General features: G+C 42.2%; 4 protein-coding genes and 2 long non-coding RNA genes across 10 annotated transcripts in view; 1 reads left to right on the top strand and 5 right to left on the bottom strand.

Annotated features, from left to right (window-relative positions):
• Positions 1 to 9,589: 9,589 nt before the first annotated feature.
• dedd1 (death effector domain-containing 1) lies at positions 9,590 to 31,735 on the bottom strand. Of its 3 annotated transcripts, none has more exons than XM_017706074.2 (6): positions 31,636 to 31,735; positions 29,503 to 30,008; positions 28,967 to 29,080; positions 27,255 to 27,383; positions 13,443 to 13,834; positions 9,590 to 10,612 (listed from the first exon to the last, which is right to left on the bottom strand). In XM_017706074.2, exons 2-5 carry the CDS (start codon positions 29,960 to 29,962, stop codon positions 13,449 to 13,451), a joined length of 1,089 nt encoding a protein of 362 aa, XP_017561563.1. In that variant the 5' UTR covers positions 29,963 to 30,008; positions 31,636 to 31,735; the 3' UTR covers positions 9,590 to 10,612; positions 13,443 to 13,448. The 3 variants fall into 3 exon arrangements, with proteins under 3 accessions (XP_017561563.1, XP_017561564.1, XP_037393106.1); XM_017706075.2 differs by lacking the exon at positions 31,636 to 31,735 and adding an exon at positions 31,535 to 31,604; XM_037537209.1 differs by lacking the exon at positions 31,636 to 31,735 and adding an exon at positions 31,344 to 31,460.
• LOC108432323 lies at positions 15,791 to 27,248 on the bottom strand. Of its 2 annotated transcripts, XR_005130112.1 has the most exons (4): positions 26,786 to 27,248; positions 23,569 to 23,669; positions 19,512 to 22,088; positions 15,791 to 17,175 (listed from the first exon to the last, which is right to left on the bottom strand). It is a non-coding gene; the product is annotated as an uncharacterized LOC108432323 (long non-coding RNA). The 2 variants fall into 2 exon arrangements; XR_005130111.1 differs by lacking the exons at positions 23,569 to 23,669; positions 26,786 to 27,248 and having other exon boundaries at positions 19,512 to 23,025.
• Positions 31,736 to 33,557: 1,822 nt separating the features above from the next.
• rabac1 (Rab acceptor 1 (prenylated)) lies at positions 33,558 to 38,895 on the top strand. Its single transcript, XM_017706073.2, has 6 exons — positions 33,558 to 33,643; positions 35,125 to 35,205; positions 35,610 to 35,819; positions 37,323 to 37,420; positions 37,543 to 37,644; positions 38,178 to 38,895. Exons 2-6 carry the CDS (start codon positions 35,135 to 35,137, stop codon positions 38,264 to 38,266), a joined length of 570 nt encoding a protein of 189 aa, XP_017561562.1. The 5' UTR covers positions 33,558 to 33,643; positions 35,125 to 35,134; the 3' UTR covers positions 38,267 to 38,895.
• Positions 38,896 to 44,113: 5,218 nt separating this feature from the next.
• atp1a3b (ATPase Na+/K+ transporting subunit alpha 3b) lies at positions 44,114 to 90,811 on the bottom strand. The gene is made up of 21 exons (XM_017706072.2): positions 90,400 to 90,811; positions 69,182 to 69,301; positions 67,534 to 67,593; positions 66,507 to 66,710; positions 64,953 to 65,066; positions 64,717 to 64,851; positions 64,274 to 64,391; positions 63,389 to 63,657; positions 61,122 to 61,320; positions 60,240 to 60,484; positions 59,143 to 59,335; positions 52,301 to 52,613; positions 51,949 to 52,099; positions 51,649 to 51,817; positions 51,373 to 51,527; positions 49,083 to 49,206; positions 48,828 to 48,973; positions 48,354 to 48,484; positions 47,084 to 47,185; positions 46,678 to 46,769; positions 44,114 to 45,648 (listed from the first exon to the last, which is right to left on the bottom strand). Exons 1-21 carry the CDS (start codon positions 90,403 to 90,405, stop codon positions 45,620 to 45,622), a joined length of 3,075 nt encoding a protein of 1,024 aa, XP_017561561.1. The 5' UTR covers positions 90,406 to 90,811; the 3' UTR covers positions 44,114 to 45,619.
• LOC108432320 lies at positions 52,625 to 58,756 on the bottom strand. 2 transcript variants are annotated; one of them, XR_005130132.1, is made up of 5 exons: positions 57,332 to 57,440; positions 56,980 to 57,050; positions 56,469 to 56,666; positions 56,128 to 56,271; positions 52,625 to 53,758 (listed from the first exon to the last, which is right to left on the bottom strand). XR_005130132.1 is itself a non-coding variant. In XM_037537356.1 (5 exons), exons 1-5 carry the CDS (start codon positions 58,179 to 58,181, stop codon positions 53,636 to 53,638), a joined length of 1,206 nt encoding a protein of 401 aa, XP_037393253.1. In that variant the 5' UTR covers positions 58,182 to 58,756; the 3' UTR covers positions 52,629 to 53,635. The 2 variants fall into 2 exon arrangements, 1 of the variants encoding a protein (XP_037393253.1); XM_037537356.1 differs by adding an exon at positions 57,845 to 58,756 and having other exon boundaries at positions 52,629 to 53,758; positions 56,469 to 57,050; positions 57,332 to 57,351.
• A 9,902-nt stretch (positions 90,812 to 100,713) lies between the features above and the next one.
• LOC108432294 overlaps positions 100,714 to 124,276 on the bottom strand; it is a 24,581-nt gene continuing 1,018 nt past the window's right edge. The window contains exons 2-3 of the long non-coding RNA XR_001858216.1: positions 121,660 to 121,719; positions 100,714 to 100,782 (exon numbers count right to left, since the gene is read on the bottom strand). This is a non-coding gene — a long non-coding RNA (uncharacterized LOC108432294). The remainder of the gene's footprint in view (positions 100,783 to 121,659; positions 121,720 to 124,276) is intronic.

The raw sequence follows: 124,276 nt of genomic DNA, 5'->3' as shown, positions 1-124,276 counted from the left end.
ATTCACACTCACACAAAGGTGGCTTTGGTTTAACCCATTAATGAAAAATGACAGTCGATAATGCAGCTGATAGGAATCGTTCAAATTAATCCGACCGAACAGAAAAATCTGTGCTCTTTAAATTCATATACAGCAGAATATTAGGCCTGTATCTAAACCACAGCAATATTATTGCTTAGCTGTATTATTATTATTATTATTTGTTGATGGACTAATTAAACCTACACTGACAAAGGACAACATTTGTATATTGATATATTAAAAATCTAAAAATATATTGATACCATTTCCATTTTCATTCCTTTTTTCCCCAATTTAATTTGGAAGCAAACTGTGCATACAAGAGACGCAAACACCACAATAGAAGAGGTCGTTAAATTGCATCTTTAACAGAAACAGCTACAATACACAAGCTGCATTATTGGTTGAAAATCATGCAAATGTCATTATTTAGTAGATTATTTGTTAGAACTGTTTAAAAATTGTCAATAATAATAATAATAAATGGTCAATAATAAACAGAAGGGCTAACAGGTCCGTGCAAATCTTCATTGTAATTATCCATCTTTTTAGTCCAGCTGTGTCCATTTTTTAAATATAAAAGACTTTTATTTTGGGAAATTTGGGAAATGTGGAATGTCCGGCATCATAACTGTACAGAATTGTGGGAAATGAAAAGTGCTTCATCAGTCTTCCCATTGAGGGGTTTATTTCTGTTATAAACACACACTTGGAGGGAATTTCCACCCATTTTTAATTTTTATTTTTTTTTTTTCTATATAATAAAATGGTTAAGATTACTCAGGGCGGTTTGTGTGAATCGTTCACAGTGGTGGTGATAGGAACCAGACGTCTGAAAAGTTTAATGCCTCTGAAAGACGTTTATTTGGAGAAGGTTCTGGGTTTTTTTTTTTTTAAGCCATTCACCAAAGAACCTTGAAAGCATGTTCCATATAGAATTTATAGTTCTAGATATTGAACTGAATTGAGCAAATTTGGGGAAAAGTTAACATAAAATGTGGCCTGTGCAAAAGTTTTGGGACACTTCATATGGCATGTTTTGTTTCGTATTAGTGATTATAACAAACAAGTAAACAAACATTTTAAGCTCAGTTTTTTTTTTTCTCATTTGAATGAGCTTGAATGTACTGATGAAGGTCACTCTACAGCAGGGGGGTCAAACTCGACCGCTAAAAGGGCCGTACTAAAAAATCGCAACACATCCGCAGGCCAGCTGCGGTTTAACTCTTTTTTAATTGCGACGACCTCAACTGACCAACTGGTTTATTCAGAATAGGCCAGCAAAATAGCCACTGAATATTTGAATGATTGAAAAAATGATTTGAAATAAAATTTATATAAAACAATGGGCTGCAGTCGTTGCCTATAGCAGTTTAAACCTCTTCAAAACCTGCTTCGTTGATTGTGTTGCAGTGCATGCTGGGGATTGTAGTGCAGCTCAGGGTGAAATGGGCTGATAATAACGGATAATTCACATCATTTTGAACAGGACTGTGTCACAGGCCTGGCTTGGCCCACGGGCCTTGAGTTTGACTGGGCTCTACAGCACTTCTTTAAAAAACAGGCGTGAATGTGAACTTTACGTACGGACATACTTACTATTTTCCGTAAACATCTGAACGCAGTCATGGAATTTAAGGCGGAACGGAAAAGCTTTATAAATCAGTTTCTCCTCGGCAGACTGAAGCATTCTGAACACAATACGGAAGCCGTCTGCTTGTCTATACAGCACTATAGGAAATTAGATTATCATATTATTACATCATTTTATTAAGGCATAAAGCAGGAAAAAGCATGTTTCATATGTATAATACACTCTCACTGTCACTGCGACAGGACCCCTCTTGTCACTGGGGTGGTTCCTTCAAGGGTCCATCTCAGTACCTTCAGTCAGGGAACATAACTGAACCATAATCCACTGAAATGATCTGTTCTAAGCTGGACTGACTCCACACACCCCGCCTCGCCTCCAGGCTTTTACTCTACTGTTCTGTTTTAAATCATTTGGTTATGAAAAGGTACAAATAGCAACATTTCACCTGGGAAAACTGATTTAAGCTTCACAATCAGACCTTAAAACCAATAGAGAACCTTTGAGGGAACATTTACACTGTTTGTACCTTGATGAACAAAACTATACCTGCACAAAACCTTTATTTCTAACAGCGTATGAGCACCTACAGTACTGCACAAGAGTCAGTCCACCCTTAATTTCCATATATATATATATATATATATGCATAATTTGAAAATGCCTGTTGCTCTTTACATTCAACCAAAGGAAATGGCCAAAAATGAATAGGTAAAAATTTTGGTTCCATTGACTTACATTAAAAGTAAAGGTTATTTTCCCTATATATATATGTATATACACACACACACACACAAACACACACACATATATATATATATATATATATATATATATATATATATATATATCCTATCTGAGGAGATTAGATCAAATATTCCACTTGCATAAAGAAGAAGGAGTTAAAAAATGAGCCCTAAGCAGCTCAGAAACTGATTAAAAGCTACAGAGAAATTGAGGCTCCTAGCAACCACCTGGAAAACCTGGCAGACAATAAAAAACTGCCCCTATCAGATCTGTAGTTTGTTATAGATCATATTATTAGGTAACTGTAGAAACCGATTGTTACATCATCATAAACGGAGCACATTGTTTTATATTTTGTTGCAGCTCTTCTGGGCTGAAGATGTTTATAGTAAACCTGTCGTGCGTCCGGCAGATGGATGTGCTTACAGCTCTGACAGATTCAGGTGATGAGGTCTCTGCATATGACCGTGTTCGGGCAACACACACAGCTCATGCTTGTCTCCGGCCCCTGCGCGCGCTCTCTGAAGCCCCCCCTCAAAACACACACACACACACATCTCTCTCTCTTTAATTGATTTTTTCCCCATAATTAACTCTGCCTGATCGATTTCTGCGCCGATGTCATTCTCAGCCTCGTTACGGAGCTTTTACACCCCAAACAAACACAGACCTTATTGATTAAAACACCTGCACGACTAAACACTCAACACACGCGTGTGTGTCCGCACGCGGAGAGGATGCAGCACGCTGAGGCCTTTCACTGTTTAGCAAATAAACAGACAAACACACAGACACATACACACCGACACACACACACACACACACACACACACACACACATACATCTGTCCATCCTTCCACTGTGAGAAGACCAGTCAGTGCAGTGGGTCTGAAAGGATGTGTAGCTGATCAAGAAGAACCTCACTGAGAAAAGGAGACGGACACAGCAAAGAAGCTGGGCAATAGACTGACCGCCCCAGAGTCCAGACCTCAGCACCACTGAATGGGTTTGATTACTTCAGAAAATGATTAAAACAGCTGGAGCGTGTTTGTGTCTCGCCGGGTGTGTGTTTGTGTCTCGCCGGGTGTGTGTTTGTGTCTCGCCGGGTGTGTGTTTGTGTCTCACCGGGTGTGTGTGTTGTGTATCACCGGGTGTGTGTGTTGTGTCTCACCGGGTGTGTGTTTGTGTCTCGCCGGGTGTGTGTGTTGTGTATCACCGGGTGTGTGTGTTGTGTCTCGCCGGGTGTGTGTGTTGTGTATCGCCGGGTGTGTGTGTTGTGTCTTGCCGGGTGTGTGTGTTGTGTCTCGCCGGGTGTGTGTGTTGTGTATCACCGGGTGTGTGTTTGTGTATCACCGGGTGTGTGTGTTGTGTATCACCGGGTGTGTGTTTGTGTCTCGCCGGGTGTGTGTTTGTGTCTCGCCGGGTGTGTGTGTTGTGTCTCGCCGGGTGTGTGTTGTGTCTCGCCTGGTGTGTGTTTGTGTCTCGCCGGGTGTGTGTGTTGTGTCTCGCCGGGTGTGTGTTTGTGTCTCGCCGGGTGTGTGTGTTGTGTCTCGTCGGGTGTGTGTGTTGTGTCTCGCCGGGTGTGTGTGTTTGTGTCTCGCCGGGTGTGTGTTGTGTCTCGCCGGGTGTGTGTGTTGTGTCTCGCCGGGTGTGTGTTGTGTCTCGCCGGGTGTGTGTGTTGTGTCTCGCCGGGTGTGTGTTTGTGTCTCGCCGGGTGTGTGTGTTGTGTCTCGCCGGGTGTGTGTTGTGTCTCGCCGGGTGTGTGTGTTGTGTCTCGCCGGGTGTGTGTTGTGTCTCGCCGGGTGTGTGTTGTGTCTCGCCGGGTGTGTGTGTTGTGTCTCGCCGGGTGTGTGTTGTGTCTCGCCGGGTGTGTGTGTTGTGTCTCGCCGGGTGTGTGTTGTGTCTCGCCGGGTGTGTGTGTTGTGTCTCGCCGGGTGTGTGTTGTGTCTCGCCGGGTGTGTGTGTTGTGTCTCGCCGGGTGTGTGTTGTGTCTCGCCGGGTGTGTGTGTTGTGTCTCGCCGGGTGTGTGTTGTGTTACTGATGTCATTCTTCCGGGCCTTCTCTGCATGGAGCCCCATCAACGGCTCAGCGACGAACACCAGCAGCCACGGGCGCTGCACGAGCGTCAGAACCAGCACAACAAAGGCAGCGCGCGACAACAAAAGAGCGTGTACACGGAGCCGGACACGCGCGCGCACCGCGTTTTCATCCCAGCTCGAATATTCCCGCGCGGATTACGAGATGCAGAAAAGAGCGGGGCGCGTGCGCATATATACATACACAAAGCTCTCGCGCATGCAAAGCAGCACGGCGTGGAACGGGACGGGAGAGAGGGGGGGGGGGGGGGGTGGGGGGGTGCACTGGGGTCTTAGTTTCAGGCTAATCAATAAATGATCAATAAAGAGCGAGAGAGAGAGAGAAGGGAACTCCTGCACGCGCGAAGACTTATTAGGGGTAATAAGTGCCTCGCGAGCCCACCCCTCTCTCGTACTCTCATTCTCGCGCTGCGGCACGTGCGGTTTAAGTTCCGACTATTAAGCCCCTTTTAGCTCAGAAGAGGAGAAGAAGAGCAGCAGGCAGAAAGGATGCAGATAGAGGGATGTAAGGGGGTGAGAAGGATAGAGGAAAAGAGGGAGAAGGAGGGACGAAGGAAAGAGAAAGTGCAAAGTTTGGAACAAACAAACAAATAAACAAATAAAGCGCCCACGTTACCAGCATGGTTTCCATCGGAGGAGGCTGCAGTGTCCGGTAGAAGCTCAGTAAGGAGACAAGCTGGAGATGGAGGGAGTAAAAAAAAGAGGGGAAAGAAGGGGGGCGGACTGGAGGGGATAAGGGGGGGGTGCAGGGGAAGAGAGGAGAAATAGAGAGAGAGAGAGAAATAGAGAGAGAGAGTGAAATAGAGAGAGAGAGAGAGAGAGAGAGAGAGAGAGAGAGAGAGAGAGGCAGAATTTGAATTGGAGGTGAAAGGTGATGGGGTCAGAGGAATAGAGGTGGGAGGGGGCACGTGCAAGGGGGACTCATATCACAAACACACACTCTGGCCCTGGCCGTGACTCTCGGTGGTTTCCATGACGACCTAATGATTGCTCCAGAGTAGTGGACGGGATATGTGAGTGAGTGAGTGAGAGAGAGAGGGGGAGGGGGGGGGGGGGTAGAGAGAGAGGGAGAGAGGGAGAGAGGGAGAGAGAGAGAGAGAGAGAGAGAGAGAGATGAATGGTCTTATAAATAACTTATTTCCTATATATTTCTGATTTTTGGCCCCATTTTCCACACATTTGTAACCTAAAACTAGTTTAATACGTTATGCAGCATCCTGTAGCGCAGCATCTCCTTCAGCCTCCTTGCTTTGACAGAATTGTATCATTATAATGTTTTCATTCATCACTGTTCACTCACTACAATACCCAGCATGCATTACGCAAATAGAATATTTGTATGCTATATCATTAACGTCATCCTTCACTGGAACTAAAGGGCCCAAACCCTGAAAAACAGTCCCAGCTCATTATCCCCCCGCCACCAAACTTTACTGCTGTGTTATGGTAGGTAGTGTTCTCCGCAGAACTTCTCATCAGACTGCCAGGTTCTTCACTCCAAAGAACGTTGACACTGCTCCATTCAACACTTAGCATAGTGCAGAAGTTGTGCTAGCTTGATCACATCTATAGGCTAATAAACACAACGCTCAGTTGTTGACCCAAAAAAAAAACATATTGTATTTTTATTCAGCACAAAACGGACACAAGACAAAATAGTTGTCCTTTAAGCGCAAGAAAACAAGTCAAACACTATATTGTCAATAGTTTTCACTCACCCACTCCGAATCATTGAATTCAGGTGTTCCAATCACTTCCATGGCCACAGGTGTATAAAGCCGAGCCCCTAGGCCTGCAGACTGCTTCTACAGACATTAGTGAAAGAATGGGTCGCTCTCAGGAGCTCAGTGAATGGACGGTCAAAAATTCCGGTATACACACTCCTAACCCTTGTGGAAAGCCTTCCCAGAAGAGTTGAAGCTGTTATAGCTGCAAAGGGTGGGCCGACATCATATTAAACCCTATGGATTTAATATGTGATGTCACTCAAGTTCATATGCGTGTGAAGCCAGACGAGCGAATACTTTTGGAAATATAGTGTATTGAGATAACCAGTTAGCTGCCTTGCTAACTTTGACTTCTAGCTTGTCCTCTACCTGGCGAGGTATTTCCGTTGTTGAAGTAATCCATTCTTCATTGGAATCCAGATCTGTAGACAGGCGGTTATACAGACACAAAAAGACAGTGAGCTTCTTATGAGGAACTTTGGCTAAACGGCCAACTTAGGCATTTGCAAAAAAAGGAAAGAAATTCCCCTCAAAGCAGTTGTACATCCATGTTACTTCCTGAGGAGGCTGAGGTCTTTTGGTGTGAGCACTAAGCTCCTCTGGACTCTTCCAGTCTGTTGGAGCGAGTGCTCTATTCTATGCTGTTGCGTTCTGGGGCAGCAGCATTAACAAAAGTGCTCTGAACAAAATTAACACACTTATCAGGAAGGCTGGCTCTGTTGTAGAAATCAAGCTGGACTCTTTGGAGGTTGTACCAGAACAGGGGACGCTCAACAAGCTGCTAGCCATCTTGGACAACACCTCACACCCTCTGCATGCTACCCTGGATGAACGGAGAAGCTCATTCAGTGGCGTCTGTTCTAGCTGTGCTGTGTTAAAGAGCCGTGTGAGATCTTTCTTACCTACTGCTATAAGGCTCTACAACGAGTCTCCTCACTGCAGAGACGGTACTGATCTCCTGCTGTCTGAAATGTGCTGAACCACATCACTGTATCTCCTCTCTGATCAATACACACTGTGCAATAATATCACAACTATTACTGTACTGACACTTTCACTATGCACTTTAATTTACACTACAATATTGATGCAACTCAGTTAGTCATGTCTATAATATGTGCTGTTAAACTACCTCATACCACTCAGTGCCTGCTGTCTTGTAAATAAAGCGACTCTGTCTCATAGGCCGTGTATGTAAATAGATACTTTTATACTTCATTTTATTTCTTTTGTACTTTAACGTCTGTCTAGATTTATCTCTACTTTGTATTTTACTGCATAGTTTATGTAAGTTTATGTGTGACTATATGTGTTGCTACCGAAACACCGCAAATTCCCTCTGGGATCAATAAAATTCTATCTATCTATGTACCAAGATATTTCACTGCAGTTCCACAGATAACTCAATACCATGGCTCGTGTTGGTAGTCGTTACCCATCAATATGAGGTAATACGTTTACTTGAAGATGTCGGAGTCTAACCACCTCAGAATGGTGGCATATGTACTGTCCTTTCAGCACCACAGGCAGCACTGACCACTGCCTTCAGCACCATGGACAGGGAACTGGAAAACTGACTGCAGCACTCATCCCGTAGCCTCCATCACTCTTTCCAGAGGAGATACTTATGCACGAGCTCCCAGGCACTAACGCACTGGGGAAAAAAAATTCTCTTCCAGAGAGAAAAGATGCTCAAATCTGAAGACTCACTGGAGTCAGACTAGTGCCTCCACATTTAACAGACTGAAGATTCTCCAGAAGGGGGTGTCAAATAGTTTGTGATGCTTCATAAGAGCAGTTTATTCATTCACCTTTATACAAATCATGATACATTTTTGAGAGTTTTCATGATTACATACCTGCAGGGTGTCCAATCTTACCCACAAAGGACCACAGTGGCTTCAGGTTTCCTTTCCAAATAGAAGTACATCTGATTCTACACTTGTTCAGGAAGTTGGTCGGAGTCTTCCACCAGTGTTTTTATAGCATGCGCTCCTGCTTTGTTGGGAAGGGAACCTGCAGCCAATAAGATTGGACACTCCTGATATACACGGAAAACACCAATGACACAGTGTTCCCAGATTTATTTAGAATCCCTGTGATGTCAAGCAATCCTGACTGCAAGCCTGGTCACCTCCACAGGCTAAGAAACATGCATAGAAAAGGCCAGTGACAAAGCTGTGCCACAATTATATCTGACTCAGAAATTGTTATAAAATTGCTTGGGGAAGTGGGGGCAGCATTAGCGGAATCTTCCATCTTCGCCTTTCTGTATCTTGTCCTGTTTGCCCAATCCTGGTGGACTGAGCCGTCTGCAGGAAGCTGGAGAGTTACAGCGTTCTGGCTGAGCAACGATAGTGGTCAGTACACCTCAGACACCAACATGGATGTGGACCTCATCAAGCGCCACTCCAGGGACATCACCAGAACGGAAAGAGGATGAGCTAACAGGGGATGGCATTCCCAGGGGCTCACTGATGGACTGGGACTTGGGCCAGAGAACATCGTGCTGCATCCCGTGCTCAATCGTGCAAGAAGCTGGCTCAAAGAGAGTCAGAGGACAGGCAAGGATACCCGACCACCTCAGGCTCCTGGGTGACAGGAGTGAAGGGGCATTGTCCAAATAGTTGAACAAAACTTTCTTTTCTCCTCTGCTTTTCTTGATTTTGCCTTACCTGGAAAATATGTGGAGCCACTATTTGCAGCGAGGCCATGTGATAGAGCTTAGGCAATACCATGGCACTTCACTCAACTATTTGCACACTGCCAGACAGTGTTTGAAGCCACAAACCCTCTGAGGACACCTTCACTTCACGGTGGGTGGTACTGGACCTCAAAGTGCTTATTTTGGTACTGAGTACTTTGGTACTTTGCATTTGGTTCCTGGATACCTGGAGGGATATTTGCCTGACAGTTTCCTGGTTCTAGACCTGTGCAGGAATGTTGGATTGAAGAGACTGAGGTCTCATCCCAACCCCCCCCCCCCCCCCCACAGAATTCCCTTAGCTGGTGGCTGGAGTTTCTTTTAACTGTTGCAATCATTAGGTTTGCTCTGAGTGAGATCCCCCTGTGCACCACCAGATCAAGCAGCGTGAGGAAATGGGTTTGAGAGCTATCTAACCAAGCAGCAGGCTTTTCCAATAGTAGTAAAGGTAGCCTTAGAACAGGCACCACTTGAGCAGATTCACATTCTTCCGAAAGAGTCCTTGAGGGTCTCGGCATCCGCAGTCCTCCAGACGAAGATCTCTGTATTGTAGCATTGTGCCCCTCAGGGCTATTCAGGTAGATCTAAGGAACCTCACTGCCTAGAGCTTCTCCATTTCAAGCGATCTTTAGGCAGTCATGTGGACACTGGTGCATCACTAGGCAGGTGAAAGGGGCTGATCGTCATCAAGAAAAACACAAGCATGTTCAATATTATTTTATTGTGAATCAAGTTTGGACGCAAACTGAAATGTCCACACATGCGTTAATTAAATTAGCACATTAAACAAAAACGTAGAGGAAAAAAAAAAAAAAAAAAAAAAAGAGTAGGAGACAATCGTCAGACACGCGTCCTTCCTGAAGACAGAATGGCTATCTACCATTTTTCTGGACATCTGTTTAAACAATACAAAGGTAGCAAATATGTATTCACCCATATATTTCTAAAAAAAAGAAATCCTATAAAGGCCCAGTGTGGTAGTGACATAAGGTCAAGAAGACGACAAGCTCTTCTGTTTCGTCGGTTCGAGTGACCGTGCTTGTCATTTGCTTTTTAACAGTTTTCTCCCATAGACGGTTCTATTCGTCTCCGAATCCTTTTGGTCTTGGGCCTTGGAACGCTGGTGATCAGCAGGCAAAATTTAAGCCCTGTATGGTCCTTAATTATATAACAGAAAAGAAACGCCACTGTTACACTTCTCCCGCTGTCTCCCGCTACAGAGACCACACTGCACACAGTTTGCAGAAGACACCTCACCTGATTAGGGTGGAAATGTTGATCAGTGATCATGTGGGGATGAGTGTGGATTCTCTAGGTTAAGATCCTTAAGCTCACCTCCGCTTCCTCTTATCTACACACTTATGCGACAGAATTAAAGCAACCTCAAGGTCCATCTACTCAAACTGTTTAACATAAACTTCAAACCACGGGACTCTTTTTACATTACTCAGTGGCGTCATCAAACAGACAAATATCACACTGTAATCCATAAACTACTGGCAGCGTAGGAAGCTGCAGACGGCTTATGTATATGGAGGTAATGTGTGGTGTGGAAATTTTAACTGACCACAAGAACAGAGAAAACTCTCTTGTATTTGTATTTACTGCAGAATGATTCACTGTTCAGTAAGGAGCCGGTGTCCTGTTCTGCCAGGTGTGAATCCAAACCTCTGTCTATTGACCTTCAGTCTCAGTATGGCCTGTTCCTTTTCAATTACCCAGGGCCTGGAGAGGAAATATGAACAGAATGAAATCAGTACACAGCAGAGCTGACAGCTTGTGAATATACTTGAGGGCAAGTTTACTGAAGTGGACACCATGAATAATCATCACTGCAAGAGCTGCTTTTTTTACACACAGACTGAGGGTCTTGTACATTACACCGCCAAGGAGAATCCACCACGGAAACTCTTTTAGTGTAGGATTGGGTTTGCGTATGGAAAACTTGCCCGGAGTGACCAGGCGTCCAACACAGATGGGATTAGCTGATGATCTCTGCTGCCCCCTTGTGTCAGCTATTCATTTTCACTGCCTTTAAAGAAGTCACAACTAACATCCTTAGTATTTTACCATCCAGTCCACAGATCGGTAGGAAAGTATGAAATTAAGGACCCTTACAAACCAAACCACCCTACTCCACACGACTCAAACTGCTATGTATTATCACTGATAAAGAGACAGCTGCACGTTTTATGCAGCAAAACCAAGGTTCAAACTGTGGCAAAGACCTAGAGTCTAACTACAAAGTCACCTGTGGTTTTTTCACAAGTACTACTAAGTCATTTAACTTCATATACCCAATTTCTATGAATATAAATGATTGTTATCCAACACTTAAAAAAGACGGTCTTTCAAAGCTAATTTTAAAAATTAGTACATAGAACCACGAACAGTGCTTCAGAGGCAGAATGTGTTGTATAGAGTTCTATATAGAACCTTTTTGAAAAGGGTTCTATGTAGCACCAAAAAAAAAGGGTTCTTCTATCGTTACTTGACACTGAAACAACAGAAAAACAACAGAAAATCAACCTGAAGAGCCATTTCATGAGTTCTTTGAGTACGGAACCATTTCCTTTGCTAAAGAACCATCATTTTTAAGAGTGATGAAGCTTTGTTGTTTTTCTTATTCAGCCTTTGTTTATTTAATAAATAATTTACAAATAAAATAAAAATATTCGTCAAGCCCTTTAAAAACTGCCCATAAGAGAACGCAGGACCTAGAGTTCAATTTTGTCTTTTACTCCTACGGAAAGTCCGTCACTCCCCACGTGACATAAGTGGTGGTCACCACATGCTTTCTGAGTATATTTTAGGCACTGTCAGTGCTTACAGAACCAAAAAATGAATCCATCATAAAAGACATGTAGATTAATCAAAGAGCATGTTAAACAACCAGTGTGTATAAGGAGCATAAAGTTAATAAGCCCACTATGTGCCTAGTCATATCTGTGTTATGGATATTCAGTACGTCTATTATGATTTCATCATATTTTATTAATCTGTTTTACTATCGTTTCATTTTCCTCCAGTGCCTCCTTTAACTGTTTATCTTAGCATTTTTCATGTTTTCATAAATATTTTTAAAACGTGGCACTACCACGGAGCGCATTTTGTCCCTTTTGTCCAAATTGCTTGCAAACCTCAGAGAAATTACAACCCACCCCCCTCCCTTTCCAACAGAGTTAGGATGCTGTGCAAAATCTACATAAAAATATAATTCAAAGATGTGCAAATCATTTAAACCCTTTATTTAATCAAAACAACTCTCAGAACTGTTATTGTTTATAGGAAAATATATTCCCTTTTTGAATTTGATTCCAGTCCAGCAGGTTTAAAAAACTGTGCCTGGGCATGTTTACCCCCCTGTGCTGCATCACCTTCTCTATTAACAACGCTCTGTACGTATTTGGGAACTGAAAAGGAGACCAATTACTGTACTTTTGAAAGTTAAATGTTTTCTCATTCTTTTTAATACAGCATTTCAGCTGCCCCACAACTTTGCCATTTTTTTTTCTTCACAATGTGCCAAATATTTTGAATGGACGACAGGTCTGGACAACAGGCAGGCCAGTTTAGCACCTGGAGTCTTTCACTATGAAGCCATGCACTTGTAATACATGCAGAACATGGTTATGACTGAGGACATGACGTCCATGAGAAGCACAAATGTAACTTTATCGGACCACAGGACACTTTTCCACTTCGCCTCAGTCCATTTTAAATAAGCTCTGGCCCAGAGAAGGCGGCAGTGTTTCTGGGTCCTGTTTATATATGGTTTCTTCTTTGCATGGTAAAATTTTAACTTGCATTTGTGGATGTAGTGATGAGCTGTGTTCACAGGCAGTGGCTTTTAGAAGTGTTCCTGAGCCCAAGCAGTAATTTCCACTACAGACCTGTGTGCTTTAATACGGTTCCACCACAGGGTCCAAAGATCACGACTATCCAAAATTTATTTTCGGCCTAGTCCTTGAATAGAGATTTCTCTGGATTCTCTGAATCTTTTAATGAAATTACGTGCTGTAGATGACGAAATCCCGTTATTTTATATTGACAAACATTCTTGAATTGTTGCACTATTTGTCCACCTTGATTTCCCCATCTTTAGTTCTGAAAAACCTCTCTGCAATGCTCTTTTTATGCCCAAGCATGTTACTAATCTGTTGCCAGTTAACCTAATTACTTATGAGATGTTCCACCAGGTGTTTATTTATTTATTTTTTAGCATTACACAACTTCACCAGTCTCTTGTTGCGCCATCCCAATATTTTTGAAACTACTGCTGGCATCAAATTCAAAAGGACATTTTTTCTAAAAAACAATAAGATTTCTTAGTTTCAACATTTGATGTGTTGTCTTTCCAATTAAACACAGTTTGAAATGCTTTGCACATTTGCATTGTTTTTATATAGAATTGATAAATGCTATATTTTTTTAGACGACATTAACAACCGTATCAGTTCTAATTTCAATTACAGGCACTTTCAGGAGAGTTGACTGAAAAAGAAATCAACCACAAGGGGGCAGACAGACCTTGACCACCACTGCATCTACTTACCCAACTCTATTCTATGCTGTACTCTTTGCTCTGTGCCTGGTTGCTAAGCAGCAGCTTCCTGCCCTCCTCATAGTCATCTTGGTCCACACTGACCAACAGCCTGACCCCTTCCTGGCCTGCTGCTCTCTTCAGCGAGTCCGTGATGAAGACCCCCTTCAGCGCCTCTAGGAGCGCCCCACTCAGGTAGTCGGCCCAGAAGGCGTCCAGGTTTGCCAGCTCTGAGAACTTTATGTCACAGACGATGGAGCCGAGGTCCCGGGCACGGAGAAGCATGCTGGCACGGCTAAACAGCTCGAATTGCCGCTCCAGAGGATGCTGCTTGTCCGATGAAACTCTCCCCCGCAAGGCCGACTCATGCTCAGAATACTCCGCCCGAACCCGTAGCCGGATGTCTGCGATGAAGATGGAGGAGGAGGGAAGAAAAGGAGGGAGGGAGGGAAAGAATGATGGATAAGGATAGACGGAGGGTGATGCAAAGCAGTGGGTGATGAGCAGAGATGAATAAAGGAAAGCACATAGGGAAAGACAGTTTGGGTAAGAGGGTAATGCAATAGATGAAGCAGTGAGATTAATTGAAAACAGTGGTGTTGAACGGAGAGGTATGAGAACCAAGGAGTGATTAAAGCAAGGTGAAGTTGAAAAAAAAAAAGGGGGTAAAAGGTGGAGAAATAAGAAAGAAACCTTCGTCATTTAGCGCACAAACTTCGCATGCCAACAAACAATTCTATGATTTGGTTCTTTTTCTTAAAAGACGTCTAAGATGTTTCATTCGGAATGACAAGTTTCACAAAGCTCAAAAGAAAGAGAACACAAATGGCCTTGTTGGGTTCACGTTTGTTTGTCAGGGTAGTTCTGGCTATAAGTGACAAGGGCATCAAGCATTCCAAGCTCCACAGCAACAGACTTCACAGTGAGGGCCCAGAATGAAACTAAAGCTCTTAGAGGAACATTCAACTGGTCCAAATGAGGGTTCAATTGAATGTTCGTCAACACTGTTTCAGAGAAGTCTAAGCAGTAGAACATGGCTTTCAGTTCTATGAGCGCAGTTGAAAGAAGGTAAAAGCTTTTGACCAAATTTGGGGGATTTTAACAATGGATCTTGCAGAAGACCCACTGTAATCACACTCGTCATAATTTGTTTTAGGACATGGACGGGTGTCCTCAATAAGGCAACATGGTGGATTTGAAGCACCTTTCATTTCCATTTCCCGTCCTTTCAATGAATACAGGTCACTTGAATCATAGTAGGCCATCTTAATGACGTCCTATCTTAAAGCCTGCTCAACTGAAGTCTATTGGAGGTTCACTTTGGCTATTTCAGCTTTGAGGAAGCAATGAAATGTGAATCAACGTAGGGCATGAAAGTCGGACACTGGTGAGCGGTACTTTATTTCCATGATGGCCTAAGACCCACTTTCCAAAATGTATAATTCAGCTATTCCAAGTTGGGCCAGCAATTGGTTTGACTTTGAATGGACTGTTTCATGTTTCAGTGACCAGTAGTCAAAAATAAGGCGCAGTTTTAAAAGGTTGGCTCTACCACATGGTGGTTTCGAGAACAGGAGGAGGAACTGATGTCATGCAACAGCACAGGGCACAGAGACGGCAAGATACGAGTGGAGGATACATACTGAACCAGAGCTTCGCTGTGATGTCTTTTCCTTTCATGTCATTTCATGAGGTCAGAAGATGAAGTGGACCCATCGATCTTCCGAACATTGCTGCAACACAAATCCAACTGTCCCACACCAAATCCCTACCCCAACCCAAAGCCGCTTTGCTTGGCTGACAGAGGAACATTATTTTTTTGGGGAACAAAGGCATTTTATGGGGACCAGAGTGATCTTTCCATTGGCATGTGGGTACAAATTCGTCCACTGCCAAGAACAGTTGAGAAACTATACAGGGCTACAACTTCAGTTTAGTTTTTTTCCCCAGTCTTTAAACTCAAAAGAATGTTAACTCAACTTAAATGCATAACAAAATGAAAAAATCTTCAAAAGGCTACTTTTATGAAAAATCAGATAACCACTTATGCAACTAAAAGCAAAAGTGACACAGTGTACATGATGACATTATTAGCACAATGCCATTACTACAGGCTGTAAGTGATTAATAAACGTCAAACTGTAGCTGCCTATATGTTCTATATACACAACACATTCTCCTTTGACATCAAATAAGGCTGCATGCAGAACTGAGATAAAAGCAGAATGAACACCAGTTTGGAATTCCAACATTTTCAAAGCAAACAAGCGTACAGCTTTCTTGTTAACAGAGCAACAGATAAATATGAGTTACTCTACTTACCTAGAGCCTGGCAGATCACGACACTCATTTCCACAAAGTTATGATTTTTTTTTTTTATTTCATTTAAACAATCACACAAAATTCAGAAATGAATTTTTAAAATTTGCCTCGGAGGGTTACAAACCAGTTTATAATGAGCGCAAGTGCTTAAAGGACGACTGCAGAAATTTCATAACACTACACAGGGGTCTTATAATACAGCAACCAACTAGTACTGGAAGAATTTATCACTTTTCAAAAAAGGATGAGAATTATGTATATTTATTATTATTAGGCTTAGGGTCAGCAATGCCTCAGGAAATGGGTTTTACAATAATTTTAGCATAAAAAAGTAACCTTCGGTTAATTAACCTGGAGTGGGAAGTTTAAAACAGTTCATTTAAAACAAAAATGTTCTGTTCATTGTCCAAATTTCAGCTTTTGTATCATATATCAGCTTTGAACATTGAGTTTATAGCCTGCTGGGGCAAACTTTAAAAATTCTTACCTAAAAGTTGCGTTTAACAATGAGACATTTTTTAAGTTGTTTTTTTTTTTTAATGGAAATCCCTGACCTGCCTGGTTCTAGATGGATCTGTGCAAAGTAACCCTTGTGCTTATTCAGCTATAGACATTCTTTTTGATATTTCATTTATTATCAAGCTTTCCAGAGCATTTTAATTTGAACCAAATCATTTAAATGATATAAAGATATATTTCCAAGACATACGACAATCCAATGCAGGTTTGCACACACACAAAAAAAAATAAATAAAACAAACTAAAAACACAAAAATAGTATATTTCTTTTCGTTTTCTTTTGGGTTCTCCCAAAGAGATGACTTAAAAGGGTACATTAACAAAGCTCTTTCCATCGTGTTCCATTTTTAAAGCACCTCAGTTATAATCATGCAGGCAGGACATGGTGTTTTTCTCCATTGATAATCATTGGGTTTCTATTTCTGGACCCGGAGTGGACTCGGTACAAAATACAAGAACAAACAGAGGCTTCGGTCTTATCATGGGTTTACGTATCCACTCTTTAAAAACAACGAAAAGTACAGAGCATTACAGCAAAATCACAGCAACCCACGGCGGAGAAGTTATTTGGATGTTTTCCATATTGTTGTTCTTCACAAAAATGGCAAATAAAATGAAAATAAAAACAACTTTTCTTTTTCCAATAAAGCAGAACCTTTAAGCATCGTTTTACGCGGAGGCGCTCCTTGCGAAGAGCTTCGACACTATTTCCATCCCTCTTTTCTGATGAGTAACAAACCAAGATGGACGGAGAGAGAACGAAAGCAGAAGGCTGACCAACCGCTCTCAAAACGGCCCATACCGGCCTTAATCTCGTTCGTTAAAGTTCACTCTCTCCCTCTCTTAGTATGTGAGGATGGCCAACTTGTTTTGTCCCTGACACTTGAGTCAGTCTGTTTTTCAACTGTGGACAAAGAGGAGAGAAAGAGAGAGAGAGAAAGAGACAAAGCAAGTTTGGGATGAACGTTTTCCAAAGGCTCTTCCTTTGTTGGCGTCAAGCACACAGCAGGCAATTTCATCAACATTAACTGTATGTGGTGTTGGTGATTTGCAATAAAAGCTCTTTCTATAGTGTTTCTACATAGAACAGTACTGTGCAAAAGTCAGAGGCCGCTTTTCATTGATCTCGTTTGCAGTCAATACCGCCATTAGGTACAATTTATTCGGTTTTCAGCATTAGGGGGGAAAAGAACCAAGACATATTCAACAGAAAATCACACAGACATTTCAACATTTTCAGTATTTAGTGTGCCCACACTTTGCCTTTATTAGTTTCTATTTTCTTTTTGGGGAAACTGCTTTCAGGTTTTCAAAGAAATCCGTGGGAATATTGTCATTTTTCAAAGTTCAGTCTTAGAGGTTGGTGGTATTTTCTGCTTGTCATGGTTCAAACAATCCCAAACACATACAATGATGGTGAAATCTGGACTCCCAACGCAGCACCGAGTTGTCTTTTCACAGTGGAAGGATGGACAGAAACACCTGTGGATTGTTTCAGAATCAAGAGTGGAGCTTAATTTGTTCTCTCAGAGATGAAAGCTTTAGATGCCGTTTACCTGATGGGGTCAGTTTTGGTGGTTTACCAGGTCTTTCACGGTGGTTAGAAGACCCGTTTCCTCTAAATCAGGGGTCAACATGCGGCTCTTTTACTGCCCTGTATTGGCTCCACAGCAGAATCAAATCAGTAGGTAATAATAAAATAATCCTCCTTTACAATAAAAGTTTTACACAGTTTAACAGTAAAAGGTCTTAAACGCTGGAGTTAATGCAGAACTGCTGATTCACCCTTTAACCCTGAAGGTTGGTGTGCAGACTGCTGGTCACCATAGCAACGCAGATAACAATCTCGCCCAGCTAGTATCTAATGAAACGGCCAAGAGAGAGATTTAAGATGAACCTCAAAAATTTGGAGACGAATGGACTTTTTTGTGTTTATAATCTCTCCAGATGGTTTCCTGATACGTTTATTCTGCAACGAAAAAATGTCCAACACTAAAAAGTTGCAAAGGTTAAGCCAGATTCTTGTTTGAATTCTCCCGTTCCACCTTAAATGGGGCAGAAGTTACGTTCTGTCGCCTCAAGTCACCATTTAAGGTGGAACGGGAAAATTAGAACAAGAAGCTGGCGAATGAGAAGCGACTTCAGCCTCGTATATTATTCTACTTTTGCAGAAAAGTTTCCTGCCAGAGATGCGAGAAAAGCAGCTATAGCTGAGCTAAAGCTTAACGCAACGCAAAGCAAGTCTGCGTTTTCCTTTATATTTTTATCCTATATTAACACACAGGGACATATTTAGAACAAGGACGGTAAAATGGACATAAACACTGTGGCTCCCAAAGCGGTTTGATTTTTGTAGAAAGGACAAAATGGCTCTTCTTAACATTTAGAAACGTAAGGATCATCTTATTTACGAGAAGATTAGATGCATCTCCTGAAAACGAGTAACTTGTACTGAATGGCTGCTTTTATCGGGACACCAAACGAAAGGTGGTCTCTGACATTTGCACAGTCAGGCAGATTAGAAACCATCTAAAATGCTTCAAATGTGCCACTCTACTACCTAAAAAGCATGGGGGCTACATGGGCTGTCACAGCATCTCTTAAATCAATTTCATCATCAACATCATGGTATTTGTAGGCAAAAAAAAACACAGTTCTTGGTATCACTGTTGGGTCATTTTCCTCAGAACTGCTCACAGAAAAAAAACTGGACACTGCCAGAGGCCACTTTAAGTATGGGAAAGGTTGGGATGCCTCTTCAGGCAGATTTAGCAATGTTTTGGTCGACATGGTTTAAAAAGTTTACGGGTTTTCAAGCTCAAATGGACAAAAATACGTAGGAACGCATTCAGGAGGTCTTTGAGAGCTTCTCTCTGAATAAGATGAGTTCTTTTAGAGCACTTTCCCCTCCCCATCAGGTCAGCATTACGGCGGACACACAAGGTACATAACCAAACAAACTTATATGAGGAGTTTTCCATGTTTTTCGTTTTTTGTTTTGTTTTTTTTGAGTCAGTTCTGTGAAACTCTGAGGCCAACAACTTCTCCAGAATCCTGTATCATGAAGTGGTTTCTCCAAGGCTACTAACAATACAAAATCACAGCAAACGTCTTGTTTTTTTTTTTTTTTTCAGGGTGGAAGGTTTGAGTAACTGGACGGTTTAAAACTGAACACTGGAACGTTAACAACAAGCACTTTCACCCCTCCTCCTAGCTGACTGAGGAAGGTAAACTCTTTACCTTAGGCATGGACCAGGCATCATGAAGGAGAGAGCGAGTGAGAAAGCACACACTTGGCTCGACAGTGTGTTTGATCGCACAGAGAGGACAGCGCACGCTCTTAGTGTTGCGTGCGCTCTCTCTTTTCTCTCTCTCTATCCATTCTCCTGCTTTTTCTACCCATTCCTGAGTCAACCTGCTGGAATCAAATGCGGAGTCAACACAGCAAACAGCATTTTCAGCACGTTCAGGAGCAAAAACGTCAAAGCTCAAAGGGCATTCACGACTGCAGTGTAAAATGAAGAGACTGTTTTGAGTATATTAGTTTGTAACCAAGCTCCTGGGTTATCAGTCACTGTGTAAAGCACAAAGCAATACTGAATTTCCATTTCTGAATAAGCAGCGTTCATTTATTACTATTATTATTATTATTATTATTATTATTCCTTGTACTGCTTTCTCTGAAAGTTCTGGAACAGCACAGCCACATCGTCATTTCTGTGAGTTTGGGTTACATATGCAATGCCGAATATGAAGCAACAGCATAGAAAGTCACCGTTTTATCACAGGGTATTTTCGCTACCTGTACGTTTTATTGTTTTGGAATAACAGAATTTCCACCCCGTCCTGTTTTAGTGAAGGACGGAGAAAAGGGACAGACTTTGATAGCACAACTTCAAAGTGGACACTGAAAACAAAGCATTCATGCATCAAAGGCATAAAGGTTTAATATATGCTAAAGGCAGTAGTGGGCGATACGGCAAAACTACAATGTGGATTATCAAATTTATAAACGATCAGACGTTTAACGGCCAAAAAAAAAAGAAGCCACATTTGAAATAATACTTATAAAAACGCGCAATTTATTTTTACTTAACAATCTCACAAACTGTGCTGCACTAAATGCAATTAAACAGGACTAACGATGCTCTCTTTGTAATAAGGCTTCAGGGTGCAAGTGCTTAGAATAGCCACAATGACGCGTGACATACTGTCATGTACTTTATCACAATAACAATAGACACCGTCATATTGCCCGGCCTGAGTATGTGGTAAAAATTAGGGATGCGTTCAGGCATTCAAGCAATGAGTCATTTGAGGGGCAAGTAATCCAGCACTGCAACCACTCTCTGGGTTTCATCACAGGAAAAAAAAATGAGTTCAACCAAAAACATGACTTAATGTGAAAACAAGTACATTTACAAGTTTTACTCAATCTAAATAAATACTTTGAACGAGTTAATAAAACTAGTTTGACTGCTTGTTGCCACATTAAGTCATGTCCGTAAGCTGGCAGGTCAGCAATTAGGTGAAAAGGCCATTTTAATTCCTAACAGAACTTTAAAATGCTTGAATTGCATGTAAGTACAAGTATTTGCTACAATAAATAATGAAAGCCTTATTATCAGAGTTTTGTCAGTAACATGTTTTTAAGGACCTGATCGAGTAATCAGAGGTGGCTACGGCCAGAAAACATGAAAATATATTTTCCTGACCAAGTAAAATGTTGGCACGTCGTCCACTGAAGATGAAAGGCTCCAACGCTGTACTGGCTACCTGTAGTGTAACTAGTTAGTTCATCTGAATGGCACCGTTTCCTTGTAGGGTTGGCAGTGCGGTCACCTAAAAAGGCAAGCTTACAGCTGTACATTCATTTCGGCCGAAGTCGGTCTTTTATTTATTGGTCTTTTTTTCCCCCTTTTCAGAAATTAAACGAATATCTGTTTATTAGTCACATAAAGATTAAGAAGCCCTTATTAGTCCCACAACGGGGAAATTTCACCTCCGCATTTAACCCATCCGTGCAGTGAAACACCACATACACACTAGTGAGCGCACACACACACTCTAGGGGGCAGTGAGCACACTTGCCCAGAGTGGTGGGCAGCCCAATCCTCAGCGCCCAGGGAGCAGTTGGGGGTTAGGGGTCTTGCTCAAGGACACCTCAGTCATGTGCTGTCGGCTCTGGGGATCGAACCGGCGACCTTCTGTTATCCCTACTAAAGAAACCAGTGCATTGATCTAAACCGCCGATTCAACTGCACCCATTTTATAATGTTAGGATCTTAAACATTAAACTATTTTTTTTGTATTTAGTCCATATTTAAAAATAACTCTGCATCATACCAGGACAATCAAATTGTGGACGCTCCAAATCATGGATGTTCCTAAAGAACTGTAACTGAACTGAAGGACTGTGAGGAGTTTCCACCGCTTGAATACGCCACCCATCCAAAACAATCAGCATTTACAAAAATACCCGGCGTAAAACGGTACGGAGTAAGTGCTTCATATGCATGGTTTCTTTCATAACCCACAATGTGGCAAACAACTGTTTCAATACTTACAGAAAAGGATTTCTACCTTTATAAGGAGCTGAAAAATCCATATTAAGCACTGCTCCCATTTGGCGGACCCTTGAAGTTTCGAGGGAATGGACTGATCAGTACTGGTGGCTGTGAGGATATGACGGGGGACAGGACGAGACGGGGCATCTCATCTGTATTACTGCAGAAGACAAACACTGACGGCAGGCCAGTGGGCTTCAGTAGGTTTAGTTACAGAGGAGTGGAGCTGGGCTCTACAATGGAAATGGACCTATGAGGTAGAAGCATGAAGGCTGGTGCAACTCAGTCTCAATGGCCATCATCATCATCATCACTTTCATTTTCAACCAATGCATTTCATTCAGTATCTTATGCTATTTATATTATGCATTATAAAGAGAGAGAGAGGGGGGGAGAGAGAGGAAGAGAGAATGAAGCAGCAGAAAAGATGATGTGACTGTGCAAAATGAAGGTGTTACCTTTCGGAAATTATACAAGTGATGGGCACTTTGAGTCATTTTGTGGAGTTAAAGGTAAATCGGACAGTCCGATGCAGACCTATCCGACTCTTTTAGCAACGCTGCCATGCCAAGTTTCATCTATAACTCGGGCGAGATTCAGGTGTGACTGTATTAGGAGTTTTTCCTCGTTTCATCTCAAACAACATTAAATTAATTTTGCGAATTTCAAGAAACGTTTTGCTCGTCAAACAGGGAGTTCCGCAACAACGACTCAGTCGATTGCTCGTGCCCATCCCTATACTAGACTAGACAAATGGAAAGGAGGCGGGTATCGACAACGAGAAACACAAACACACACAGAGGAGTGCAGAGTTGAAAGGGAAAAAAAAACACAAAACACACTGATTACACCAAAGTAATCTACATACGTTTTAAATCTTCAGGCTGTAAACCAGTTAAAGGTCCACTAAGTAATACGTTTTAACTTCATATATAGACTTCATAGAGGTTCACAATTAATCAGTGAGTGCGTTCACATGCACTTAATCACCTGATCGCTGCAGAAAACCAGATTTGGTCTGCAATCCGATCAATGCGCTTATATGCGCTTGAGTAATCAAATAATGGGGAAACTCCTTCTGCTTTCCAACCAGCCAATAAACTCACAGAAGAAGACGTGATGTAAACCTAAGGCAGAGGTGGACGAAGAACACAAACCATGTACTTGAGTTAAAGTCGAGACCCCCAAGGTACAATATCACTCCAGTAAAAGTAGAAGTTCCTCCCTTTAGACCTCCACTTGAGTAAAAGTACTAAAGTATTTGCCTACAAATGTACTTAAGTATCAAAGTAAAAGTACTAAAAGAGTAATTAACTTAATTCAACTTGAGTTGAATAAAAACTGGCTTTAAACTCAGGGTCACAGATGAGCTCCTTTACTATGTTGATCTGTAGGCGTCTGTTCATAAACATAAACCAGCCCAAACTCATTTACTATAAAATGAAATGGTGTGATTGTGTTTTCATGTACATGGGAGTTTAGTCGCATTTGACTTGAATAACACATCTAATGCATTTACACTCTAACTGCTTTTTAGGAAACGCACCAAATCACCAGAGCCATTCATTTCTTGTTACAATGGTAATTTCTATACTTAGTTATTTCCAGACAGCAGCCAATTTTAACCCATATCCATACGTTCATTCAACTTAGTGGACCTTTATCATCACACAACTCATGTTACCTTTCAGCTCCCACAGTTGCTCTAATAAATGACGTAGTTTGTTTACCTGGTGCGGCACAGCAGCCTCTATAAACTTAGCAGCACTCTGTAATGCTGGCGAGGCATCCTCTCTTACTCATTCCGTTACCCATTAATCACCTTTTCAGGCTGTTTGAACAGAAAATATGAACCATGAGCAGGTCTGACATGTTCAAAGTTAAACGTGAGCATGCAAAAGCACGGACAGCTTGTCATGTCTTTAATATACTGCCAGGTGAAGTTACCCAACACTGAGAGTTGCTCTCTGAAGCAAACCAGTCACTAAGCGCACCTTTATGTTTGACTGGCATGTTCAACCTCTTTTATTCTCCAGGGTATATTTTGGCCTTTCCATCTGACTTTTCGTGACCAAATCATACAGCAAATTTTTCAGTAACTGCATGAAATAAATGTACATTTTTGTTTATTTATTTATTTATTTTTGGTTAAAAGCCCCCCGCAAACTAACAGAACGTGTTTTATGGTCTCCACACATCACTATACGCTTACGATTTACTGCTGAAAGCCAAAAATCTCCGACGCTCTTTATGTTGTTTTCTAAAAGTGATGTTTCCAGAGCAGATCGCTGAAGAGACGCCGTCTGTTTATAGTTTAGAGCCCAGATTTGGGGAAAAACGGGTCGACTTTCAGTAGAAAAACAAAGTTCAGCTTCTTTTATTATAAGGGTTTAAAATGACATCACCGCCTATTAGACTGGAGAGAAGAGCTACAGCCTCACACGACGCCCAGCTTCTGAATGGAGCTCATGGAATATGAACGTTATGAAGAACATGAGTGCGTTTTGGAGCCACCGGTGGTCCCGAGGAGTTGAACAGGTTAAAGTGGCAGCCCACTCAAAATCACTGCGTTAGAAGTTCTATTACTTAAATCTGGACCAGTAACAATTAAGCCTGAGGAGTTAGTGATACTCACTGAAACTGAACGGCTAAAAACTAACCTAGAAATCAGTTGAAGCTAACAGTCTCACTCCCGTGTACGCATTCATTCGCCAAATGCTCTCATCAAACTAACAAGGGCAGCTATACTACTGTATATCACTGTAACTGCCATTGGCTGACAACACTGTCGCAGTTATGTTCTGCATAAATCTCATTTTTTACTAACATTCATGGCCACACAAAGTATATACATAGTACCCTGAGGTTTTAATCTTATTTTATCATAATAATGTTTCATTTTGTGCTGCTCGAGCTGCAAGCAAGTTCCAAAATCACTCAGAATAAGAGTCATACAGCAGATTAACAACACAAAATGAGCTCCACCATCTGACTCTGACCCTCCTCTTGGAAACGCAGGACTTCTAAACGTAAGATGGTCACGTCACATCGAGCTTAGATGAAAACCTAATTAGAATAATCAAGATAATCCTCAGCGCAGAGTCTGATTAATGCGTTTGGGTCTACAGACTTAGCAGCTGAAGTGCAAACCTTGTGCCAAAAAAATATCGCAGAGCTCCAACGAAAGCCTGACAGACAGGATATCGATCGCTCTTTGTAAAAGGGGGCGGGGAGATTTCAGGAGACTTCAGCAGGTTTTCTGCTGACGACTGACCGCTCTCATTCACCCAGGTGAAGGAGTCTGTTTGTAGCGACAGCTTGCACCCAGGGAAGGTTCAAAGTGAGCAGGAGTTACAGGCAGTGCATTAATATGGACACTAGTGTATTGTTTGGTCAATCGTTTGGCGACTTGACTCAGGATATTCGTTTAATGGCTTCAGAAACATGAGTGACCAAGCACTAAGAAGCCCACCCACTCCCTTATTAGACGCGTCATTGGAACAGTCAATTTCTTGATTAAAATGAATAAAACTAATAATAATAAATCTACCTTCTCAACAAATCTCCAATGGTTAGTTGGCAGGCTAATTAGTGGACACACCCAGTGTTATGTGTTAATATAGAGTATATATAAAAAACACTATATGGCAAAATGTCCTTTAATTAAGTCTTCTGACGGCTTTTTTTTTCTCCAGTACTGTATTGAGTCTTTCAAAAGCTATGAAATATAGATCTGCAGTCTGGGGGGATCCACCACGCTATCTTGCAGTGCAGGGCTATTTTTAAGCAGCATGCACAGGAGCAGACAGTTAAGCAGCTCAGTGCGGGAGGAAGAGGGACACCACATACATGTAGAGAGATCCCGCAAACGAATGCACAATTTAATCACAAATTTACGGCACATATGAATCATTTCTAACCCCAAAATGACAAAAAAAAAAGAATAAACTGAATAGCTGTGAAAGAACCAACGACATAAGCAAAATGCCAACTGCATTTATCTAAGCGACAGAGATGGTCAGACGGCCACAGCTGTGGTAGCACTCTCTCATAAAACGTCACAGCAAGAACACCCAACTAAACTAAAAGCGAGTCCGACATGAGACGGTCATTTTCAGTCCCGAGTGACGCAGATGGAAACCAGCTATACGGGACTGCGGGCGGGAGCGGACCAAAACCATTACCCTGTGTTCACACCGGCAGTGACTTTTCGCCACTTGTCACCCAAATCGCTGATGGCTGATCGCTTGTGAGCGTTTCTGAACTCCAACTGAACGCGGTTCGCCATGGTTTCGTTCATACCAAGCACAAATCAGATGCATTCCTGCTAAAATAAAAAATCCTGGAGTGAAATCGCCCGTGTGCTTATTTTTATTTAATCTCTGTGTCTGAGGAAAACAGCATTTGGCCTTTGTGAATACCGTCTATCTGCAGCAAACGCACCGCTGCCATTATTCCATCTTTGATAGACACAATTATCTAGTTAAAAAAAAAAACCAAAGCACACTCCGTCACAGCGGCGGAGATAAAGCACGTATTATGCTGCTGAACGCTATATTCTTATTTGCAATCGCCACGACGCTTCGCTCCTTATTTGCAGTTATACTCCGCTTAACTTTTGTCGCATCGCCAGTGTTCGCACTGCCTCCTGTGGCCAGAATTTACCAGCACTCATTGAAAATAAATGACCTCCGGCTGCTTTGTTGCGCTGCATCTCTGCCAGTGTGACCGTGGGGTCAGGCTGCAGGCGGGAGTGGGACACACTGTGCTGATTGTGGGAGAGGCGTGAACTGCTGAAGGAGTGGGTGGATCCCCTGTGCAGACCTCTACTATAGCTGGTTTATGTCCAGTCCGTTTTTATTGACTAGTCTCTTTTAAAAACAGATTCTTTGATTAATCATTGTCATAATTAGTAAATCATAGCATGACTGAGTCTGCCAGTCTTACATGTGATCAGAATTCCACATGATGAAGCCTCTGAGAAACATCTGCACCGTGTTGCTTTGATGACTGCATGATCTGCACATGCTCTTCAACCAAAAGCACGCCTTTCCATTGGCCCTTGATGGAAGATCCACTTTCATTTTGCTACTAGGTAAAGTGGTGAGAGCGCAAAGGCTCAAAAACAGTAACATCAGAGTGCGCTCTACAGGGTGAGATGGGAACGGCATGAGCGTGACATTCTCATCTAGGGAGGGACTGCATTTAGCATTTGTCTACACATCTGGTGAGACATCAGTAGACCAGAGATGGGTCGGATGGGTCAGATGAACGGCTGACTGAATCTAAACTGTGGTGAAACAGAGCAGAGGTGAGTAGCGAGGAAGAGAGGAAGCACGGGCGAGGGCAGAGACAGACAACAGAAAAGGTGTAGAGAGAGAAATAAATGGAGAAATTAAGGTAAAGGTGGTCTTACCACAGGTCACTTTGTTTGGTGGAGACTGAGGGACGACTTGGGGCGTGGTCCTGGACCGTCTGGCTCGGCCACGCCCTCTGCCCCGCTTCCTTCTGCAGGGAGCGTTTGCAGCAACAGCTGAGCCAACACCTGATCATCAGAAACACAGAAACACCTCACGCTGTGAGCACTTCCCGTTCTTCAGGAGTCTTTAGGGAACGATTCAGTGCATCGAATCTGAAATGTCACCACAATTGAGGATTGCAGAGCCCGCCTCCCTTATCTGCAGTTATAAATCTCTGAAGTCGTGACGCCCTTTCTACAGTTCATAGTAGTCTGTCGTGTCCTGCAATGAGCAAAAATGTTCCAAAGGCGATGAGCTTTGCTGTATGGACGTTTTATCCTGAAGAATGAGGTCATTAAGGAGCTGAAATATGTCTTTTGCCACATGCCTCACACAAACCAGCAAGCTTGGTCAGATGCGCTCTCATTTCACTCCTCGCCCCTTCCGCTTACCCTTAGCCCTCCGGTTTGCGCATTCACGCCTAGGGGTGGGGTGTCCTGTCTGTTGTTAAGACAGAGGGGTGGGGTGAAGTGTTAGTTCTACATGGCCCTCCAAACCGAGGTTTTTCAGAGTCACACTCCAAACCGAGTGTTATGAGAAAACAATTTTAAAAAAGGGGGCAAGATGGAGCACAAAAGACCAAAGAAACCCACAAATGTGAGAATTTTCTCTGTTAAAAAAAAAAAGAAAATATCCACTGTATTATCTTAGTATCTTAATTTAATGTTGTTTCACAGTATTATTGTCATTTTCCTCATAACAAGCATAAAAAATGGCGAATAAGGTGCTGATGTCCAGCCAAATTTCCCGCTCCACCTTAAATAGTAGCAGCACCGACGCCTGAAGCGCAAGCTGAACTTTCCCCTCCTCTGCTGTCACTGCAGAAGGGCAGGGTCGCCTACAGAGCAGCGCTGGTAGCTCTTAATGAAGTGATGCTCTTTTTATTTTAGAGTCTCATTTCACAGAGGAAGATTTCAACGACTACCCCTGTAACTCGGTTGCAAGTGGCAAGGTGGCACTCGAAAACAATATTAGAATGAGAGTTAGAAAATACAGTCACCCAAATAGCATTTACCTCTCTCAGAGCTTCCATAGAGTTTAACCCAAAAGCTTTTCAGCTTCAGGTATGAAGAACTAAGCTCCACCCACCAGATGATCGGGATGGCGTGTGTCTTAACAACGTGTGAAAAGGTGCGACTTGCAAACACCTCTTAGCCTATTAATTCTGACTAAATTACTGCCATCACCTTTCTCTCCGCAGGTCTGTTCTGAGGAGTTATAGGAGAGTTTTTCCTTCGTTTGATGCAGGAGGCATCACTTATAAACGGCTGAGATTGACAAGGCACTCGGTCATCATTATTTTGCCACCAGACAAGTGAATTTGGTGCTTTTGGTATGACTCAGATTCATAAACATAAAACACAACGAATAAATGGAGGGACTCTTTAAAGATACATCAGAATAAAGGCAAAAAACGGAACAAATCACAGTTATTTGGGGTTTTTTGGCCACAAAAATGAGTATATATTTTATAACTGTTACTATAATTAACTCGAACACTCCAAAACCTGTGGCCGAATCGCCACCTTCTTCAGTGCTTTTGCACACTTTAAGTCCATTTCTGAACAAAAACACCTTTAAACTGAGCTTAACCTCTATCTCAACTCACCTGTCCTCCACTGAGATGCCTGTGTGTTTTCCAGAGACACCAGATCTGTGTGTGAACTTGTATGTGTGGGTCCTGCACTTCTTGCATAGTTCTCCGGTTCTCGATCGGGTGACACTAAGAGGAAGATCAAAACATCTGTGATCAGAATAGGCCACAAATAGCAGCACCCGACACAAACTGTGCACTGTAATATTAACTAGACAATAAACGGTTTGCTGCAATATGCAAATAAGGCCTCTAACCAACCACAGTGTTTTTACTGTGAGGATCCTGACCAGTCACGGCTCCGGATGAGCGCTGCTGTGGGTGTTCTGATGAATAAAGGCATTCGTGCACTCCACAAAAAGAGTGAATTATTTAGGTCAGACTGATTTTTAAACATGCTACATTAATCGTGTCGGCAATGCATTCGCCATAACAAGCAGCCATATGATCAGCGATATGATTTTGATGTAAGGGGAGGAAACTATGAGGCCAACATCTCGTATAATGTTTCATACACCATTAATGTCTGTAAGGAAGATCCTAGTCCTCACCTGTTCTTCTTTTCTTGCTGGAGACAAAAGGCAAGAGGTCGTGCCGCGTAAGAATTCGAAGAAGCTGCAGCAGAGGTTCCATGTTTCCTTCGTGCAAAAAGCCACGTCTCTCCAGCTCCAGCAGCAGCTCCACGCCGCTTTCAGGCCTGTGGCGATTGGAGGAGAGAAACGGCTCTCCTCGAGGGCGTATCCTGCGCCAGGCCTCCAGGAGACGTGGGCAAGGAGAGTTCACGGGCAAATCAGAGTCCGGAGGGACGTCCTCAGTCCATCCCTCTGGATCAAGAGGGTGTCTGGTGGGATAGGCCTCATCAAGAAGGAAAGACAGCACTTTGACATCTGCCTCCGTCAACTGGGAACCCACGATTTCGAAGACCTCGTGAAGAGACAGCATGTCATAGTAGCTCAGGCAGTCAGTCTCTTCCCAATGCAGGGAATCCCTTGGGCAGTGCACCGTTGCCATGATCAGCTGGCTACCAAAACAACCTTCTTCAGAAGGACAAACGTTTCTGCAACAGAGACAAAGCCATTTTGATTGGTTAGACATTACACATGAAAAGATGAGCTGTTGGATGTGGAGGAGCTGTAGGTTACTAACTACCTTAAAGGGGAATTCCACCGATTTTTCGAAACATTCAACATAATTTAACTGCTGAGATGTAAACAAAGCCATTCAGAGTTGGCCGACACTAAATGCTTTGCCCTAGAGAAACTTGCCGAGTCAGAGATTTAATATAAAAACTAAAAAGGCACGTGTAGGTTTACTGGTGGTTTTGGACGGTAAATAAAATGGTTATATCTGTGCTGCTGACATGGTGAGCCCTGGTTCCCATCACCACCACTGTAAAGAGAGCCGAGTCTCTACAAACGAACCATTTCATGTCAAACCACTCTGAACGACTGCTTAAATCTCAAGGACAGAATTGAAAATTGCAGAAATTTTGAAAAATCGGTGGCATTCCCCTTTAAAGAATCATCTTGCTAGAAAACCATGCTTGTTAGATTTCTATCTGAGTACACAGTGCGGCTAACATTGCTGAGTACACAGACACGGGTGGCAAACAAAGGTCAAAACAAGCCAGCAAAACATCGTAAGACTTGTCCCAACACGCCCTGCCGATGCGAAATGTAGGTTACGTCACTGCTCCGAAACACGTGTACACGTTACGTAATGTCACGTTTGGGGGGGGGGCTCATCTCATCATAACAGCACTGGGTACATCCTCATAACATTAATTACACATAAGTCCGTTATTATGGACGAACAAATAAGGTTAGTTATAAACATGCTGACCAAAAAATGCAGAAAGCAAAACCACTGGAAGAACTTTCAACCGCTAACCTTAACCCAACGCAGCTCCGTAGGGTATCCAAAATATTCACACAACCACTACAACCAGAAGCTGAAGCCAGCTTCGTACTCGCCATCTTCTGGTTCGAATTCCCCCGTTCCACCTTAAACAGCGCAGCCGTCTCATTCTAGCGCCCCGCGGCCGCTAGAGCTACAGCGCGAGTGCTGCACTGTTTAAGGTGGAACGGAAAGTTGGAATCCGCAGCTGCAATTTCAGCCAGTTTTCTTCGCGAATTTACCACTACCCACGAGAGTAATCCGCTCTTATGTGATACGAAGACGTTTTCAATTCGTATCTTCATGTTTTTAGCAAGGAATTGTCGACATTTCGCGATATTTTTAGCTGGAGATGCGTCGCCGCTTTCAGAAATCTCAGGAATTCGGAGTAAAAAAGAGCAGAGAGACGAAACGTCGACGAGTTTTGTCGGTTAGTCGGCGATACCGTTTAAATAAGTGTCGATAAATGATCGTTATCTCATTGTTTGTAACTTACCGGATATTTATTAATGGAAATAAAACGATGGCAGATGTTTGTTAGTTAGTTAGGAGACCGAGGTTACACGAAGAAGGCCGTTAACTCGGCTAACCGAGCTTGACACCTCGGTCCCGTCAGGCGACTGTACTGCTGGAGTAGCTTAGCAACCAAAACACGAATCTTAACAAGCGAGAGAGGCGTGTAAATACCTCAAAATGCAGCTTTATTTCAGTTCCGCGCAGTCATATCAAACCTATAAACTCTAACAACCGAGGTAAAAGTGGTTCAGACGTCAATTTAACAGACTTACTTGGCTCAAAGAAAACGGACGCCCACAGTCAGCTTTCTCGAAGCCTCTCTACTCCACAGCTGAGCGTACAGAAGAATAACACAGAGCGGCCAATCACCGTGCGCCCTCCACCCATACCGTGACGTGTAGCACAAACCGACCAACCACGTTGCGCCTTGAGCCTGTTTCGTGACGTTTGGCGCAGACCGACCAATCACGTGTCGTCCTGCGTCGCCAGGCAAGATAAACGCTCCTACACAACACAACAGCATAACTTTTCTACTGTAAGAGATATAATATCAAATCTATAATATTGAAGTTAAAATATCAAATTGGGTTAATTAAACTGTGTTTTATTTAATGTGACACCCCTGAAGCATTTTTGTCGTTTTTATTTAATACCATATAATGGAAAAAAGTCACTGAAAAAGATTGAATTTGTTTTATTAAAGAGGAATTTAACTTTTTTTTTGCACAATTCAATCACTGAGATGTAAAGTCATTCAGATTTGTTTGATGTGAAATGGTTTAATACTGAGAAACTCATTTCCTGACAAGATTAAAGTGGTTAATCTGGCAAAAGATTTCTTTTGGTCCTACTTTGCCTTAGAACACTGTGCATGTGCACTATGTGGCCAGAAGTATGTGGACAATGAACACCACACCTACATGGCCCTCTTGGACATCCCATTCAAAAATCACTGGCATTGTTATGGAGGTCTTTGCATATATAACAGCCGCTCTCAACAGAGAGCTTTCCGCAAGATTTTGGAGTGTGCCTTTGGGAATTTGTGTCTATTGAGTCAAAAGAGCTTTTGTGAGGTCAGGAAAAAATACATAGCCATTTAGTAAGTCATAATAATAATGACTTACTTTCTCCTCATTATGACTTAGCATCTCATAATAATCCCATATTTGTGACTTAATATCTCATAATAATGGCTGTGTCATTGTTAAGGCTCAGTATCTGATAACAATGAGATGCGATCTCATAATCATGACTTAAATTCTCATAATTATGACTTGGTATCTCACAATAAAGAGTTTTGATTCTATAATTATAACTTACTGTCTCATAATTATGACTTACCATGTCATAATTATTACTTTGTATCTTATAATCACGAGATTTGATCTCATATTTGTGATGTAGTGTCTCATAACATCCTCCGTGTCATAGTTAAGACTCAGTATCTGATAAAAATGAGACGTGATCTCATAATTACGACATAATTGTGACTTAGTATCTCACAATAATGAGATCTGACCCTATATTTATGACTTACCATCTGTTAACTATGACTTATTATGTCATAATTCTAAGATAAGATAATGCTTTATTAGTCCCACAATGGGGAAATGATCTCTTATAACTTGTGTCGTATTATTATTACTTACTATGTCATAATTATTACTTTGCATCTTATAATCACGAGATTTGATCTAATATTTGTGACATAGTGTCTGACTTAGTGACTTAGTAGCTCACAATAACGAGATCTTTATGACTTACTATGCCATAATTATCATATAAGATAAGATAATCTTTTATTAGTTATAACTCGGTGTCATATTATGATGACTTACTATGTCATAATTATTACTTTGCATCTTATGACTTACTTTCTCATAATGACATTTTTAATGGGACATTTTTCTCATTATTATGAGGCCATTATTACGACATACTACGTGGTCTTTTTTGTGTTTCATGTGGAATAATGTGGAATATTATATAATAAAATGACCACATGACCTCTGGTGCCTATCACCTCCACTGTTAAGAAACCCAAGCAGCTCGTTTTCAATGCAAAAATCCAGTTTACATCCAACCAGTCTCTGAACTGCTTTGTTTGCAGTTAAACTTTGGAAAATGGGTGGGGGTCCCCCTCTGAGACGCCGTGCTATAGGGGGCAGCAGCAAGTCTGGCTGTATTCGTTCCTGCCATAAAAGCTACTGAAGAACGAGAAGCAGCTCAGACGCTCCACATCATCCGCCCAGCAACAACAACAACCTCCCTGAGATCACAGTAAGACAGTTTGCTCTCTTTGTGTGTCGGAATTTAGCAATATTATTGTGTCTTGGTGTCATAAAACAGCAGTTAAGTCTTGAGTGTTCACCCAGCCGGCTTTTATTTAGTCCATGACGGTGTTAGAAGGAAAACGAGCGAGTTAGCGACTTGGCTAGACGAGGCTGAAGTTGGAATTTTCCGTTCCACCTTAAATGTCGCAGCTGTCCCATTCAGCCTCAGGCTGCGTCAGGCGCCTGAATGGGACTGCTGCGACATTTAAGGTGGAACGGAAAATTCGAAAAAGGAAGCCAGCTTCAGCCTCGTCTAGAGTCGTGTTTCTTTAGCTTTTCTTTATAAAACGACCATATCAGCTGGTTTTAGTTCCATATCTACGTATTTACGCTCTGTTTCATCACCTCTGGGTCATTTTTAGGGAATTTGATGATGTGCCAAAAACCGGCCAAGCAGGAAGGACTGATTGAGATTTTCCATCTGCATTCCTCCACCCTTTACGAGCTTATATAACACAGGCAGAGACTAACCGTGGGCCTGAGAAATGATTCGTCTGTTAAGTTATGTGTAGGCTCTTTATTCCCTTCTTTTATGCACTTTTTGTTTGGCTTGAGCCTTGAGCTAAAGGGGAACTCCGCCGAAATTGTAAAATTTCTACACAATCCAGTGGCTGAGATGTAACCGAGAGTCATTGAGGGTGGTTTGATGTGAAATGGTTCATTTGGAGAGAAACTAACAGACTCCGACTTCTTTACAGAGGTGGTGAGCCGTTGTATCTTATGTGCAAAACCACCAGTTGACATTCATATCTTCTGAGTTTTTATATGTTATGTTGTTGATGGTTAAATTGGGGTAATTCAGAATTTTTGGGGGACTGTGTTGCCTTCAGACATCCTTCGTGTGCCCCTCCACTGTGATTGGATGAAAATAAATGGATTAAAGTGCGTTTTAGGCCAAACTTTATTATAAAGCTACTGTAAAACGATGCCCCAGACAACAGGCAGTGAGTTCATAACCATTTCATTGTGAGGTCATTCTGAGTCTGTAACTTCTATTGTGAATTAAGTTATAAAACGGGTCATGAAAACCACTTATGAACACTGTTACCACTGCTAAATGGTCATTTGGTGTGTCCAAAAATTTTGTCGTGGGGGCCAAAGTTTTTGGGGGCAGTTGTGGGCTGGAGGTTAGGGAACCAGCCCTGTGAACGGAAGGTTGCGGCTCGACTCCCTGAGCCGACAGTAAAAGACTGAAGTGGCCTTGAGCAAAACACCTAACCCCCAACTGCTCCCTGAGCACTGCGGATAGGGCTGCCCACCGCTCAGGGCAAGTGTGCTCGCTGCCCCCTAGTGTGTGTGTGTGTGTGTGTGTGTGTGTGTGTGTGTGTGTGTATGGCGTTTCACTACACCAAATGAGCTGCTAGACGACATTAATATCCATCAGTGTGATGCTAATGACACTTGAATATTTATGGACATGTGCTTAAGCTTTTTTTAGATGGAGTCGAAGATGAGTGACCCCTTCAGCAGTGATTCCGAGGCGCTGCCCGCTGCGGGAATCATGGCAAGGTGAGGAAAATCAAACACAAACACGAAACTGTACACAGAATATATCAGTGTTTGAATGTTTTAGCAGACCTTCGCTTCTGAGTTTAGTTCCAGTGCAGTAATAATAAAAATCCTTAGTAATAGTTATTAGTGTTATGTTTATTTTTATAACACGTAATTAACTATTTTGATTTTGTTTTTTGTTTTTTTTTCTCCTTAATTTTTTTTCCTGACAGAAGTGCAGTGGTAGATTATAGATATTGGTATTGATATTTATGCATATGATGATAAGAAGAGGAAGGGTAATAATAATAATGAATATCATGTCTGTTTATTGTCTGTTTTGGAGAATATATAAAAAATAAAAATTCATATTCATGTCGTCCACCGCTAACAGAAGTGCTCCCTGTCCCTCACTCTCTCAGGCTGCTGCCTAAAGGTTTGTCCGGTACTGTGCTGAAGGACTGGATGGACCGCCGGCGAAAGTCCATCCGCCCCTGGGCCGGCTTCGTGGACCAGCGCAAGTTCTCTAAGCCGAAGAACTTCGGAGACCTGTGTCAGCGCGTGGTCAGAAACCTGGACACGTACCACAGCAACTACACCTTCATCTTCCTGGGACTCATCCTGTACTGCATGTAAGAAGCACGGTTAGAGGAGCGGACAGCAGATCTCTGAAGTGAGAATAAGGTTGCGTCAGTGCACACGATGCTGTGTTTAAGCCCTCTGTGTGTCTTTTGCACATGCCTGTCTTTACTGTCTGTGTCTGATCTTCACTGATCAAAGCTTGTGCAGGTGACGCTGAAGTCATGAAGCAGTTGGTGGTAATAAGAAGGACTGTTAAGAGACAGGATGTTCCTGTGCAGCTGTTGACTCTGGGTGTGTGTTCACGCACTGTTAAATACATACGCTGTGCAACAGCCTCTCGTCGTGTAACGATGATAAATAAAACTTTAAGAGGAAATTTATACATCAGGATATAGAACAAGCCGTTTTTCTGTGCTGCCGCACTGCTGATGTCTTTCCGGGGGTTTAGTGGCTCTAACAGACTTGATTATGTGGTTTCTGACGCTGTAGGAAACATTTATTTATAAACGCGGACAAAAGGACAGCCTTCATGATGGTTGCTGCTACTGTGTTTATCGATGTGATGTAATTTGGTCCGTGTTTATAGCTGACCGTGTCAGAAACTCCATACATGCGTTTTGTGTTTTGTTTATTTATCTTTTCCTCCTGTTCTTCTTTTTATTCACCGGAGGTTTGTAGCTCCACTTCGCTGGTGTGCAGTTGGAGAGCGAAGCCCAGAGGCCATCAAATCTGGACCAAAAGTCCAGAAAGTCCAGTTTCCGGTCCTCATACAGCCAGAGCACATTACTGTTTATCCTTAAATCCAGTCCGCAAATTATTTTTACCATTTTCTTTGGCTACACATTTAACATTTATTACTATTATTATTATTATTATTATTATTATAAGCAAAATTCGAGCCCTGCCAGAGAAGCCATTCAGATGAAAACAGTGAGCGGACATGACTGTAATTTAGTTATAACTAACGAATCTGCTGAGAATGAACTGCTTACTTTGTCAACACTTCATTCGCACTAATCTCACATTCAGCAGAAACGGTAATGGTCTCAGTCGTAGTCCCACGTAGTTCTACAGTTAAATGTTTGGTAATTAAACACTAAAATATTTATTAACACTTGATGTAGTAGCAGCAGCATAGATACTAATACTTGATTTATTATTATAACTATCATTATTGCTGCTACTACTACTAATAATAGTGTAGTTGTTATTGTAATTGTTTTCTTAATGTTATTACTAGTGATAGTGTTTTTCAACAACCTCCCTCATCCCACTGGGAGAAGCCCACCAGACTAATGTCCCCCTGTAATTTGAGCTTGATACCCATGAGTTAAATAAGCAGTTCAGTTAAATAGTGATTTACAAAATCCAGAAACGGAGCAGCATCCGAGGTCCAGACCTTCTGTAATCCGTTTGTTGAACAGTTTCAGTTTTTGACCGCAGAGCTGATCTTTATAAAAAGGCCAAGAATGTATATTCACAGCTTCTGAGCACCGTGAACAGTATTCGAGAAGAGTTTAGACAGAGATGCTGTTTTTCTGTCCGTCTCACAGCATCAGCTCCCCCATGCTGCTCATCGCCTTGGCTGTTTTCGCTGGTGCCTTTTACATCATCCACCTGAAGTCTCTGGAGTCCAAGCTGGTCGTTTTCGGTGAGTGACGACGGTCAAAGTGCTTGTCTGGCTTTGCGTCTCTTGGCTTTCAACAGCAAAGTAAATACAGTAAACGAATCCTTGCTGTGAGCCCAGTGCGTGATTGTTTTCTCCTTGCTCAGGGCGCGAGTTGACTCAGGGGCATCAGTTGGGCCTGGCCGGTGCCGTCTCTCTGCCGGTGTTCTGGCTGGCCGGTGCTGGAGCAGCTGTCTTCTGGGTGCTGGGTATGTGTCTTCTATCTTCTATCTGTCCTCTCTCTGACATTTGTGGACTGGTACAACTTGCAGTATATAGCGTATACTGGCATGATGTGCGGCATGACCACCACAGAGCAGCACTGCTGTGTCTGATGCACTCGTACCAGCGCAACACACCACCATCACAGTGTCACTGCAGTGCTAAGACCGTGACCAGTATGAAGCATAGTGTAGAGGGTAACACCACTGCTCTCTCAATATTGTAAGAGGCTCTAGATAAGACTGCCTGCCAATCACTGTTAATGTGCTGTGTGTGTGTGTGTATATATGTGTATATATACACACACACACACACACACACACACACACACACACACACACACACACACACACACACATATATATATATATATATATATATATATATATATATATATATATATATATATATATATATATATATATATATATATATATATATATATATATAACCAATCTAATGTATTCCACTCCCTCTGGCCCAGTTTCTGTTCTCTGATTGGTTGTCTTGTCTTACCCAGGAGCGACGCTGGCTGTGATTGGCACCCACGCTGCCTTCCGTGAGCTGGAGTCGTCAGACATGGAGGAGCTGCTGATGGAGCCTGTCTAACCTCTCAACCTCATCTCGGCTTTTAACCTTTTTATTTATCCAAAAAAAGCGCCTGTCTTGCCTGAACATTGTTACTGTCCTCTGATTGGTTGCGCTTCACTTGAATTGACTAAACATCGACTCGCTCTCGGACTGACCGGCCGGTACGGATACGGACTGTTATTGTGGCGTATATGCACCGATACCTATACGCTGGCCATCTGCTTCATTTGAAATTGGCTTTAATTGGCAAACAAATTATGTTGCTCGTCATGGATGTAACACTAGCCGCTTCAATTGCAGACAGACAGACAGACAGAGATGCTCTGACTGACCAACTAAGCACAGTAGACCACATATGCCTTCGTTGTTTTCCGCCTGAAATTCACCCATGTCTGTTACTGAGAGGCTGCATGTGATCCATTTGTAGTAAGCCAGCAAAGTTAGATTGGCACAAATTATGGTGAATATGTGAAGAATGCATATCTTCACATCCAGTCATGTCTTCACGTAGTATTGGCTCCAGCCCTCTGCTTACATCACCCAGTTCACTTCTAAAGCCTGTTGAAATACGATGTTTGAGGACTTTCTGACCTCAAAACAGGTTTGATTACAGTTCTTTAGGGACGTATTTGATTCAGAATCATTTTCAAAAAATACTATGAATATACAAGTGTGACTTGAACTATACACACAGTAGTGAAGTGCAGACCATTTAAAAAAAAATACATAAAACTGAAGAAGTGAGTGTTTTTGAATAGTTTTTATCAATTAGAAGTGAACATTGTAGAAGCAATGCATCTTGTTGCCACATTGTTTTGTTTTTTGTTTGTTTTTTTTACTTTAGACCCCTAGAATTTATGCGAATAAATAAAGAAAACTGGAGCAAAACCTCGTATCTCCATTTTTGCCGTTTTTCAGTTTTTGACCTAATTTAAAAATACCTGTCACTTTTTACATTGTGTATAAATTTCACGATGAATGGACCAAAAGAAACGACCCAAAATGACTTGGAAAGACGTCTGGTACCATTGACTTCCATTAAAAGTAAATCAGGTTTTTTCCTTCTCCTGTAAAGTTACCAACTTGGAGATACGAGGTTTTGTTTCGACAGCAGCGATGAGCAAGTTGGTGCGGGTGCTTGGTTGTAAATGGGTATCCAGGGTGCCTATCCGCCGTTATTGTTTTCATTTTGTGTTTTGTTTTTTTTTGTGATGTCATGTTAAAATGTCTCTAATCCAACATTCAGATGCCAAGAACCTGCTTGATTTTATAAATGTGTGTCTATTGCCATCCTGTGTACTCTTAATTTAGCCGACTTTAGCTTTTTATTTCTTTTCCTTTCTTTTATTTCTTTTTGTTTAATGTCAGCCAAAAGGAAAGTGCAATAAAGTCTTATGCCTGTAAAATAGGGCACGATGTGTGTTTGTCACGTCCGCTTTAAGGTGGCTAGAATATAACATCACACTCATTTCGACTCAATTCGTAACACAATAATTGAACTTTTCTGGCATTTATGAGGACATTAGAACAGGTAAAATAGGCCAGTACAAGAGTAATGGAGCACTTTGTGCAATAATTATGAAATGCACATGAAAAGATTATTAACAGGCATAATTAATAGACACTTTTTGCTTTTTGTTGCCATATGGCAACAGTGTGTGACAACAGTCTGCGATGTTTACACAAGCAGTAAACACTGCCATAAGATACAGCCATATTCACTATCCAGGCATAACAGCTAAATATGCATACATGCTTTAAAGATCCACAAAGAATTTGGAAAATATGTGAACTTGGAACGTAAAACTGCAGTTTGCATGCTGTTGCCATATGGCAACAAATATACATTTCAGCACTGTATAAAACCCATAAAATCCAAACCGGCTTCATTTGTACCCTCCCACAGATTGTTCACGTTTCTCTTTGAAGTTGTTGTATATGAATATTGATAATACCCCTTTAAGAGCGCTTGGAGGCCTTAGCGCCTGACGTGTGCGTGAAATAAAGTACAGGCCGCAACAGGAAAGAAGTGTGTGTGCAGGAACAGGATGCTCCTCGGAAAGCCTTCAGTTTATTAAAGGAAAGACCTTTATATTGTAGTCGAGCAAAATATAAAAAGGGAAAAATGCCATTGTTGCCGTATGGCAACATAATGCTATAACGTGTTTAAAAAAGCTGTTAAACTTGAGGTTATGCAATGGTTTAATCATAAACCTAAATTTTTAATGATGCGCTCAGTGCCAAGTGAAATAAACTTAATTCTAGTCAACGGATCTAATATTTCTTATTTTGAGATTGTTGTAAGCTTAATATAAGAGGACTTAGCTTATTTCTTAACTTATGAACTTGTTTCAGTTCATTTTTTTTCTATTTAACTTATTTCTAGGATATTTTACTTGTTTCAAGTCAAACTTTCTCACTACATTGGCAGATAATTTGACTAGTTTAAAAGCTTAATTTTTTACCTTAAAAATAAGGTAAAATGTCATAGTTGCCATAACATAATGCTGTAAAGGGTTTAAAAAGGCTAGTCTATATTTTTAAAAATCTAATCTAGAAATATATATTTCTCAATTTGAGATTGACGTAAGCTTAATATAAGCTTATTTAGCTTATTTCTTAACTTATGAACTTGTTTCAGTTCATTTTTTTCATTATATTGGCGGATAATATGGCTACTTTGTTTAAAGCTTATCTCTTACAACAAGCACAATGGTACTTGCAGCATAGTGAGATCGTTTGTCTTCGTTTGTCTAAAATCACTTAAAACTAATAGAACCTTTTTAGAAATGAGTGAAATGCTCCTAGACTTCACACACCAAGCTCACATTTTCCATCATGATACTCAGAAAAGCTCCCTGTGATGTCATTTATTACAATAATGCTAACCTACCATCATATTGTCCACCCCTATATGGGATGCCCTCTGAACTGCCTGCACCCCCCCCCCCCCCCCCCCTTTGACCTCTCTGACCTTTCCAGCATGACAGAAGTGCCCATCCAATTTCTTTCAGGTTGCCATAGGGATGACCTTGGAGAATGACCTCCGCTCATGCTTTAAACCGTATTGCGGCAAAAAAAGCCAGCCGATCGATATCCCATTACGGTGGTGCAGTGAGCAGTGGGAGGGAGGGGGACGGACTGCAGTGCTCACCCCAGCCTCCCCTGGGACTGCGCGAGAGCGTGTTTTGGCCCAAGCTGCCCAGTTTTGCAAGTCAGGACTCGGTGCTGATGCAGAAGGTTCTAGAGAAGAAACTGCAGCTCTCAGCAGATTGACAGCAGATACAATAGCAATTTATATGCTGCAAAAACAGCCACTACTATATATATATATATATACACTCACCGGCCACTTTATTAGGTACTCTTCAGTTGCTTGTTAACACAAATAGCTAATCAGCCAATCACACGACTGCAACTCAACGCATTTAGGCATGTAGAGGTGGTCAAGACGACTTGCTGAAGTGCAGACCGAGCATCAGAACGGGGGAAGAAAGGGGATTTAAGGGACTTTGAACGTGGCGTGGTTGTTGGTGCCAGACGGGCTGGTCTGAGTATTTCAGAAACTGCTGATCTACTGGGATTTTCACGCACAACCATCTCTAGGGTTTACAGAGAACGGTCCGAAAAGAGGAAACATCCAGTGAGCGGTCAGTTGTGTGGATGAAAATGCCTTGTTGATGTGAGAGGTCAGAGGAGAACGGGCAGACTGGTTCCAGATGATAGAAAGGCAGCAGGAACTCAAATAACCAACCAGAATCTCTGAGGAACGTTTCCAACATCTTGTTGAAAGTGTGGCATGAAGAATTAAGGCAGTTCTGAAGGTAAAAGGGGGTCCAACCTTTTACTAGCAGGGGTACCTAATAAAGTGGCCGGTGAGTGTGTATATATATATATATATATATATTTATGACAATGTGGCTTGTGCATTGGCAGATCAGCAGAATGCTAATCGGCTACCTAACTACATTTTTACACTGATTTACTTTTTTACCTGAGTGATTGATCAGCATTACGTGCAGTTATTAGAGATGAATAATGATAGCTTTATTGATACAGCGCTGTAGAAAACCCATTGATAATCACACTGTCTCAAATCTGAAATATTCCCATAACTGTGTGTACGAGTATAGGCCACAACAGGAGTAGCAGTGTGTGCCGGGATAGGAAGCTACTCAGCAAGGCTTCGGTTTCCTAAAGCAAAAGAAAAAATCGATTGTATATCAAGCATTAAATAAAAAAAGACAGAAATGTCACTGTTGCCATATGGCAACGTTAAGCTGTAAAGCGTTTAAAAATGCGAAAAGCTGCTAAAATTTCAGTTCATGCAGTTGTTTACTCATAATCTAAGTACTTTAATGACTGATCAGCTTTATGTTCAGTTATTATAGATTTCTACTGATGGCTTTAACGATACAGCCCTGTAGAAAAGCCAACAATATACATACTCTTTCCACTTTGAGGGATTCCGATACCCGAGTGCGGTTAGCGTCTTTTTAAAAAGTGAACTCCACCACTGAATGAAGACCAATGAAGTGCTGGCATTTAAAAAATACTCATGAAAATTTGAAATGAAAGAAAAATTTTGAACAAATAAATGATACGTTTTCTTTTGGTGACCCTTACAAATAAGGAGTTTCTTCACATGTGCCATTACTCTACTTCTCTTAAACTAAAAACGAAGTGGGTGTGCTTTCAGTATACTTTTATTTACTTATCAGAGATAAACTAACAAAATTATACTTAAGTATACTTGGCTTGACCCTGGGGGAGAAGCGGCTTAGAAAATGGATGGATGGATGGATGGATGGATGGATGGATACTTGGCTTATACTGACAAGTATACATAACATTTGAAGCATTTCCAGCCCATGCTTGTACTTAATCTTTTGACTGAGATGTACTTAAGTATAAATAAGGATAAAGTAACTGTATGAAGTAATCAGGGCAGGTCAGTGGATATACAGTATATAAGTTTACATGTGCTATACTTAAAAATATACTTTTATAAACTTAAAAGTGGCCAATTTAGTCCCAAAAGGTACTGAAATAGTACAAGTACACTACTAGAACATTATTAGTTCACTCACTATATAAAGTATACTTGGAAATATACTGAACACTTTACACAAGTTTACCTAATAAATAAACTTATACTTTTTTGTAAGGAGATGTGGCCTTTTGTAACAAGTACTATTTTTTTCTTCAAGCTTGGCACCGTAACAATAGAAGAACCCTTTTTGGTACTAAAACACAACCCTTTTCAAAAAAGGCTCTAAAAAGTTCTATATAGAACCATCTAAAGCCCTTTCATAATGCGACGAACCCTTTAATCATGCAAGCGGTTCTTTGAGTGTTTATGGTTCTGTATAGAACCATTTTCTTTACTAAAGAACCTCTGAAGAACCAGCTTTTTTAAGAGTCTGCTTAAATAAGACCACTGTAGATGTTTCTAAATGCTAGCTAAATAACCATGTACATGCTAGCCAGTGTAGTTTGGTGATCTATTGATCATTTCTGAGATATTCTAGCTTAAGATTTCATGTCGCTGTTGTCAGAACAAAACCTTGTATGTATGAAATGCTAACTTTACAGGAGAAGGAAAAAACATGCATTACTTTTAATGTAAGTCAATGGAACCAGACGTCTTACCAAGTCATTCTGAGCCATGACTTTTGGTCCACTCATCATGTAATTTACAAACAATATAAAGGACAGGCATTTTCAAAGTATGTAAAAACTAAAAAAACGATCAAAACGGAGATACGAGGTTTTGTTCCGACAGCAGCGATATTTCACAGTATATTGAGCAAACACACCGTATAACAGAGCGCTGAGAAGGGAATGAAGACGCGCAGACTTTGCTCGGTTGTATTAAATGTTCTAGATGTTTTATTGGTGTTGGTTTCATTGCTTTCAAACACTTCTACAATTTATTATCATATTAGTATTTTCTTTTCTTTCTTTAGTCTCACCCCCCACACCTCTCTGAGATGGACGCAGCCTGAGGCGGACTGCTACAGCGCGCTGTCCCCCACCATACACACACACACACACACACACACACAACCATACACACACTCACACACACGTGCAGCACAAGACCTGGGGCGGCTCCCCACACCAGAACACACACTCGTTTCCTGATAAAACCCACAGTAGAGGCCCCCACACACCAGGTTCCTTGCTTTGATTTAGCCTTGCTCATTGGTTGCAGTAATAGTCGGCGCGGGTTTGCTGAAAGACCTTCTATTCTTCTTAAAAAGAAGGAAAAGTGTCGTGATGGGCAACTGATGTGTCAGATAATGTTAAATCAGTCGGCTGATATGTAACGACGTGACAGACACACATAAAAAGCGGAACCTGGTGTGCATGGATGCATAATGGCAGTAGAACCAGAAACACAGTCAAGTACGCGCTGATTCTCTACTCAATACCTGATAGTCAACGAGTCCCTGCACCTTTTTTTTTTTGCCTTACGCTTCACTCATAACAGCCCATCACATAAGAACCGTTCTGCTTCCTTAGTGCTTTTGTTTTCCATGATTTTACATTTGATTAAAATGATATTTAATACATGTTTTATTCTAAAACTGACAGTATGAGGTTGTACCTGAAAGACGGGGGGGGGGGGGGGGGGGTTACTATAGCAGAAAACACAAAGATAGACGGAAGGTGGTGCGGAGGGGAGAAGGGTATGTTTTGACGTGGAAAGAGTCAACATGCTTCCCTCTGTTTTCAATATATACTTTTAAAAAAAATCAGTCAAAGTAGAACGCAAAAAGATGAGGAAAGGAAAAGGAACGTGCGAAAATGTCTTCTCTCAGGGTCTTAACCAGAGTCTGCCGCAAGTCATGTGATCCGTGTACCCGTGTGCGACTGGAGGACAGGCGGAGTGATGGAGTGAGTAGAAGGGAAGGAGTAGAAAGGCATGGAGGAGGAAGAGGAGGAAGAGGGGGGTGGTGTGAGGAAGAAGCGGAGGGCTGGCCCTCGGTTAGCCGAGCATACACACACTCAAACACACACGCACTCGCATGTACGTTCGCTCCAATACAGCGTCAAAAGCTCCTCTCGGATCTACATAACGATTATGCAGCTGCCATTGGTAAATATATAATAGACTTTATATACACACCCGAGTGAAAAGACATGCAAAGAGTATTATAGGGCGGTTTGGGGGGGTTGGTTTAGAGTCTGAAAGGTGTTTTTTCTTTTCTCTTTGGGGCAGACATGGTGTTGGCTCTAAGCTGCTGTCTCTCTGAATGGGGAGGTATACAGCGTGTGGTTGTGCGTCTTCAACAGGGACGGAGGGGTGAGGAGTAGAAGAAAAATGGAAGATGTAGGGGCGTGAGTAAAGAAGGAATTCATCAATCAATAGTATGTCTCCTTTTCCACCCAACCTGTAGGAGAGAGAAGAGAGAGAGAGAGAGAAATACGGTCACTAAACAGTATAATATCAAAAGTCATTTACTGAAAACGTGACATTAGGCAGTGAAATCATCTTAAATCAAGTCGATATATCTAGTATTTGTCATGTTAAGACTATTGTAAGAATATTATGATTTTTTTCCAGGGGAATTATCCGAATTGGATGATAAACTCTGAGCTCTTCTGGCAGAAAAGTTCTTTAAAAATGAGTTCTTAAAAACAAGCACAATGATCTGCCAACTGAATGAGACAATTTCTTTAGATAAAGTTGAATAGTCTTATAATATTCTTAGAAGAATCTCATAATGAGAAATGACATATTTACTAAATTTAAGGGGTTTTCACCTTCCTTGGTTGATGCTTGTCATCTAAATGCTTGAAATTGCTCTACATGGCTAAATATCATCTGTGTGTACGTTATGTATGGCATCAAATCTAATGTAGAATTCGCAAGCGAGCAAAAACGCTCTCGTGCAAGGAAACCTAGTCTTGTATGCGCGATGATTACCGAATATTCACAGAAACAGAAGTCAGTAATTACAGGCAGCGTTTCGGCAAACGCCATCACACTGGCGGCCTCTGAAGGTCGTCTTCTAGAGTGAAAGTCCTGTTCCCGGTGTTTTACAGGCAGCTAATGACCACTGACTGCCAGCCAGTCACAACACAGTTCTAGAAATCAGTAACCAATCATGTGACCTGCCCACAGCTGTAAAAAATGAACTCTTGCGCGAGAGCAGATACAACAGTCACGTGTCAGGCTAATTTTCCTCGCGCGCGATTGCTTCAGCATCAACAAGAGGGTGACTTTCCTTTCACTAGTAGTTGTCTTCATGCACGCACATGAATGTGACTTTTCTTTGCGTGCACGAGGGATTTTCTTTGTGCGCAAGAGTACTTTTCCTCGTGCGAGAGCACTTTTTTCCCCTCACTTGCGAGTTTTGATATGGATTTGACACCATACATTACATGTGTGTGCATTAAAGAGGTGGCCGAACACATACCTCCAGGGTTTCGGCGCAGGAGAAGCTTTCGGATCTCATCATACACAAAAATTAAGAAGCTGTATGGGAACGCACAGAACCACCAGGAAGGTCTGGACAGAAAACAGAGAAAAGAAACTTCATTTCCTCTCCAGAGATCAAAGGTCTTCGATACCAGAGTCCCAATTCCAGTCCTGGATTTCATAGATCACTGCTAGGTGTGACACTAAATGGAAAATCATTTACTTCAACAGTTCAGTTATCTAGCACTGATTACAAAATCCAGGACTGGAAAACTGAACTGAAAATCTGGACTTTAAGACGTCCATCACAGATAGCCCAAGCATACTGTATGCAGAAGCAGTCTTAAATGTGGCAACTCTTTAGGTCTCCATTTCTGTGTGGGTGTATGTGTGTGAAAACTTACTTTAGTGGGTACATCCTGAGGGCTACATCCATGCCTGGGCAGTAGGACAATAAAGCAGCCAGAGCCGTCTCCTCAAACAGGCCGAAGATCAGAATCTTATTCCTGTGGAAAAAAAGATGCAGTTACACTTTGTATACTTGTACCCCAAATTGCAGACACATTCACATCTACGGCTACGTTTACGCAGCAGGTAAGAGTGGCCCAAATCCGATCTTTATTTTCACATGTGGCACAGATGTGTATCTGTGTGTCAGTGTAAACAGCAAAAAACACACTGAATCTGACATTCTCAACTCCGATTTAAGATGCTGTGCAACTGAAATCCGATCCAAATCCGATATGCAGGAGCGCGAATCTGAACAGCCAGATCGGAATTCAAAGCGACATTTACGTCAATCCAACTCAACATTCGTCATAATTTTGCGCTGCCAAGACCTCATAAACATTTAGGCTGATGTTTCTGTACAAAAAATTAGAAGAGACTCATCCAAAGCCTTCCATGTTCAAAGAGATTTCGGAAGAAATGGCTGAACGCGGCCGTAGGAGAGCGAGGCTGCAATGTCAAACAAGTAAAAGTCTGAAAGCAAAGTTTAAAGAATCTGAGGACACAAACCGAAGAAGTCAATGTGCCCTTCTTACGGCGAACTGGAACACATTCTGGGTGATGAGCCCAGCTGTCAGTCAGTGAAGCTTCATAATGGCTCCCGTGATGCTGGTGACGAAGCTGAACCTCCGTGAGTGACTGGTGTTCATTGGCAGTCGGAATTTTTTACCTCTGGATGAGCAACGTGACGCGTTGTACTTTTGCGCATGTGGGTCAGTTTAGATCTGCTCAGACTGATGCTGCATACAGATCACATTCGAAAGATATTGTGAACAGCCAAACAAAAAAAATCGGATTTGGTGAGAAAATCAGATTTCGGCCACTTTTACCTGCTGTGTGAACGTAGCCTAAAATAGAGCTGCAATGGTCAGTCTACAAAGACACTGCCAATGTCATCAATGGCTAAAAGATTGTTTTCACTTAGAAACAAAACCTAAAACTACACAAAGTGTAGGGAGTGTTTTTCTCTATTGCTTCCATTATTTCATTCTACCATAACAGAATCGCTTGTCACACAGACAAATTTGAGTGATGTGGCTGTGATGAAGCAAAGTGAGAGTGAACAGGCTTGATTCATTAAATAATAGTCAATAGATTAACTGTTTATATAAATAAACATTAGCTGCAGCCCTAATCCAAACTAATGCACACAGTGTTTGAACTCACTTCATGCCCTGCTGGAACACAGAGTTGCGTCTGGTCTTGCAAATGATGAGATCGGCCCACTGCACAACCACAATACTGACAAAGAAAGCTGTGTGGCATGTGAACTCGACAATCTTCCTCTGCTCATATGTCTGAAAATGAAAAGCATGATGACATTCTAAATGTATCAATCCAAATAAATCACAAACAGACGAGAATAGAGCTTTGCATGTTTTGCACTCTTCAGTAACTACATGGAAAATAATACAAAATGACTAAGCTACTTTTAAGTTACAGGAGTGGGGAATGTAAATGTGGCCCCGCCAAGTTCTGTGAAGAGTAAGGGGCAGAGATGATAAAGGTCAAGAGAAGAGGCCAAAATCGGGCTATGAAAAACCTGAAAGTGAAAGAAGAACCTGATCCAAAACCCAGAAATATCTGAGAAATATCCAAGGCCATGTCAGCTTCCAACAACGCAACAAGCACAGTGCTTACCCACTGCTGTCCATAGCTGTCTTCGAGGTCATTGATGCTACGGTCATCCCAGCTGAGTCTGATGCCCACCAGAATAGAGGGAAGGAAGCCGTTCTCAGCCAAAATCACAAAGTAACTGAAGAAGCCACCCAAAGCCTGGATCATACCTACACACACAAACAGAGACACACTCTGCAAATGTCTATACATGACTGCACATAAGAGACAGGAATAAAATAGTGTGCTTATATATGCATGTGTGTGTATTTGACATACCAATCTGTCCATAAGCAATGCTGATGAGACGCTCGTTGACCAGTTTGTCCCTCATTGGGTTTCTGGGCTGCCTCTTCATGATGTCACTCTCAGCTGCCTCGTAAGCCAGAGAGATAGCTGGAACCTAGAGATGGAAAAAAAGCGAATTCTCATATATACAGTACGATGCAAAAGTCAGAGAGCACAAGATATTCATTTTTCAGAATCAGGGAAACACAGTTTTCTCCCCAGTTTTAGACATCTCCAATTCTACTCACTAGTTAAGACTCCCCCAATCACACAATACTACCAACGCTATGAGGGTGAAGGTTAATACAGGCTTCCTCTGAGACCTGTGAAGCGCCACTGCATCTTTTCGAACTGCCGCTAACGCCACATCACTGGACAGCCGAACGAGTTCGGAAGAAAGCGCCACCTGACAGGTCTGTTACGCCAGCTAACAGGCGCCTGCGCTGACTGGCATCGCGTTGGGTCAAGGTGAGAGCAGGGTGGGCCCAGAGAGCGAGGCCAATTGTGCTCTCTTGGACTCCCGGCAACAGATGGCTGTAGCAACACCAGGGATCAAACTCATGATCTCCTCATGATAGGGCCAATGCTTAGACGGTTGCATCACTTGGATGCCCCACAGGAAACACATATTTAACAGAAAATTTACAAAACCCTCTAAACAAATCTAAAGAAAACAAGTTACAGCCGGTGTAAAAGCTATTCCCAAAGGAGTGACTAACATTATGTTCCTCTTCAAAGAGACTAATATTCATAACAAACAACTCCCTAAACTCACCTTAGCTGCCTCACAAAGTTCCTCCTCATGCCTCTAAAACAACTAAGGCTGGCTGTTCACTACACAAGTTCTAAACTCTTTGTCGTGAGGGTGCTCACACTAGACGGCAAGGCAAAGAGAGAGTAACACATAATGAGTTGGGCTATGAATAAGAACTATAACTCCCAGATCTCCTCAGAGATCAGACGACACAAACAAAGCTAAGCTTACTGGGCCAGACCTGTTTGTGTTTTTATGCGTAGCGAAAGTGTAAACTGGGGACTAATGGAGCTAAGAAACACTGATACAGTGAGAGCTGGAGAAATATTACACTACAAACCGGGAGCTGGCTTGAAATTGTGAAGAGAGTGACCTGAAGCCTGGATCCATACATTAAAAACATGATTACAGCTCTTATTTGCCTGCGTTTCACATGCAGCTCTGTCTCAGTGCTTCGCTGTTCAGGCAGTGTGCATGTATTTCTCCTTATTCTCTTCTAGCTCTCTGATTGGCTAAGTTAAGTGATACTTTTTTTATCCCACAAATGGGGAAATTCCACCTCTGCATTTAGCCCATCCGTGAAGTGAAACACCACATACACACTAGTGAATACACACACACACACACACTAGGGGCCAGTGAGCACACTTGCCCAGAGTGATGGGCAGCCCTATCCACGGTGCCCGGGGAGCAATTGGGGGTTAGGTGTCTTGCTCAAGGGCACCTCAGTCATGTGCTGTCGGCGCTGGGGATCGAAACAGCAACCTTCCTGTCACAGGGCCAGTTCCCTAACCTCCAGCTCATGACTGCTATTGTTCAAATCACTCACTGAGTAAATATCTGACCTTGTTGCACTGCAGGACTCATGAACGTTTTGAGTTGTAAATATTAGATGTTTGATAATATCGGAGGAAACTCTCACACTACCCTTTGCTTTGGATTGTGAAAATTTGTCGCAAGAGGCAAATCAGGGTGAAAAAATCTTGCAGTGTGGGCCCAGCTTAAAGGAAGCATTTCTGAAGAGATTAAATATAATGCAATCCACTTATTTAAGTAAGGGGAAAGTCATAGAAAAAGTGCTTCCAAAACTGGAGTTGAAGAGTATATTAAAAAATACTTAATTAATTTTAACAACTGCACAAGACCTGACAGACCAACAAAACTGTCCCCATAGTACTTAGAGCTTGCCTGAGCATCACTAACACTGGTTAGACTGGCACTATTAGCTAAAATGTAAATAGCTTTGTAGAAACAAAGACACCTTGCGTAAAGCTACATTTTCTATTGACATTATATATCAAAACGAGATCAAAACTGCCCCTAACCAATATTAGCAGCTGACTCCTCTAATTTATGCTGATATGATGGCACGTGACTAATAAATCTAACACTACCCCAAAACCTTTGGTGAAAAGACGCTACTTTTGTGTGCTCTCATAAACTAAAGTACACACGTGACTGTATCAGATATCAGACAAGTATCAGATCGTGTTTTTTTACTTTTTTTGTATTATCTGTGTGACTCACCATGTCTGTGCCCAGGTCAATGCAAAGGATGGTGATGGTGCCCAGAGGTAGTGGAATGTTGACGATGATAAACAGCAGGAAGGGAGTGATCTCTGGGATGTTGCTGGTCAGAGTATAGGCAATGGATTTCTTCAAGTTATCAAAGATCAGGCGACCTGGAGGGAGAGTGAAATTTATTATTTATTGATGTATTTATTACAATTATAATTACTGTAGCATTTAATAAAAGTACAGGTCACCATCCTGTCATGCAATGGTCTCCTCTTGTCCACTCACCTTCTTCTACTCCAGTAACAATGGAGGCAAAGTTGTCGTCCAGCAGGATCATGTCTGCAGCCTGCTTGGACACGTCGGACCCAGCGATCCCCATGGCAACACCGATATCGGCCTTCTTCAGAGCGGGGGAGTCATTCACACCATCACCGGTTACAGCAACAATAGCCCCCTGAGAGATACAGCGAGACAGAGAATGAGAGAGAGAGAGAGTAAGCAAAAGTTTTAGGCTATCAAGTCTGTGTGTTACACTCTATGATGACCAAATGTCAGAATGACAGAAATGCATGTATTTATACGTACCTGTCGCTGGCAGCCCTCTACAATAATGAGTTTTTGCTGGGGAGAAGTCCTGGCAAAGACAATTTCTGTGTGGTTTCGCAAAATCTCATCGATTTGGTCCTGAGACATGTCCTTCAGTTCTGTTCCATGGATTACACAAGCTTTGGCATCTCTAAAACACACATGCCACAACCATGATCAAGATATTTGGATTTAAAAATACCAAAATCGACACAATTTGTTGCTACACGTGTCAGTGCATGCGTGAGCACAAATAAGTTATCAACTGCTTAACTGTAATTCTAATGGAGTTAAACTGTCTCCGATATCAGCAAATAATACATCAGCCACCGCTACATCATGCAGCTCTTACCTTGGGTTGACCTGGCTGACTGGGATATTTAGGCGGGCAGCGATGTCCTCCACTGTCTCGTTGCCTTCAGAGATGATGCCTACACCCTTAGCAATGGCCTTGGCGGTGATGGGATGGTCTCCAGTCACCATGATGACTTTAATACCGGCTGAGCGGCATTTCCCCACTGCATCGGGCACGGCGGCACGGGGTGGGTCAATCATGGACATCAGGCCCACGAAGCACATGCTATCTGTCTGGAAATTGACGTCATCTGTGTCGAAGGCAAAACCTTTGGGGTACTGATCTTCGGGCATAAGGAGGTGGCAGAATCCTGACATGGAGAAAAGCAATGAAAATAGTTCAGTACACCATCAGATGCAGGGTTCCTGCACCATTTTAAAAGTAAAATTTAAGGCTTTTAAAAGACATTTTAAGACCTCAATACACATAATTTAAGACCCAAAAATGTCATAAAAGATTATTTGGTAGAAAATATTCAATTTATTGTCTCCCACATTGGAAATCAAAACTTAACTTAATTGTTATCAACAATCTTTTCAATTTTGTTCCATTGTGATGCAGAACAGAGCCAGCATAAGATACATAAGCTGCATTACATTAAACAACACACTGACTTGCATGTAGAAACCATACAGAATTATAAAATAACACAAAGCATACTGCATTGTAAATAAGCTAAAAAAAAAGTCCTCAAAACAGCTTGTTTGCAAAACAACACAAAATGTTATCACATGAATCTTAGAGAGAAACCAATGAACAGGTCAAATTCAAGAGGTCAAAATTCTCTTCAAGACATGTAGCGTAGCTCTGCCACTCTCTTCTCAATTTCATGGTCTAGGTCCATCAACTCCCCTCTCTTGTCCTTGCATCTTTTTCTCATGGAGTTGGATTTAGTGATGAGCTCTGCCATCTTGGTCCCAGCTGTATTCTCAGCCTTCTCTGCAAGGCTATCTGCCTCCTTCTCTAGAGTGTCACACACAGTTAAGACAGTTCTTCTTTTCTTGCGTAGCTGTTCAAGCTCATTTTCAGCCCCTTTTCTCTTGTTCATCTGTTTTGCCTTTTCCTTTTTCTTCCTCTCATCTTCCAAGAAGATCCTATACCGGTTGTGTGAAGTTGCACATTCATTTAGCAGCTCTTTAGTTAGTGGCACTTTGACCACTCCACCACACATCCTCACATAGTCGCAGATCAGTCTCTGTGAGACTATATTGTCCTCGTTCATACTGCACATCTCCACCTCCTTGTTTATGGAGAATCCACGCTCCACAGTGGCTTGTCCATGGGACAGAAGCAGTAGCTTTTCCACAAAGCTCCAAAGTTCTGCATATCCATTCATGGCCTTATGCAGGACGCTGTCAACTCGCAATGTCCCATCCAATGCACTGAAGACCATGAATTCCTCTCCTCTGGCCTCATTAAACAGGAACTTCTGAAACTGTTGTGCAATCTTATCACCTGCATTTACATAAAGACAAACACATTTGTATATTTTCCAGTTAAAATTATATTTTGTGAAATCACAAGAGATTTATATTCAATATACTCTGGAAAATGAATCTCAGATTTCCAACTATATTTGAACTAAGTCCAAGAACATTTATTAGGCCTACAGACATGTGTTACAACTCCTACTAGGCTATATTTCCAATAAAATAAAATACAACTAAAAAGATGCAAGTAATAGGCTAGTATAACTTGACATCTAAAATATGGCTATTTACTGAAATAAGATATTGTCTTAGTCAACGACATTGAAGGGAGAGATGCAATAACATTTAGAGCAGTGGTTCTCAAGCTTTCTCATGTCAAGGACCCCGAAACTGGCACAAATTAGACCACAAATCCCCATCTTTTAAGATTCAGGGGTGATAGTGGGAAAAATTCCTGAGCCTGAACTTTTTTTCTCTGCTCGGGAGGTGAGCAGGGTGGGGGTTCTATGTATGCGACACACTTAACACATAACTTGTTGGCCCCTGGGCGCAGATATACGTCTATGTATAACCCTGATCTTCATTACGGTCAAAGAATTTTTGCTTTTGAATGAGTCCCTTCAATGATAGATTGTGTTGAATTTTGTTGAAATACATGAACAACATTCAGACATGAGATAAACAAACCCAATATAAGCCTATATTTCAGAAGCTTGTGCAGATTATCAGAACTCTTGGGACTAGCAGGCCTGTTCAGGAATCCATACCTGTTTTTAACTAGTCGCATACCTTATTGCTTCTATAGCATCGGAGACTACAGATACTACAGCCATACCAAGAACGGTCAGCAGGTGGCGATAACAATACTCCAATACTCCAAAGTAAACTAGGAATTGATTAGTAGCCTAACCAAGTGACATGAACAAGGACACATTCATTTCTTTTAAAAATATAATAGCAAACTATGCAGCATTTATTTTAAATATATGGTGCATTAATTAAACAGTTACAGTGCAACAAACTCATAAATAATACTACAGCCCTAAAATTACTATTCAGTTCCATTTTCCCCTTAATATAGGCTTAATATAGTTGTGTTCTATGGCTGAGTTTATACGTCTCGCGTTGACACTTGAAAAACGCGGGATTTCCTACTGAATCTATCAATTTGTTTGGTCAAAGCAAGTCCCGCCCCGCCCTGTTTCTGACTGGCTTAATGGCTAGTAGGCTCGGCCTTGGTGTTGGTTACAGTGAAACCTGCGCATGTCAGATCAAGAGAAGCGTCAGATCCTATGGTCAGATCACGAGGCCAGGGGTCGGCAACCCGCAGCTCTTTGATCCCTCCGATGCGGCTCAGCTTTTGAAAGTAATTAATTTAATTAACGTCTATTATTTTTGAGACTTAAAAAAATGTTCGGGCGGAATATCACAAACGGCCGGTATTTAGTTTCGGTTCGCTTGACTGACATGTCGGCGTCGTCACCCCCACCCCCACCCCCCGTTCGCTAGAGTGAGATGTCGTCGTTTTAATATATTATGTGGCTCTCACTGAAATAAATGTCCAATTATTTTGCTTTTATGGCTCTCTGAGTCAAAAAGCTTGCCGACCCTGCACTAGGAGAACCTTTTTTTTTTCCCCGCAGACACGTCGGTACGCCGGAATTCCGGCGTGGCGCCTGAAAGCTATCAGGCCTGAAGATTTTTGCTTTTAGAGGTCTTATTACAAAAAGTGTATGAATCCTATGACCAAAATTGTCATACATTCTGTCACTGTGTGATTTATTGATGGAATTATAGTGAGAATAAATGATTCCCCTGGAGTTCACTTTTAAAACCACTGGTTTAAAGAAGGTGCCTAAAGACTCCCTTTGCTAAACCATAGGTAACTGTTCTTATTTCTAATATGTCTACAGATGTTACCCGATGTGACTCCTCCTGACAACTTCTTGTCGTGCACACATTTCATGACGAGGGCCTTCATTTTTTTCAAGCACATGTCTGGTTCAGTGTGCATCTTTTGGGGGTCCAGGCACAGCATATTTCGGACAGTGGGGTACTTCAGTGGGCACTTCAATAGAATGTTCTGACAAATTTTTGAGAGGGCACTCTGGCTGTCTCGCATGAACTGTAACACATCACGCTCACTTCCACCCTGACTGCCTGACATGTCCTGACAAATGCACAAAAGTCATGTGTCACCTGAAACATCAAATAAACTCTCCCTATGTGTAACTTACACTACACAACATTTTACAAATCCTGTGAATAAATCAACTGCTTGATGTCTAATCTTAATCTAATCTATTGGTTGTTTTAGAATAAATACTTAAGTAGTCAAATTACTTGCAGCTGATGTAGCACATTGTTGAAGTCATCCAAGATAATAAATGGTACCTTGAGGGCATCTGTGGCTCCCAAGCCAATGTCCACTTGCTTTGGACTGACCCAAAATTTTTGGTCTGTCACATCAAGCTTGACCAGATTTACTGGGGAAACATCAACCTGAACATCTCGCTTTATAAACCGCCTGAGAAGGCTCTGAAAACAGAATAGCACAGGCATAGTAATTATTATTATAATCAAAATCTGACTAAGTATTACTGTATTTACAATATATTCTACAAACATCAACATGCTGAAAATGCATTACTTTGTTTTATATTTCATATCCTCTGTAAGTAACGATGCTTAAATGACTAACCCTTTAATAAATTTTCAGCTGTCATTAGGCCTACCCTGATTAGATCCTCCAAATCTCTGCCTAAGAAGGGAATCATCGGGGCATCTGTCTGGTACTTGGTGAGAAATGGCTGAAAAGTTCTTAAGATACTCATGAAGAAGTGCAACTTTGCCAGGATAATGGGATCCATCCGTGCTTCTGCGATGGTGTCATACGATGATGACCTTGGATTGGGGAGCTTCTTGGCTTTGACCTGATCCACACAGGAGACAACATATGGCCAAATTTCAATGGCTCTCTCAACTGCTGGAAGGTTTTCCAGCCAGCGATGTCCACAAAATGGCAGAGGAAATCTATCACACTTGGTCAATAACACAAAGTCTTCCCTCCTTGCAGGTGCATAATGAAACAGGTAGTGCAGGGCTTTCAGAACTTTTTCAACTTGCCAAACCGTGAAGCCATTCTTGAATGAGTTGTGCATTGTGTGAAGGCCACAACTTCCAATTATTTGTAGTTGGGCTCCACCACACTGCTCTCTGTGTTCCTCTTGTAAGAGTTCAACAAACCTCCAATTAACACTGGGCCCATCCATCAAGAGTGAGAGCATGTTGTTCAGATTCAGCTCTTTTGTACCTTCCTGCACATATAAGGGGTGGAAGGGGTTATAAATTCAACGTGCCAGGTAATCCACATTAGATTAAAAAATGGTTCCATTAGTGTAAGGATGATACTACTACTACTACTACTACTACTACTACTACTACTACTACTACTACTACTACTACTACTACTACTACTACTACTACTACTACTACTACTACTACTACTAATGTGTGTGTATTATTATTTCTACAGGTTCACTAACTGGTAAAATCATATATTCTGTGCTAAAATACATCAATTCTAATCTGTACTTACAACATGGCTTGATCCTGCATCTTAAAGAGTTAATTTGCAAAACAGATAAAATCCATTTGTTATTGATGAAAAAGCTTGCTTTTTATTGTGCTTTGCAGATTCGCAAAAAAACAAGGTTTTTCAAATTCAATTTAATTCATAAGTCATGTGTTATTGTGCATTGAACGCACTATCAATAAAAAAATACATATTTAATAATAAAAATGGAGATAGGTTTTTGCAAATGAACTCTTTATAGCTCTTAGGCGTATGTTTACAGTTGCTATAGCAACAAGTGACAGCCGACGTTACCAGCTGTTAGCTAGATTTGCCCAACAGTCTGAACAACCCCCCCCCCCCCCCCCCCAAAAAAAAAAAAAAAAAAAAAAAAAAAAAAAAAAAAAAAAAAAAATCACAAAACGCCATATTTCAACAAAATCAACTACCAACAGTTACACCCCTTAAACTCTGAGCTAACGTGCTGCGAATAGAACAATGGTATACAATTTCAAACACAGTCATAAAGTTACTTACACTGAAATGTCCCAACATGTCCTCGGCTCTCGAGTGACCCACAGTAGCGGGAGATGACATGGTGTGTGCCCGGCTCATCATCAGTAGTCCAGAACCGCAAATGAAGGTCCATTTGTTTATTCTTTGTCGTTTTATTCATGCTTTCGTCAAACATGATAACATACGGCTTCTCACTAACGCTGCGCGATAGCTCCTTGATGAACGAAGCGATGCCATATTCGGCGATATATGCACTTTTATTTTCACCACAGCTGAATGACTTTGCAAGCTGGGAATCGGGGAACATGGCAGCAAAGACTTCACTTATCTCATTAGATTTAAATGAATTGTGCCTCATTACGGTGTGGAGAACCCAAATTACCTCTGCCTTTTGGGTCTCTGGCGGTGAAACTAAGTTTTTAATAGTCGACTGAGAGGTGGAGCTGCAAACAATGCAGGGATCAGCCCGGGCTTGCTCTATTTAGCTGCGGCCATGTGCCGCAGGTGCTTTCCTCCCTTCATGTGCGACTCGACGGCTTTGACCCCCACGGTCCCTAAAGAAAAAGGTTTTTTGCAGAATTTGCACATTGCCTCGTTTTTGTTTTTGGCTGGTGCCAGCCACATCCTACATGCATCCTCTTCCATCCATTTGTCGTTAAATTTGCACTTTCCCATCCCGCATGCATCACCGCTCACCGACAACCGCGAAATGTCACGCCGCCCGACGTCAGGCGTCTGTCGCAAACGTACCGTAAAGCGATTATGCGCGGGGGGCTCTCATTTTCTACACCTTCTTTGTACAAAGTTAATCAATCGAATACACACTATTAGACGCATCGGCATTAAACTCACCATCCGAATATTTAATACCTACAGCAAATGTACGGTAAATTTAAGACAATATAAGACCTTAATTAATGGTATTTAAATTTAAGACATTTTAAGGACCCGCGGGAACCCTGCATCACACAAGTAGTATCAGGTCATGTTCGATGTTTTAAGAAAATTCTGGTTCCACTGACTTACATTAAAAGTAAAGTCTGTTTATTCTTTCCCCTGTAAAGTTGCCATTTTGGGGATATGAGGTTTTGTCCCAACAACAGTGATATTTTATTTATTTTATATATTCATCTACAACTCCGTTGGCTTATTATAGAATTAGAATCAGTATTATAGAAAATACTGATTACCACTTTTGTTGTAGTGTATAACAGAAGCATTTTTCTGTTTCTCTCACTTTAATTCAGCTCAATTTGATTATTTGATTATTTTTTAATCGGCCTGAGTCTTATCATTTCATTATCTCCCTTCCTCCTCACCCAGCACTCTCTCTCCCAATCCTCCCAGCTCCAGGTAGGCATTCTGGAAGGCCTCCTTCATCTCCTCGTCCATGGGTTGCTCTTTGCCCTGTATCATGATGGTGGAGCAGCGGTCCAGGATGCGCTCTGGCGCACCCTTCATCACGAGCAGATAGCGGTTATCATTGGGGTCCTCCGTCTCATGGATAGACAGCTACGAAAGAGAGAGAAGGAAGTGTATAACAGTATTATGAATCACAGCTGTGGGTTTTCGATAAGACTAAAAAGAAAAGAAGAGGTATGTTTTTGATGGAGGGCTGTGGTGGCATTGTACGCCAAGATATTTTATCTTGTTGTTTAAGACAATGTGCAAAATATCCTGTTTTTTTTTTGGGGTCCCACATTGGCTGACTACTTTAAATGTAACCGCACCATAGAGGCGAAACTTCACTTTGAATTCAGTGCCTCGGGTGCAATGAGCACCAAGTTCAGAGGCGTACATCCACAAGTCGCAACATCAGTGCGCGCACCCTGAAACTGTATTTGAGTGTCACATCAAAATAAGTATATTTTCAGGGAGCCCCCAGAATTTAGACTCTGAGACATTCAGCAGGTCCAAGAGGTTAAGTAGGACCCCCTGTATTTCACACCTTGGTTTAAGAACTGCTAAATTCCATCATGTCTTGGAATAAATGAGTGAATTTGCTAAATGGAGCTAGTTTGTTCTAATCATTTTAACTCTAAGGACTCATTGACAGTTAAAATGTAAAAATCTTAAAAAAACTCTTAACTACAAACCTCTTACAGAAGTTCCAGAGTAATTCATGTATAATACAGCTTATCGCTGCTGTCAGATCTCCACTTTTGTTCTTTTTAATTTTTTTTCATCATGATTTAAAAGTACCTGCTCCTCTTTACATTGTGTGTGAATTTTATGATGAATGGATGAAAAGAAACAACCCAAAATGACTCAGGAAAAATTGTGGTTCCACTGACTTACATTAAAAGTTTTTTCTTCTCCTGTAAAGTTACAGTTTTGGAGATACGAGGTATTGTTCCGACAGCATTATGATTAATAACTGATTGATATGACTATGTTTAAAGGATTAAACACATACCTGGTATTTGTTGGTGGAGTTGAATGGGATCTCGGCTACTTTCTTGTTCTTCTCCCTCATGTGTTTCACTGAGCCGCAGGACAGCTCAATACACTTCAGCAGAGCGGACTCTGAGGCATCACCGGCCACGTCCCTCTTCAAGATAGGCAGAGAATCTTGGCCTGCCTTAAACACTGCCCTGTTACACAGGGACGCCACACGAGCCAGAGACACCCACGTCACTGATGTCTTATCGAACGATGCACCTACAAAAAAGGAAGTTAATGTTCAGATGGGGTGATAAGTGTATGCTGTGTATGTTGACCTGCAAGATCTCTTGTATGCAACTGTGCCCCTTTTTTGCTTTCAAAACTTGCCACTTTAAATCTCTTGCAACTTTAAAATCATGTCAGAGAATAAGACGCAGATTCTTGTTCTGTTAGCTCCTATTACAAGTTCAGCTAACTCGCAATTTTAAGGCAGCCCAGCAACCTTTTTATGATCAAACCCTACATTTTCTGCAGTGTAATTAGGCTTTGATTGACATTATCGGTATTTATTATGAAAAAAAAAAAAAGAATGCAAAAGCATCACAAAATATATGGGATGTTGACGCCTCATTGCTGCTGCCTTTATTTTACATTTTTGACCTCATTATAAAAAAATCTCAAGGTTCTCAGCTTAGCTCATACAGCTGCAAAATAAACAGATTATATGATTCTTACGGCATGGATAATAGAGTCATTTATTATGGGTTATTCAAATTTCCAGACAACAATCAGGTGCCACAGGAAACTGCAGAAGGCATAATGGTTCAATTAGTAGCTTAATTAATAGATTACTTGATCTGAGAATGATTGAGTTGCAGCCCCAGCTCACAGTGATGTGTTGAAGGCCACTAACCGGACTGATCCTCGGTGGTGTCAGCCTCATGAATCTGGTTGTCAAACCACATGTGGGCCACGGTCATACGGTTCTGCGTGAGAGTTCCGGTCTTGTCCGAGCAGATGGTAGAAGTAGAGCCCAGGGTCTCTACAGCCTCCAGGTTCTTTACCAGACAGTTCTTCCGAGCCATGCGCTTCGCTGTGAGAGTCAAACACACCTGGCAGACAAAAAGAAAGATTAAAAGGACTGACTGTGTTTCATACCTGTACTGTATGTTTCTGTTAAAAACCTGTGACTCACTGACTGTAATATGACGCTGTCCTCTACGACCTTTAGAACTTATAGAAAATGAGCATTTATCTAGAGCTGTGGATCAGGGGTGTCCAAACTTTTTTCAAAGAGGGCCAGTACTGTGTCAAAAATACCTAAGGGCCGACCTGTCATTCACAAATGATTCAAAATGTTTTCAAAATATCAGCACATAAGAGTTTTATGTGAGCTGCTGTGTTTCCTATCACTGCATAAAAGATGCACAAGGCTTCTTTTATTCCTGGATTGTTCATTCAGAACAGTTTGGATCGATAAGCACTTTAAACTGTAAAAATACAGCTTGAATAAATGCTGCATAGCCACACGGTTGTTTGACCTTAAAGGCTAAATGTTTACTAAATGACTGAATTTAATCTCATGAAAAGTTTTCCATCCCGCCAAAATGACCAGTTGTCGCTGTTTAGTTTGAGCTTTATGTCTGTAGTCTTGACTAAATGTTGTTCAGTAAAAGAAGCTGCAGGTCAGGTCAGCTGCCACCATCAGGTGAAAGGAAGAACGGCAAGGTCCTGGCTTGTGGGCCACATTTCACATTTGGTGCTAGGGCCAGACTTTGGACACCCCTGTTGCAGATCATTCTAAAACGTCTGAGAAAACTGCATTACATCACAAATAGACTGAACATCAAGATCCTGAACATTTTGAAACTGGTGACCAATCTCAAGACAGATGACCAAAAATGACTATAAATTACTAATTACTATATGATGTTTATCATTTAATGAATTTTTGTTAGAAAATAAACTGGCCAAAACATCTAAAATACCTTTAATTGTAATAATATTATTTATTATAATATTGTAACTATAATAAGGATGGTACGAAGTGCGCAGTGGGTAGTGCTGCCACCTCACAGTAAGAAGGGCCTGGGTTTGATTCCCCGGCCGGGTGACCAGTGTCCTCTCTGTGTGGAGTCTGCATGTTCTGCCTGTGTCTGCGTGGGTTTCTTTCGGGTACTCCAGTCCAAAGACATGCAGTCAGGGGAACTTGAGATGCTAAAATGCCCCTCGGTGTGATGTATGTGTGTGTGTGACTGCCCTGTTGTTACATGTAGGTCTGGCACTGTTAGGGTGCTGGGTATGTTCTGTGTGTGTGTGTGTGTGTGTGTGTGTGTGTGTGTGTGTGTGTGTGTGTGTGTGTGTGTGTGCGCCTTTGTTCTTGCAGGTTGATAGTCCACCTGACCTTCATGGGAGGAGCAAAGGGCTATATAATCTGCAGTCACTACCAAGACGGCAGCCAGAGCTCACACAGGAAGTGGTGCCTATGCTGTGCGTGCCTCTGGTTCCCTGCTGCTACCACCACTGCCATGTGTTTGCTGTGTGCCATCATGTCTTTCTCATTCCTTGTGGAACGTTTCTGATCTGCCGTCTCTAACAGCACACATCACATAGCTTATTGTTACACGATATCCAACCCTACGCCAACCTGAGGAGTCCAACAAGTAAGGTTGAGGTCATCACGTAGCCGTCTGTGTGTATGGATACACCAGGTTAGCAGGCGGGTGCCCCATTTGTACTTTTGTTTGTTAGTTCAAGTATTTGGGATTTGTTTAGAATAACTATAGCTTAGATTAATGTTTTGTTTTCTTTCCTTTGGCACTGTCACCGGTAGGCCTCAACATATCTAGGCCCTGTGTGTGCCTGTTATGGTTGGATGTTTTGTGAGTTTTAATAAACACACCTCTTGATTTAAAACACTAATTCTGTTCTGGACTCTTCACTTCTCTTGTGTTCCCTTTATGTGTTGCAACCATTTTAAAGCGAGCCATCCTAGGTTGTAACACCTGTGATGGTCCAGGGTGTTTCCTGCCTTCTGCCCAATGAGCGCTGGACCCCCCGTGACCCAGAAGATAACCGGCTTAGATTGTGTATGTGCGTGTATTAACCATACAACAGCTTAAACATAATGTGGGAGTGTATGTGTGTGAATAATCGTGCGTAATTTTAAAGAATGCTCACAGTGACAGTAGCTAGCAGTCCCTCAGGCACATTAGCCACGATAATGCCGATGAGGAAGATGACGGCCTCAAGCCAGGAATAGCCCAGGATGATGGACAGAATGAAGAAGGAGACTCCCAGAAAGACGGCCACGCCGGTAATGATATGGATGAAGTGCTCAATCTCCTTGGCGATGGGTGTCTTCCCCGTCTCCAGGCCGGAGGTCAGAGTGGCAATGCGGCCCATCACTGTACGGTCACCAGTGCATACAACAATACCACGTGCAGTTCCTGAGAACGAGAGACAGTCCGGCACATTCAGTCAGCTGAATGTAGTAAATGATCACACACTCTAAGAGGGGCAGTTCCACCAGAAATATTGTAATTTGGTCAACAATTAATGGATGGTTTGTTCATTTCTGGCCAAATAATACATCAAGCTAATCAGCCAAGAAATATTTGGTGTCTTGAGTTAGTTTTGTTAGCTTTGTGCTAAAGCTACGAGGCTAATGTAGCTATCAAGCAATGAAAGCTTATGACCCACCATTTAGCACTGCGCAAACATGTTTCATCACACAGTTGCCATGTTGAGTTATGTAATCTGAAATTATGTGTGTGATTTGCATGTGAGGTTAGAGGACATTGACGCAAATTAAATTTCTGGTTGAACTGTAAGATGCGCTATGTTTGCTGTTATATATGAAGGACGTCAAAGATAAATAAGTTCTGGAGTTTATTCATCCTTGACGAACAAGCTGAGATGTAATTCTTGCTTTTAGTGACGCAAGAAAAAGAATAAAGCAAAAAATACAGATGAATTCATCTCAGCTGAACAGAATTCAGTTGAAAGAGTAAGTAAGTTGGTGAGAGTGTATGAACGAATGAATGTATGAAAAAGAGCCAGTACCCTCTACACAGTTGGTGGAGAAGAAGGCAATATTGCGGGTTTCCAACGGGTTGTCGTGGGTGCAGTCGGGCGATCGTGTCTGTGGCTCTGATTCGCCAGTCAGAGAAGAGTTATCCACCTGCAAACACACTCAGCTCAGAATCTCTCAGTTTAACTGCCTTATTTCGTCCAACAAGGTCCTGACATTGTAGGACACCAGATATTGAAAGCAAAGGTCCACATACTTTTGCCACTCCCAGCTACGTGGTATTGGATCATTTTCCTCAATAAATAAATGAGTCTTATATTTTTGTCTTGTTGGTTTTGGTTCTATTTATCTACTATTAGGATTCAAATTAATGCAGAAATATAGAAAATTCTAAAGGATGTACACAAACATTCACGCACCACTGTATGTGTACTTTTGTGTGTGTGTGTATATATATATATATATATGTGTGTACCTTGCAGCCATGCGAGGAGATGATCCGAAGGTCAGCAGGAATCCTGTCTCCTCCTTTCACCTCCACAAGATCTCCTGCCACCACTTCCTCCGCATTAATCTGCATCTTCTCTCCTTCACGGATCACCAAAGCTTGCTGCAGGTAGAGAGAGCATTACACACACACACACACACACTCAACACAGCGTGTGCTCTCAAACCACGGCATCTGGTGAACAAACAGTGAGCGGACAGTACCTGAGGCACCATGTTCTTGAAGGACTCCATGATCTTTGAGCTCTTGGCCTCCTGAAAGTACGAGAAGCAGCCGGTGATGATGACCACGGCCGACAGCACGATACCCAGGTACAGCTGAGGGAGACAGAGGAACACTTGATTTATTGATACTTCATCTAGTGATAGAAAGCATGTCGCTGATGTCAGAAGAAAACCTTGTATCTCCAAAATGGTAACTTCAAAGGAGAAGGGAAAAACGTACTTTACTTTTAATGTAAGTCAATGGAACCAGAAATTTTTTTTTGGTCTATTCTTCATGAAATGTACACACAACATAAAGAACAACAGATGTTTTCAACTTATGTCAAAAACTGAAAAAACAAAAGTACACAAATCCTGTACTGGAGTTAAAGTAGATATCCAAGGTAAAATATTACTCCAGTAGAAGTAGAAGTTCCTCCCTTTAGACCTCCACTTGAGTAAAAGTACTAAAGTATTTGCCTTCAAATGTACTTAAGCATCAAAAGTAAAAGTACTAAAAAATTAATTAACATAATGCAACTTACAAGTTTAGTAAAAACTGGCTTTAAACTCAGGATCACAGATGAGCTCCTTTACTATGTTGATCTGTAGGCGTCTGTTCATAAACATAAACCAGCCCAAACTCATTTACTATAAAATGAAATGGTGTTTGTAGAAATTCAGAAAAAAGCCGCGTCAGTCTCGACTGCATATGTGGACATATTTCTATATTGTGCTCTATTTACACAAAGTTAGGTTAGTTCATCATTTATGTTGAACAGACTCTCCCAAAGTTTTACGCTGCTGCGCTGACGTTGAACTGCGTGCTGCACTGGGTCGGTATGACCAACAGGTCAAAACCAGCTCTAAACAAAGTGACCGCTGGGCCCTGATTGGTGCTCTGGCTTTGCGCTTCTTTCGTTTTGACATGTGACGTTTTTATACACACAGAAACCAAGAGGAACGACAGATTTCTCAGAATGTAGGAGGAAAAAGTCGGATATTAGACTCTGAAATGTAGTGGAGTGAAAGGAGAAAGTCGCCCAGACTGGAGAAACTTCAGTACAGATACACCAAAAATACTAAAGTACAGAAACTAATTACATTTACTGAGTTACTGTCCACCACTGAATATGACTGATGCAAAGTATGCATTTGTGAGGTATTCGTGTCTATCTAGGTTCATTAGTTCATATTCTGTTTACATGTATACGTAAAGGCTACGGTTAGTCAACGATAACATGAAATGTCAACATATGGCTAATACTGCTTTGATGAGCCACAAAAGAAGAAACTGCCGTCACACAACCAGAATTTACATTGATATTGAAGGTAAATGGAGAGAAACCAAGCAAGGCTACATCCGGTGTGCCCCAAGTGTGAGTTCGGCACGGTACACTGAAGCATAATGCAAAGCTATGTCATTTTAATTGTACAATACAGTTGCAGGGACCTTTAAAAGAAAAGCACCCACACTGCAGGACTTCTGCTAGTCAGTTAACTGAAGACAGTAACAGAAATAGCGAATAGCTGCAGCCCTAATGTGACTCTTACATTGTCCCCAGCCGGTTCGTCCTCAGTGGCGGCCTGGATGGCGTAGGCCAAGAAGCAGAGGATGGCACCGATCCACAGCAGGATGGAGAAGCCCCCGAAGAGCTGTCTGCAGAACTTCACCCACTCTGGAGTAGTAGGGGGAGGGGTCAGAGCGTTCGGGCCATCTCGTTGCAGAAACTCTGCTGCCTTTGCATTAGTCAGACCCTAAATGAGACAGAAAGAGAGTAAATATTACAGCTAAAATGATTTTATTCATCTAGATTTATGTCCATATATAATATAACTGCATTGGATGAAATATTGTTATTCCTACTTTAGACACTCTTATTACACAGCAGGACACTGACAGCGCCACAGTCGTCTATAAAGTATCTGCTGCTGTTTGTGTTTATAGAAGCTGTTTCACAAACTGTATGTGACAATTTATTTATACACTGATCAGGCGTAACATTCTGACCACCTCCTCGTTTCTACGCTCTTTGTCCAGTTTATCAGCTCCACTTACTGTATAGTTGCACTTTGTAGTTCTACAGTTACAGACTGTAGTCCATCTGTTTCTCTGATACTCTGTTACCGTGTTCTTCAGTGATCAGGACCCCCATGGACCCTCAAAGAGCAGGTACTATTTGGGTGGTGGATCATTAAGAGCACTGCAATAACACTAACGTGGTGGTGGTGTGTTAGTGTGTTGCGCTGGTCTGAGTGGATCAGACACAGCAGTGCTAAAAGGGGGCACAGCAGGTAAGAGGGGGCTAACTAAGTATCAGAGAAACAGATGGACTACAGTCTGTAACTGTAGAACTACAAAGTGCAGCTATACAGTAAGTGGAGCTGATAAAATGGACAATGAGGTTTTATTGATATGCCCGATCGGTGTGTATGAAGTGCATGTACCAGCTCATCTCCCTGTGGAAGGGCTGCATTACAGTGCCACCTAGTGGACATATTAAGACATCACCCCAGAATGAACATATACTGGATGTATTCTTCTTGAGCGCAAGTGCATGTGAATGAGAGATACACTCACCTGAACTATATCCGTCTGGAATTTCCGGCATACTTCTTCTACGGACATCTTGTGTTCTGTCTGAACAGGGGAGAACACAGAAATGACTGAGGAAAGCTTTTTGTGTGTGTTTTGGCCAACTGGGCATTTACTGAGACTGTAAAAGTCCTGGACGGCAGTAAAACTTTCCCTTGTTTTACAAGGGAAGTCTCTGACTCTTGGACTTATACAGGCAATTTTGACCTTTATGAGTGCATCTTTTTTCAACCTTACGAACGCAAGCAAGAGTCGTTATGACGTTTGCAGTATTCAGGTGCTGGGAATGCTCACTGGATTGCTCAGTAGGTCTGAAGCTGCAAGAGATTCAGAAATTAATCTAGATTTTTTTCGTCAAAAAGCACGTATTTAACGTACATCGTCCGCCTTAGTGTCACTGAGTGAACCGGTGCCTTTTTTGAAGAATTCTGCTTGGACTAATCTGTGACATATCTGATCAGACAGCTTAAAATAAAACATCCCTAATGCATATTTTTTTAATTTCGTGCATTTTTGCCCTCGTCCTAATATTTCAGGGGCTTTTTTTAAACTTTCATGTAGGCTTGTCACAATTATAACATACTAGCATATAGACAGATTATTTAGGACAGAATTATTTTCCAAAGTTGTCAGTATGTAGTGATGGGTTGAGGAAAATAAAATAAAAAAAAACATTAAAAATGTTCATTTCTGACTGATGCTGTAGCACTTTTAGTCAGTCATTCTCATCATTAGCACTAAAATGGGTACTGAAATGAGATTTGAGGCGATTTAGCCTCATCTTCCTTCACTAAAGCAGCTGTCAGCAGATGTGAGAGTCATAATCAGGATAATTGATCCCCTCCACTGCTTTTTTTAAACCTTGGCCGTCCCTTTCCTCCAGTCCCTTCTCGCACTGGTCAGGCTTTAGGGACGAGTGATGGCACTGATTTTCTATTTCCCATTATCCAGTACAGTCTAATACGAATGCTAGTAATCCAAGACGGACACTTTAAAGACTTCTTGCGCCCATAAAGCCGTCAGCTTTAAAAAAGGTCTGCTTACATCACAAGAGAATGTAAACTTTATCAGTTGAGTTGAGGCAAATAAATATGAAAACAAAAGCATGAAAGAGGTTTTCTTCCCTTGGAGTCTTGTCCTGGGTTTTATCAAAGCAACATAAATTCTGATTTTTGATTGGTGGTTAACCCTTTTATAGGGCAGCAGTGAATAACGTGCCTGCCGTCAGTTGGGAGCTAGTATGTATCGAGAGCTGGGAAGCAAGATCAGCCAGTTTGGCCACTTCAGGTGTGCATGTTAACAGTTCAGTCGTGCGCTGGGGGTTAGGAAACCGGCCTTGTGACCCGAAGGTCGTTCGATTCCTTGAGCCGACAGCACGTGACTGAAATGCCCTTGAGCAAGACACCCAACCACCAACTGCTCCACAGGTGCCATGGATAGGTCTGCCCACTGCTCCGGGCAAGTGGGCACACTGCCCCCTAGTGTGTATGTGGTGTTTCACTGCACAGATGGGTTAAACGCGGAGGTGAAATTCCCCCGTTGTGGGTCTCTCGATCTTAATTTGCATGAAATGAAAGAGACACATTTTTATTTGCCAAGCCCCTGATAATCTGTGTGGAAATCGGTGTCTTACCAAAGGAACTTCCTTCTTCAGATCATCCAGATCCTTTGTCCCTTTCTTCTTCTTGTTGGGGGAGCTCTTATCATCTTTGTCCTGCGTGGTAGCCACGCGGTAGCTGTCTGACCGCCCATACTGAAACACACACAGGGCATCCCGTCACTCAGGGCAGAGGAAAACAGCTGTGCACCCACGAAAAATAACTTACATATCCTCTCTCTCAAACATGTCGCTGCTGTCAGACCTTGAACAAAACCTTGCATCTCCAGAACGTAACTTTACAGGAGAGGGAAAATAACCTACTTTACTTTCAATGTAAGTCAATGGAACCAGAATTTTTTCCGAGCCGTTTCTTTTGGTCCGTTCATCATGAAATTTGCACACAATGTAAAGGGCAACAGGCATTTCTCGAATTATGTCAAAAACTGAAAAACGACAAAAAAAACGGAGATTTTCTCCCGTCAACAGCGATACACTAAAAGACTTTTCTGCTCTTTATCGTCATTTCTCAGATCTCAGGTTACGTTTTTAGGTGCTTTAAGTGATTTCAGGACACACACATGGACAAAGACCTAAGATGACTCATTGTCTTCATCAAAGAGCCTCTGATTAGATTCGCCGGTTTGTCTCAGTCCCTGATCTAAACTAGATGAAACGGTGTGAAGGGTGGCGCAGACCCCATAAGCTCTCGCTCACACGCACACGCACACGCACACGCACACACACACACAGGTTAACCAAGTTGTACTGAAACGCTTTCATGCTTCAAAAGCTCATTAATTGATGCATGGTCTCTCTTTGTCCTTTATCAGCACGAGAGATGAAAGATCAAACACGATCTCTGCTGTACGTGCGCTCGGGTTCTCTCAGCCTAAATGAGCCTCAGCAATAATAAATCTCATCATTAGCGCTAAAATGGGCACTGAAATGAGATTTGAGGCGATTTAGCCTCATCTTCCTTCACTAAAGCAGCTGTCAGCAGATGTGAGAGTCATAATCAGGATAATTGTTCCCTTCCACTGCTTTTTTAAACCTCGGCCGTCCCTTTCCTCCAGTCCCTTCTCGCACTGGTCAGGCTTTAGGGACGAGTGATGGCACTGATTTTCTATTTCCTATTATCCAGTACAGTCTAATACGAATGCCAGTATTCCAAGACGGACACTTTAAAGACTTCTTGCGCCCATAAAAGGAGAAAGCTGCGATTTCTTCTGATGCAAACTTAATAAAAACATATTTCAAAGGCTTTGCATTCGCCTCATCTGCCCAATCTATGTCTGAATGTGTGTATTTATGAATCTATTACTGCCCAATTGCATTCTCCAAGAAATGATATGTTTCAGGAAGGTAAGCAATTAAATTAGCCTTACATTAGATCCTATCACTACAGTCGAAAAGGAAACGTATTACACGTTCTGTTGATTTTCCAAGTGAAAATTTTAAAATGGAAAAATGGGGGAAAAAAACTATTTTTCTGATAATTTTACAGCATAATTTCTATTTATTTGCCGCATTTAATATAATGGGGGTGGGAAATAAGCATAACATATAAAATGTTTTCCCCCATTATGTTAAATTCAGCAAATAAACTTCAGTTGTGCATTAAAATATGTCATTTTTTAAAAGTCAGCCAGAAATTTGTTCAGGAGTGCCCAAACTTTTACACACGATTGTACCTGTGTGTGTGTGTGTATGTGTGTGTGTGTGTGTGTGTGTGTCTGTTATGTTCAGGGGCTACACATTAACTCACACATTAGCTGCAGTATTTCTGCTCAAAGCATTTTAAGTACCAGGGAAACAAATTTCCTGAAAATCCACTTTATGTAAGGGTCGGGAGCATCAACTCTGTCCAACGCCCACCCTGCGCGTAATTCTAGGCACCAGGCAGGGAGTCAGTCTGGATTTGCTGCTTCCTCCTGGAGAAGGATCAGAGCCAGCATGACTCCCGTGTGAATCAGCGGGCCTATTTTAGGTGAAGTGGCCTCATTAAAAGCAGGAGGCTGACTTTAGCCTGACCATACTGATCAATACTGAGCTTCCAGGAGAGCCAGCACGGCTTCCTCAGAGGCGGAAAGGCGCTATTTTAGTCTAGCGATGCATGACTCCCGCTTTCCTAGAGTCGACTCCCACTCTCCGTTCCTCCCGCTGGAGTTGAAGGAGTCGACTCCTCGGCTCTACTTAACTTGGTGCCAGAGCCAGGCGTTCTAGTTAACTAACAATCTGTTTTTGTTAGAACAGTTTGCTGCGTCCCAGACCGCATACAGTCAAACTAAATAGCCAAAACCAGCACGCCACCGTTAGAAGTCCATCCATCCCTTTAGTACAGTGTGTACGGTATAAATCAGTAGAACATGCAGTTTGGGACGCAAGAGCCGACTCCGAGTTCATTTCGAAGAATCGATTCTTTTGAAATTGAATCCCCATCGCTGTTTCAGTCTGTTACGAGGCACTTCCAGTAAAACATCCCGGCCCTGTTCATGAGCCTGAAGGAAGGAAAACCTTCTCAAACGAGTTAGCTTAGCTAAACGTGCCCTTTTCTCCTCAAACCTTGTAAAGCTCGCGTTTTCGTTCAAGAAAGAGTGCTGTTTTTTTTTTTAGGGGTAAGCCGAGGTTAAATAATTTCCAAATATGTAACCTGTCTTAGACGGAAAGGGCTTACAAGATAAACAGTACTATTAAAACCTGAAACCTTTGTTTTAGACCGTGTGCAGGTGATGCCGAGCCTGGCAGCGTTCCCTCAGAAGACCCTCGGCTTTAGCCACCGTTAGCTTCACTTCACTAGCTACATCCAAAATTGCCTTTTTTGCCGCTGACTTTTGGAGTTAATGTTAGCTAGGATACCCAGCAGCTCCCCTTCCTTCACATACAGTCCTGTTTACTACCTTTTTGTGAATGTCTGGCTGCTTTTCACCCTTCATGTATGTTTTCTTGGGGCGCTGAGTGAATTAAAGTTAAACTGAAGCTGCCCGACGACCAAAAACCGTTACAATTCAAAATGCGCGCTGTGCTGTCAGTGACTTGGCTGAGCTACTTAAAGGGAAATTCCACCAAATTTTTAATAAAAATTCTTTAGTCATTTGTTGAAACGCGTGATTCAGGTGTTGAGATGGAAACAAATAATTCATAGTGGTTTGATGTAAATTGTAGAGAAACTTGCTGGCTCAGATTTCTTTACAGTGGTGGTGAATGGAACCAGGGGTCGCCAATACATACAATGCAAATATATTTACACGTATGATTTCCGTGCCACAATATTTGGACTCTTTATTTTTATGCCTTGATTTCAGCGTGTGTGTGAAGTTCTTAGGTCAAATCAGAATGAATTATACACCTCAAGTTGACCCTTATGAAAAATCCACCGTACTACTACAAGAAACTATACAGTGTCTATGGCGCTGGATATTTTTATAATATATTTTAATGTCCGTACAGTCATTCAGCTAGAATACTTGTACAGTATCCTGTAGAAAACTGTAATCATTTGCCATCAAACTCTTACTGGAATGCTTGTGTCACCACTATAGATCTTTTTCATAAATAAACATATATAAATTTATCATATATCAATAAAATAAAGTAAAGTAAAATCGACATAAAGAGAAACATGAAATACAAATTTATCATATATGGGTTGTGGAGATGATATGCAACGGTGCAGGTGTATGTTCTCCATGTACTCTCTAAAGTTTCTATATGTGCGCCCTGATGGCTGTCCTAGACGTCAGGTTATTTTACACAGCGCAGCATGAAAACCCAGTCCAGTCAACTTGGCCTGTTTAACTGTACAAGGACACACCTGTTAACACCCACCTACACAAGGGCACACGTTCACAATCGCATGTGCACCGTCACACGCAGAGCGAGCCGCCAGGTGACACGGCTATTAAAAAAGAATGAGCAGGTGAGAAAGGGAGACGGATGGAGGGAGGGAGAGAAAGAAGGCATGAGAGGACAGATGGAAAGAGAGAGGAGTGTGGGGGTGGAAGGATTGACAGAACGAGAGAGATATCCACGGAGATATAGATTACAATAGAGGCAGAAACTAGGAAGAGGACGGAATATACGGACACATTTTACTATATATATATATATATATATATATATATATATATATATATATATATATATATATATGTGTGTGTGTATATATATATATATATATATATATATATATATATATATATATATATATATATATATATATATATATATATATATATATATATATATACACATATATATATATATATATATATATATATATATACACACACATACACACATACATACCTACATACATACATACATACATACATACATACATACATACATACATACACACACACACACACACACACACACACACACACACACACACACACACATACATACACACACAAAACCAATATATATGTCACTGTTGTTGGAACAAAACCTTGTAGCATCAAAATTTTAACTTTACAGGAGAAGGAAAAAATATACTTTACTTGTAATGCAAGTCAATGGAACCAGAGGTTTTTCCAAGTCATTTTGGGCTAATTCCTCAAGTCCATTCATCATAAAATTTACAAACAATTTAAAGAGCAACAGGCATTTTCAAATTATGTCAAAAACTGAAAAACGACAAAAATGGAGATACAAGGTTTTTTTTCTGATAGCAGTGATTATATATATATATATATATATATATATATATATATATATATATATATATATATATATATATATATATATATATATATATATATATATATATGTGTGTGTGTGTGTGTGTGTGTGTTTGTGTGTGTGTGTAGAATTGCTGTATATGGTTCTTTATGAAATTGGTTCTATATTGCACCAAATAAGGCTCTTCTGTTGTTACAAGTTTGGCACTGCACCAATCCACAACCCTTTTTGGTGCTATATAGAACCATATACACAACACACTGCACCATACAGAGAACCATTTCAGCATGAAATGGCTCTATACAGAACTCATGGTTCCAAATGAAACATTTGTCCTTACTAAAGAGCCCTTGAACCATCTTTTTTTAGTGTTTATTGGCCCATTTCACTTCTTTTAACCAAGACATAAGCTAGCTAGCTAGCTAACAAAGCAGCTAGCTAGCAAACACTAAGCCATTAAGTCGACCTCTACTTCACTCACTTTGACACATCCGAGTCATTCTAACCTCAGATCTTGGATATATCCCTCATTATTAGAGGGCATTTACAATTTTAGCATTAACTTCACAAAAACATCTACATTTACAAGCTAGCTAATACTCTAGCTAGCTCCCAAGCTAAGTAACTTAGCCTACTGCAGTACTGCACTTTTTAAGATCAGAAAAAGTAAAAGGTTATGGAGAAAAGTTGTGTTTACTCTACGATACAACATGGAAAGCATTCATTCAAGTGTGTGAATGTCTTAATTTGAAAATAGATTATGTCCCAGCGTTGCTAATATGCTAGAAATGCTACTGTGTAGGCAGCTAGCAAGTGTAGCCTCTCTCTCCTTGGCTACCCGAGTCACAAACACATAATTTATTACGTTTCTTAAAAGCTATTTAAAACAAAGTCTGCAGAATTCAACCATTGAGATGTAAATGAAGTAATTCACAGTGGTTTGACATGAAATTGTTCATTCTAGAGGATTGACAGGAATCATTTCATCTACTATCTAAATTCTCAAGCGATGCTATACTTGTCTTCAACTTTTAAAAGGTGAAAAAAGGTTTTCTTTGGGGACTATTTTGCCGTACAAAGCAGTATATACATCTCGCATAAAGAACAGAATGAATAAAAATAGGTTTTAGGTCAAAATCATCTTAAATTATATGCTTTGGCTATTTTCCTATTTTATGTGGCCGTGTAATATCATTAACTTCTCCTTACAACAGCCACTGTGGAGGTGGACCAAAAGGGCAGAGGGGAAAATCCGTGAGAAAGCGTCTTAAAGGAATTTATTGAGACGATGGAGCGTGAATTTGGAGATTGTGCACGTCATGCAACTCTTTCTGTTTCCCTTTCAGTTTAAATACCCACCTGGGCTGAGCACCATACCGGTCACCCCTCTGCAAAGGTGTGACAAGCAGCTGAACTTTGCCACAGCCTTAAGTAGAGGAGTCCACAGGTGCGCCAGGTTGGGCCTGATCAGCCCGAGGGCTTCTGGGAATTGGAGTTCCCTGAACTTAAGGTACCTTGCCACCGTTGCCCTCTGCTGGCGACAGGTGGCGCAGGCTGGGCCCTTACACGCAACAGACAATGTAAGTAATGTTTTAGGCTATACTAATGTTTATTAATGTTTAAGGCTTTGCTTTGCTTCACAAAGTCATCTTCATGTACAAGCTGAGCTAATACTCCAGCTAGCTCTCAGGCTATGTAACTTGACCAACTGTGATACTGCACTTTTTAAGATCAGAATAAAGTAAGAGGTTATCTATGTTTACTGTACAACACAATATGGGAAGCATTCATTCAGAGTATGTCATATTTGATATATAATATAATATAATATAATGTGTAACAAATAACAAATGACAAATGTACAATTAACTACAAACTAATTTTTTTTCTGAAAAAAAAAAAAAAAATCTGCTATTCCCCTTTAACATTTACGCTTTATGTTCATTTGGCACAATATAGATGTATGCAATAAAGTACATGAATGTCAATACGCTGTTTCAGTACACAGATAAATGTTATTCCAACCTGCAATAAAAGTACCGTGTAGCTTATTTATGAGTTACTTATTGATTTACTAACGTATTTATTCATGCATTCTGACTAAGGACGGTGTAAGGGGGGAGAAGGTGGGGGATGAGGAGGAGGATTTGGTCATTTTTCTTCCTGTGTGGTAATTAGATATTGACCTGCTGCTCTGTCAGTGTGTGTGCTTGTTGCCGACGGCGATGGCATTTAACGCCTGATGGCTCTCACCACCACACCACCTGCCCGTTTTAAACTGGACACACACACTGCCCCATCTGTCCATCCCCCACAGGACACTGCACTTACGTAAAAGCGCCTGTTGCTGGTGCGCATGTGAGCTGGGTGCATGCTGAAACAATAATGGGGCCTTCACCAATAGTTTCTGAGGAGCCTAGCAGCATCCTAGCAACCACCTGGGATACTACGGCAACCATGTAGCAACACCCTAGCAACCACCTAGAACGCCACAGATGCCATAGCAAGTGTCTGGCAACACCTTAGCAACTATGTGGAATGGCAACTGCCATAGTAGAAGAGATCAATCATTTTTATAATTATATGTATTACAAATACATATATGACAATAAAATAAAAAATAAAATACAATAAAATGGTGTCTGGAGACTTTTGTCTCACCCTGTATGTAAAATTCTATACATTTTTAGATTTTTTCATTTTAAATTAAAAAACTCATTTGTGATCATGAGTTAAAAGCCAGTTTTTATTAAACTTAAACTTGTAACCAAGTTTAATTAAGTTATTTAATCTTTTAGTACTTTTACTTTCGATACTTAAGTACAGTTGAAGGCAAATACTTCAGTACTTTTACTCAAGTGGAGGTCTAAAGGGAGGAAATTCTACTTTAATATTTTACCTTGGGTATCTCTACTTTAACTCAAGTACATGATTTGTGTACTTGGTCCACCACTGCATAGGTGTGCAACATTCTATACACTAATACATTATATTATGTTATATTATAATAGTAATAGGAACTTTACTTTGTTACTATATTTTTATCATAAGTTTTGTTTTGGAAGACCCCGCAATCCAGGATAGGATAAGACAGAATAAGAAAGCGGCTTGTTGTTCCAGCAGCAGTGAAAATGTTGCTAAACATTTATTTCTACAGGGCTAAATCGGCCTCCTATTCACCTTAAAATGGTAAAATATCGCAGTACGGAGCTGTACTGGCTGTCAGTTAGCTCTACCAAATAAAGTTTTTTTTTTTTTTTTAAGTATTAAACTATTTACGGTTTAAATGCGAAGCACCTCATGTACTCAGGCTGTAACTCACTCACTCATGTTTAGCAATCTGAAGGTTTTTCACAAGAGGGCGCTATTAGCATTGGTGCTTTGAATCAGTGGCGCTGGCTCCATACTTCCACAGTGACCATACTTTCACTCATGTATAATTTCTTTGTACACCTCTCGTTGCCAGATTATGGCCATTTAACAACAAAAGGTTACTAATTACCAACTAATATGAAATTAATGTCATCATAATCTGTACACACCCTGGGTTGTGACTTTTGCTTTTGTGTATTTGACAATAAAAACGTGGGGAAACTCAGATTTTCTAAGGTTTGCGTACTTTAAAACGTCTGTGTTGAGTGAAATGAAGAAGTCTAAGAGTGATGCTCTCTTGACGAGTCACTCTCAGAACACCAGCCTACAGCCAATTAAAGTACAGCATACACAAACTAATCATGCAGGACCTCACCTCCAGCTGAGCACACAAAGAGGAGGAGGAGTGATGAGAATGAGGGTGGATGAAGAGAAGAGAGACGAAAGGGTGTGTGTGTGTGTGTGTGTGTGTGTGTGTGTGTGTGTGTGTGTGTGTGTGTGTACACCTGCCGCAGATACATCTGCAATGTTACCTGCACTGCGGTGTGGAGGACAGAGGGGACGAGGCGGAGACTCTCTCTTTCTGTCTAGCTCTCTTCGTATGTCTCTATGTCACTCTGTCTCTCTCTCTCTCTCTCTCTCTCTCTCGCTCTATCTCTGTCTCTCTGTATGTCTCTCTTTCTATCTCTCGATGTGTCTGTTTCTCTCTGTATGTCTCTCTCTCTCTCTCTCTCTCTGTCTCTCTTTTTATGTCTTTCTATCTCTGTATGCCTCTCCCTATATGTCTCTATCTCTCTATAAGTTTCTCTCTCTGCATGTCTCTGTCTCTCTCTCTCTATCTTTGTACCTCTCTCTGTCTCTCCCTTGGTATGTCTGCGTCTCTCACTCTATCTCTCTCTGTATATCTCTCCGTCTATCTCTTTTATATATATATATATATATATATATATATATATATATATATATATATATATATATATATATATATATATATATATATATATATATATATATATATCTCTGTCGCTCAGTATGTCTCTGTCTCTCTCTTTGTCTCTCAGTATGTCTCTCTGTCTGTCTCTCTCTCTTTATGTCTCTCTATCTGTCGCTCTCTCTGCATGTCTCTCAGTATGTCTCTCTCTCTCTCACTATGTCTCTCTGTCTCTCTCTCTCCCTCTCTGTATGTCTCCCTTTCTCTGTATATCTATCTTCATTCCACTCTCTGTATGTTTCTCTCTATTTCTTTCTATGTATCTCTTCAATCTCTTTTAATATCTCTTTATCTTTCTTTCTTTGTCTCTTTCTGCTGTTTCTCTCTCTGTCGGTCTCTGTCCTCTCTCTCTCTCTCTCTCTCTCCAACTGATGTAGTTAGGTGGAATCAGATTACAGCAGTCCGACAGTGAGATCAGCTCAGATGAATAGACTATCAGTCTATAAACGACAGGCTATCAGTTAATTACAGTCAAACTCAGGACAGAGAAAAGCAATAATAATAAATATACATGGGGTGGCAAATAAGGGTTATAGTGCAAAACACAGCATCACAATACTTTGATAAGATACTGAAAATGCGACTTTTAAAAGTGTGTACTACAGATAGTACCGATTAGAGGTGGAGTTCTTCTGTAAGTCTGCACATCCATCAGTCTCTGTATTGTTTCTATGGAATATGATGTTCTGATTAGCTTTCGTACATCGTAAGTGACGGAACTGGCCTTTAGAGAGAACCAAAGAACACAGGCTGGAATTACATCCAAGCACACAGACACTGACTGACCTGACTGACACACACACACACACACAGCGGGCTGTTTACTGAGCACTGATCACTAATTATTGATGATACTGTAACTGGAAGCCTCAGTTAGTCCAGTGTGTTTGTGAGTGACGGAGAAGGACAGAGATAAAGAGGTAATATAAGTCACTAAATTAATGAACGAGGGCAATATGATGTGAAGTGTGTGTGCGTGCTGAGGGGCAAAACCCAGGGAATTCTAAGCCCTGCGTCATCTTTAGACCAAGTGAGTCATGATGGAGTTGGCTAAAACGCACTGCGGCAGAGAGAGAGAGAGAGAGAGAGAGAGAGAGAGAGAGAGAGAGAGAGAGAGAGAGAGAGAGAGAGAGAGAGAGAGAGAGAGAGAGAGAGAGAGAGAGAGAGAGAGAGAGAGAGAGAGAGAGAGAGAGAGAGAGAGAGAAAGAAAATGGTTATTACCTGAACTAACACATGAAAGAATAGCGGATAAAAGGGGAAAACCTCCAACATTCTAGGTAAACTGTAAAATAAAAACAAACATTTTTTTGTTGTTTTAGCTTGAAAAAGTTACTTAACTGCCTTAAAATGAGTAAATGGAGCGTCAAATTGTGGACATAACTATTTATGGTGCACCAACCACACAGCCTGTGTGTGCATCACAAAACACAATTTCTTGCTGAGCCAACCAACTATAAACTTAGTTCGACAGTTTTCTGTCTCATTTCTTCTTTTTACCCCTACCCCTTGTTGTCTAGTGTCTCCTTGCACCTTGGAACGGAGTTACAACGGGTAGTCGTTGAAATGAGACCCTCAAATAAAGAGCATCACTTCATTAAGAGCTACTAGTGCTGCTCTGCAGTGACCGCAGAGGAGGGTGAAGTTCAGCTCCTCACTGCTGAGCTTTAATTTACATTTAGGGATCATACGCCTTCAAAGAGGGGGGCAATTATTTATCATCACCCCTAATTCTTCAGTGATATGAAGCTGAAGTCAGATATTCACCAGCTTCCTGTTTGAATTCTCCTGGTCCACCTTAAATGAGATTAAGAGATTGGCTTTGGACAGAGAACCAGAGAGCACTGGCTAGAATTACATCCAAGCACACTGACACAGACTGACTGGACAATGTTAGCTACTAGCAGCAGTAGCAACCACCTGGAACACTGAATTTTAATAGTCCACTTTTATGGATACACTGTAAAAAATTAGAGGTCAACTCAACTCAAAATGATATAGTAACTGATTACGTGGCTTTTCTTGAGTTGATTCAACTTGGACACACAACTCAAATTTCTTTGTTGAGTCAAAAGTTCTCTTAGTGCTTTTAGTTCTGCGTCTCAGTTATGTAAATAAAATAAACTTGTTTTTTTTATACTCAGCTTCCTCACCAGACAAGACTATCTCCATCACACCATCCTGCGAGACATTGAGTGCACACTCATGGATGGCTGTGGCATCCCTGGGGCTCAAACTCACAACCTTCTGTTGGGTAGACAGCTCAGTCCACTGCACCACTCAGGAACACATGAAGCAACTCAGATTTTGTGTTTAATGTTTTAATGCTTAAAATGCTGGAGAAAATATTTGTTGTTTTGACTTTGAAGCGTGGCATCATCTCATGTGGTGGAGCTGTGTAATAATTCATCCCAACATCAGGAGGTTGCGAGTTTGAATCCCAGCAATACCACATTATCCGGTCCATTATCTGGAAACCCAGGAGGAGAATATGCCAGACGGGACTGTGGGATAGAAGGAGCGCCAGCTAGTGGGGGAACTGAGTAAAAAAAAAAAAAAAAAAAAAACCACATTGTTTATTTTATCTAACCGAGATGCAGATCTAGAAACAGTAGCTTGGAGAATTGACTCAACTAAGGCCTTTGAGCTGCATGAACTCTGGTGTCCTCAAGTTGATTCAACTCAAGAAAAGCCATGTAATCAGTTACTAAACCATTTTAAGTTGAACTGACTTCTCATTTTTTAGAGTGTATGGATGTCACACAGAGTCAGAAACCACATAAGCAGGTCTATTTCAGTTTACTTACCCACTCAACACAGCTTGAGGTTAGCAGTAGCGTGCTAGGATAATCGGTTGCACATAAGATTTCATTACGTTCGCTGCATTAGACTCGTAGCTCCAGTACAAAACTGAGCAAACTTCAGACAGCGCACCCAAGAAAAGGGTAAAAAAGGTCAAAACTTAGATTTTTCACTTTGGCCAACAAAGTTAAAGTGACCGCTCGTTTGACTGCAGCGCTGCAGGGTGTTTGTGTACCCAGGCCTGAACACTCAGGGCCTGTTCTGTCCTCACAAACACAGAAAGCCTCCAAGCGGATGAGTGTGTAATCGCTGTGGAGTGTGTGTAAGCGTGGCGTGTGTCCCTCCCGTCGGGAAAAGCAGTGCATTGTGCTGTGTGTAAACATGCATCGGGGGATAGTCGTGCTCAGGGACTCTTCAGGGACCATCTGACTTTGTGGTCAGACGGAGTTTTAGTGGGAGTTACATAAAGTCAAAAAAATGACCCTTTAGAATTTGCGGAAACAAAAGCATGGAGTGATTTTATAGGAATCAATGTCCTTTGAGAATAAGCTTTCAGTACATACCACAGTAGCTGGGATATTTTATTTATGACACACGCGCATCTTCTAAGCCGCTTCTCATTCTGGGTCGCGAGGGGGGTGCTGGAGCCTATCCCAGCGGTCATTGGGTGGAAGGCTGGATACACCCTGGACGGGCCGCCCGTCCATCGCAGGGCACATTTTATTTATTAATGAACATGAATTTGATTAAAAATGAATGCAGAGAGTTTTCGTCATTACTTGACATTGAAAAAAACTGGACAAGGTTTGTTGCTACATAATGTTAAGTCAATGCAAACTGAACTGACTGTAAATATGTTATTACAAAATTAGATGTGAATAGCAAAATGTAAGTTATAACGTCTAGTTTTAACTCAACGTAGCATTCATGTTTATTCCTACTTAAAAGCCAATTGAAAATATGAATATAAATTCATGGGAACTTATATGGATGGATAGCGTAAGCGCTATGAGCAAGGACGACTTTATTCAAACAAAACTCAACGATGCTGACTTCACTAGATTCTTCCTACAACATCTTCATGAGATCAAGCCATTCCTGTGCCCTGAGGCCATGTGTGTGTGCTTGTGTATGACCTGTGAAGGTCCTGAGCGAACCGCGCCTGATTAGCACTAACAGAGCACGATGAAGTGGCATGGAAGCTGGCAGCAAGACCACAAGGCACTCTTCTCGTCTGCTCTCAGCTGTTCTCTGTAAAAACCCAACCTGTGGTTCACCTGTACGCTGAAGTTTTAGAAGTTCTGGTACGTCACTGTCAGCACTGCCGTTGGAAGGAGGCCATGGGAGGCCCTCAAACAATGCCTCAAAGTTCATTTCTGTAGTAAATCTGAAAGTCTGGTTCAGATTTACTTCATTTGAATTATCATTTTATAGCTTCTAGTACAACTTCGTCATACTTTCTTCTTGTTACAGCTTTAGCATAGCTAAACATTCTGTACTAATCTAAAATGAGTGTGTGAAGTTCTCTGACAATGTATAAAGAGAGTTTTCTGAGTAAATCTGGAAAGTCGGCACACTTTCTTTGATTAAAATTTCTTCTGATCCAACTTTACGAGTATAGCTTAATCTTACATGCTAATCTAAAACGAATGTGGGAAGTTCTCTAGCGACGCGTAAAGCTGCTCTCGGAAGAAAACCTTGTATCTCCTTTTTTGTCGTTTTCCAGTTTTTGAGATCATATGAAAATGTCTGCTGCCCTTTATGCTGTGTGTAAATTTCATGATGAATCGATGAAAAGAAACGGCCCAAAAATGACTTGGAAAGACGTCTGGTTCCATTGACTTGCATTAAAGGTAAAGCCGTTTTTCTCCTTCTCCTGTAAAGTGACCACTTGGCAGATACGAGGTTTTCTTCCAACAGCAGCGATGCGATCTGGAAAGTTGGCGCTCTCTTTGATTGAAGTTTCTTCTGATCCAACTTCAATGTCACTTTCTTCGACACTGTCGTTGCACTGTTAGCATAGCTTAGCCTTATATGCTAATCTAACAAGAGTGTGGGCCCAGATAGCGAGCATATTTTGGTCCCTTCGCTTGATAAGGTTGGCATCCTGCTGACCGTATGCCAATGCTGGTCTACTCTCAGACCACCCAGATTATAGTCCTGCACTCGTCCTAACTAGTTATTGACCTCTTTCAACAGATTTGCAGCCGTTTGTTTTGGAAAATAGACAAAGACAAATATTACAAACAACGGAGAGAAAAAAAAATTTAGGCTAAATGTAAATAAATTTTGCTGAAAATGTTGCTGACACAAAATTAGTCACCAAACCAATTTACAAAGGACAACAAAAGAAAGAAACGAAGGTAAAATTAGGAAAGTTGACGCTGAAAAGTGGCATTTTGTCTAACATTCTGCTTTACCACCAGCGAGCTGCCCGGAAAACGCCGAGCAAAAAGCCAGCGGGCCACCAGGTTTGCTATCAGGGGGCCTACAATCCTCTCGCTATCTGGGGGAAGTTCCCCAACAACGTGTCAGACCGTTTTCTTAGTAAATCTGAAAATTTGGTGCAGTTTTATAACTTTTAGCACAGCTTAACCGTCTTTCATTATACTGTTGCTGCTGTGTTGGCGTGGCTCGATCTTGTGCTGATCCAACAAAAGTGTGAGATGCTAAGCTACGCTAACACAGCAGCTACTGTTTCATAGCTTAGCACAGCTTAACCTCACACACTTCTGTTTGATAAGCACGAGGCCACGCTGCACTAATACAGCGGAACAAAAGTGTGGGGGGGGTTTACAAACAATCGAGTCAATCTGAACTCTATATACACAGTTTAATATCTTCTGATATAACTTCACTGTCACTTTCCTTGAAGTGTTAGCATAGCCTAACCTCACGTGCTAATCTAACAAGGACGCGGGAGGTTCTCTAACTCGTGTGTCATCCAATAACTTCGTTTTATCTTTTCATTTCAAATTGAATAACTTCCAGCTCAGTTTCACCGCCCTTTTCCTCGCAGTGTTAGCACAGCTTAACCATACATGCTAATCTGAGAACTGTGTAGGCACTTCTCTAAGAGGACGTTCGTTAGGTAGGAAGGTAAATACTGGTCAGCACATGGCAAATGACTGTACATTGCTTTCTACACAAACTATTAGACTTTTTAACTCTAATATTTTTTGGCATGACTTTAACCCTCTATTGCAGTGTTGCCTCAAGGCAACAAACTCACGTTCCTCACTTTGCAATGACATTGTATTTATTCAAAGACAATGACAGGGTTAACAGTAAAGGGAAGAGCTTGAGTAAGTCAATAAAAAGGCATGTGCTTCGTCACACTATCTCTGAGTGGGCACGTTAACCTCCTTTTTTAACATTCAGTATCAATTTTTTTTTGTTAGGGGAATTTGCAGAAATGTGCTTTGTTGCCTAGAAGCAACACACAGTGCGACAGTGGAACGGAGGCAGTCACAAGCCCAGGTCTCAGCGCTACAGGGAACACGGCTCTACATCATTTCTCCTCGTTACTGCAGAATTGGAACACGATTGTGTGTGGAAATCGACCGCACAATGACGCATCATGCTTTTGCTTTAAATTGCAGCAGATGTCAGCACTGCCTCAGAGACTGCGTGAGGCGTAAGTGGGAGTGAGGGTAGATCTGCCTTACACGACTGCATATGTGTTCGTCCTCAGGGCCAATAAGGTTCATGTGGAAATATGACTAAGGTCATCATTCTGTGTGTGTGTGTGTGTGTGTGTGTGTGTGTGTGTGTGTGTGTGTGTGTGTGTGTGTGTGTGTGTGTGTGTGTGTGTGAGAGAATGTCCTTGGCGCCTGCTGAGCCATCTGGACCCCACTGTAGGCTAGGATAGGTCTGGGTGAGTACGGATTAAATAATCTGATTACGAAAGATGAGGATTAGCTCTCTATTCACTGTCTAATTCACACGCTCTCGCTCCACATCTCACTCGGACTGTAAGGCCGTGCGATATGTCTTTACCTGTTAGCAACCGTGATACTGATGCTGCAGGTTGAACTCTGTGCTGTGAGCTTCGTGACCAATCACAGGCTCGGGTGAGTTGCTGTGGCTGTTCTGAAGAATCAGGGTTTTTAGGTAATCCAACAGAAGTAAGTTCTTTTGGTCAAACCCAATGCAGTTCGTAAACACGTCACATTATTGGTTCGCCAGTGTCTTGTTGACATGTTGTATGCGAAGGTGATGCTAGGCCACACACCCTGTGAGGATGTCTTTACTCAAATGGTAGCAAATCACACACACACACACACACACACACACACGACAAGTAGGTGTGTTCTCTGAAATTAAATACAAAACCCCTAAATCCCTCTTAACACATTACTCCTCTGTCCCCTCCTCCCCTCCCTTCTCGTCCATTAATCTGTCCATCCCTCTATCCTCCAGTTCTCTACTGTGGCTTGCAGTTTTGCAAGAACTTAGAGCCACTGTACATAAGACTTTTGCACAGTGGCTTTAAATTATGTACATTTATAGTTATCAGAACAAAACCTCGTATCTCCATTTTTGACGTTTTTCATTTTTTGACATAATATGAAATAACGTGTGAATTTCATGACGGTCTAAAACAAGCAGCTTAAAATTGCTTAGAAAAAAAATTCTGGTTCCATTGACTTACATTAAATTTAAGTAGGTTTTTTCCTTCCCCTGTAAAATGACCATTTGCGATATATTGTTAAATATCTCCATACTGTAAACCTTTTTTTAGCTTTCTATTTATAATTGTTTATGTTGTAACTCCTCACCGTCCCATGTGTGATATAAACCAGTACCTCATGTGCAAAACTCCACGTGAATTTCAGGCAAAATATCCTTACAATGTAAATACACACACACACACACACACACACACACACACACACACACACACACACACACACACACACACACACACACACACACACAAATATATATATATATATATATATATATATATATATATATATATATATATATATATATATATATATATACATATACATATACATATATGTATTTATGTGCGCATAATATATATATATATATATATAAATACACACACACACACACACACACACACACATACATACACACACAATTTCTCAATGCAAAATACCCTTGAAGAACCATAAGTTATATTATATATATATATATATATATATATATATATATATATATATATATATATATATATATATATATATATATGTATATATGTGTGTGTGTGTGTGTGTGTGTGTGTGTGTGTGTGTGTGTGTGTGTGTGTGTGTATATAGCACCAAAAAGAGTTCTTCCATTGTTACAGGCTTGACACCATAACAGTAGACAAACTCTTTTTGTTGCTATATAGAACCTTTCTACGTTCTAAATCAAAGAGCCCTTTAATCACACAAAGGCTTCTTTCATGGTTCTACATAGAATCATTTTCTCTACCAAAGAACCCTTGAAGAACCACCCTTTTTAAGAGTGTATGCTCCTGTATGGTATGTGCTCTGGTGGAAAGGAAACTGCCCGATATCTTTTCCTCAGTCTGTGTGTCCGTCACACCCACATGCTCACGCACACGTACGCGCACACATGGAAACACGTATCACTTTCTCCCTCCGTTTCCCAGCTATTCGGTTCCCTTCTCTTCTAGAACCGGACACCTCGCACTTCAGAACAAAAGCGAATCAAACTTCACGCTCTGTTTTGCTCCGCGTCCGTCCCGCTCTGCTTTGCCTTGCCCTCTGACCTGCCTTTCGGTCAGAGATCTCAAGAACAAACAGAGATGAGGATCTGGTTCCTTCGTGAAGAAAATCAGCTGCTTTGTGTTTTCGATCGTAGTTCATGCCTCAGGAGAAGAGCGCAGCATGAATAAGTCATGCTAACGCTGCGCTAACCTTGGGGCCACTGATGATGGAGGGGGGGAAACGGTAGGAGGGGGTAATCCTACCTTGGGAACCCAAGGACACACCGTCACTCAGGCGTTCGTGCACACCGGGCACGACCCATGATAACCACGTCTGAAAGAACCAATCAGGCCTTCCTCACAGCCTCCACACCCATTTAATTCACTACACTGATCTAGGAACAGGCCTCGCGAAGCAGGAGTGCAGTTCTAGGACATAAGGGTCAGTTCCTGGACATCTGGTCTTCCAGTCAATTTATGTACTAAATAGTAATGCTAATGATGCTCCCCACTGAACGTCCAGTAACACTTTACGTGAACTCTCGCACATCATGCTGACATAACCATGCCATAAACATGACTGAAATGAAGCTATGAATTATGTAGCGTTATTAACTCTAATAAAATATTGATAGTTTTATTGTTACATGGAAATAATAATAATAACTAGAAGAATGAACTAACATTAAGTTGCCTTCACAAGGTTGTTGCTATAAAATCCCAGATGGTTGCTAAGGTGTTGCTGTGTTATTTTAGGTGGTTGCTAAGGGGTTTCTAGGCCATTGATATCCCAGATGGTTGCCAAAGTGTTGCTAGGCTGTTGCTATGGTATCCCAAGTAATTGTTAAGGTATTGCTACAGCATTGTCATGGTATCCCAGGGGGTTGCTAAGGTGTTGCTAGGCTGTTGCTATGGTATCCCAAGTAATCGTTAAGGTATTGCTACAGCATTTTCATGGTATCCCAGGGGGTTGCTAAGGTGTTGCTAGGCTGTTGCTATGGTGTCCCAAGTAGTTGTTAAGTTGTTGCTACGGCATTCTTATGGTATCCCAGGTGGTTGCTAAGATTTTGTAGGCCATTGATATCCCAAATGGTTGCTAAGGTGTTGCTAGGCTGTTGCTATGGTATCCCAGGTGGTTGCTAAGCTGTCGCTAGGCAATTGCTATGTTAAGCCAGGTGATTACTAAGGTGTTGCTTTGCTAAACTGTCACTCGTGAAATTGATACAAAAACAAGTGTAGATTAATAAAACGAACAGTAAGCTGGCTTAATAATCAGCATAATTATTAATTTATTCATTACCCAATACAGCTTGAGTATCCCAAACCCATACTCTAGTAAGAGATTCTGATCTGCAGTCCAGACGCAAGGGGCTGATGCCTGACCAAAGTTCCTAAAAATTTTGACTCTGGAACCGTAAGAAGTTGGTCCACAGACCACAGCAGTAATAAATCACAATAATTATCATGTCATTCTATTATACTTTATTACAGTAACACAATATTATTATTATTATTATTATTATTATTATTAATCATTACCCACTCAACACAGATTTATCATCTTATCCCCATATACTGCTTACAGCACTTGTACTAAAAAGTCTAATTCAAACACCCATATATATCCTCTGTATAACCTCTATAGCACATCATATAGAGTGATCTTGCCAGAGTGACCAGTGCGGTACTGCCCTTATAGACATCCTGCCCCTCGCTCTTCATCAGCACCCCCCGCAGTCAGGCTGTAACCCAGCCGGCTGAGTGCATACCAACTTTGGTAATGTGAGCTTAGTGCAGGTGCAATACTGGAACATGATCTGTCCCTTTCTCTCTCTCCCTCTCTCTCGCCTCATCCCTTTCTCCTCTCACCCCCCTCCCTCACATCATGCCCCTCCCTTTCATCCCCCCACACATACACGGCTCTCACCTGCAAATCTACCCCCCTCCCCCACCACACACACACGCACACACACACATGCACACACACACACACACACTGTCCCAGTGCGTCCTCACATGTCTCAAGGTGAGCCGTAACAGTACGTACAGTAAAATCGCCCATGGCTTCGCTCGCCCTTCCCCTCTCTCTCTCTCTCTCTCTCTCTCTCTCTCTCTCTCTCTCTCTCTCTCTCTCTCTCTCTCTCTCTTCTATTTACTTTTCTCCTCTTCTCTGTAGGTAACATTATCTCAGGATAAGGGATTTGTGACACAACTATCCATATCACTATTTCTTGCACAATTTGCCCATCACAGTCCACTGCAGGTATATCCTCCCCACCCCACCCGTATTCCGGCAAGCCCCGCCTCTCTGCGCCAGCATTGGCTACTGATGTTCCCTTTCCTACGCCTGGATTGGCTAGCAGTGTCACCTCCTCGAGCGTTAGGATTGGCTAGTAACACCCACCCCTCCTCCCTCATGCGCTTGGCTACCTGTTTCCACCTGTATTGCTGAAAACCACGCCCTCTTTCGCTCGGATTGGTCGTTCTTCCCCCAAAGCCCCGCCCCCTGCTCTTACCAAGCCTCCTGTGCCAAGGGCGGGAAGCGCGTGAGTATGAACGACTAGCCTATCCTAGCGCAGCAGGGCGGGGTTTTGCCGGAAAACGGGTGGGACAAAAAATAATGCTGACTAGCATCACTGCGTCACTGCGATATGCCGGCACATGCCTGGAGGAAGACCACCACGTCTGACCACGCACAAAACATGACTCGGCACTTTTGAAGTCGTCATTTCTCCCGTGCTGGGAATCATTCATTCGCCCTTAAAACTACAATACCCACATCTGAGCATCCGGGACATCAGGTCAGCGGACGATATGAATGACCATCGGTTTTCCATTCGCGGATTCAGAGGGGCGAGTTTATTAAAGTGTCCCTTATGATCTGATGTGGTAAAATAGCGGAATAAATACTCAAATAAAACAAGAAATCATAGAAAGCCGAGGAATCCCTCTCGTTGCCGGTTTGCTCTGACGCAGTCCTGCTTTACCGGCATATGCGTGTGCGCGCGCACGCGCGTACCGGAGGGGTAACGGCTTTAATCCGCCGTGTTATGTCACGAACGAACGGACTGTCCGCGCGCGCGCGCACGCGCGGGCGCGTGTATCAGAGCCGGTAACCGCATTATGACGCACGCGGGCTTCACCGGCTTCTAGAACGACAATAACAATAAACAAAACAAACAAAGTAAAAGCTGGGAAAGGGAACCGCAGAGAAACGACGGGAAATGGGAAAGTGTGTGTGTGTGTGTGTGTGTGTGTGTGTGTGCGTGCGTGCGTGCGTGCGTGTGTTCCCATACACGCTCACACGTGCGCCATACGTGATAAGTTATAGTGCTTAGTGCTGAATTAGCGCGATGTAAGTTCGACGGCGTGCATCACAATAGGAACCGGCGTACGTCACAATCGGAGCGCTGTGTGTCACAATGCAGCGGCGCTAATGGAACGGTAATTAAACACCGTGCCAACTTATCACTGCGTTAAGTCGAGTCAAGCGCGCGCGCGCTGATGTGCCCGAAGTGCGTCTGTCGCAGTGAGCTGCGGGCAAAAATAAATAAATAAAACAATCCCGCAACACATTCAATGTCATCCTGTCAGAGCCGCATATATGACTCTGCAGATTCACACAGGCACGCGCGCACGGGCGCGCGCGCGCACTTTATATACCTTCAGATGTAACTCATAATAAAATGATAGGCTGTAATAAAAAAGTTCAACTCTTACCCCCATGACTGCGCACTCTCCTCAGGAGCTGAAGCCAAGCTTTCGGGACGAAAGAAAAGGAAAACAGAGAAAAGAAGGTCTAAAGGGAAAAAAGAATTAAAACGCGTGAGATTAAAAAGAAAAAGAAAGAAAAGCCCGTTTGGGATTTTCACCGCCCTGGGCTGAAAGCCGAGGACAAGGCAGCGGAATAGTCAAAAAAGTTGCCACGGCTCTGTGGAACAAGTTGCTCCTCGGGCCATAAAAAGGTGACGAGGCTGGAAATGAAAAGAGAGAGAGAGGGACTAAATAAAGGAATATGAAATGAAAGCAGAGAGCAGGGCAGTGCAGCTGCTCTCCGTTTAGTTGCGGCAGAGCCGGCAAAACTAAAGAAGCCGCACTGTCCCGGTTTTTTTGGAGCGACCTTTTTTTTCCCTCCTCCTCTCTCTCTCTATTTCTCCCTCTCTACCTGTCTCTCTCTCTCTCTCCTTGCGCTCTCTCTCTCTCTCTCTCTCTCTCTCTCTCTCTCTCTCTCTCTCGATGATGATGCTCGTATCGCTCCGCCTGTCCGCAGCACCGCCCCCTTCACGCTGCGTGTATCCCTCCGCCTCGCGAAAAGCCGCGTTTGGAAGCGAATGAAAGCCTCGGCTTCGCTCGTACAGCTAAAAAAAGTCCCCACAGCGTCACACTTTGAGAAAACAGCGAATAAAAGTCTTCAAAAGGGGCAGGTGGAAAGTGGCCGCTTGAGCTCTATCGACGTCTTTCACGTCCAGTCAGCGTGCAGGCCGGCGAATCGAAACGGGCCAATCAGCGAGCAACGGCGCCTTCGCCCCGCCTCCGTTACTGCAGAAGTCTGGAGACTGCACATGCTGCTCTTTTCTGCTGAGAAATGCTTTTAATGACTCTGTAAGCGGTGTGCTGCATGGCATGTTTTAGGGAAGGCTCAGGCCTGGCTAGGGCTTTAAACTGGTGAAGGGATGAGATGGTGGCGTGCGGATGCAGGTGTGGGGGCTCCACTGCAGTAGCTGGAGGCCTCGGAGGCTCTCGCACACTGCCCGAATAGCCTGTCGTATTATCATGCACTCATTTTCTCCTTGTGTCGTAGCAGTTGCGGCCTGTATTGATGATCACATCTGTACTGGATGTACAGTATCCTCTCTAGCAGTGTTTTCCAGTCCATGTCCTGGATGACCCCTGCACCTCCCCTGCTCTAACACACTCATTTTAACCTCATGAAGGGCTCGTTAAAGCAGTTTTACACAGCTTTCCCCTGATCAGCCAGGACATGTTCGGTTTCTGAAGACTCTGACTCTGCATTTTGCGCTGGAGCTTATACTGCACAGATACACCTCACCAGGTATTAGCACTGCGAAGTCTGCGGGCCTGAATCATCGCACTCGCCTCGGACCATGATGAGTTGTTAAAGGAGAACTCCAGCGCTTTTTCAAAGTTTCTACATGATTAAATGTATAACACTAAATGGTCAAAGAAATCGTTCAGAGTGGTTTGGTGTGAAATGCTCCGTTTTACAGAAACCTACAGCCAGATTCGTTCACAGTGGTGGGGATAGGAACCAGGCGGCCACCTGTGAAAGGTCCCTCTCGGAAAGTTACTACATGACATGGTTATGAGTTCACTGCCTGATGTCTGAGACATTGTGTTAATCATTGTGTTAATCAACTTATTTTAATCCATCCATGGTAGAGGGATACATGAATGGTGTTCTAAGGCAAAATAGTCCCTCCAGAATATTATGTTTTTGCAGATTTATGACTATTTTGCCATCATCAACGTGAGATATAACCACTCAGAAGACACATCTAGGTTCACTGATGGTTTTGGATAGTAAACAAAATGGCTATTTCGTGCTGTAGACACCATGACCCCCGGTTCCCATCACCACCACTGTAAAGAAATCCGAGTCTGCAAGTTTCTCTGCAAATGAACCACTTCGCACCAAACCACTCTAGATGACTGTTCATAGCTCAACCACTGAATTACACAGCAATCTTTGAAAAATCAATGGAGTTCCTCTTTAAGTCATTTTAAATAGGCTTGCATATGTGCAGGGAAGCAGGCAAGGGGTGGCAAGGGCCACCATTCTGGAGTTCATCAGTGAAACAGTCACCAATGAGAAGTTTTGCAGCTTCCTGTGAACAGTTTCATGGTGGAAATCTGCCACCTGTGCAGTTAGTTACCAATGAGTTATGATCTGATACTGTGCTCAATAATCAGGCGAGGGAACGCCATGAAAAACAAGCGACTATTAGTAGTATCGTCGTATTTTTCATCACATCAGGTGAATGCTTTTTACAGCTGACTACATGTTTAATGATGCAGGCTAGATTTCGTCCGAGGTGAGTCCAGTTCCGGCTAATGCTACAGTAGATTAGCTTGTTAGCCAGATATTATTATTTTTTCCGGAGCATTTTACCACCCGGAAAACGAACCCCACCACCACTGGCTACGTCCCGGCTAATGTGGTATATGCCACTGTATGACACACTGTCGTATATAAAAATGGACAAAAGTTTGGGCTTCAAAAAAGCTGGCACTAGCACTTTAGCTATGCCATGTACGATCCCTGCTGAAAACATGAATGAACTCCATGCTGGTCTGTGCTGGTTTGTGCTGGTTTAGCTAGTCACCCAGTATGGTCATGCAGGTTGATCAGCACATTGGTCACAGACGGGTACTGTTATTGAAACCTGGTCAAATAAAAGAAACAGCTTGTGAGATGTGGAGCACATCAACCTGAAAGCTAAGGTTAGCATGGTTAACTACCCTCATATCGACCTTATCTTATCTACTTTCAACCTCACTGCAGTTTGGCTTCTGTTCTGTGGCTAAAAGAGTAAAAACATCTCTGTTGTCTACTTTGTGATGAATGAAGATAGAAACGCTGTTTTCTTCGTGACTTTGTTTCATGACTGAGGTAATAGCGACACTAAAGCTAGCTTGGTTGTATTTATTAGCCTCTAGGTCAGTGGCTAGGCTAATGGTCAGGATTGGTTGACAACGCAAGGATTCCCAATAGGCCTTACTCACAACAAACTGAAGTACCCAAACTCTGGTATTGCCTTACGGATGATTATTAACCTCGGAATTACCGGCGTTCGTATCGTTTCAGCTAAGCGTGGAAAGATATGCTACCTTATTTTTGTCATGGCTGCCAAAACTGAAACTTGAACTGATTGTAATTGTGGGAAAGTTAAGAGCTGCGGTGAAGGCCGTATCGAAAATGTCTTTCACTGGACTCTCACGATGGTATGGACTTCATTTCCCAGATTCCACAGGAAGATCACGTGACACGGCAACTTCGTTCTGACTCAGAAACCTTGACAGACTCCATTAGCCACAATATTATGGGGGATCACATGACTTCTGACAGTCTCCTATCAGCGCTCCTATCAGCGTTCACGTTCCCCAGAGTACTAACTGTTTGCACCTGTGTCTGTTGTCGTATGACAAGGACAGAATAGTTTATAAGCCCGGGCTTTACTTAGGATCAGTGTGAGGTGTTGCTTCATTATTCTGATTTTGATCTGCTTGTTTTTTTGACTTCGTCTTTTGCCTTGTCACTTGGTGTTTGTTTGCTATGACCACCGTTGTGTTTTTTTTTTTTTTTTTGCACACTGTCTGCATGTTGGCACTTTGTACTTTTTGTTCCTTGTTTCATCATGCTGTTCTCGGAGGAACGTAATTTCACTCCACTGTGTACTTGTACATAGATGGAATGACAACAAAAGCCTCTTGACTCACGCCTGTTTTTTGACTATGCTTTGGCCTAAACACTAATAAAACTCCTTTTGCCCTTTAACTCTGTGAGTGTCTGGTTTCTGTTCAACCGTCACAGAATACCTCGCCTCTCATGCAGACGGCGGACCAGGAAGCCATTCATAAGGCTCTGACAGAACAAGGGCAACTTCTGGGTCGACACAAGCAGGTTCTGTCAGGCATGACTCATTCCCTAGAATCACTAGCTCAACAACAGGCAGAACAGGCTTAGTTGGCCCAACTAGTCACCATTGTGAAAGGACTGACTGGCCAACTTCAGACTGTGAGCATCATGGAACCTGCAGTAAGTCCTGTGCTGTCAACCACAGTGGTTCTCAGGGCCGGTCTTCCCGGTTAGTAAACCTGATAAGTTCGAAGGAAACCCGGATAAATGTCGCGGATTCCTGCTACAATGCTCAGTTTATTTTGACAATTCTCCCTCTAGCTCAGACTAGGCAAGGATAGCTTTTATTGTATCTCAATTGGCTGGTAAAGTGCTTGAATGGGCCACCGCAAGCTGGACTCTAATCCACCGACTGACTTATGCTCAATTCATTACACAATTTAAGACTGTTTGACCATCCATATGTAGGGAAAGTTAGTGGGCAGCTATTGTGCAAGCTGCATCAGGAAACTCGCTCTGTGGTTAACTACTCACTAGAGTTTCGAACTCTTGCTGCTAGCAGTGGCTGGAATGAGGTGGCGCTCTAAGTCATTTTTCACCAAGGTTTGAATACGGAAATTCTAAATGAATTAGTAAAGCTAACGATTTGACGTTAGATCAACTAATTACTCTAGCTATTAAGTTGGACTAACTTTTGCATCTCCTTACTAAATCCAAGGTCGTCGAGAAGGACTATTCCTTGGGGAAGAGTTCTACATGAGAACACAAAGCCCTCAGAACCCATGCAGTGTGACTCTTCATGGCTATCACAAGAAGAGAGGCAGCACAGATTGAACAACCATCTCTGTCTGTATTGTGGCAAGGCAGGACACCAAGTTCGTGAGTGCCGAACCTGGCAACAAAAAAGCAAGGCGCCGACCCCTGGAGCTCAATGTGGTGATGGTGTCCACATAGCGGTTGGTTTCAAGTCTGTAATGTCACCTGAGACTATATACTGTCATCCCCATTCTCTTGTCATTTCAGCTTTGACCGACTCTGGAGTGGAGAGAAACCTCATTCATGCCAAACTCATAGAACAACTGCAGATACCAGTGAAGTACCTCTAGACAGAGCTTAAAGTGGCTGCGTTGGACGGAGGACCAGTGGGTTTGGGCACTCCAAAGTCACGACACCCTTGGGCATACAGACTAGTGCACGCCATAAAGAGACTGTCATTTCTAGTTCCAGAACAATCTAAATTCAAACTCATGCTAGGACTACCCTGATTAAAGAAAAAAATTCCTGTCATCTCCTGGTCCGAGCATACTATCACAAAATGGTCTGGCTTTTGTGTCCAATCGTCTAACCACTCCTTCCATCTTTACATCTGTAGAAAGCCCCAATGCTGATGCAACTCTTGAAATTCCCCCTGAGTATTTAGATTTCAAGGAAGTATTCAATAAGAAAAATGCCACCAAACTACCTCCTTCATAGATCCTATGATTGTGAGTTTGAACTTACAGAAAATCCAGTTTTCCCCAAATCCAAAGTATATCCCCTAACCCAGGAACAGCAAAAGGCCCTAGATGTATATTTTCAACAAGCCCTTGATCAAGGCTTCATCAGGCCCTCTACTTCCCCCATAGCCTCTAACTTCTTCTTCATTAAAAAGAAAGACAGAGGTCTCTGTCGATGTACTGATTATCGGGCCCTCAATCAGATTTCGTGGTTGGTGTAGTGGTTAACACCTCTGCCTTCTACACTATAGACTGGGGTTCAATCCCCACCTAGGCAAACACCCCACACTATACCAATAAGAGTCCTTGGGCAAGACTCCTAACACTGCCTAGGCCTACCTGTGTAAAATGATCAAATTGTAAGTCGCTCTGGATAAGAGCGTCAGCCAAATGCCATAAATGTAAATTTCCAAAGCCTACCCCTTTGCTCTTCTGTTGGTTCGTGTAGCACTAGAACAACTTAAAGGGGCCAAGTTTTACACCAATATTGACTTATGTAGTGCCTATAACCTGATCAGAGTGAAGGACGGAGATGAATGGAAGACAGCATATTTGACCACCAGGGGGTGCTACGAATACCTTGTGATGCCCTTCGGACTCTCTATTGTCCCCTCAGTGTTCCAAGTGTTAATTAATGACACCCTCAGAGATGTGTGTTGGGACTCAGAGTGATCCAGCCTCCGCCCCAAGTCCGGATGTAGGTTACGTTTGTAACATGGAGCGAGGAGGTGGATGCATACACTGAGATAAGCGACTTTTATTGAGGGCAAATCCAGGGTCGTGGTCATGACAGTCCAGGTTTGAATAGCCAACATGGAGAGATTGGGGTTCAGACATCATGAAAGAAACACTGAATCAAACAACACCAACAACCAATCAGAACATCTAACATCAAAAACCAAACAACATGATCAAACAAAGGCCCACGAAAACTAGAGGCAAACACAGGGCTTAAAAATCGCAGGGATGATGAGGGACAGGTAGTAACAGGTGAAATGAGGTGAAACAAGGGTGCTGGACCAAAAAAAAAAAACAAAACAAAGAAAACACGTGTACTATCAAAAGGTAAACAAAAAGCACATGGGGGAGTGGGAGGAGCCAAGCACAACAACATTACAATGAATGAATTCTAAGTTAAGTTTTAGTTCTAAATTTATTCTGCTCTCTTATGCAAAAAGGGTAATAAAATTAAAAAAGATTAAAAAGCATTCTGCAAATGTAAAGGAGAAAGAAAAACCAAACTTCAGTCGAGGAGTTCTTTTCGAAGGAAGGAAAAGGCCTTCTTTATTTATTGAGCTTCAGGTGACAAGATGGTTTCCGGACACCCAATGCAAAGACCATTACAAAGCATCCTTCTTTATGCCCTGTTTGGGGTGAGCGTATCACCCCTACCTTTTTTATATGACCTTGAATCACCTTTTAGTTCCCATTATGTCTTGGTTTACTGAATCTTTTGAAAACCCTTATTTCCCTTCAATCTTAAGATATATTTTTTTGATAGGTTTCTCATGCTTCCATATTAAGTCACTCTGACCTCTTCAAGGCCTCTAGTTCGGCACTTTCCTCATTAATTTGTCTTATAGGCTAGTTTTTGCCAATTCTTCTCTAGTCTTCTAATTAAGAGCTAGCTCATTTTCATATTTTTGCTGTGCTGGCAGTGTTTCTCAGGCTTCTCCAGGTGCCTTATCAAAAACCCTTTTATGTGATGCACTGCCTGTGCTTGGGTCAGACGTTCACTCTGTCCCATGCATGAAAACATTAGACCTGTTTTTTGCTGAAGCGGTCTGACATATGTTAGGACAATATGTTATCGCATACTTAGATGACATTCTCGCTTACTCACCTGACCTAGAGACCCATGTTAAACATATTCTTTCAGTCCTACAAAGGCTTCTAGAGAATAATTTATTTTTGAAAGCTGAAAAATGTGAATTCCATTTGCAGTCCGTATCCTCCCTAGGATACATAATCAGCCCCCAAGGAGTCATCATGGATGACCATAAGGAGGAAGCAGTTGTTTAGTGGCCTACACCCACAACGGGGTCCCCTCAGACATTACACACCATTGCCTTTTATTCTTATAAGCCATCTACTGCAAGGGACAAATTATGGCATCGGAGACCTACTAGCAATTGAGCTAGCCTTAGAGGACCAGCACCATTGGCTGGAAGGAGCCAATCACCCGCTCACAGTTCTAACAGACCGTAAGAACTTGGAATATATCCATACAGCCGAATGAATCAATGCTCGATAAGCCTGATGGTCCCTTTTCTTTGCCAGATTCCATTTCAACATAACCTATAGACCCGGTTCTCGTAATACCAAAGCTGATGCATTGTCTAGACTTGATGAAGGAGAAAAGATCACTCAAGAACCCAAGATGCCTAAACACATCCTGCCACCGGAAACAATTCCATTCGATGTTAGATAGATGAAAACATTGAAAAGGCTCTCTTTAACCTCGCGATGCCCCACCAATGCCCTCCCGAGAAACTTAATGTGCCAGAGGCCTTTCGCACCCAGCTCATAACATGGGCCCATTCCTCTCTAACCTCTGGACATCCTGGAGAGACCTGAATCTATAAGCTTTTAGTCCATCGTTATTGGTGGGAGTCAATGATTAGAGATATTCATTTAATAGTTTCCTCATGTTCAACGTGTTCCCAGTGCAAGACCCCTAAGATGCTCCCTGCCGGAAAATTAATGCCCTTACCAGTGCCTAACAGACCCTGGTCCCACATAGCAGTGGATTTCATCACTGATTTACCAGAGTCCCAAAGTTTTATGACAATTCTGACAGTGGTAGACAGATTCTCAAGAAGAGTGAGATTCATACCATCATATCCAACAGGGGTCTTCAATTTACATCCCAGGTATGGGCCGCATTCTTTGAACACATCAGGGTCCCACAGTGTGAGCGGGTGAATCAGGAACTGGGAGAGTTTTTGAGAATATTTTGTTCTGAAAACCCCTCGGATTGGGCTAGGTATTTAGTATGGGCAGAAACTGCACAAAATTCATTGACCAGTTCCACTATGGGTATGACCCCTTTCCAGTGTGTCCTAGGCTACCAACCACCCTTTGCACCCTGGACCAGAACCCACACCGACGTACCTGATGTGGATGAACAGATGAATCGAAGTGATTAAGTATGGGAAGAGACCCACCAATGCATAGAAAACATTCTCCAACGTCACAAGGAACAAGCAGATTGACACAGAATATTTCCAACATTTCAGCCTGGAGATTTGAGTGTGGCTGGCCACAAGGGACTTCCGTAGCTCAGAGGGAAGTTGCAGAAAACTCCAGCCCAAGTACATTGGGCCCTTCAAAATTGTGAAGAGAATTAATGAGGTTACATATAGATTAGACTTACCCCCATGATTCCGAGTCTCATGCTCTTTCCATGTTTCTCTCCTTTAACCTGTTGTTGCAAGGGCCCTTGGATGAGGTGATGCCAGACGTCACACCCCCACCACCGGAACAGATAGATGGGGCCCCAGTCAATGCTGTCCATAGGTTGTTGGACTCTTGGAAACGGGATGGGCTCCTTCAGTACCTGGTGGAATGGGAGGGGTACGGCCCGGAGGAGTAATGTTGGGTCTCAGCTAAGGACATGCTAGACCCTGCTCTCATTGCTGATTTCCATAGTCGGTACCCAGACAAGCCAGCTCCTCATCCCAGAGATCGCCCAAGCAACAGACTAACCAGCTCTTTGCCTCTCTGTCTGTGGAATTCTCAGGGTGAGGATCCATGGGTTCAACACCTTGGCAGCTCTGGGTCTGCCTTTGTTCCGAAATCCAGTGGTGTGCATGGTGGTCTTCCTGGTAGTCTTATACTCATTCACAGGACTCTTAAGGTGGTATGGAATTCATTTCCCAGAATCCACAGGAAGATCACGTGTCAGGGCAGCTTCCTTCTGACGCTGAATCTTGACTGACTCCATTAGTCACAATACTATGGGGGATCACATGACTTCTGATGGTCTCTCACGCTCCTATCAGCGCTCACATTCCCCAGAGTACTAACTGTTTGCACCTGTGTCTGTTGTCATATGACAAGGATAGAATAGTTTATAAGCCCGGGCTTTAGTTAGGTTCAGTGTGAGGTATTGCTTCTTTCTGAACTGACTGAGCATTATTCTGATTGCCTTTTGCTGTTTTTGACCATTGCTTTGATTCCCTGACTCTGCCTTTTTGCTAAGCCCTTTTGTACTTTTGCCGTTCATGTTTTGATTTGTGTTTAGAACCCTGCTGCCTGTTTTTTCAACTCTGTTTTTTATCTTGTATCTTGGTGTTTATTTACCCAGTGTTATGATCACTGTTGTGGTATATCTCTGTTTTTTGTATTGGACCCACACCTGTTTTTTGACCATGCTTTGGCCTAGCACTAATAAAACCCCTCCGCGAGTGCCTGGTTTCTGTTGAATCGTCACACCGCTACCCAAACTCTGATTCTTTCCTGCATTATACATGCCTTCATCAACATGTGTCTCATTATGATGATAAAAAAGAACATTATGACTCTCAGAGTCATAGGCCAAGGGTCGACAATGATTCCAAGAAGTGTTGGAGTGGAAGAAGCGATTCGTTTGGAATCAGCTCTCCACCACTAATGTTTTCCACAACCATCTGCTCATCACTGAGCACTTGCTGTCTTAAATGCTGATATTTTTAAAGAGGGAATGGAAACTAAAAGTGGCTGGGAAAAGCTCCAGTTTTAAAGCACAAACCATCTTCAGTGTAATGTTGGTCAGCAGCTGACCATAGCTGTGAAATGCTGACATAATGAAACTTCGCCTTCATATATCAATGTTTATTCCTTTGCACTTAATTGTACAAACCTATTTTTCCTCTGCTCATTGTCAGCTGGGAAGCCATCGAAACTGACACAAAACTTTGTGTACACTCGAATAGGCCGTACAAGCTCTACTCGGCCATTGTTGTTATTGTTCTGGCGGCAGCAGTGCAACCCTCCAACGAGTACTCTCAGCAGAACAAGTGCAGAAATCTGAAAAGGAAACATGAAATGAACATGAAACAGAAATATCCTTAACTCAAACTCAAACCGATAGCATATTATGGCACCGGCATAGAAGAAGACATGATAGAGGCCATGATTTCTGCTATGAGGAGTAGTCTTTATTTGCACCCTCTTTATTTTTATTGAAACCCTATTTGGACCAAGCATGTGCGAAAATCTTTGTCATTTCTGCTACTATTACAGTTGCTGCCTGATGTCGGCTGTGTCTGAAACTGCTGACTCATATAGTATTCTGAGGCAGTAAGGCAAGCATAGATGTATCCTAGGCTTCTTAAATGACTGGAAAAAAATATGCCAACGCTAACAGCTAGTAGGGAGGTGTCATTTGAAGCACATCTTAAACACGATTTTGTTGCAGGTACATTCATCGCAACACTGCCTTCTCAGATACTGACTTAGGAGATGACAAGGCATCAAGACAGCTGCCTTTAGTCTTGGACACAGCCTTAGATAACACAACATCTTTGTTGTGCAAATTTGTTCCAAATCAGGTTTCCGGTTCAAACTGGGGACTGACAAGCACATACATAGCCACTGGAATAGCAGGCAGGTCATTCCTAACCATAGGCTTCCTCTTCATGTTTAAGATACAACCTCACACTAAATACCCCATAGCCCAACACAATAAAACACATGCAGCACATAGACACACCTCTAACCAACAAACAAGAACTTAACAACACAACATGTCCCTTCAAGGTGGGGGAGGCAGTAGTTTTGTATATAATGCCACGTAGTCCCCCTTAAAGGTCAGCTATCCTGGCAACATACACAGTCCGACCCAAGCGAGTCCTAGCCAGCACAAGCGCCACAGGACCCTCAGTCATTACTCAGGGCTGCGTCCTTGTTGCCACACACCCCAGTCCAGGTGCACCATCCTCCTCCTGACCACAGCAGCACTCCTCACAAATCAACGTGTCAAGTCCAGCGACATTGGGGTGACGACAGTAACAGCACTTCTCTTAGCTGCCCTCCACTTTCTTCACTGTCCACTGGCTAGGGTGCTCATTGACTCACTGCCTCGGCTCCACCACCAGTTGCCGCGACCAGCCCCGCTTGTCCTATCTCCAAGCCCAGGGTTTCTTTCTTATGGTCAAGTGTGGCCCCAGGAAAAAGAGGCCCCTAGGAAAGCAGACAAGTTGACCTGACTGACCTGAACAGGACATTGGCCGCCTCCCTCGGCTGGTGTAAACACAGAGCACTTCTCGTAGCAGAAATCACAGTATTAAGTTCCAGCGAGTGCCATTTTAGTAAACAGAGCTACGTTCTTAAATCTCTGAAGGTTACTTCTTGTTATTTCAGTGGCACTTTGTTCACTGCTGTAACTAAACAATAAAACTCACTGAACTGAATTGCTAATTAATTGGGGGCGTGCACATAGCGTGACAGTGCTAGCATAATATCAGTTCACTCGAGGTTATTTGCTGAATCATATAGAAAAAGGGAGAGAGAGAGAGAGAGAGAGAGAGAGAGAGAGAGAGAGAGAGATAGCTTTATACTGTAAATTGTGGCCTAAGCACATCTCGGATACATGCATACACATACATATGCTGATTTGCAGTGGAAAGCAGGATCATGCAGGGCACTGGGGAGAGGCACTGAGCTGCTGTCTGAGTTTAGCCTCGCTCATTAGAGGATGAAGTAACCTCCGCTAATGACCGCACAAACACTGCAGCACTGTGGAGAGATCACGCTCATGTCTGCTAATCCAGACACCGTAATCTATTTTTCCAACCAATTATATTGTATGTTATATTTTTTATCCTTTGTTTCTTCAGTTAAAACACCCTTTCTTGGTTTTTGAATCAGCAAGAGCTTTACAGCTGCACAGCTATCACAAAGAGCCAAAAGCTAGCAGATCAATTACCTTTAAGCCCAAAAGAAACAGTTTGTCAAACTTGCCACACAGATTTCATATCTTGTCCATCATAGGGACCTGACACACTGTCAGCTGTCGTACACTGCAGAGCTGTTAGCTGGCGGCCAAACGGCATTAAAATAAAGCTTAAGATACTCAGTCGCCCACTTTGTCTGTTAATTTCACCGCTTAACTTATGTTAGCACTCTTATGAGCTTTCTCTGTTATGTTAGCCGCAGGCTAACAGCGATGTTTTTTCACTTTCTTACACTACCTGTAGTCTAAAAACAGACATTTCAGGCTTGTAAGAAATTCAGAAAATCACATATTCTTTATCATGTATGCTACAACCTAGTGAATCCTTCTGTAAGTGTTCCAATGTAAAGCCTAACTTAAGCAGAGAGGGCCATTAGCTCAACGCTATCTTCTGAGCTAAAAAGGCTATCAACGATTTATAGGCATTTTAACCAGATTTGCTTAACGAATGTCCAAATTTTAAATGAGTATCTGAATACCCCATTTCCAGTGAGAAAATGCTTATATTAGCGTGAAACATGGACAGACAAGAGCTCTGAAGACGTTCAGGGTGCAAAACATACTAGCGCCGAATTCAGCGGCAGGAAAACATTTAACAGGCTTTTTGTCATATAATGATGGATCAGCTACGCATTTCATTTCACTGTTTAAATTATAACGTTCACTTAAAAGTAGCCTTTTTTTTCCCGCTGACACAGCAATGCTAATTTCAGTTAGCATTTTTATGAGTCTGATATGTTAGCACCCAAGCTAACTGTTGTGTATTTTCACTTCCTCACATAACACGTTGTAACTCGGCTTTGTAAGACATTTACATTCTGTACTTTGTATTTCGCAGTTTTACAGTGAATCCTTCAGGAAATATTTCAGCTTAAAGCCTAACTGTAGTAGAGATGGATATTAGCTCGCTGCTATCTGCAGAGCTAACAGTCCTCCTGGTCACAAACGACTGCCTCCTCCTGCTATTGAAATGTATTGTCGGCCTTCAGAGGAGAACTTACGGGAGAAACTGGTAAATAGTGCAGCTCTACATTTACTGTCCAGCTCCACATGATACAAAATATACTTATGAAATTAGCTGATCGACTGCAATCCATTTGACTTATAAATGCCCCAATGATTTATGGATAAATGGGCTACTAATCTCATTTCCATGGTTCTGCTAATAGTCCTGGGAAGACATTCATGGAATGTTAATACGGTAAGATGCTGAGATGAAGAGGCAAAGCAATCTGTTGTTTGTTAACGGAGATCAATCATGTAGCCTGAATGTTAACAGTGGGGTGGCCGGAATGACACAGTATTTGTAGGAGCTGGCAAATTACCCAAAAAAACAAGATGAAACAGCAGAAACAGTTCATAACATTCATCTTGTCACGATTGGCCCCTCCCAGTCTGGTCCATGTGCTTTTTGTTTCGATCCTAGTCCAGCCCCTTGTTTCGTGACTCCGCCCCTGATTGTTTCCACCCGTCCTTCATCATCCCTGTTGTATTTAAGCCCTGTGTTTGCCCCTTGTCTTTGCTGGTCTTTGTTGTTTGTAGTGTTTGAATCTTGTTTGAGGTTCTGTGGTCTTTATTGTCATGTCTTTCCCACGATCTCTACGTGTTGGCTATATGAACCTGGACCATACTGACCATGACCCTGGATTTGCCCTTGAGATAATGTGCTTATCTCAGCACATGCATCCGCCTCCTCGCTCCTAGCCGTTACACTTCTTTGCTTATATTAGGCCTACATTAAAAAATGATCCTTTTTATTGACTGGTTAACCACATCACGGCGTTCAGTTCTTCTTTAGGCAAAATAAACAAGGCTAACGTCAAGGTTTTGACCAACGTTCACTCGTCTGTTTCTCAATAAAGTAGCCAATCAGAGCAATGACCAGTTGATTATTGAGCACAGTATCACTCATAACTTCACTGATGGTAGGTTTTCTCAGTAAAGTATAAACATTCGCACAGGATAGGCAGATTAGCATTTCTCTGGTGGTTGCTTTAGCACTGAGGGCTGACTTTGCAATTCTGAGGTGGCCAAAGGGGCCATACAACACACTAGGTTGGTGCTGGCCACCATGGCCACCCCTTGGACATGCCCCCGATGGAGATTAAATCATTTGATGACTATAGTCTATTCTATCACTAACTTCAAAAGCATTTGTTTTCTGGCTATGCATTACCAGAGGAGCTGTGTACATAGCTAGCACAGCTAAAGCCCACTTATGACACCAAAACTGGGAAAGACCCCAGATCAAAGCTAACAAAGTTCCAGTACTGTCCATTTCTTCAGCTTTGGCTACAGTGTTTCTTGGTCCCTGCAGCTTAAAAATGCCAAAATAGCCCAGTGAAATTGCCATTCCCATTTATGTGCCTTCAATCAAACCCCAACCCCCATCTCTCTCTTTCTCTCTGCAAAGAGAATAGAGAGAAAAATATCCCCAATTCTTGGTCTCCACAGCAACAGCGGTCAGGTGACCTTGCCTGAGAGTCGATATGCTGACTCAGAGAAAAGGGGTGGTGGGGGGGGGTGTAGAGCGAGATAGAGGGGGATGGATGGATGAAGTGGAGGATGTGGAAATGGATTGAGCGGAGAAGTCATGGGCAGAGGTGGCAACTGTCACAAACTGTTGGCTCGTCTTTAGGCCTGTGTAAGCAGTTCTTGAAGACTGCAGGGCCTCAGGGCCTCGGCCACATCATCTCACCCAGAGCTACACATAATGTTCCAGCGTGATTGCTGAGTCTGTGCGCGATAGTGAAGCTGTTCCATCCTAATCTGCTATCATATGCGAAATCTCTGACAATAGCACCGCTGGAGCTGGATTATATTTACCAGGTCAGATTCAGTAATGTAATTTGTGGGAATTTGAGCGGCTGAGTCATAAGGGATAAAGTATCTGCGTAATTTTCCAGCAACCAGCACAACACACAGAAACAAGGCAAGAAAACGTTTCTGATTAAATCATTTGTGAAATTTTTTTTAAAAACTCACCAACGATAAGCTAATATTTAGTTCCCTAAAGGCTCAGCTAACATGTAGTAATCTAAAAGTTTCAAAAAGCATGCATACGATATATACATGGAAACTAAAAACCCCTTTTTAAAATACGTATAGCTAAATGGAGCCTGATATGCCTGCACTCAATAACAATAACAACACAATGCATGTGTCGTTTACCAGATTTTATTATTCCATTATTCTGTACATTCTTCAGCTAACAATTGCTGTCAGACTGTAAAACTACACACTGCAGATTCATACTGGATTAAAATCCCTCCACAATTATTACAGTCAGACTGTAAAACTACACACTGCAGATTCATACTGGATTAAAATCACTCCACAATTATTACACTCAGACTGTAAAACTACACACTGCAGATTCATACTGGATTAAAATCACTCCACAATTATTACAGTCAGACCGTAAAACTACACACACTGCAGATTCATACTGGATTAAAATCCCTCCACAATTATTACAGTCAGACTGTAAAACTACACACTGCAGATTCATACTGGATTAAAATCACTCCACAATTATTACCGTCAGACTGTAAAACTACACACTGCAGATTCATACTGGATTAAAATCACTCCACAATTATTACAGTCAGACTGTAAAACTACACACTGCAGATTCATACTGGATTAAAATCACTCCACAATTATTACAGTCAGACTGTAAAACTACACACACTGCAGATTCATACTGGATTAAAATCACTCCACAATTATTACCGTCAGACTGTAAAACTACACACTGCAGATTCATACTGGATTAAAATCCCTCCACAATTATTACAGTCAGACTGTAAAACTACACACACTGCAGATTCATACTGGATTAAAATCACTCCACAATTATTACAGTCAGACTGTAAAACTACACACACTGCAGATTCATACTGGATTAAAATCACTCCACAATTATTACAGTCAGACTGTAAAACTACACACTGCAGATTCATACTGGATTAAAATCACTCCACAATTATTACAGTCAGACTGTAAAACTACACACTGCAGATTCATACTGGATTAAAATCCCTCCACAATTATTACCATCAGACTGTAAAACTACACACTGCAGATTCATACTGGATTAAAATCCCTCCACAATTATTACCATCAGACTGTAAAACTACACACTGCAGATTCATACTGGATTAAAATCACTCCACAATTATTACAGTCAGACTGTAAAACTACACACTGCAGATTCATACTGGATTAAAATCACAATTAGTACCGTATTGAAACTGAGCTGAGTACAAGAACCATGGAAACAAAGAAGCAGCAAAAGGCAAAAGGGGAAGGTTGCAGGCTTTGTAAAAAGGAATGCAGAACTGAGTCAGCTGATGCAAAGAAGGAATGCAAGGATGGAAACATTGAACTGAGTGGAAAGCAAGAGAGAAAATAGATTCAAAGAGAGACTATAAAAGGTCTGAGTGTGAAAGACTGACCTCAGCTAAAAGTCTTCCAGTAGCCAATTATGTCCTTTTCATCGTGCCAATTTGTGGCCATTTGCTTTTATTTTTAGTTGACAACAGTGAATATACAACAGTAGATACCAGCATGATGCAAACTACACAGTGTGCTAATTCCACTCAGTCTCCACTCAGAATCTTCTATGTGTTGTTAGCCATGTTAGCATATTTGGTAGATGTTTTTCTTTAAGTCAGGAACCAAAAGAAAAATGTTTAGTTCTTTATTTTATAGTAAAAACAATCAAAAGGCCCTGCAATGTCACAATGTGTTTTCCATGGTCCTCACAAAGAGATAAATACACACAAAAGCACATGCATACACAAACTATTGTATATTAGCATTATGTCCTATGTCATGGTTCGCTTCTGCCAGTTTTATAGTCAATAGCTAATTAAAAGTCAAGAGACAAAACAACTAATAACGAGAACAATAACTAAACCGGTCGCCACCAATTAGCATGAGATCATTTTCATTATGCTAATTTGTGGCCATTCTGTGTTAGCAGCAATTAGCCCCCAGTTAGCATTATGCAAATTACAGCATGTTTATTGGACCATTCTATTAGCTGTAAGCCGTGTTAGCATTTCTGATCAATCTATTTCTTTAACCCCAGGAACCAAAAGCAAAAGCTTTAGGACTTTTACTTTTCTAATGAAAAAGATCCAAATGTCCCCTCAATGTCAAAATGTTTTCAATCGTCATGGGGACGTGTGGTCCCCACAAAGAGTCAAATACACACACAAACACCACCATAGAGTAAATTCATGCTAACAACACAATCAGATTGAATAGGAACATTTCTATAGTCTTCAGTCTTAAATATTTATAACAGCAGTTATTCATGTGCAATTGTCCATATGTCCCTGCTATAATCTCTCTCTCTCTCTCTCTCTCTCTCTCTCTCTCTCTCTCTCTCTCTCTCTCTCGTCTCCACTCAGAAGCATAAGCCGTCCACACATACACACTCCTTTAGCTCAATATAGGTCAGAACAGTGTCTTCCTCTGCTCTAGTCTCTTTCTCTGAAGGTGTAGATGCTGCAGTGAAATACCAACGTTAAAACGAAGCTAAATTCAGCAGGACAAAAGGCTCCGGTCCAGCGCCGGCCCCTCTGTTTCATTTCTATGACCTTTAGAGGGGCCTGTGAATGCCAAGGCCTGAGCTAAAAAAAAACTAAGAAAAGAATAAAAGGTCACATTAGCCTCATCCTGATTTAGGAGATGTTAGCATGATGCTAGTTTTGTGCTACACTGTTAGAAAAAAAGGTACTTTCAAGATAGAATTTAGTGCCCGACTGTGGACCTGAAGTTAGTTCTGAAGATACACCACATTCCAAAAGACATTATTAAAAATTTTACACTTTTAAATAGTAAAACAAAATAAAAGCCAGATCTGATTTCAAGACAGGGAGTATGGAGGCCAATGTAAGCAGTTGTTTGGTTATATTTGTTTGGTATTTAAGACACACCCTTAAGGGCACCACCCTTACTACTACTAGTGCTGCTGCTACTACTACTACTACTACTAATAATAATAATAATAATAAAAATAGTAATTTACTTAATTCCTTGTATGCTAAATAAAATGCATACGATACAACTTAAGATAATAAATCAGGAAAACAATGAAAAACGACAACAATGAGTAATGAGAGAAATAAGAATAAACACACACATTTTATTTTAATCTATCTATAATATACATATTTATTAAATAAAATAAAAACTACTGTACGAAAAATACTAAATAAATGGCAATCTAAATAAATTCTTTTCTAGCTTTTACATAATTTCCACTTATTCTAAATGCCATCAATCAGCCAATACATGTTTGGAGCGCTGTACTGCATGGTCTACCACTTCACGGCTGAGCCTTTGCTGCTCCTAATTGCTTCCATTTCACAATAATAGCACTTACAGTTGGCTGGGGCAGATCTAGCAGATAGGACCACGTTTAAAGTTGCTATGCTCTTAAGTACGACCCACTGTACTGCCAGTGTTTGTCTATGGAGGTTGCAAGGCTATGTGCTTGATTTTATACACCTGTTAGCAATGGTGAGGCTGAAAACCCAAACTGTATTCATTTCACACAGTTAGTGCAGCAGCTTCAGTGCTGAATGAAAGAAAGAAAACATTTTTGGCTGATCGGCTGCATTTGGGGTAATTATTCCTTTAATGATAGGTGCCTAATGACTGCATAAACTGTGGTTCATAACGACAGGAAGCTGTTTCACCACACTTTGAGATGCAGTTCTACGGCAGTTCTGAAGAGCACTGCACATTTTAACAGGGCACATCTTGAGGGATTGCCGCACTCAGATTGGCGTGACTGCTGACTCTGCAGTCTGCTGCGGCGTGACTGTGTGGATGTGTGTCTGTAGAGCCATGTGCTCAGCAGGACGCTGTCTCTTTAACAGCTTGCCAGCCAACCAGGAGGCAGAGATGGGGTTGTCCTTGGAAACGACCTTGCGGGGCTACAAGTCGTAGAGGTTGAGAAAGGAACGAGACCGACGGATGAATAGACAGAGTGAATCTGTCACTTTTTCAGTCTGGACCTCGCACTATCACAATCCACATCTACTTTAGCCTTGCAGCTTGTTAACGGGTACACGCAAGGTGAGATCAGAGTGGAGTGATGAAAGGAAGGCAAGAAAAGCTGGTATGAATGAGGCAATGCGACATTTAGGACATTAAGAGGATAAAGAAACATCCCTGACACACAGACACACACACACACACACACACACTCACACAAACACACCCATCATTACACACAGATTAAACTGACCACATGCTATTGGTTCACATTGCATAAGGAATTCTCCGAACGGTATGCAGAGAGGGATAAGAATAGAGGAGGATTAAGGAGAGGAGGACAGTAATGAAAGCAGAAAAACTAACAAGGGTTAAGAGAGAGGGAGGATTTGGGCCGGGTTCGGGCCGAGGCTTTAAGACGAAGCTATCAAGGCCAGATTATGTGTAACTCATTGAGTTTCTGCCAAATGCCAGGCGGATCAGTGTCTCTTTATGTAATGCCTGCATCACATTAACGAACGGACAGACAGTCCGCACTCATCGTGACTCTGTCTGCAATCTGAGTTAGCGCAGTGCTAGTCTAGCCAGCCAGATTTTCTCTGTCCCGTCAGAGAGTCTGGTAGGTTTCGTCGCTCAACATGGCCAAGAACTGCCTACTTTGACAGGAATGGGCTGTTTGACTGCAATGCAGTGACTGGTTGTAGGGCTGGGACCACTTAGCGATTTATCGATATGGACATGGAATTGTTTTTTCATGCCGAAACTCCAGTCCAAGTTTTATTCAATTTATACACGCAGCATCCAGTTCCACTGCACCATTGATGTTTTAGTTGTCGTGAAGTCTTTTCACTCAAAGTCGATTTCAACGCACTGAAGCCTTCACATCAAGTCCAATGTGCGCTGAGAATGTGGGGCGAAGCTTTAGAGGAAGAAGTAGAGTCATTGAGTAGTTGCAGTAACAGCTGAAGTCGTATTCTTTTAAGCCAAGATGCAGATTCTCTGTAACAGCCCATCCTGCTAAAAAACGTGAACAAGCAGTTCCACCAACTGCTCCTTTCAGCTCAGAGCGAAGTACAAGAACAACCACGAGCTCTGATGTGAAAGGTGACATTAGCACTGATGTTTGTTTCCAAAACTTGATATGCAACTTTTTGTTGATCTTCTATATCTACAGAATAGGAAACTGCAAAACACCCCTGGTTTTAAACAATTAAAATATCAACGTTTGATCATTTTATGCTGATTCTGCATATCGTTCCCTCCCTATGCTATTTTGCAGGACATGTAGGGGCATGCCTTTCTCATAACAGGGCAGCAAAGTGGTATGAATCATTAAACATGCAGAAATAACTCCGTTAAAAGCTACGTGGTTTTTTTTTTTTTAATTGTTGCTGGTATCCTTTGGTAAACAAAAAAGTTCCGAAACATTTTGCCTTGTGTACTTTTTCACCTGGAGTGTCCGGTAGTTTAGCACTCGAAAACAAATAATGCTTTATACAGCACTGTGCAAAAGATTTAGGCATTTTTTTTTAAACAACTGACCTCAGCAGTGAGTTTATCACAATATACATTAGAATAAAGTCGTATTCATAATTCAAATAAACAGAAAAACAATAAAAAGTAACGAGAATTTCTCGGGTCCATATTTTTCCTTGACACCTTCACAGCCGCCACAGAGACTCGTTAATATCATCAATTACATCATGAGCACAATATACTAATAACTAATATATATATATATGATCATTATTAATTAATATTCTATACATTTTGTTTATTCAAATATTAGCACTCTTCTCAGCAAATAAACACAAACTACACAAATAAAGAACTAATGTCTGCTTCTTCTGATTTCTATCCACTATACGATACTCAGTCAGCTAACCGGGGCTGTAGCGCTTGAGGTGGGGGCTGCTGGTTCAACCCCTACATTAGGGCAGGTACACACTTTGTCTAAGCATTCCTGCACTTATGTCCATGATCTCACACATGAGCTCACTGTAACCGGCCTGAAAGACTAGCAACCCACCGGGAAACTCCCGATTACCCACTCCAGCCTTACGGCTAAAAACTGCGGGACAATTACAACTTCATAACATGGTGGGGACCCCTCATGGCCTCACTTCAGAGACAGCCTAACAATTTCTATGAACATTTTTATGGTATTTTTATTTTTATTATCATGCTTGTTGTATTTAAGCTCTGCAAGTTATTTTATTTTATTACTGCTCTTTTAATTGTTAAATATTCCTCTTTACTAACCTCATAATCTTAAAACAGATGGTTCTTCGTGGGTTCTTCAGTAATGAAAATGGTTCTATATGGAAACAGGAACACTCAAAGAACCATTTGCACGATTAAAGGGTGCTTTACATCATGAAATGGCTCTTCAGACTGATGGAGAGTGTGTTTTATAAAGCTCTATATGGAACCATTTTGAAAAGGGTTCTATACAGCACCAAAAAGGTTCTTCTATTGTTGCCATGTTAAGCCTGGAACAACAGAAGGGCGCTTTTGGTGCTATGTAGAACCCTTTTCAAAACCAGAAACATTAAAGTACATTCTCCATCAATCTGAGGAACCATTTAATGATACAAAGAACTCTGTAATCATGCAATGGGTTCCTTGAGTGTATATGGTTCCATATAGAAAAAGCGATTCATTTTCTCCAGAGAGAAAACCTTCTTAGACCTGAAGTTCCTTATATGGGTGTGATGCCACCTACACTGTGAGCATGTCGGCTCACGCAGGAGGCAGTAAGGCCTGTGTGTGTGTGTGTGTGTGTGTGTGTGTGTGTGTGTGTGTGTGTGTGTGTGTGTGTGTGTGTGTGTGTGAATAAGGCCATAGCTGAGGAGGAGCAAACTGGAGTTAGCGTATCTCCCTGGTGTGCGCCCTATGCTTTTATTAGCACTGCTAGTGCTAACTGAAACAGCTGTATAGGCGACCCCATTATGTTCCTATGAAACACACACACACACACACACACACACAAACCTGGAAACACACACATTTGCATGTTCATGCAGATAAAGTTGCTGTCTGAACCCCATTCTTTCATTTCTTATGATAAAGGTCGGTCTCCGACTATGATGATGAAGAGGGACGATGCAGTGGCCTTTTTTCCCCTGAACGAGGCTGAGAAACAGCTTTGGACAACTTTCAACTACATCATCATTTTTAGACTCTCTCTCTCTCTCTCTCTCTCTCTCTCTCTCTCTCTCTCTCTCTCTCTCTCTCACACACACACACACACACACACACACACACACACACGTGCTCTAGCTTTAGCTAGGTGGACACTCACTCACATTATGAGGTCCACCTACATGAGTTCCATGTTGCAGAGCAACTCACCTTAAACTATAACAGTATACTTTGATACCCTGTTCTTCAGTGGTCAGGACCCCCAGAGAGCAGGTACTATTTGGGTGGTGGATCATTCTCAACACTGCAGTAACACTGACACGGTGGTGGTGTGTTAGTGTGTGTTGTGCTGGTCTGAGTGGATCAGACACAGCAGTGCTCAGTGTCACTGCTGGACTGAGAATAGTCCACCAACCAAAAATATCCAGCCAACAGCGTCCTGTGACCACTGATGAAGGACTAGAGGACGACCAACACAAATTGTGCAGCAGCAGATGAGCTGTCATCTCTGACTTTACATCTACAAGGTGGACCGACAAGGTAGGAGTGTCTAATAGAGTGGACAGTGAGTGGACACAATGTTAAAAACTCCAGCAGTGCTGCTGTGTCTGATTCACTCAGACCAGCACAACACACGCTAACACACCATCACCACATCAGTGTTACTGCAGTGCTAAGAATAATGCTTGCTCTGTGAGGGTCCATGGGGGTCCTGACCACTGAAGAACAGGGTAACAGGGTAACAGAGTATCAGAGAAACAGATGGACTACAGTCTGTAACTGTAGAACTACAGAGTGCAGCTATACAGTAAGTGGAGCTGATAAAGTGGACAGTGAGCATAGAAACAAGGAGGTGGACTTAAAGTGGCTGTTCCGTGTATATGCTACATTTATGAATGACTCACGGTTCAGGGCAGCCAATCAGAGCAGAGCTCAATTTACATATATCAGTCTTAAAGGTACAGTACCAACAACAGCCTTTTGAATTCCAAGGAATAAAGAGAGGGCATGTAAAAATGAGCTATGACTAGTTTTAGTGCATAAAACCACATGTACATTATAAATGGACCGTAGGGTGTGTGTGTGTCTGTGTGTGTGTGTGTTAAAGGAGGAGAAAAAAAGCAGAGATTGCAGTTTTTCCTGTCCATTCTATCTAATGCATATACATCACTCTCTCTCTCCTCACACACACACACACACACACACACACCTACATCCACACACACACACACACGCACACACACACACAAACACCTACATCCACACACAGACACACACACACACACACCCCTACATCCACACACAGACACATACACACACACATACATCCACACAAACACACACACACACCTACATCCTCACAGACACACACACCTACATCCACGCATACATACACCCACATTCATCCACACACACACACACACACACAAACTCACACACACCTACATCCACACACAGACACACACACACAGACACACACACATACATACACCTACATCCACACACACATACTCGGGAACAGACATCATGATGAAGGAGAGGATATTTTTAGTCCTATGACGTCTCTACTCCTCCACAGCCAGCCGTGCTATTTACGTTACTCTAACACACACACACACACATGCAGCGTTCACCTGGACACGATCTATTCATCCCCTCACCATCCTCCACTCAGTTCACACAACCTCTGCATCTCCGTCACAAGGTCAGATGGGCTGGAATAAGGTCACCAGCTGCAGCTGCTCAAAGGGGAATTCCACTGATTTTTCAAAATTTCTCTGTAACCCAGTTGTTGAGATGTCAACAAACAGGAATGGTTCATTTCAGAGAAACTCACTTACTCATTCTTTACAGTGGTGGTGACGAAGCCAGGGGTCGCGATCTCTACACCACAACTATTTTATTTGCTACCCAAAATGCCCTGCGTGCACCCCCCCACTCATCAAGCAGCGTATTCATAAAACTTTCATGTAATGTCTTTCTGCTAGGGAGCTTTAAGGGGTGTTTAACTCTTCAGACGTCTGGTTCCCATCATCACCACTCTGAACGATTCTGACTCTCACACCAAACCACTCTGAATTACTTTATTTACATCTTACCGTTTAATTATGTAGAATTTTTGAAAAACCAGTGGGGTTCCCCTTTAATGTGTTTGTAAGCAGAATTTAGATGACCATAGGGCTGAATGTTTTCTTCATGTGTGCTCAGGTGCCAAAGCTAAAAAGGGTCATTCGTTGATAGTATTAAAGGCAAAAATCAGTGAATTTAAGCTGAAACATATGAAATATCCATCCATCCATCCATTTTCTAAGCCGCTTCTCCGTCAGGGTCGCGGGGGGGTGCTGGAGCCTATCCCAGCGGTCATCGGGCGGAAGGCAGGATACACCCTGGACAGGTCGCCAGTCCATCGCAGGGCATATATGAAATATATGAATTCAAATTAATAAACATAGTCAAAATATTTCCCTCATGCTGGGGACCAATTGTCCCACAAACATACATGTGCACACACAAACACACACACACACACACACACACACAGACGAATATAACTATAAATGCTAACAAATAATTCAATGAGTACATCTGATTAAATATAGCCCAGCTTGTTTTCTGAGATACATTGAGACAAGGGTCATTAAAAAGAGTCCAATGTCCCCATAAGGTCAAAATGTTCATGTTTTCCCATCATCCTGAGGACATTTGGTCCTCACTAAGGTCTAAATACATGGCGTGGTGCTGAGTGAGGATGATCAGTGTTGCAGAAGAGCGCTCTGAGGTCCAGAGGGATGCAGGATTACTCACTGCACCTCACACACACATACAGTCACGTGAAGGACAGTCACACTCATTGATGTCAAAAGTAATCCATGGCATACGCTTAGTCAGCCAGCCAATCAGACACAGGACAGAAGAAGGGAGCCGTGTGATTGGTCAGAGAGAAAGAGAGAGAGGAATTTCCACTGCTGTACATCTTAGAAACACAGTGACAACACTTGAACCACGGCAACTTTAAAACATAAGCCCCTAGAAAGCGGATCTAGGAATATGTACTCTCTATTTATAATCTCTGAACTAGGCGAAACGTCTGGATGTTATAGGAAGGCGCTGTGGAGGTCGTGTTTGGGGCTGGATTACACGTCCAGTAGAGATTTGAAAGCGTATCTGGGTTTTATCTGCATTTAGTAGCACGCACATATGCTCACTGCCTAGACATCATAACTGGTGTACAGTCAAGATAGATCCCACTTCTTATTTTTACCCCTACCCCTCGTTTTCAAGTGTCTCTTTGCCCCTTGGGACTGGGGGTAGTGGTTGAAATCTCCCCTATGAAAGGGGACCCTCAAATAATAAAGCGCATTACCTCATTAAGAGCTACTAGCGCTGCTCTGTAGGCAGGGCTGGGACAACTACTGAAAAATTAGTAGTTAGCTACTTTGTACTTAGTTTCAATTTAGCTATTTTTCCAGAAAGAATAGTGGCTACTTTTGATCTACTTTCAGAGTGTGATTTTCTGGACGTTTGTTTGTGAATCTCCACCTGACACACCAAACAAGCCCAACTGACAGTGTGAACAAGACACTGCATTAAATCCTGAGCCAGAAAGAAACGTACAATTGAAAAGCTGTAAATGTACAAAAAGACCACCAAAAAGTGTCACCAACAATCAAACGTACACACCCAAAGGCGTGATAGCCAACAAAAATTAAGACTAAAGGCAAAGCCAATCATTCCAGGCTTTTACTAACACACATCAACAAAAATAACCAAATACAAACCAGAGAACTTTGTGCAAAGTTTTGTCAGGAGTTGGAATAAAACTGCTCCAATTTAAACATTTCAGCAAGATTCACTGATCAGGCGTAACATCATGACCAGCACCTTGTTTCTACGCTCATTGTCCACTTTATCAGCTCCACTTACTGTATAGCTGCACTCTGTAGTTCTACAGTTACAGACTGTAGTCCATCTGTTTCTCTGATACTCTGTTACCCTGTTCTTCAGTGGTCAGGACCCCCATGGACCCTCACAGAGCAGCTCAACACCTCAGTGTCACGCCAACCAAAAATATCCAGCCGGCAGTGTCCTGTGACCACTGAAGGACTAGAGGATGATTAGCTCATATTATACAGCAAGAGATGTCATCTCTCTCTTTACATCTACAGGGTGAACTGATAACACAAGTACGTCTAATAGAGTGGACAGTGAGTGGACACAGTGTTTAAAAATGAGTGTAGGAACAAGAAGGTGCTCGTAATGTTATGTACGTTATTGGTGTATGTACAGACGTGCACATTCAGAGTCTTTATGAAATTTCAGCAACACTTTAGCCTCAAAATTGTCATCAGTGATGTTTGGGGTGAGAATCAGGCCTGAATAATCTCTGCACTGCTGCGGCTCCACAGCAGAGCTAGATTTTTGGAGATAACTGCTAATTCAACAACCTTTAACGCTGAAGACGCACAGACTGTCGATCACACAGCAACGCAGAGAACGAAACAAATCAGTAATTTGGAGATGAATGGACTTTACATTCATTTACATTCATAAATCACTGGTTTCCTGATGCGCTTAATCTGCAGGAACTCGCGAAAATGAAGTCGCTTCTCTTTCTTGGCTTCTCCTTCGAATTCTCCCGTTCCACCTTAAATGGGGCAGCAGTAGAATCTGGCGCCTCTGGTACCATTTAAAGTGGAACAGAACAATTCAAACCGGAAGCTGGAGGATGAGAAGCGACTTCAACCTGATAAACAGTCGAACATCGAGAGACATTTTACAAGAAAGTCGCGGAAAAGTTTCCCGAGATGGGCTGAACTGGAGGCTAAAGCAGAGCAAAGTGAGTCCGAGCTTGCGTTTATATTTTCAGCCTGTATATCAGCTCGTACTGAGACATACTTACAGCCAAGATGGTAAAAAGGTGGTTGGATTTTTTGCTGAAAGGACAAAACGGCTCTTCTTAACATTTCGGTTGCGACCCCTGAGTTAAGCCTACTGGTGAGGGGTGATGAGCGCGTGGGGCGAGCGCGAGCACATGCCCGTTTGGTCGAGCTGTCCGTGGCTCAGTCAGGTTTGCACAGTCGCCATAAAGCCCAGTTACCGACCGCTTTCCACAGTTCAAGTTTTGCGCAGTTTTATGAAACTGAAGCAGCTACAGCTACTAATATTTGTAGCTAACTACAAAAAAGTAGCACGCTACTTCGCTACTCCCCCATCCCTGTCTGTAGATGACCCTGCCGGTCTGCAGTGACAGCAGAGGAGGGTAAAGTTCAGCTCCTCACTGCTGGACACATTTTAACACTTATTCATTTTCGCCATAATATCAACATAATACGATGGTTACTGTAATCTATTAATGGAGAAAATATTCAAGTTGGTGGGCTTCTTTGATCAAGAACAAAAGGAGGGCCATGTAGCCCAAAACACCCCACCCCTCTATATCAACAAAATCGGGACACCGTACCCGTAGACGTGAACGTGCAAAACGGAGGGCTAAGAGCTAAGTGGTAGATGATGATATCTAACTAGAAAAGGGATTAAGAGAAAAGGGATTGACATTTTATATGTTCACTGTTTGTATATGTGCATTGGTGTGCAGGACACATCTGGTTGTAGAAGACAAAGGAGGTCCTGCCTCCTCTGGAGTGATGATATCTTTGGGAGGAGCTGGAGTGGCATTTGGGATCGAGAATTAATGATCCGACATCATTATCTGACCTAGTCTCACGGGAACAGACATGATCTCTTAACGAGAACTTTTGGTGACAACCATTAAAAATTTTTGGCTGAATATTGGTGGGGACGTAGACATTGGGGTGGGAACAAATCCACTGTGTTACGAAGGCAGAAGTCAAGGCAGAAGTCGGTATGGTTGAAAAGACCCCCAAAAGACTAACCTAACTTTGTGTAAATAGAGCACAATATAGAAATATGTCCACATATGCAGTCGAGACTGATGCGGCTTTTTTCTGAATTTATACAAACACCATTTCATTTTATAGTAAATTAGTTTTGGTTAGTTCATTTTTATGAACAGACGCCTACAGATCAACACAGATAAGGAAACCTTATTTGTGATCCTGAGTTTAAAGCCAGTTTTTATTAAACTTAAACTCGGAACTAAGTTGTAAATAAATCTGAAACTGAAACTTTGCTTGTGTGTAAAAAGTGATTTCAGAGCCACTCGGTTCTCCCTGATGGAAACTGTTTACCTTCAGTGTTTTGTGCTTCTGATCATTTTAATAGACGTCAGCGTCACTAATTAATGACGTTCTATTAAAAGACTGGTTTACCAAGAGAGACGCTGGAGGACTTTCACCTGAAATGAGTTCATGAAGCCAGTCTGGTTATAAAAATGATAACAGGCCATCAGAGCCAGAATTACTCTTTTAGTACTTTTACTTTATACTGAAGTACATTTGAAGGTAAATACTTTAGTACTTTTACTCAAGTTGAGGTCTAGAGTAAGGAACTTCTACTTTTACTGAAGTGATATTTTACCTTGGGTATCTCGACTTTAACTCAAGTGCATGATTTGTGTACTTCGTCCACCTCTGAGAATGACCCACCACCCAAATAGTACCTGCTCTGTGAGGGTCCATGGGGGTCCTGACCACTGAAGAACAGGGTAACAAAGTATCAGAGAAGCAGATGGACTACACTCTGTAACTGTACAACTACAAAGTGCTTCTATACGGTCAGTGGAGCCGATAAAATGGACAATGAGTGTAGAAACAAGGAGGTGGCTTTAATCTTATCGCTGATCGTTTCCTCTGTTATATCACACCCATGTTTTTATAGCTCCATTAGACCCATTTCTATTGTTAACACCATCCGTTTCCATTCGCTCACTTCCCTTGTTTCTATGGTTATGTTAGTACAGAGTTCTGAGGTCAATCAATATCAATACTACACCAATGCTATTACAGCAGACGAAAGGACAGTTAGCATTTTGGTAGCATTACATATTTCAAGTTTCGCAACAAACAGTAAAATGGAGTGACCTACTTAGCAAACATTATATGGAGTTAATTTTATTGTTAGCTGCTGCTTCACAGAACTTGGCCCCAGTTTCATACTGCCCTCCCACTTCTGAAAGAAAAACTACACCTTTGGACATGGCCACTCAGTGAAATATCATTACATCGGTTCACGGCTCCCAGAGGAATATCAGTTAACCTCTTACACTACAGGTTTGTTAGTCAGTTCAGTAACTAAAGCTCGACCTGTTTTCCGAACTCCCTCACTCTGAGACTCCATATGACACTACTAATTCAACTAACAAGACAAGTGGGTGTTTTTGGAAAAAGTAGGCTCAAACAAGTGGACTTGGACTTGTTGGCAACTTGTGTCCACAAAGACTTGCGGGAAATCTATGAAAGCTCATTTCTTACCCCAAAGTCAACTGGGGTTTGGCAAATCCAGGTGCAACAGTGTGGACTTGACAGCACTATCAGTCTGATACCATGGCCTAGTTTTACAGTAAACTGTTAGACTGTTGAGTCGGTATTTCTGAAGAAGACAAATAAATTACAATAAAAATAAACACAAAAAGCCTTAAAGTGATTTAAAATGTAATTTAAAGTTTAAAGTTCATCTACAGTTTTCACCTTCTGGTCCCCAAGTGTAGTTAATCAGCCAAGACATGTTTGAAGTGTTTGAAGTTTCCTTTGAGGCTAATGTTGCTCACAAATGATACAAACTTATACTGACCCAGTTAGCATTGTGCTAACTACATACTTAAACTGCTACACTCTTACAAACTGTGAGAGTTAATCTCAAATAGCCTTGCTTTTGTGGCTTCTGACACTGGCCTATATGACAGAATGGACAGAAGTGCAATCTATACTTTGAAATTGAGTGGTTTCACATGGTGTCCTGCTACTGGGCTAAATCACAAGGAAACCAGATAACCGGCTGCTGAAGAAATAGCGCTGGTACTGATTATCCAGTGCATCAGTGCATCTCTTTATTGCCTCACAGATGGACTCCTTCTTAGCATGTATGATGAAGAGTCAGTCTGATGGAATTCATCACGCTCCCTGCACCAGCACTGTCCTGCTCTCATAATGCTAACATGCTAACTGTCCTACTCGCTTCATACTAACTGTCCTACTCTCGCCATAATGTCCTACTCTCTTCATGCTAACTGTCCTACTCTCATCATACTAACTGTCCTACTCTCGCCATAACGTCCTACTCTCGCCATGCTAACTGTCCTACTCTCATCATACTAACTGTCCTACTCTTGTCATACTAACTGTCCTACTCTCATCATACTAACTGTCCTATTCTTGTCATACTAACTGTCCTACTCTCATCATACTAACTGTCCTAGTTACTGTTAGTGCACTCTGCAGGGGACAGTTTATCATGTTGCACCCTTCCTGTGACGGACAGCTGCTGGCCCGCGTTTGTGGCGGAGGCGTGTTGGGAGAACTGGGCCCATGCTCTCTGTTTTGCTTTGGTTAAAGCAGTAGTGTTTTTCAGGAATGACAGTTATCAGTACAAAACAGATGGTGTGAGTCATCTAGGCTCGGAGAGAATGAAGCACAAGTGAGAGAGATGCTCTACACAGCCTGCTGTGGACCCTCCAATTACTCCAGCCTACTACACCTCCACTGCTGTCCTCACATTACCTAATACACACACACACACACACACACACACACACACGTACACACTCACACAGAGCCTCTAACCGCTCTCCATCCCCTCCCATCTCGCTTTCTGTGGCCCTTTCATGCTCTCCACCTCAAAGGCCACCCTCTCTCTCTTTCCTACACACTCACCATATTGTCTGAGTCTCCTCCCTCGTGTGTGGCGTCCCCTCCTCCTCTCACACAGCGAGCCTTTCCCCAAGAGGGTCAAAGGTGAAGCGGATACGAGGGATGAGATGGCCAGAGAAAGGAAGAATGATATAAAGTGAAACAGAGAGGGAGAGATGTAGACCACAGTAGATGAATGTGACTGTAGAAAGGAGACAGAATAGCTAACAGAAGGCCTTGATGCTGATGTACTAATCCACATTAACAATCTGCCTAATCGCTGCCTTGGCTCTTCGTCTCGCACACACAAAGTGCAGTGGGGTCAGAGTCATGTGACTGGGCTAACATCATCCTCTTAGCGTGTGCGATGAAGAGTCGGCCTACTCTGTCCTACTCTCACCACGCTAACTGTCCTACTCTGACTGCACTAACTGTCCTACTCTCACCACGCTAACTGTCCTACTCTGACCGCACTAACTGTCCTACTCTCACCACACTAACTGTCCTACTCTCACCACGCTAACTGTCCGCAGTGAGAGTAGGACAGTTAGCGCGGTGAGAGTAGGACAGTTAGCGTGGTGAGAGTAGGACAGGACTCTCACCACACTAACTGTCCTACTCTCACCACACTAACTGTCCTACTCTCACCACGCTAACTGTCCTACTCTCACCACACTAACTGTCCTACTCTCACCGCACTAACTGTCCTACTCTCACCACGCTAACTGTCCTACTCTCACCACGCTAACTGTCCTACTCTCACCGCGCTAACTGTCCTACTCTCACCACGCTAACTGTCCTACTCTCACTGCGCTAACTGTCCTACTCTCACCACACTAACTGTCCTACTCTCACCACGCTAACTGTCCTACTCTCACCGCGCTAACTGTCCTACTCTCACCACGCTAACTGTCCTACTCTCACTGCGCTAACTGTCCTACTCTCACCATACTAACTGTCCTACTCTCACTGCGCTAACTGTCCTACTCTCACCACGCTAACTGTCCTACTCTCACCGCACTAACTGTCCTACTCTCACCACGCTAACTGTCCTACTCTCACCGCGCTAACTGTCCTACTCTCACCACGCTAACTGTCCTACTCTCACCGCACTAACTGTCCTACTCTCACCGCACTAACTGTCCTACTCTCACCGCGCTAACTGTCCTACTCTCACCACGCTAACTGTCCTACTCTCACTGCGCTAACTGTCCTACTCTCACCACACTAACTGTCCTACTCTCACTGCGCTAACTGTCCTACTCTCACCACGCTAACTGTCCTACTCTCATTATACTAACTGTCCTACTCTCACTGCGCTAACTGTCCTACTCTTTAGGTAGGACTTTAGACTGCAGTGTTCATTTAGTGTTCATTCATTAGCGCGGTGAGAGTAGGACAGTTAGCGTGGTGAGAGTAGGACAGGACTCTCACCACACTAACTGTCCTACTCTCACCACACTAACTGTCCTACTCTCACCACGCTAACTGTCCTACTCTCACCACACTAACTGTCCTACTCTCACCACGCTAACTGTCCTACTCTCACCACGCTAACTGTCCTACTCTCACCACGCTAACTGTCCTACTCTCACCACACTAACTGTCCTACTCTCACCACGCTAACTGTCCTACTCTCACCGCGCTAACTGTCCTACTCTCACCACGCTAACTGTCCTACTCTCACCACGCTAACTGTCCTACTCTCACCACGCTAACTGTCCTACTCTCACCACGCTAACTGTCCTACTCTCACCACGCTAACTGTCCTACTCTCACCACACTAACTGTCCTACTCTGACCGCACTAACTGTCCTACTCTCACCGCGCTAACTGTCCTACTCTCACCACACTAACTGTCCTACTCTCACCGCACTAACTGTCCTACTCTCACCACGCTAACTGTCCTACTCTCACCACACTAACTGTCCTACTCTCACCGCACTAACTGTCCTACTCTCACCACGCTAACTGTCCTACTCTCACCACGCTAACTGTCCTACTCTCACCGCACTAACTGTCCTACTCTCACCGCACTAACTGTCCTACTCTCACCACGCTAACTGTCCTACTCTCACCACGCTAACTGTCCTACTCTCACCGCGCTAACTGTCCTACTCTCACCACGCTAACTGTCCTACTCTCACTGCGCTAACTGTCCTACTCTCACCACACTAACTGTCCTACTCTCACCACGCTAACTGTCCTACTCTCACCGCGCTAACTGTCCTACTCTCACCGCACTAACTGTCCTACTCTCACCACGCTAACTGTCCTACTCTCACCACGCTAACTGTCCTACTCTCACCGCGCTAACTGTCCTACTCTCACCACGCTAACTGTCCTACTCTCACTGCGCTAACTGTCCTACTCTCACCATACTAACTGTCCTACTCTCACTGCGCTAACTGTCCTACTCTCACCACGCTAACTGTCCTACTCTCACCGCGCTAACTGTCCTACTCTCACCACGCTAACTGTCCTACTCTCACTGCGCTAACTGTCCTACTCTCACCATACTAACTGTCCTACTCTCACTGCGCTAACTGTCCTACTCTCACCACGCTAACTGTCCTACTCTCACCACGCTAACTGTCCTACTCTCACCGCGCTAACTGTCCTACTCTCACCACGCTAACTG

Source organism: Pygocentrus nattereri, chromosome 3 (genome assembly GCF_015220715.1).
Source record: "Pygocentrus nattereri isolate fPygNat1 chromosome 3, fPygNat1.pri, whole genome shotgun sequence".
Taxonomy (NCBI): Eukaryota; Metazoa; Chordata; class Actinopteri; order Characiformes; family Serrasalmidae; genus Pygocentrus; species Pygocentrus nattereri.
This window is presented reverse-complemented; position numbering and strand designations above follow the sequence as displayed.

Coding starts and splice junctions, on each gene's coding strand:
- dedd1 (XM_017706074.2), bottom strand. CDS start 29,962: ATGGCAACGGTGCACTGCCCAAGGGATTCCCTGCATTGGGAAGAGACT. Junction 29,081..29,502: donor CAGCAAGAAAAGAAGAACAG/GTGAGGACTAGG, acceptor TCTTCCTCTTAG/TGTCACCCGATCGAGAACCG. Junction 27,384..28,966: donor GGCATCTCAGTGGAGGACAG/GTGAGTTGAGAT, acceptor TCTGATGATCAG/GTGTTGGCTCAGCTGTTGCT.
- atp1a3b (XM_017706072.2), bottom strand. Junction 65,067..66,506: donor ACGAACCGGCTGGGGACAAT/GTAAGAGTCACA, acceptor TGTCTCCCTCAG/CTGTACCTGGGTATCGTGCT. Junction 46,770..47,083: donor CTCAGGATGTACCCACTAAA/GTAAGTTTTCAC, acceptor TTTTCTGTCCAG/ACCTTCCTGGTGGTTCTGTG.
- rabac1 (XM_017706073.2), top strand. CDS start 35,135: ATGGAGTCGAAGATGAGTGACCCCTTCAGCAGTGATTCCGAGGCGCTG. Junction 37,421..37,542: donor GTCCAAGCTGGTCGTTTTCG/GTGAGTGACGAC, acceptor CTCCTTGCTCAG/GGCGCGAGTTGACTCAGGGG. Junction 37,645..38,177: donor AGCTGTCTTCTGGGTGCTGG/GTATGTGTCTTC, acceptor TGTCTTACCCAG/GAGCGACGCTGGCTGTGATT.
- LOC108432320 (XM_037537356.1), bottom strand. CDS start 58,181: ATGAGGCACAATTCATTTAAATCTAATGAGATAAGTGAAGTCTTTGCT. Junction 56,272..56,468: donor ATTTGGAGGATCTAATCAGG/GTAGGCCTAATG, acceptor TTCTGTTTTCAG/AGCCTTCTCAGGCGGTTTAT. Junction 53,759..56,127: donor GAGCCACAGATGCCCTCAAG/GTACCATTTATT, acceptor ATGTAAATGCAG/GTGATAAGATTGCACAACAG.